The 126,944-nt window shown below is 32.1% G+C and overlaps 2 protein-coding genes and 1 long non-coding RNA gene across 4 annotated transcripts; 2 read left to right on the top strand and 1 right to left on the bottom strand.

Moving 5' to 3' along the window:
* Positions 1-6,669: 6,669 nt before the first annotated feature.
* LOC132760184 (golgin subfamily A member 6-like protein 22) lies at positions 6,670-82,317 on the top strand. Its single transcript, XM_060752098.1, has 9 exons — positions 6,670-7,244; positions 14,010-14,117; positions 15,946-16,206; positions 18,617-18,696; positions 62,722-62,893; positions 70,546-70,626; positions 77,530-77,699; positions 78,311-78,446; positions 80,053-82,317. The coding sequence occupies exons 1-9, from the start codon at positions 7,215-7,217 to the stop codon at positions 80,584-80,586; spliced, it is 1,572 nt and encodes a 523-aa protein (XP_060608081.1). The 5' UTR covers positions 6,670-7,214; the 3' UTR covers positions 80,587-82,317.
* A 4,443-nt stretch (positions 82,318-86,760) lies between these two features.
* On the top strand, positions 86,761-126,211 carry LOC132760183 (solute carrier organic anion transporter family member 4A1-like). Of its 2 annotated transcripts, none has more exons than XM_060752097.1 (14): positions 86,761-86,862; positions 102,090-102,200; positions 102,830-102,900; positions 103,239-103,411; positions 108,369-108,509; positions 108,805-109,011; positions 109,511-109,616; positions 110,261-110,382; positions 115,001-115,113; positions 121,740-121,878; positions 122,512-122,707; positions 123,513-123,654; positions 124,136-124,320; positions 125,011-126,211. In XM_060752097.1, the coding sequence occupies exons 1-14, from the start codon at positions 86,842-86,844 to the stop codon at positions 125,336-125,338; spliced, it is 2,055 nt and encodes a 684-aa protein (XP_060608080.1). In that variant the 5' UTR covers positions 86,761-86,841; the 3' UTR covers positions 125,339-126,211. The 2 variants fall into 2 exon arrangements, with proteins under 2 accessions (XP_060608080.1, XP_060608079.1); XM_060752096.1 differs by lacking the exon at positions 86,761-86,862 and adding an exon at positions 95,235-95,467.
* LOC132760182 (uncharacterized) lies at positions 116,978-120,409 on the bottom strand. Its single transcript, XR_009629825.1, has 2 exons — positions 120,130-120,409; positions 116,978-117,602 (listed from the first exon to the last, which is right to left on the bottom strand). It is a non-coding gene; the product is annotated as an uncharacterized LOC132760182 (long non-coding RNA).
* Positions 126,212-126,944: the final 733 nt, after the last annotated feature.

The following is a 126,944-nucleotide window of genomic DNA, read 5'->3' as shown; positions in this document are numbered from 1 at the left end:
AAAGTCTTTTGATAAATATTATATTTTTTTACATTATTATATAAATTTTATAATTTTCATGACTATAATAACAGTGAGGAGAACAATACAGGAGTATAGTTTATTTCTTGGAACACTCAAGTCAGAAAATAACTTCCTTAAAGGAACTCCACTGAGGTCCAAAAGCCTTGAAACATATAAAAAATAATTTCATACATAGATCAGCTGGTACACTTAAAACAGAAAAATATGGAAAAGATAATTAAGAAATATAATCAGATATACATTGACTTGTATTTTTTGCAGTTCTCAGCCCAATTTGAGGGATTTTTTTCAATTTTTGGTGATATTTCACAATTAAAATATTTGTTTAGGAAAAATTGAGTGAGTGAATGATCTGAAATTTTGCACACAAGTTATTAGTGTCTAGACCTACAACAAATGGAACACTTATCTCGAAAATTTATTTTAGTCCCCGCATGTCAAAAAAACCTCAGTCGAGTCCCTTTAATAATTGTTTGTTTTGATACCAATAGCAATGTACTAAACCCAGTAACAAACAAATTTATTATGACTGTTGTCATATTGTATATAGTGTACATAGTACATAAATAGTAGTTATTTTCTAACCATTTTATCATTGTTTTATTTATTATTGTGAATAACTGATGTTTTATTTGTTTTGTGCTGTTATTTTACATTATGCTATTGTCGTCATAGGGATTTATGTTGCTTTCAATATTGTCCTATACCCAGAATGCACTGCAAATATTTAATGCATCATTTACAGTGTTAACTAGTCGCTTCCTATTGTGTTCATAAATCAATATGTATTACAATATATTTTACATCACAGGGGTTACAGAAAATGATATTTACGCCTCATAATATTCTTTTAAGGAATACAGTCAAACCTGGGGCGTCTGTGGCGGAGTGGTTAAGGTTGTTGACTTCAACCCATTTGCCCCTTTAACCTCTGTGGGTTCGAATCCAGACAGGGACTTTGGTTTCCCTCGTGTGAGGAAGCTATCCAGCTAGCTTATGGAATGGGTGGTTCTACTTCGGTGCCTGTTCATACCTGAAATAATGCACTGAAGGGCACTTCAGGTCTTCCTCCACCAGTAAAGCTGGAATGTCACCATATGACCTATATTGTGTCGGTGCGATGTAAAACCCAATCAAACAAACAGTCAAACCTGACTCTGTGACCATGCAAGTGTAGCTGCATTGTGAATGTCTTTTTGCATTCTAAATGTCCATATATAACCACTGTATATCTTTTGCTTTCATTTACAAATAATATTAGATTAGTTTAAACATATTAATTTCAATATTTCACATATTTTACATTTTATATGTATATGATTATTAAATATTATTGAAAGGGATTAGAAAGAAAGCAATCTTTTATAGTTCCTCTCCCTATCACAAATAATATTTCTAGAATATATTCTGAAAATAAAAAGACCACCTGTTCTAGAGCCCCACTCTTTCACCATCACCTGTATGGTCGCTTTAGGCAGGTTTGACTGTTGTAGAATGGTAGTTGAAATTGGCAAACAATTTATCAACACGAGTTTACCTTATTAAATTAGCTAAGTGGATCATATCAGAAAGTTGCTAGATGTCTGATATCTGAACAGCGTAATTCAATTTTATGTAATTTTATTATGTTATGTTTGAAATATTTATAAGATAATCTGATTGAATGGTATGTTGTTTTCATACTTAAATCTCATAGATACAGTTCTATCTATAGAAATGTGTGTGTATTGATTTAAGAGAGAGGGGAGATTACTTTTGTTTTCTATTCATGTAAAAGAATTGCCTACCCTGTCAAATTTGGGGAACACTAAGTCTAGGTCTAAGGTTCTCTAGGTTTGAGGCTTATAGCCCTGGCTGCTGTATAAATTTTTCTTTTGGAATTTGATTTGAAGACAATTTGTCAACACAGCACATCCTCAACTCTTTATCACAATGATATTAAAGTAGTGAAGTTGTTAGTTTCTTGTGGAGAAATAATAAATATAGAATCTACACAGTCTACATATAAAGTTGGTAAAACTGCCTACCAGTACATGACAGATGTTTTTTACACACACGTTTCTTAAACTTAATCCCGCAAACCACACTTAATCCAGCAAACCACACTTAATCCCACAAACCACACTTAATCCCACAAACCACACTTAATCCCACAAACCACACTTAATCCCACAAACCACATTTAATGTACAATGTATATAGCTGTTTAAAAGTAGCATGAATTAAAGCCAATCTTGTCTGTTTAAAATTTCCATATGGTAAAGCTGCATGCCTTAAGATAAGATAAAATATTTCAAGAAAATCTAAGATTTTAAGAAAAATAAAAAGATTCAAGTACAATTTTACATGTTTTGTGCGATTAATTACTGATTTTGCAGTACTTATTATATTTCTACTCTGTGACTAAACTCAGTAAGGAGAATTTTTTGCTTATTGCTACTTCTATTTGGTATTTACAAGGACTGTTAGTGCCGTTTGCAATGTATAAATTACCTTTTTTGTTCACTTTTTTACTTTCTTTTAAATGCATTTTCAAATTTCATAAAAAAAATTACCATGAATCTGGAGGCATATGCTGCTTTAAGTGTTCATGTGGGCAGTTTAAATAACAGCAAGTCTGGTAAATTTACTTATAATTAGATAATAACCCTTTGTTGTGTTTTTATAGGGTAAAAAGTTGATAAAAATAAGTATATGCTCAGGAAAAATACAGCAACGTTGATTTAAGTAACTGTTTTTAACAGCTTGTGAACTTACTCACTATTGTTAGACTGATATCTGTTTTGTGGCTTTAAGTATGTCTTGGTTCAAATATTCATGTTTTGTTAATGGATAAAATAAACATTATTTCTACATTGTATTTTATGTGATGCTTGCATTGTAAAAAAGTTTTATTTGCTTGTAAAACAACAGTATTGCATGCATTTTATCATCTATTGAATACTGGCAATAAAAGTTGAATTATGTGCCCGAAATCCAGTATGAATGAAGTCGGGGTTTCTTTTTAGGCGGAGGTAAATACACATTTTCTGAGACATTGTCTAAGTTTATTGGACTATACAGAGTTAAGAATCTTTATATATTAGAATATCATCATATGTTCTACTTATATGTATCTTGCATAATGTCATATTACATGTTTTCAACATTATTAAAGGTAATAATTATAGACATATATTCACTGTTTGTTATGTTTCGTATATTTATTTTGGTAATTTCCCCCTGTAGAAGGGTCTGAATAAAAGATATCCTGTCTCAGATATGGATAGTTTTCAGGGTTCGATCCCGGGGTACGTACATAAAGAAGCGTTAACGGTAACACCTGATAGAAGCCTCTATTTTGGCTTTCCACCAATAGATAATAATAATGCTGGTCATTTCAGGGTCAATATGATGTGACCGGATGAGGTATATTGTCCATGTCCATGGAAAAACTCGAATTTTCGTGAAGTAGTTCAAGAAGCTGTGTTCAAACCGTTAACCTGCTGGATTTACCGTCGTTCGAATTTGGAATCGTCCATTGAAAATATGGACATTTTTACTATAGTAAAACACACAACGCAGTAATCCGTAATCTTACTTTAAAAAAAACTCAGTCAATAATATATTGAGAGAAAACGCCAGGATAAGACAATTTGTTTACGCATTGGCTATGACTACAGGCTTTGGCAATATTGAACACCATTTTTGTCGAGAACGCCTGCAGTTGATGTATGTTTCAGTTACCACCACCCGCCCTTTTGTCCGGACCAGAATAAATGTTCACAATAAAGAAGAGAAACTTGTTGGCGTAAAATTCATGTTGCTCAAGGGTCAATGTCACACTTAGATATCAAATGTTAAAAACAGGGCATGTACCCCCACCCTCACTTTGTTAGGACTGTTTTCTCTTATGTTTTGGGATAGAAAATACTTTGAACTAAATCGAAACTAAATATGAGCCGCGTCACGACAAAACCAACATAATGGGTTTGCGACCAGCATGGATCGAGACCAGTCTGCGCATCCGCGCAGTCTGATCAGGATCCATGCTGTTCGCTTACAGACCCTATTACAAGTAAAGAAACTGATAGCGAACAGCAGACTGCGCGGATGCGCAGGCTGGTCTGGATCCATGCTGGTCACAAAGCCATTATGTTGGTTTTGTCGTGGCGCGGCTCACATATGTTCACAATAATCGGATAGCATAATAATGTTGTGCGTAAGAACTATGCATATATGTCACAGGATCGGATCTTTTTAAAACGTTGTTGGTGTAAAACACCTTGCCTGTACCGTTTCTAATATGTCACCATGACTCAGAAGTGCAGATAATCCTTATATAAATTTTAGCGAAGTTACGCCCCATGTTTTACTTTTCTTCTTCTTCTAATGTCAATTTTTTCAAAAATTGTCAAAGTTAATCACTTCAAACTTGGAATACACGTTCAACATTTAAATCAGAATGTATTTTAAAGGGCAAGTAATTTTAGATTTTTTTCTCAGTTACGTCCCCTTTTGAAGGGTACATTTCTCAAAGACATTCAATTTAAACTGGGAGTATATATGTTCATTATTAATTTTGAAATGCATATCTAAGGGACAGATAATCCTGAAAGTCAACTTTCCTTAATCATTTCCCTTCTTAACTAAAAATATTTGACTTTTTCTCAAAAAACTGTTAAAGACATTAAAAACTTGAAATTCAAGGGCAGGTAAATCTGGTATGCATTTTGCAGAATGATGCCCCATTTTTTGTTGCCTTCATTTTATTGTCTAGCACTGAGAAAAATGAAGCGTGCTATCCGCGAGCAAATTTTGTTTTTCATTATTATGCCACCTTTTTATTCACAGAGAATAGTCGAATGCGCTGCCTTACAGCTTTAGTACAAATTATTCTTCTATGAATAATACATTAAACACAGTATTGCAAATCTAATTTCAATGTTTACATTAACTTATCTACGAATCAATTAAAGATAAAAGAAAACTAATAAGCATTGCCATGTAATTTGATAAAACATTTGTCGAGAAATGCTTTGATATAAATAATGAACATGATTTTTCAAGAAACTTCACGGAACTATTATTTTTTGAAATATCATTGTTAATTAATTACTGATAAGAAATATAGAACACGCTATGTCAAAATTTAGAACTTCATAACATAATCTTTTTCGGACGAAGTCCGTCTTAGAACGGTTTGACTTCCTGTAAAATTAAAGGGAAGAACTGGATAGAGATCCAAATTTCATTGGTCATTTTGAAATTACAAACTAAAATCAGGGAATCTCATTGGTCATTTTAAATCTAGTAATAAAAATCTAAAGGATCTTTCTGAAACGTTTACACGCCTCAAAGTTTAGTTAATCTAAAGGAGTTTAGGAAACAACCTTCTCAGTTAAATTTACCGGATATTGAGATCTGCGAATTGTGATAATTGATTTAATCATTAATTGCTATGACAAAACTCCAAAATAATCTATGCAAGTAAGAGTGGTTTTAATTCGTCCAAGTATCTTTTGTAAAGATACTTCTTGTTATTGAATCTGGAACATATAATGATACTCCACGAGAACAGAGACTCTGCAAATCTTGCAATTTGGAAATCATTGAAAACGAATACCATTTTTAGCTAGTATGTTCATTCCATCGTGACTTAAAAATAAATCTTTTAAACAATATCATTGTGGCTGGTCAAAGTAAATTTGAAAAAAATAATATCATAAAAATCTAAATCTATATTCTACGGAATTTAGCAAAATATATTTATTTTGCAATGAAAAACCACATCTTATAATATACTTTCTATGCTTAAACATGGCCTTTTTTTATACATTCCACTTTTCCTTAATAACTAGAACTTTTTTTCTATATGTGTAACATTATATTTAGTATATCTAAACATTTTTTTAGAATTGTTTATGTAATTTGAACTACTCTTCAAGTATAATTACATTTCTTTTGACATGTCTGTCGCTGAACATATTATATTATATTATATTATATTATATTATATTATATTATATTATATTATATTATATTATATTATATTATATTATATTATATTATATTATATTATATTATATTATATTATATCATATTATATTATATTATATTATATTATATTATATTATATCATATCATATCATACCATATCATATATCATATCATATTATATTATATTATATAACATGATATTATGTTGTAATATATTATATTGTGTTATGTTATGTTATGTCGTGTCGTGTCGTATCGTATTGTGTCGTATCGTATCGTATCGTATTCGTATCGTATCGTATCGTATATTCCACCGGGCTTATTATATAGGCCAAACAGCATGCAATTCGAGATATTTTTAATTCGAGCTACCATGACATTAAATTACATTAACAGAAACTTCCATATAGATTTTAACGGCAGATTTCCCGTATACGTCACATTTGGTTTGTCAGCCGAGATGAAAAATTAATGTAAAATGACAAACGGCGAAGAAGCCCTCGAGGAAATACAATACACTATCCGATAGACAAAAAAACCTAATCTTTAATTGAACACGCTTTCTGTTTATAACGATTGTTGGAAATTGAAACGACCCGATAATCAATTTTCACTTTTGTTGACATACATCTATTACGCCCGAATAGAAACGGATAATCTTTTATTTCATAATCCCTATAGTATATAAGAAAAAAGAGAGAAAACTTCATGATTTATTGAATGGATGGTTTATATTGGTGTCTGTTGGAAATCTAATTCCTTATGTACATTTAAACATATTTATGGGACTTTAGAATATATTAAGCCACTCTAGGTTGAAATACAAAGGACAAATATTTACCAAATTTAAAAATGATAATCAGATAAAAGTACGAGTGTTTTAAAAGTGGATGTTCATATTTATGGAACCATAAATCCAATCATCTGCCAATGTAATGATTGCTTTTTTAAAACACATTATCTATCGATATAGTCTGATTCTTCCATTTCATTAATTATCTCAAAGGTATTTGATTGGGAATTGATGTCTGTTTTATTATTAAAAAAAGCTAAGTGGCAGGAGTTAAATAATTTTAGCTCTGGGTGATAGAATATTATCAGAAATGGTTATTAATAAGTGAAAAGTGATTTAAAAAGGATGATCTTTTGTATCTGAATTGGATTTAAACTATGCGTGCTTAATTATTTTTGGATTCGATGAAGGCATTAAAATGTCGGCTAGGTCTACACATAGGCGAAAGGTATAATTGTACATTCTTTCTATCTTAGCTACGTTGTACTTCTATATAAGAATTGTTAATCTTTTATTGCGGACACTGCAGGGGGTCGGGGCGTGCTCCCTACTTTATAATGTCATTTTCCACTGTTTATTTTTTATTACTGCAACGATATTGGTTTTTAAATGTCTTTTTTTGAACACCATCTTGAAACAATGTGATTTATATACGTAGTAATATTTTAATCTTGTCAAATAGGCTTCCAAATTGGCTTTATCAAAAGAGCATAAAACGATTGGAACGATTGTCCACACCCACAAACAAAAAAGGCAATATGAAAGTTTCAATTATCAAAAACACTTAATTTAACAATTCTTTATTCAAGGCACATTACGCCTAGGAAACAAGATCTTTTTCTTCTTTATAAATGACAAACCTGAATTTCATAATGTTTAAATAATTGTTTTAGAGCTGTAACATGCTTATCACCTGCAAAAAGTATCTCTGAATGTGAATTATGTAATTATTTGTCATAAAAGTAGTAAAATGTCAACAAAGTAGTATTTTAACTTCTATATATGTTACTCTTGCAAAAAAGCATTTCTGGGTCATAGTGGGCCTTTAAAATTGAAGATTAACAAACAGAAATATATAAACAACTATTAATGACAATACTTGTATAGTCAATTCAGTTAATTTAGTTTTTAAAACTTATGTCATGGCCAAAATCTTTACACCATAAGATAATTGTTGTAATATACACCTTAAGAGGTATTTCGTACGGAAATTATATAATCTTTTATGTCATAATCTGTATTTAAGTTTGGATTTTAAAATTAGCAAAAATCGTATCAGCACCGTTTAAAACATCCAACATGTTCCGTTATCGTATAGACCCTGCTATTTCAGTATTGGCCCCTAATTTCTTGTAGCAGTCCCAATCGTTTCGTATTGGCTTCCTGTTTTATATATTGGCTCTTTCGAAAGCTTTTGACTTGTTTTGAAAGAACGACAGAAAAGCTGAAATATGATAATATTCAATATTTCATAAATAATGTATGATATATTGTATTGCTAATAAACAAAAGCTGCATGCTTCCAGATGAGCGAAACTATTTTCAAAAAAATTAAACTTAAGAAAAATTGTAGTAAGCGTTTAAGAAAAGTAAAAAAAATTAAAGATTCAAGTTATAATGTACATGTTATGTGTGATTAAGGACTGATTTTGCAGTATTTATTACAATATATGTACTGCGTTACAGACGCAGTAGGAACTATTTTTTCTTATTTTAACCTCTTTTTTTTGGTAACTTACATGGACTGCAGGGTGCTGTTTGCAATGTGTGAATTATTTTCTTTGCTCACTTTACAATATTTTTTTTTAAATACATTTTTAAAATTTTCATGAACATAAGCATGTGAATTTGGGGACATACTGCTTCAAACATTACTTCAAAGTCATCAAAGACTCTCAATATCCTGATAGTTTTATCTTTCTCTCAAACCATTTTTTCCGACGAGTACAATTCCTCCCGCAAGAGGGATAGGAAGTATCCAGATAAATATTCTAAACTGTTAAATAGTTGAAACAGTCAGAGGAGGAAAGGATCGCAGTGCTGCCTGTTTTTTTTCTTTTTGTCGGAGGGTGTGGCCGGTGAGGGGATTAGGGTGTGGAAGGTAGATGTAGCGACTATGTTGCAATTCGCAATAATATTTTATTTTCTAATATAATTTATTATCTAATTTATTCATTTTCTTTACAACGATTCAAATGTATTTTAAATATTTGAAAGTATAAATTTTGAATCGTAACCTATATCGTCGCAAGAGAGCGCCTGTTCTATATAAGTATAAATTATTTCTTATTAATCTTATTTCCTATCTATTGTGGAACATTCGCATTTCTCTCATTACACAGAAAACAATTTATATCAGTAATAAATAAATTATTTTTATAAAATGATAAAATGACACGTGACAGCGTTTTGCATATAAATTAGAGAAGTAATACTAATATAAAGAGAGATTTCAATTGTCATAAAAATTCGGTACACTAGGTAATAAAAATGAATGTTTAAGTCGATCGTTTAATAATTTTCCAATTTCAAGTTTAAAAATAGACTTAATATATATCAATATTAGATAATAAAGTATACAGTATAGGTCAAACGGCGTGTCATAGATGCCAATAACTGGGGACATATTTACACTTTGAGTTCTTTATTTGAAGTAAGTATTACCAATGGGCAGACGCCATGTCCTTATATTTAAGAAATCTTTTCTAATGAATTGTACTGATGTTTAAAGCTGAAAGCCTCCAAATGAACCATACTATTTCAAAAAAAAAAAATCATACTTGAGAAAAAAGTAAAAAGTAAAATAATTCAAGTTAATTGGTATAATATATAATGTACACCATATTTCTACTTTTACTTAAAAAAGGCATATAGCCGAAACGTACAATGTATGCAATAAATAATTTCTGAATGTTCGTGTTTGTGTGGCTTGTCTGTTTACTTTATACTAACACAGAGCTAATTTTGCATATTTTGACCTCATTTTGGTATTTTACATGAATGGTAAGCGTTGTTTGCCATGTGAAAACTATTTTCTTTATTCACTTGACAATAATTTACTTTTTGATCAATTTTCAAAAATTTCGTGACAAATAGCATGAATCTGGAGGGGTGCAGCTTTAATCCTTAGCCTGCAAGTGGAAACTTATTCTACCCATACAAACCAGTGCAGACCAAGTTCAGTCGGCAGATCTGTACCATCTGACCATGGTTTACACTGCCGCTTTTCCGTCTGTACATTTTTTAAAGCTACCCCTTAAACTGATAAATGGTTAGGCCGAGATTGAAAGATGGACAAGTTCATTTAAAATATTGAGCGTGGTAATGGTTAATTGTTAGATTAGATTAACTTCTCAACTGAAAAGTAGCTGGAGTGGTGGCCTAGTGGTGAAGATGTTTACCTCTCAACCAATGGGCGCTACTGGCGCGAGGACCGTGATTTCTCAGATGATACAATTAATAGTAAATTCAAGAGTAATTTCAAATAAACATCAAGCTTTTATTATAATAGAGCTGAAATGAACATCTTTAAACTATGATCTGATTATACATTTATTCATATTAATTTACTGATAATAAAGTACAAGTTTGTGGCAACTTTTTACTTTTGTAGTTTGTTCTAATGTGATATACTATCCATCCGTTTCAAGAGGGGTGGGGTATGGCATGCTAGATTTATATTAGATTTGCTAGTTGGTCACAAAATTTGCAAGTTTGTTATCGTATTTGCTAGTTTCACATCAGATTTGCTACTTCACATCAGATTTGACACCACATATTTGCTATTTTATATCAGATTTGACACCACATATTTGCTATTTTATATCAGATTTGACACCACATATTTGCTATTTTATATCAGATTTTACACCACAGATCGCTACTTTATATCACATTTGACACCGCATATTTGCTACTTTATATCAGATTTGACACCAGATTTGCTACTTTACATCAGTTTTTACACCAGATTTGCTGGTTTGATTTGGCATCATACTTATTATTTTGACTCCAGATTTGCAGTTTTTTGTGATACACGCTAGGTTGGCACCAGACTTACTAGCTTCACACCGGATTGCAAGTTTGACACCAGATTAGCTAGCTTGACGTCGGATTGCAAACTTGACACAATATTTGCTAGCTTGACACCATATTTGCTAACTGTACATTGGATTTGCTGGTTTGACATCGGATTTGCTGGGTTTTGTTCATACGCCACACATGTTTTATCCTTAATGATTTCATTGAAGGTGTTTCTAATGCTAGTGGTGTGTATAATTATTGTTGAATCTCGTAGAAAAGCACTGTAGGACTGAAACAGAATTAAGGAAGACTCGTTATAAAATAGAGCACCAAAAGTTGAACTAACCCTAAACGAACATACAAACACAGTGCAGCATTGAAATGAAATTATGCAATTTATGGTTTATGGCAGTAGATCAAAGGGAACATCAGAATAACAAATAAAGAAACTAAAAACACAGGTTATATATCAAAGACACAATGCTATTAGAATGTTTGTCAGGGGAATTTGGAACATTGTTCCCCCATAATTCATTGAATAATCCAATATTCTAGAATATGACTGTAACATCAAAATTAATTATTAACACAGTGCGTCAAAGCTTTAAAACAATCGATAAGCTCCAATTTATATAATGGTAATAACATGACCCTTTTTTGTAACCTTAAAAATTGTTTATTGTTTCAACTGTATGTATGAGATACCTTGACTTTGCATAAATAATGTAACGTATGATGGTTGATTTGTTCCATGTCATATTTTTTCTTAGCGAAAAACACGAACATACAAAAGAGTGATCATTTTGTTGTACTTCCATTTTTCGGGTGAGGAGTGGGCACGAAAATTCGACAAAGTGATAACTTTTTCGTATACTTGTGTTTGGCTTTCGCTTCGCGGGTGCCAGGCGAAAACGCGAAAATACGACAATGTGACCACTTTGTCGTAATTTCGCTATGCGGGGCGCCAGGCGAAAAGTGGTTACTTTGTCGTATTTTCGTGCTTTCGTATGGCGCACCGCAGATCGAAAATACGACATGGCTCAGCCACCATAGAAACTAGAAGTGTTGAATTTGCGTAAATGTAAAAAAAGATAACTTGGGTATGCATAATTTTATAATGATATTTCTAGGTTATGCTTATGTACAATTGAAAAAAAAGAAGCTTTCCGAAACGTTTTTTTTTCATTTTAAATAGCTAACTTGCGAACACATACGGTACTAAAACACCGAGCTAAATAAATAGAAGTGTTTTCTCGAAGCTAATTTTACTAAGTGGAAAAGTTAAGATCTGGTACACGCTTAAACCATAACCACAAGTGTTTATCAGCCATCTAGGAAATCAACTATCGCTGATAAATATCCGTATTATCGTTAATTCTATAACTCAATACGGACAACTGCAGCCAAATTACATTAAAATACTTGCAACGCGCTATGGTGCACCATGTAATTGAAGGGAGTCACGCACACTCGGAACGTAAAAAAATGTTCATATGTTCACGTTAATCACGTATTTCCTGGACAAGTCTCCTCCATTCATACTTTTAATGTATTTTTACGAAAGACCGATGGGGACATAATAATTTCATGAATTCATGTTATTAAATTTACGAATTCACGATTACAACTAATGACGTTGTAATTCGTGAAGTTGAAATCAATGAAGTTGAAACCGTGAATTCGTGAAGTTGAAATCAGCTGGAATCGTGAAAGTTATAATCGTGAATTCATAACCTTGAAAAAAAGTGAATTTGTGAAACTGAAATCAATGAATTTGAAATCGTGAATTCGTGAAGTTGAAATCGTGAATTTCAGAAGTCGAAATCGTGAATTAATGAAGCTGAAATTGGGAATTCGTGAATAACGTATCTTGCAAAACGTGAATTCACGGAGTTAAAATTGTGAATTCACGAAGATGAAATAGAAAATTCATGAAGCTGAAATGTCCCATAGGTCTTTCGTATATTTATTCAATCAGATTAAGTACTAAAGAAGCTGTGTTATGGAGTCCTAATGGACCACTCTCGAATGTACTGTAACATTAAAGATCCTGTATGTTTAGTGATTGATATTGTTACTGTGTGTATACCACACTTGCAAAAAATTATATATGTATATAATTACGCAAATAAAACAATTTTCAAACATCAAATAATATGTAAAATGTGTACTGCAAATATTTGTGCACATTATATTTAATCAATTAATTATATCCATTCATTTCTTATTGGAAATTTTGACATTTCTTATTGGAAATTTTGACTTAGAATTATAGAAAATAAATTTCTAATTACGTCCCTTTATTTACATGAAATGTTAAATTCGGTAATATCTTTATAAATAATGCTTATTGGAACTTACAATATTGACAAATCTTAATTTGAGCATTATATTTATGGGAAAAAAACAAACATGAAAAAATGTGTTACATGATCTTTAAACGTCTCTGTTATTTATCACCCATGAATTTTGTACGTAAACATAATTAAAAATTCCGGAACGAAATAATTTCTTGCATGCGCCATTCGCTTTTGAAATATAAACTACCATATATCTTCCACAGGCATTAATCCTTAAAATAATCGAAACTTAACTTTTGCAGCAGATTTATAGCTTTATACACTTAAATAATTTATTAATCATTACATGTATATCTATAGATTTATAAAAGTGGCATTGAAAATAATTTGTTTTAAGTCGAGACAGCTTAACGGTCAAGATGATTTAGACCTGCATAAATTTTTCAGTGGAAACTTAATTAAGAAAAAAAATATTTCGAGCGTCACTCACTCCTACTTAATACAGTATATAATTTTGGTGACATTATGGCCAAGATTTTTTTTACTGGCAAAGTATAATTTAAATATTAGTTACTCCTCATAGGTCAATCTTAAAACCGTTTCTGCTTAGAAACAGCCAAAATCAATCAATAAAACTGCAATGCGACCAAAGTCAAAGGAACATTCAATGGTAAACGGACAAAAGCCCTCCAACAAGTGACACAGTGGACAAAAGGCTTCAAAAGGCTTCAATGACATTTACAAGTTGCATGAAATATACATTTAAGACAAAAGCCATCCTATGAAATTTACAGATATAAGAAAAGAATGGATGGGAAGGCTTTTGCCCTTTTTGTAAAATTGATGGAAGGGCTTTTGATTTTACATTGATATTTTGTTATTGTTTTCAGGTTTACCCACATACTAAAGATGTAGCCTTAAATGGGGACATTACTCAAATACTGGCTAGACGCAGTCCTACGCCAAAAGCAAGCCCTCCATCCAAACGCTTTACAAAGGTGAGCATCTTCACAAATTCATAATAAATGGACAATGACCGCTGTAGCAAAGCATTTCTTTTTATTTCTAAAAAAAAAGAAGAAAGAAATTCATATCCCTTCGACATCTTAACTCCCTTTTCCTGTTAGGTTTAGTTTACACGTATCTAAAGCCGCATGCCTCCAGATGAGCCAAAATATTTTAAGAAAATTAAAATTGAGAAGAAAGTACTGATATTTTAAGAAAAGTAAATAGACTCAAGATAAAATAATTTATATAATTTCCACGATATGTGCGATTTATGGTTGATTTTGCAATATTTTTCACCATATTTCTACTGCGTTACTAAACACTAAATTATGTCAAACTTTGCTTTGTCTAAAAACGTATCTTATATGGTACAATATACAAACAATTTCAAGTAGACACTTATATTTTTAAAGTATAAATGAATAGCTTAATAAGTATGTAGAACCTTTCTTCCAGAATTGAAGCCATAAAGAATGCATGTATCTAAAATGTTTGTGTTCAAAGTACCCAGGTATATATGAGCCGTGTCACGACAAAACCAACATGATACGTTTGCGACCAGCATGGATCCAGACCAGCCTGCGCATCCGCGCAGTCTGATCAGGATCCATGCTGTTCGCTTACAAACCCTATAACAAGTAGAGAAACTGATAGCGAACAGCGTGGATCCTGATCAGACTGCGCGGAGGCGCAGGCTGGTCTGGATCCATGCTGGTCGCAAACCCATTATGTTGGTTTTGTCGTGACGCGGCTCATATTATACTCTATGTACACTTAAAATATGACTAGCCAAAACAGGAGATCAACGGAAACGGCTCGATTCAAGAGTGCAAAGGGTTATTTTTAAGTAACACCATAACTGTATTAACTAAATAGTCATTTTTCAGTCTAAGATACTCTTTTCGCTCGGTTATCCAAAATATGAATTCGCACGTATTGCGAAACAACTTCTCTTATAGGTAAACTCTCGAATTGTCTAAAAGACGTATGTAACTGTAATCATCATTTTTATTCATGCTTATCATAATCATTGTATGCTGCCACGCTGAGATTTCATTTTGATATACTAGTATTAAGCAAGCTTATGGTGTATGGCACCATAGAAATTCAATCAATAAATAATAGAATGCGTGCATCAATAAGCATTCCTTTTCAATCAGCAGCGATGGTTTTTGAAATTTCGTAGGCAGAATACTCTTGGGAGAGATATGACAGTTTATTTGCGCATGCGTCGACTTTCAATATACTATTATCAAACATTAATTAATGGATCAGCAGACATGACGCAATTAAAACATATGCTGTAAACAGACACGTGCTATTGGGACGTACGTCCTCAATTTGGCTTCTTCGGCGTTCTTTGTATATACATGTCGTTGAACATTACAAGGTTCTCTCAGTAAAATTTAAGTACGTGATGTAGCCAAACCTTTTAATTAATTTGTTTTGATCACGCGTTCACTTAGAATGAACCATACACAGATGTAAGCACTATTTGACTATTTTGAACCCTTCCCCCACAAAACAACAACAACAAAACAACATGAACGTGCCTAGAAAATGGCAAGATGACTTCAATAAAAATGATTTAAATAATTATATCATGCATATAGCTTTCAGCTGATGATGACCTTTTAGTTAGTTTATACATACTCGTATTAAAGCTTTAGTGAATATGATCCACACAGAAATGTAAATGATAAATTTAGTAAACGATTTAGTATAAAACTTAATATGATTAAGTAACCATTTTAATATGATTAATTATGGTTACTATGTACAAACGATTAATTGTTTACAAAATACATTTCTTTACAGCCATCCTGCAATCAGTCCCCCGAGAAAACATTCTCTAGAGAACGTGGCTGTCTTCCATCAAGTAACAACAACATCAACAGCAACATCAATCACGTGATGCCTGTTGTAGAAGGGAGAGAGAAAAATCAAAGAAATCACACACCAAACGGCATCCGTGACTTCCAAGAAATGCCCATCGAGGAATGTCGACAGATATATAAAGACGAAATTAACACGCTTTGGCGGGAAGTAGAGGATTTCAGACTGACTTGCCAGAAGGAGGTTGGTACATTGTAATGCAATTCAGGGAATATCATATCTCCGACCTTATCAAAGTGATAAGAACAACACTTGCTGTAACCTCAAGGCTATGTCTGGCTTTTTTACCAAAAGTGGCTCTCTTTTTTATGGTATTTTGATAGTTACGTAGTGTTGTGTGTAAGTTACCCACACGAATTGTTGTGCATACGAGTAGAGTGTTTGAATGTTGCAATTACATTTGTATGATACATGTTTCATATTTGGCATGTATTGTTTAAATTGGATTGGTCTACATGGGGCACAGCTTCCATAAGTATTTTAAACATAGATAAAAACAATGGAAATGTATCATTTGGATATTCTCATAAATTATTACTTGTAAACTATCGTTGATCAAGTTCTACAGATTTAGTACAAACATTCGAATATGATGAATAATAATATTTTGTTCAAGAACAACTTATTATCTGCTGTATGAATATATACAATACCGGATCATGTATCTCACACTTGCCGACAACGTTGATATATATTAAGGTCGTTGTTTGTTGTTATATACATGTATGATACTAAATAATAATAATTGTAGTACAGGCCTTCCATTATAGACCAATTCACTTTAGATATTGATAATTTACATAAAATTTGTCGGGCACGTTTACATTTTCGGTGGACATATTTTTGTAATCTGTACTCAACTTGCCTGTCTTAGATATTTTCAAGATTCGTTTTGCTCTTGTATTTAAGAAACGTGTGGCATTGAATGTGTTCCTTGCTTTTTCGATCACTATCTTTCTCTGTTTTGAAACGTTTGGGTAGTAAATATTTTCGGTCAACATTTCTGAACCCCTTTTAGATATATCTGTAGCTCACAATACCTCTTTCATGTATCTTGTATTTTCACATTCACAGTATTTTATCTTCTAACAGTCATCAGTCTTGTTAAAACGACACTAAGGTCATCGATGTTCTTTGCTGAAACCGATTGCCCATACACCATAGCCCATTCATTGAGTTTATTGGTTTCCCTATTTCTTGCAAAATATTTATAAACCTGTAAGTCAGCAAATATCGATCTTTGAATTATTTTGATCACAACCGTTTTTGTATTTTCTGATCGCAAGATCAGTAAATACATAGCTAACATCCACGGTCTAACACAAAATTTCCTAACAGACCTAACAACGCAAAGTAGTTCTTACTTAAAACTGCTTAAAAACCAGCAATTTAAAAGACAGAATAATTTTTAATGTAGGCATTTAACGAATTACAGTGCATTGAAAGTTCAGATTAGTCAATAGAAATATGAGGTTACAATCACAAATTTCGCGGATGAATATCATTTTAATCAATGAAAATGCTATTTTTAGCTATGTCGATTACTGAATACTCCAGGGCGTAGTATACAAATAAATCTGACTGCCGAGTAGTGGAATATATACATGTCGGACTGTTTTGGCGAGAAGATTTTCGCTAAATTATTTTTATCAGTGTTAAACAGGTTTATCGTGAACAAAATACCTCGAAATTGATAAGGATTACAAACACGAAATGGAAATTCTCAGTTTAGAATTACAATGTACAATGTACAATCAGGCTACATATTACGTATTACTTCACCGTGGTGCAGGGGTATCGCGCTCGTTTAGGGTGTGAGAGGCCTAATTTAAGGTTCAAATCCTAGTCGAGGCAACTTTTTTTTTTGAAGTGTCTTTTTTAAGGAAGTAGCCACGATATGCAAGGATAAAGTGCGGCTGTCATAAAAAATGATTTTTGATGCAACTCTAGTCATGCAAAATTCCATATGTATCAATCTCAAACTGTTATAGAAAAAAAATCTTAACGCAGTCGCTGCGAAAGATGAATTATAGTATATAAAAATAAACCTATATAGGAAAATACATACAGATAGTCAGTATGATTTAGATTGCAAAGATCAGAAAATACCACAGAGCTTGCAGCCCTTTGATTTAAACTGGACTCATATCTCATGTAAATTTGGTTCTCGAATGTTTGTCACACAAAGTAATGTACTTTATCTCACCAAATCTGCAATTTGAGTCTTTAGAATTCTATGTTAAATGTAAAAGACTTTAATAACATAAAATAACGATTGTGTTGTTCCACTCAAAGTTGCCACATTTGAGGATACATGTATAAACAGTGTGCATGTAAAGTTTTACCACACAAAACCACATACTCATGTACATGTTCAGGTTAAATATTGGTGGTTGATTTGTGACATGTCGTATTGTCGCACCGCGGGGCGCCAAAATAAACATGAAAATACGACAAAGTGAAATGTTGACTTTGCCGTAAATTCGTTTGCGAAAACACGACATGGCACAAATCAGCTACCATAATAATAGTATAGACTGAAATATCTTTTGAATAATTTACGTTGGTACAATATCTCATTATTTTTTCATAGATGATGCGACAACGGACTTTGCTGGACGACCATCGAAAGAAGTGTGAGGAGGCCATAAAGCATGAAACGGTTGTGACAAGGTAATTATTGTTGCGTTGTTTTAAAATGTATTTTTTACAATATGAGGTTATTAAGTACTAAACATTGTTGAGTACAATACTGATTTCTATTGGACGAGTACACAGCTGCCAAACCTATAGCCGAGTCAGATAAAGGCCAATGTATCAATGTATAATGATCTCTTTATTCCACACAACATAATTTAATTTAATAAAAAGAATCATAAGACATAACCTTATACCCTTTAGAAGCAAATATATGTCATGCGATTTGATCAGCTGACATACTCTATATATATCAGTATGGTCAAAACAAAATAAAACTGTAATAATATATATCAAATCATTATATTAATTAAAAACAAGATCTAAATTAATTCATGAAATGGTATGTTACTCGTAAGTTCTACTTTTTCTAAGAGCATACCGGTGTTACCTCCCTTTGGTTCTGGAATGAGAAGCTTCACAAACGCTCGTTTGCTTTTCCTAAGGTTTACTAGACACCAATGTATGCTTTTACTCTCTTGTTATTTGATCTTTATAGCATTTTAGGGGAAACTAACTTTATTTTCACTATTGTTTTGAACAGATCTAATTATATACATTAAGAGATAAATTTGTTTGGTTTGGTTTTACGGCGCACCAACACAACTAGAGCCAATGTAAAGAATAAGCTCAAATACCAATAAGTTATCCACCGTTTATCAGTTTAAATATTTCATACATCTTGAATAATAAATCCATCTATAAATGAGCGAGAAAACGTGACTGTTTAAGAAGGCGTCATGTCATGTCTTTCACATCTTTTGACATACATTGGTTTAGGTTATTGAATTAAATAACAATGTTGTCTGTAACGCGGCAATCTAAATAAGTTACTGGTTATTAATCCTTTTCAGTATATTCTACGGGGGCGTGTTAAATGTATGGCAATGCAACATTGAAATATCGTCAAATAAGAGTTATTTTCTTTTGCTGCTTTTGCATATAAGATTTGTATATGTTGCTACAAACGTACATTCTTAAAGAGTTATGATTCATGAAATGTGCAATTATACAAATCAAACATGTAACATTTAAATGTTGGAATTGTAACTCACTGAAAATAAACATAACATTTGATTTGTGTGAGAATAAGAAAGAAACACACGTTAATTTTTAACTTGTACCCCTTCTAATTAGAGATAAATATATATAGAAATTGCCCTTTGTGCGTACGTTTCGTTGTCCCGCTGTCCTGCTTTCACGGTCTCACGCTGTACTTCTTTCACGGTGTCACGCTGTCCTGCTTTCACGGTGTCACACTGTCCTGCTTTCACGGTGTCACGCTGTACTTCTTTCAGGGTGTCACGCTGTCCTGCTTTCACGATGTCACGCTGTCCTGCTTTCATGGTGTCACGCTGTACTTCTTTCAGGGTGTCACGCTGTCCTGCTTTCACGGTGTCACGCTGTCCTGCTTTCACGGTGTCACGCTGTCCTGCTTTCACGGTGTCACGCTGTACTGCTTTCACGGTGTCACGCTGTACTTCTTTCAGGGTGTCACGCTGTCCTGCTTTCACGATGTCACGCTGTACTTCTTTCATGGTGTCACGCTGTACTTCTTTCACGGTGTCACGCTGTCCTGCTTTCACGGTGTCACACTGTCCTGCTTTCATGGTGTCACGCTGTACTTCTTTCAGGGTGTCACGCTGTCCTGCTTTCACGGTGTCACACTGTCCTGCTTTCACGGTCTCACGCTGTACTTCTTTCACGGTCTCACGCTGTCCTGCTTTCACGGTGTCACACTGTCCTGCTTTCACGGTCTCACGCTGTACTTCTTTCACGGTCTCACGCTGTCCTGCTTTCACGGTGTCACACTGTCCTGCTTTCACGGTGTCACGCTGTACTTCTTTCACGGTCTCACGCTGTACTGCTTTCAAGGTGTCACACTGTCCTGCTTTCACGGTGTCACGCTGTACTTCTTTCATGGTGTCACGCTGTACTTCTTTCACGGTGTCACGCTGTCCTGCTTTCACGGTGTCACACTGTCCTGCTTTCACGGTCTCACGCTGTACTTCTTTCACGGTCTCACGCTGTCCTACTTTCACGGTGTCACACTGTCCTGCTTTCACGGTGTCACGCTGTACTTCTTTCACGGTGTCACGCTGTCCTTCTTTCACGGTGTCACGCTGTCCTGCTTTCACGGTGTCACGCTGTACTTCTTTCACGGTCTCACGCTGTACTTCTTCCACGGTGTCACGCTGTACTGCTTTCACGGTGTCACACTGTCCTGCTTTCACGGTATCACGCTGTACTTCTTCCACGGTGTCACGCTGTACTGCTTTCAGGGTGTCACGCTGTCCTGCTTTTCACGGTCTCACGCTGTCCTGCTTTCACGGTGTCACACTGTCCTGCTTTCACGGTGTCACGCTGTACTTCTTTCACGGTGTCACGCTGTCCTGCTTTCACGGTGTCACACTGTCCTGTTTTCACGGTGTCACGCTGTACTTCTTTCACGGTGTCACGCTGTACTGCTTTCACGCTGTCCTGCTTTCACGGTGTCACGCTGTCCTGCTTTCACGCAATCACGATATCACGCCGTCCTGCTTTCATACTATCACGTCGTCCTGCTTTCATACTGTCACGTCGTCCTACTTTCAGGCTGTCACGCCGTCCAGCTTTCATGCTGTCAGCTCCTAGACTGACAAAACAGTGGAACAAAGAAGCAACCGTGTCTTACGGATACATTTCTAGTTTTTATATATATTGAATGTCATCGAAGAAGTTCTTAATCTAGGCGATATTGTTATAAATAATACTTTTCTTTTAAAAACTTGCAACTTTTTTTTTTCTGCAACACCAACACAACTTAGGTCTTATGACTCCAAACAGGAAAGATGATTTGAAAGCAACACCAGGGGTCAAAACCCCCTCACCTGATGGAGTTAAGAGATGCATAGACTCCAGTTATTGGAACCAATTTTAGTTGCCACGTACGATCGCATATGTATAATCGGTGCCTTACACGTTAAAGGCAACCCCTCAGTCACAAGAAATACTTGCTTCAATAGCGTGTTAATTTAATAACGCATATTATATGTTATTTTGGTTTTGGAGTGATATATGTGGATATATTACCTGTTAAGATTTTATATCACCCGAGCCGTTAGGCGAGAGTGATATTTTATCTTGACAGGTAATATATCCACATATATCACTCCAAAATCAAAATAATAATTTAATTACCCTTCCCCTGCCGAGTTTAGACGATTTTTTAAAAAAATCATTGCTGTTTCAAATGAAACGTCGAAATAAGATTCCCTTTAGGATACCTCTTCGTCACAACATGACGTCACATAAATACATGACGTATTTTTCCCGTACCTTACGAAAGTAAACAAGAGAAAAGGAGTAGTCTATTGAACGCACTTTTTTGTAATTAATATCAAGCTTTCACAAGGTCATATTTGTTTTCGATACTGATGGTAATATGTATCATTACTCTACTTTGGTAAATATTGATCATTTGACAGTTAAAAAGTGCTTTTAAATCGGAATTTACACCGCGTAAAATCGAACCGTACGCGCATCACCTCAGCGCATGTTGTTTACAACGTTGGGTACCAAACGGGGAAAATTAGTGTGTATATTACCCGTCTGGCTCGGTTATATCAATTTCTTTCGGTTGATCAATATCCAATCAAAAAGGCGGAAAAAATCTGGAAGGATAATAAAAATTTCTTTTGCTGACAAAATCAACCGTGTTTATAATCAGATATAATTACAAAATAATCAGATATAATTACAACCAAGAGCTAAATCATGTAATATAATTAATATCGCATGCACTTTCTACATTTCTAATTAAAGTTTTTCCCTGGTAAATTAATTTCGAAATCCGAAATTATCGAAAGCATCTTGTAAAAGATAAATATCGTATGAATATGCAAAGTTTTTTTTTTTAAATAAAATATCCGATGATATCACATTTTACAAGTTCAGATTTATTTCTTTATGATTGCTTTTTTGTCTCTTCATTGAATAGGCAATATCATAAATTCGCCGTCATTGCTTTTGATAACGATATTTAATATGGATTTATGAGCAAAAATCTATCCAACATGCGTGAAATTTTATCCTGTGGAATCTGATATATTGTACCAGGAGCATTGATTTTCAATTTACAAGATTAGCTCTGTTTAGATTTTAATTTGATGCTTTTAAAAACAGCGGGTGGTGATAAGTGACATATCAATGAAGAAAACCTTTCGTATTTAAGGTATTCATCTAATTTGAGTACAGTTTTAAACAAGTAAAAAAGCAACAAAAAGTCATTTGAAGATGAGTGCACTTTGACGTACAGGGGTACTTTGAAAGGGTATAGAACTATAATGTATATCTAATGAAATGTTTTTTTTTAAGATTTAATAATCCATAATCTTATGGTCGATTCTTAATAGAGATAAAACAAATAATGTTTCTGTTCTTTTTAAAACATACATGAATACTCTACTTAGACATATTAAAATGCTTATTTTATTAACATTGATGTTCTATAGACGGAACTTGGTATCATTTTTTTCTAACACGTTGCTTTTATAAAAGCAATATTTTACTTTTATTGATATAGCGGTATTTATTGAGGCAATAATACTTTTATAATGATAGTACGTAGAATAATTAACAAAGATAAATGAGAAAATATAGAAAACGCATTAAACACGTAATACGCCAATTCAATGATACTTTTTTGTAGTTAAAATTTACTGAATAGTTTTATTGATATTGCCGTTAGTGGGTCTCTATGGTACTGTTGCTATTGTATGTCTTTGATAAATTCAAATTTTCAAAGTTCTATTGATATACCGATAATTTTTGATGCAATTATCATTACCAAATGAAAGTACGTAGAAGTATAAAAAGAGTAGGGATGGAATAAAATTATAACTTTAGAAATACAGGGATAACTATTTATAAAGTTAACAATTGTTTTTCGATCTGTACATTGAATGTAAAAGTGAAAGTGCCAGTTAAGGAAAATACCATTTATAAGCCTAAATAAATGTACTGTTATGATTACATTATGTTTTATTCTTAATGATTTTTATAGCTATTACGTTTTTATGTAGGAGGGTAATTATATCAGAATAACTTGTCGTCCGCTTATGATTACAATAGTCCGGACAGAAATGACATTTTGTCGATTGAAAGGTCATGTCATTGACTCGACTGTTAAAAAGTACTTTTATTGATGTCGGTCGTGTGACAGATTTGAAAATGTGTGTTGCTAAAATGTTCATACAATTTGTGCTTTGTCTAATACCATATAGATTTGAATAAGTCAGTTGAATTAATATATAGGATGCTTGTTTAAATACCTGCTTTATTATATATTGGTTAGAAGGGTAAACATATTTTGTACCAGATAGTTTGTTCAAACAAGGATCTTATCGATTTCCGTGTTTTAAGAACAAATAGTTCAAATTGAGAACAAAAGCAAATTGTAAGATATTTTTAATATATCTAATTGCGAATTGGATGACACTATATTTCTTTCGTTGTTTTGCATATGAAAGATGCATTTAAAAAACCTTCAAACTACAGAACGATTGGAAATAAAACTGGAGGAAAAGTTTCAATACACGTCCCATTTACGAAATCTGAAAATTAAAGTAAGAACATATAAAAAGCTTTTAAGATAATTAAACAAAGAGTAAATATACACTTTTTAAAATGAATGATCATTGTATTATATAAAAAAAAATCATTTCTTACATTTTTATTTTTGTTTATTTTTTATTGATTGCATTTATATTTTACACCACAAGACATAGAGCATTTAAAGATAAATAGATAAATTCAATGTTAACTTGTTAAAGAAAGTGTTTCACACATTTTGAAACAATGAGCCATCCACAAGGAAGCAAAAAGGAGGATTTTGAAGGGCATTCTATCTATAGTTAGTTTCTTGTCGTATATTAGCCTTTCTAGTCATGGTTATTGAATTAAAAGTTTTCTCTGTCATGTACCAATCTAAATAAAATACTGGTTGTAGATTATACTGGGTAAAGTAAGATGTAGCATTACGATGTTACATTCAATAGTCAAACCAATTAAGTGTTCCTTTTTCCTGACAAAATTAAAGTGCACGAAGTGGTTATCCTTTTGCACGTTGCCATTACAAGGGATTTCTAGGCATATCAATTTTGCTAAACACAGAGCATGCAGTGGGAGCACCCTGGCTTATCCCCTTCGAAGAAATTCAAGAGGGTGCCATCAGCAGCGACGATGATAGCTTTATCATTTTGAAATAGTCAGGGGATAATCATGATTGATTATCTTGAGCAAGGTTGTACCAAAAACGGTGCGTACTATGCAGACAAATTTAGACGCCTGCACCAAGAAATCGCGTGTAAAAGGAGGGGCAAACTGACTCAAGGCGTTCTTCTCCGGCACGGCAATGGGCACACATCCAAAGTTGCGATGGCTGCTGCAACTGACTGTGGCTTTGAAATTCTTCTCCATCCCCCATATTCTCCGGACATGGCTCCTTCTGACTTCTATTTCTTTGCGAAACTGAAAACCAAGCTTCGTGGTAGACGTTTTGGAAGCAATGAAGGTGTCATGGAGGCGGTCAATGAGTTCTTTGAGGACCAAAATAGAGAGTTCTATTTTGAAGGGTTAACCAAGTTGGAGCACAGGTGGGCAAAGTGCATTGATGTAGAGGGCGATTATTTTGAAAAGTAAGACCATAAGTTGGGTTCTCTGACTACCGGAAGTACATCGGGCCAAGAACTTTTTGATCTATCCTCGTAGTTATTTGTCTAATTTTATTTTGTTAACAAGTTTTATAGAATGCATTTTTTTTCAATTTATTTATCTTATTTAGTTTGACACTTTTCATGTGTTGGAGAAACGCAATTAAACAGTATGCTATCCACAAGGAAATATTTTATTGAGCGTTCTGTCTGTCACTTCACTGACTTATATTAGCCTTTCCTACCAAAGTTATTGAATTAAATGATATATTTTGTCTGTTGTGCCTCTTTCTAAATAAGTTACAGATTAACAATAGTTTTCTGTAGATTTTACGGGGGCGAATAAGATGTATTGCAATGTCACATCCGAAAGACTAACCAATAAAGTGTTCTTTTTTCCTGATACAAGTAAAGTATACAGAGTTGGTTTATTTTTGTATATTATACAAGTGTTATGTTATCTCTTGCAGGTGTCTTTATAAGATATTTCCTGTATAAGAAATTTCTGGGCTACAAGGTCGTGTCGTTTACTTAAAGTACATATTGGATTATACATAAAGATCAAGAATTTTCAAAAAGTACATGTATGCAAATATTACTGCATTTAAATGTTGGAATTGTAATTCACCGAAAACAAAACATATTATTTGTATGAGAATACGATAGGATCATATGTACGTTTTATATACCTCCTCTACTAAGGGGTGAATATCTACATATTTGTATTTGTGCCTCTATCCTGCTGTCATACATAAAATTTAAGACTTTTCAGACAATTACATCTATGCAATTACTGCTTGCGATAATTTACAACTTTGTATTATAGAAAAATAGAAATGATATAACACTGACATATTTTTTTCGTTTTTATTTGTTTGTTAAAATAAAATTGACAAGTTGTGTTCGACCTACCTGGTTTATTAGTAAAAGAAGAGGCCTGCTTCACCAATCTTAGTAACTCACAGTCAATTAAGTAAAGGGGGTTAGAAATATATTGTATTTGTTATTTTACACTTGCACGTACAAGAACAAACATGCCATAACAAAAGATTTTAGTAATACATTGTATTAGTAATTTAATTTAATTTTAGTGATATTTTGTGAAAGGCAACAATATTTTGATAAAATCAGACTTGTCCATAATGTGCATGTATAAACCACAAGGATGAACTTGCCTATTTATTAATATATAATTTTTAGAAAGGGAACACTTGAGGATGTTGAAGATGTTCTTACTTATATTTCGATATGGCCTATATATTCTATTTGAATAAGCGTTGGCTTAAAAAACTAATTTTTAATTAAGTAAGCATTGTCAATTATTCCTTGCAAATGATAAATTATGCATGCATTTTCTTGATTGTTTCAAACAAAATCTCAATCTAAATGCGTTATTACTCAAATAATCTAATTATAAAAGATTAATAAATAATTTCTGATTAAAACGTTACTAGTGTTTCAATTAATTGGTATTTTCCCTTTAACTAAAAAGGCAACATAATGAATTTACCACTATTGCTTTCAAAGCCGAACGCATCCAGATGAGTCAAAAGATTTCAAGAAAATCAGCCTCAAGAAAAATGATTGTAAGAAAAGTAGAGATATTCACAATTCAAGAAATAGTTTACATGTTATATGAAAATAATGACTGTTTTTGAAGTATATATCACCATATTTCTGCTGCATGAAAAACGCAGTGAGGGCTATTTTGCATATTTTGACCTATTTATAGTAATATTTGTAGATATCAAGTGTTATTTGTATAGGTAGTTTCTTGGTTCACTTTTATTTTTATATATTTACCTTTTGAAACATTTTAAAAATGTTCTTAAAAATTTCCACGAATCTGGAGGCATGCTGCTTTCATAATTGCATTTAATATTAAATTAGCAAAATCTACTCGACATGCGTGAAATTTTATCTTTTGGAATCTGAAATATTACATGTATTATATCTGAGGAATTGATTTTTAGTTTTCTAGATTCGTTCTGTTCAAGCATGTAAAACAACGGGTGTTGAGTTAATATGAATATCCTTAAAGTTGGCAAATCGTTGCAAATACTTTTTTCCACATTGAACTTATTGTATTTTTATGTTTATCTTTTTTTTCAAGCAACAAGTCACTTCAAAATTTGAATAAGAATAGATTAATTTAAAGAGTATGTTGTGTAAATGGTCAGTATTTACTTACTATTGAACTACAATAAAACGCTTTTGCTTATGATTGTAATGAGTATAATTAAATGTAGTGTAGCCAAGGTTATATTCTTTAACTACCAAGCGTGCATTTCCACTAACTTTGACTTTTGTTGAATATGATTGGCACTTTTAAGGGTTTTTTTTTCAATTGTTTCTTTTTTTGAAAATAATTTTAGCAACAATATTTCCCCATTTAGTTTTCCTCGTCACTGTGGAGAGTGGGGTCAAACACTTTCAATCACAATATTTTATATCTATCCCAGTTAAAGAACATAAAAGTAATATAATATGATATAAAATTTTAGTGTTTTCAACAAAACAACAACAAATGAAACATATACAATCATATATTGTATACAATGTTGACACTTTTAAGTCAGTTATACTACCGTTGAGTTTTAACTGTTATAAGCAATTGCTATGGTAACAACAAACTAGTATGTGGTGATCAGTTATAAATATATATACATATATTAGACGTTTGCCGATTTTTAAAAAATAATAGAAAGAAAGCTTTTAAAGTTTTTAATAGTTTTACAGAAAAAGTCAAAAGACAGGATAGTTTGATTGAGCCTGTTCATGGACATCTGTGTATATTTATTCAAAATGCTATGTACTTGTGTATAGAAACTTTTCAGAATGACTTTATTGACAAATATGTTCTTTTGGCGCATTATTGTATTTTTTAAATATATTTGATACAATGGCAAATGCACGCCTTTGATTTACAATTTTATTTTTAAAGCTGCACGCCTCCAGATGAGCAAAAATATTTCAATAAAATTAGACCTGAGAAAAATGTACTAAGACTTTAGGAAAAGCATAAAGACTCAAAATTCTGGTAATAATTTTCATGTTATGTTCCATTAATGACCGATTTGTTCAGTATTTATAACTATATTTCTACTGCGTTACTAACACAGTAAGGGTTATTTCTGCATATTTTGACCTCTTTATGGTAATTTACATGGGTTGAAAGTGCCATTGATAATGTGTTAATTGCATTCTTTTTTCATGAAAATTAGTATCAATCTGGAGGCGTGCTGCTTTAAAAGCTCTATTTATTGAATCGTAATTGTTGACTTGAACTGAAAGAACACAAAAACTATGAAGTAAAGATAAATGTAGAGCAAAAGAGCTAACCTATCCTCACAAGTCTTACTATTCTCAATAGTTTTTCAATATAAACATTCTAAGAATTTCCAGCTAAGCAAAATGCAATTTGTATGCATGAATACTAATGTTGATTTTATTTTGTTATGTTATTTATTATTCCACAGTTTCCGTCGTTTTATTTGTAACTAGAGCTAAAGTGAAGTAGGAGGGGAATATCGGAATAACTAGCCGCATGCTCTTGAAGCAAAAGCAAAACTTTGTCGGTTATAGGGTCATATTATTGACTATAAAGTTATTGTACAGTTATGTCGGTCGGTTGACAAACTGAAATAGAAACGACTTTGTTATAATTGATATAAAATTCAAACAAAATATACATGCGTAAATGCTGGAGTAGAATTTGAGAACAACACATAAAATATATATTTGTAAATAACTTTATTGATTAATATACAAATATTTCTTGGAATTTATATAATCTAGCACAGAAAATTGTGTTTAATGTGGATCTTAATTGTTTAATTCGGTCATTTTACAAGCACAAATATCTTTTAGATATACAATATTTAGATATTTAGATATGCAAGAGATTTCCGAGCTAAGAATTGGATTGCACTTCACCCTGATTTGCATGTAAAATTGGTGTGTTCAATAGCTATAACTAAGTGCTTTTTTATCTTTGGAACATTTGAAATATGCCAGTTTTATTACAGAAAGGATATTGTATAATATAGGACATGTTTTCTAATGTTCCTGATTTAATCACCATGCCTGGTCGTTTCTTATCGTAAGTACATAATCTTTTCTTGTTTTGTGCTCAATGAAATGTACAAAATTGTGTATCTCTCAAAACAAATATTTTCGCTTTGGTTTATTGCTCTTAGTTTGCTTCACCAGCTAGAGATACAAGAGCAATTGACTAATTTTCAAAATAAGTTCTGAAAACTTTTATATACAATTTTATTGTTATCAAGCCATTGTTCAAATTGATATACTTTTTATGTGATGTCTTTGTAACGCGATAAAAGATGGCTACAATTCTAATGCCTAAACCCTTATAGGCAATCACTCAGCCTTAAAGGGGTTTAAGCAGAGAATGTTACGTAAGCCAGTACAAATTTGTTAAAGAAAGTATATATAAAAATATGAAACTGTAAGCTTTTCACAAGGAAGCAAGAAATAATGGTTTTTATTGAGCATTCTGTCTGCCATTTCTATGACGTATATTTGCCTTTCTCGCCTATATAATTAAATTAAATGACAAATTTTGTCTGTAACGCAGCATTCTAAATGAGTAACTGATTATTAATCGTTTTTCTGTAGATTTTACGGGGGCGGGTTAGATATATGGCGATGTCAGATTCGATAGGCTCATTAATGAAGCTTTCCTTTCCTGATACAATTAAAGAGCCACAGAATGAATTTCTGTGCGTACATTGTGCTTTCTACATAAATTGCTAGAAAGTGTCCATCTTTAATGAGGCCAGTTTAGGTCATAGCGATTTGTGCTTCAATGCAATGATTTAAAAGTAAATAATTGTTACAAGCACAGAAAATTTAAGTAAGTACATATTTTCAAGCATATCTAATATATCGTTACTTTCTGTAATTATATTACTATTACTGATTTTGTTTAAAATTCAACCGATAGTTCACATTAGGTTTGCGAAGTTCGAGTCTTTCTAGCAGATAAAATCTCCAGAAGAACATTCGCATATTTTCTACAGAACTAGCTGGCAACGGGATACGAGGATTGTCCCAAAATGTCGTAGACTACATTATTTTCTCTTTAACCCGACGTAGAAGTGGTTAGATATATTTGTTTACACTATCATGTAAAAAACATATATTTTTTTATACAGAAAAGTCACATATACATGTATTTCCAAACAGAAGTATGGCTACATTTTAAATTAGAATTGTAGTACAATACGTAGATAAACATCAAAATGTGCAACAATACACCACGAACATATGAAAAAAGTATTGTAGGCTTGGACTATAAATTTCAATTTCCAGTACCGTCCATGAACAAAATCCGAATAAAGCGTGATCCCTCGGAAGCATTAATAGATATTTATTCAGGTTAAATAATAACAAAATTTCATGAAAATTGTTTGAATTTAAGTTTTATATATCTCTTTTACTTAGGGATGAATATCTCTAGATTTGCCCTTATGCATTCGTCCTGTTGTTACGCTGTCACGTTGTTCTGTAAACGATATGAGCTCCTAGACTGACAAAAACAGTGGAAGATAGGGACAGCCGTGTCTTATGGATACATTTCTAGTTTTTTTTTATACTTTGAATGCCATCAAAGAAGTGCTTAATGTAGGCGGTATTGTTTTAAATAATACTTTTCTATTAAATACTTGCTATTTTGTACAATTTAGACCATATGGCGCCGAAATAGGAAGCTTATCTCGAATGTTACAAACTTAAAGCAACACCAGGGGTCAAAACTACCTCACCTGCTTGAACTAAGAAGATCGTACAGGTATGATCGGTTGCTGCAATTCTGATGCCTTAATCCTTAAAGGCATCCCCACAAGGTGAAATACTTGCTACAAAAGCCGCTGTGTTAATTTGATATATCATATAAATTTCTTTTGCTGACAAAACCAACCGTGTGTATAATCAGATATAATTACAACCAACCAAGAGCTGACTCATGTAATGTAATTAATACTGCATACAATTTCTTCATTTCTAATTTGAGTTTTTTTCTTCTCGTAAATTAATTTCGAGTCCCGTAATTATCGAAAGCCTCTTGTAATAGATTAGTGCCATATGAATATGCAAAGTTTTTATAAAATATCCGATGATATCACATTTTACAAGTACAGATTTATTTCTTAATGATTGGTTTTTTGTCTCTTCATTGAATAGGCAATATCATAAATTCGCCGTCATTGCTTTTGATAATGATATTTAATATGAATTTATGAGCAAAAATCTATCCGACATGCGTGAAATTTTATCCTGTGGAATCTGATATATTGTATCAGGAGCATTGATTTTCAATTTACATGATTAGATCTGTTTAGATTTTAATTTGATGCTTTTAAAAACAGCGGGTGTTGATAAGTGACATGTCAATGAAGAAAACATTTCGCATTTAGGGTATTCAACCCATTGCATCTAATTTTAAGTACAGTTTTATTTTTTATGAAAAGAGATTTTCAGTTGGTGCAATGTGGACTGTTACAATCAGGTGTATTTTTAAAGGGTATAAATCTATATCTAATGAAATATTTTTATACGATTCATGTAAAGTTATGTTGTTTTCATAATCGTATTGTCAATTCTCAAAGGAGTTACTGCAAATATATGTTTGTTTTTATCTAAAACACATGCAAACTATACATAAACAGAATAAAATATTCCGGAACAATTTTTTATTTAGAGTTTTAACCGTTTAGAAATGATTTCGTGCACGCGCCATTCGCTCATAAGGTTATACAAACGGTTTAGCAAAATACAGGTAGCAAAGATACAGATTAATACGCTAAAAAAATAAATATAAAGTTTAATGACACTTTTTTTTATTGGTTAAACACTTTATATGTTGACAATACCGGTGCTAAGGGGCGGGGGGGGAAATGTTTGCACTTTGTCATTTTTCCTTTAATTTTGGGTTTTGTGATTAAGGGCTTCCGAAGGTTTAAATATTTTAAATTTCATATTTTTGCCATTTTTTGACCGGGGAATTTTTATAGTTGTAACAAAAAGATATTTTCATTTCCCGGGAAGATAGTAGGGACACTTTTTCGCCATTACCCCTTTTAATAGTTCAAATTTCTCCTTAAAAAAATATTTTCCCGTTTTTCTTTTTTCATTTTTAAAACTTTTTAAATATTGCTAAAAAAAGAATTTATTTATTGAAATTTCAAACTGGCCAAAAGCATTTTTTGCTGGTGGTGGAATTATTATAAAAAGACAATATGTTTGTACAATATATTAGCTATTAATTTATGTTTTGCAATTACTATTCATGTTAATAATATGCGTATATTGTATACCGCTTACTTATAACCTCATGCTGAAAGTATGAACTCTTCTGGAAAGATTAAAACACAGTTGTCATTCTCATTTCTTATTAACCTTAATTTTGAACAAAAACATTAAATCAACAATTCAAAAATTTTAGCTTGGTAAATTTACTGACCAGTTTTATCAGCTTTGATGTTCTATAGGCCGGACTTGGTATCATTTTTTCCCTAACGCATTGCTTTCATAAAAACAATCTTATTGATATAGCGGTATTTAATACTATTTATTGAGGCAAAATGTTTTTATAATGATAGAACGTAGAATAATTAATAAAGATATATGAGAAAATATAGAAAACGTTTTAAACATGTAATACGCCAATGCAATGATACTTTTTGCAGGGAAAATTTACTGAATCGCTTTATTGATAATGCTGTTAGTGGGCCTTTGTGGCACTGTTGCTATTGAATGTCTTTGATAAATTCAAATTTACAAAGTTCTATTGATATAGCGAAAATATTTGATGCAATTATCATTACCGAATGATAGGACGTGGAATTACAATAAGAGTAGGGATAGATCAAAATCATAACTCTTTAGATATAGGGTTAACTATTTATAAAATTAACAATTGTTTCTTTTCGATCTGTACATTGAATGAAGTGCCAGTTAAGCAAAATACAATTTGTAAGCCTAATGTACTGTTATGATTTCATTATGTTTTATTATTAATGATTTTTATAGCTTTAACTTTTTTTATGTAGGAAGGTAATATCGGAATAACTTGTCGTCTGATTAGGAAAACAATAGTCCGGACAGAAATGACATTTCGTCGATTGAAAGTTCATATCACTGACTCGACTGTTATAAAAGTGGGTCGTGTGACACATTTGAAATTTCAATTGTAAAAATGTTCATACCTATTTGTGATTGTCTGTATAGAATAGAATTAGTCAGTTGAGTTAACATATAGGATGCTTGTTAAAATATCTGCTTTATTATGTATTGGATAGAAGATTAAACATACATTAAACCAGATTTATTGTTCAAACAAGGTTTTACGGTTAATCAAAGAAGTACCAGTTATAACGGTTAGTTATCATCTGTTAGTTATCACATTCTTTTGTATTTAACTTGTGCAGCTGAGAAATAACATCCAGTAAATTTATAAGATTTTAAAAATTGCATTTATTTTTCTCTTTGTTTAAGTTTTGTTGATATTGCATTTATTTTTAAACCGCAAAACATAGAGCATTAAACTATATATTCAATGTTAACTTGTTAAAGAAAGTGTTTCACGTATTTTGAAAAATGAGCTATCAACACGGAAGAAAAAAGTAGGATTTTATGGGCTTTCTGTATGTCAGTTTCTTGACGTATATTAGCCTCTCTCGCTATGGTTATTGAATTAAATGACAGTTAAGTGCGTCATGTACCAATCTAAATAAGATACTGATTGTAGATTTTGCTGGGTAAAGTAGGATGTATTGCGATGTAACATTCAATAGTCAAACCCATAAAGTGTTCTTCTTTCCTGTGCACAAAGTGGCTTGCCTTTTTTAGGATGCCATTACAAGAGATTTCTAGGCATTTTGCTACAATGTCGTGTCAACTACTTATAGGAACTCCACTGAGGTGTAAAAACGTAAAAACATAAATTTTAAAATTTCTTACATGGATCAACTAGAACTAAAAAATAAAAAGATAGGCAAAAAATAATTAAGAAATATAATTGAAAAAAGAAAACGTATTTGTATGCTATTCTTAGCCCATTTTGAATAAAAAGCTTTGCAACGTTTTTTGGTTTTAGATTATTTTTCACAATAAGAATATTTTTCTGGAAAAAAAAACAAACAAATTCAGCGAATTATCTGCAAATTTGCACATAAGTTATTGGTCTCGACCTACATCAAGTGGAACATTGATTTTGAAAAATTATTTCCAGTCCCGTCATGTCAAAAAGTCTCATTGGAATTCTTTTAAAGTGTTATCTAAGAAATAAGCAAGCATTTCAGTAGAGGAGGTTAGAAATACTTTTGGAACACTTTCATTTACATTAGAAAACATTGAAAAATTAAAGAAAAGAAGAAGAAGAAAAAAAAAAACAACCAGAAGCTTGTATATATTTCTCATAGATAAAACTGTGCAGATAAGCATCAGAATCAGGCATAATTTCGTAAAAATACAATACAAACACAAGAACATTTTTGATGAATTTTATTTTATTTAGCTTAGCTTTATGTTTAAATATAACTTTCGTGTCATTTCTTATATTTCCATTAACATTGAAAAAAACACAAACATATGCGTTTTCGGATTTGTTGTGATTGTTTGCCAGAGCTGATCCATCCATCAATCAATCAATCACAGTTCCATAAGTGTCATAAACAATCTTTTTAACTAACAAGATGTAAAAGACGAAAACTCTATCATAAATTATAAAATAGAATATAATCAACAATCAAAGCACATTTTAAACAAGCGGAAACAAAAATAGTAAACTTTTGTTGTACAATGTATATTTAAGATCACATTTCAGTTAATTTTAACAGGTCTTAATTGTCATTTTATTTAATCGAGACAATTTAAAAAACAGTAATAATTACAGAGTCGGCATTAGCATTTGAATTTTGTAAAACCGATCAGGCTTATTTGTTTTTACTTCTGAATCACCATTTCAGCAGATTATCTTGGATATATCTTGCGGAAGACTCAATGCATTGTATTTGAATGTATATTCATGTTGCATTTTCTTAATCAAATAGATTCTAAATGATCTAACAAGTGATGTAGAATGCATTTTATTATTTCTTTAATTGCATTTATCTTATTTAGTTTTACACTGTTAATGTGTTGAATTCAAACCGCAATTCATACATTTTGAAACATTAAGTTATCCACAAGGAAACAAGAGTAGGTTCTTTTATTGAGCGTTCTGTCTGTCACTTCCCTGACGTATATTAGCCTTTCACACCAAGGTTATTGAATTAAATGATATCTTTTGTCTGTTGTGCCTCATTCTAAATAAGTTACAGATTACTGATCATTTTCTGTAGATTTCACGGAGGCGAGTAAGATATATGGCAATGTCACATTCGAAAGCTTTACCAATAAAACATTCTTTTTTCCTGATAGAAGTAAAGTATACAGGGGTGGTTTATTTTTTGTATATCTATATTATACAATACTTATGTTATAAGATTTCTGGACATACTAATGGTAATTCAATTTCGTATCGTTTACTTAAAGTACATTGTAGGATAATACAAAAAGTTCAAGAATTTTCAGAAAGTACATCTGTACAAAAATTACAACCTACGATAGTTTTCATTTCTGAAATAAATATAACACTGGCATTTTCAGTTTTTTTCGTGTTTTTTTTTTTTATAAAATCGGCAGGTTTTTTCATTTGTTACCGACCTCCCTGGCTTAAAAGAAGAGGCCCGCATCATATGCGAGCGACTAAGCAACTAGCAGCCAATTAGTAGATGTGGTTTGAGGTACATTGTATTTGTTAACACTTACACAAACATGAAACAAAATCAGATGCTCGAAAATTGTTTAGTAATACATTGTATTAGCCATTTTATCTAATTTTAGTGATATTTTGTGATAGTCAACAATGTTTTGATAACATCAGAATTGTCCAAATTGTGCATGAATAAACCACAAGGATGTACTAAGCTATTTATTAATATATAATTTTAGAAAGGGAACACTTAGGCTGTTGAAGATGTTCTTGTTATTTACATTTTGATAAAGCCTATATATTCTGTTTGAATAAGCGTTGGCTAATAAAACTAATTTTTCATTAAGTGAGCATTGTCTTTTATTCCAAATATAAAAAATCATACAAATTATAAAAAAAGGATACAAATTATAAATTATGCATGCATTTTCTTCAATGTCTCTAAGAAAATCACAATCTAAATGCGTTATTACTTAAATAATCTAATAACAAGATAATAATTTCTAATTAAAACAAGTTGCAGCGGTACTAGTGTTTCTATTTATTGATATTTTTCTTTAATTGAAAAGGCAACATGATAAATTTACCGCCATTGCTTTTAAAGCCGATGTCTCCGGATGAGCCAAAACATTTGAAGAAAATCAAAGTTGAGAAAAGTAAAAATATTCACAATTTAATAAGTAATTTACATGTTATGTGCAATTAACGATTGATTTTGCAGTATTTATCACCATATTTCTACTGTGTGACTAACGCGGTAAGGGCTATTTTTGCATATTCTGACCTATGTTTGTTAATTTTCGTAGATTTCAAGTGCCGGTCGTATAAATTACTTTCTTTGTTCACTTGAAAAAAATATTTAACTTTTTGAAACATTTTAAAAATGTTTCTGAAAATTGCCATGAATCTGGAGGGATGATGCTATAATAATTGCATTTAATATTAAATTAGCAAAATCTACTCGACATGCGTGGAATTTTATCTTGTGGAATCTGAGATATTATATCTGGGGAATTGATTTTCAGTTTTCTAGATTCGTTCTGTGAAAGCATTTAAAACAACGGGTGTTGTGTAAATATGAATATCCTTACTTAAAGTTGGCAAATCATTGCAAATACTTTTTTCCACATTGAACTAATTGTATTTTTATGTTTATATTTTTTCAAGCAACAAGTCACTTCAAAATATGAATAAGAATAGATTAATTTAAAGAGTATGTTGTGTAAATGGTCAGTATTTACTTACTAACGATCTACAATAAAACGCTAAATTATAAAACAGCGGGTGTTATGTAAATATGAATATCCTTCAAGTTGGCAAATCATTGCAAATACTTTTTTCCACATTGACCCAATTGTATTTTATGTTTACCCCTGTCAAGCAACGAGTAACTTCAAAACTTGAACAGGAATAGGTTTATTCAAAGTTCCGTTTTGAAAATGGTCAGTATTTATTTTACTATCGATATACAATAAAACACTTATGATAGGAAGGAGTATGATTAATTGTAGTAGTTAAATTTATATTCTTTTGCTACCCAGAATGCATTCCAAATCACTTTGACTTTTGTTTTATATGTTTGGCACTTTTTAAGTTTTTTTTTTAAATTTCAGCAACATATTTGCTTATTTATTTTCCCGTCACTGCGGAGAATGGGTCGGGGAACCATATTTATTTCTCCCGTCACTGCGGAGAATGGGTCGGGGAACCATATTTATTTTCCCGTCACTGCGGAGAATGGGTCGGGGAACCATATTTATTTCTCCCGTCACTGCGGAGAATGGGTCGGGGAACCATATTTATTTTCCCGTCACTGCGGAGAATGGGTCGGGGAACCATATTTATTTCTCCCGTCACTGCGGAGAATGGGTCGGGGAACCATCAACCACTTCCACTCACTTTATTATATGTATCTATCCCAGTTAAAGAACATAATACATATAAGTATAAATATTAGTGTTTTCAACAAAACAACAACAAATGAAACATACATAATCATATAATGTATACAATGTTGACACTTTTAAGATAGATACACTACCGTTTACGTTTAATTTCTATATGCAATTGTTATTGTAGCAACATACATGTATGTGATTTTTGTGCAGTACAATTAAAAATATTAGACTTTTGCCATTTAGAAAAGAAGAAAAAATAGAAGGAAAGTTTTTAAAAATTTTAAATGGTTATCCAGGACGAGCCAAAAACTCTGTATAGTTTTATTGAGCTTAGTCATGGACCGTTGTGTATAATTATTTAAAATGCTATGTGCTTTTGTTAAAGAAACTTTTAAGAAAGATTTTCCTGACAAAAATGTTCTTTTGGGCGTTATTGTGTGTTTTTTTATTTCTATTTCATACAATGAAAAATGCATGTCTTTGATAATTACAGATTAATTTTTAAAGCTCTATTAATGGAAACTTTCCAGCAAAACAAAATGAATTTGTTTGCCTGAATGGCAGTGTTGATTTTATTTTGTTATGCTATTTGTTATTCCAAAGTTTCCGTCGTTTTATTTGTAACTAGAGCTAAAGTGAAGTAGGAGGGGAATATCGGAAGAACTAGCCGCATGCTTATGAAGCAAAGGCAAAACATTGTCGGTTACAGGGTCGTATTATTGACTTTAAAGTTATTGTACAGATACGTCGGTCGGTTAACAAACTTAAATAGAAATGACTTTGTTATAATTGATATAAAATTCAAACAAAATACACATGCGTCAATGGTGGAGTAGACTTTGAGAACAATACAAGTAATATATATTTGTAAATAACTTTATTGATTCATATACAAATATTTCTTGGAATTTATATAATCTAGCACAGGAAATTGTGTTAAATGTGGATCTTATTTGTTTAATACGGTCATTTTATAAGCACAACTATCTTTTAGAGAATAAATGCAATGCAAGAGATTTCCGAGTTATGAATTGGATTGCACTTCACCCTGATTTGCATGTTAAATTGGTGTGTTCAGTAGCTATAACTAAGTGCTTTTTTATCTTTGGAACATTTGAAATATGCCAGTTTTATTACAGAAAGGATATTGTATAATATAGGAAATGTTTTCTAATGTTCCTGATTTAATCACCATGCCTGGTCGTTTCTTATCGTAAGTACATAATCTTTTCTTGTTTTGTGCTCAATGAAATGTATTTTTACAATTTTATTGTTATCAAGCCATTGTTGAAATTGATATACTTTTTATGTGATGTCTTTGTAAAGCGATAAAAGGTGGCTGCAATTATAATGCCTAAAGCATGATAGGCAATCCCATAGCCACAAGGGGTTTAAAGCAGAGAATACTTCGCACGCAAGCACAAATTTGTTCAAGTAAGTATATCATACTGTTAGCTATCTACAAGGAAGCAAAAAATAAGGGTTTTTATTGAGCTTTCTGTCTGCCACTTCTTTGACGTATATTAGCCTTTCTCGCCTAGATTATTAAATTAAATGACAAATTTTGTCTGTAACGCAGCATTCTAAATAACTTACTGATTATTAATCGTTTTTCTGTAGATTTTACGGGGGTGAGTAAGATATATGATACTGTCACATTCGATAGGCTCATTAATGAAGCGTTTTTCTCCTGATACAAGTAAAGCCCACAGAATGTGTTTCTTTACGTATATTGTGCTACATACATACATCACTTGAAAGTGTCCATCCTTATATGAGAACAGTTTCGGTTATACCGATTTGTGTTACAATGCAATGAGGTAAAGTAAATAATTGTTACAAGAACAGAAATCTTTTTAAACAAATACATCTTTTAATTGTTAAGCATATCTAATATATCGTTACTTTCAGAAATTTTATTTCTGTTACTGATTTTAATCCGATCGACGGTTTACGTGATGTTAACTAAATTCTAGTTTCTCTAGTAGATAAAAACTCCAGAAGAACATTTTTCTACAGAACTAACTGGACATTGGATAAAAGTGGTTAGATATATTGATTTTATACTATGAGGTAACTACATATACATTTCAATACCGAAAATTCACATACTAGACATAAACACATTTCAAAACTAAAGTACGGATGAATTTATAAATTAGAATTGTACAATAATATGTTGATAAACATCAAAATGTGAAAAATAAACCTCTAAGATAAGAAAAAGCTTTGTAAGCGTGGACAGTAACTTTCACTCCATGCAGGCCGACTAAACCGAGCCTGCAACTTTTTCAATTTTGTCGTTTTTGGCGTTCTTTAGGGATTATGTTTTTCTCTATTCTATTGTAGTAATTCATTTATTATTCCAGATTTTTGCAGAACTAGAATTATATGTAACAACATCAAATTTGTATTGATGTTTTAATGTTTTATAATGTTAGTGTTTAAATTGAGTACAAATATCCTGCTTGCTACATTCATAAGTTTTTAAATTATTGTTCATTAAGTGAGCATGTGCAGATATTTCATAGTCACATAATAAATAATGTTTACATTGTCATGACTAATGAAATATCTAATTACAAAATAATGAATAAAATTCAACTAGGCTGTCGTGAAATTACCTTGCTAAATCAAATTGGAACAGAACTAATGTATCAAGTACTCGTAATTGCTTTTTATTCACGTTTTTTTCTAGAGACGAGGCCATAATTTCACCACAATTGCTTTTGATAATGATATCTAATATTTTAATATGAAATTAGCAAAAAAAAATTATATCCAACATACGTGAAATTTTATTCTGTGGAATCTGATATAGAAAATCAAGAGAATTGATTTTCAATTTTCTAGCATTATGTTTAGCGTTTTAGTTTGAAGTAGTGGGTGTTGTGTCAATATGTAAAGCCTTAAACTTGGCAGATCATTGTTAAACCTTGCACATTGACCGTATTCTGTCAATTATGTTTTATAATGAATAAAGATTTTACTCAATATTGAAATCTAGGAAGTCACCTGAAGAGAAGAGAGTTTTTATTTTAATTGCTGGAAAACCAATACTGCCTAGGTAAATTTCACGATTCATTCGTACAATTTGAAGATATAATTATGGACCAGTTCGAATCTTATGAATAAGTCAAACAGTTATACACCTTGTTTTAATTGTTCTATTTTACTTGTACACATAAAGCATAAGGCTTCAAATGTATTGTTTCTAATGTCAATAAAATTGCCATTGGCCACATTGCTCAACCACATTTATTTTTATTTTTGTTGTTTGGCAATTAGTACATTTATAGTAACTTAGTTTTTGTTTTTTGTATGAAAATCAAAATACTGCTTTCATTTTTTTACATTTTGCACAAACCGTTATATAAGTAGTAATCCATAAACACAAAATTATAAAACAAATGAGCCGCGTCACGACAAAACCAACATAATGGGTTTGCGACCAGCATGGATCAAGGCCAGCCTGCGCATCCAACCCTATTACAAGTAGAGAAGCTGATAGCGAACAGCATGGATCCTGATCAGAATGCGCGGATGCGCAGGCTGGTCTGGATCCATGCTGGTCGCAAACCTATTATGCTGGTTTTGTCATGACGCGGCTCAAATGTTTCGCATTCTTACAGAATAAAAAGAAAATCATTTCTGAAGGTTAATGACTTGTGCCTATATGAATTCAAACTTCTATGTATTTGCTTCGAGAGAAAAAATATTTCACATATATTTTAAAATTACATTTATCAATCTGCATGTTTGAGTTTAAATAATAATAAATTGCTGTAACATTTAATCTACATAACGATAAAGAGTCAATGAGTTTTTATTTCATATATATAGGCACCTTTTGAATATTTCAATGACAATAATGGTCTGTCTGTTATAAAAGTAGACACACCTTCACTATTTTACTAATGGTATTTCGAATTATTGATCCTGAAATGTCCGATAAAAGTAATTGACATTAGGAAAAATAATTAATTTTAGAGGAAACTTTATAGTGTAGTCTTGGAATATTTGCATAATTTGTTATAATAGATAATGCTGTCCTCGGATTTCTTAGAACGTCCATTTTAGTTTATGAAAGACAAAGGTATACTAAGCACCAAAAATGGATTGATTTAAGAGTGCAAAATTTAATTCATTTATTATAAATACCCTTAAAATTGATAATTGATTGTTCCAAAAAAAAAGTTTGACAAGTTCATTAATGAGAACCAGCAGCGAGATACTATAAAAGTTGTATTTCTTTTAGTATATTTATGTGTGACTTTACAAATAAAATGGGAAGCCCCTCTTGTTTTTCATATCACAAGTGAGATTACTATGGACAGTTTCACTTTTTTAGATAATTATTAATAAAGATACTTACCATTAAAGTATCAAAACATTTAACATACTATATTATCTTACACATGTATACTGCAAATTCACTTAATTTAATGGACATGACATTTCATGGTTTTGTCACAAGCTAACATTTTCGTGGATACACAATTCGTTGACTGTTTACTTTTCTAAAAGGTAAAATGTAAATAATGTGATGCGAAATAATCTTACAGCAGACAAAATGAAATTTCGTTGTAGATTGACCTATCAACGAATACCACGAATATTAATATTATTTAATTTTTGCAGTATCAACATGAATATAAAGCACACAAAAATTCAACAAAAAATATTATTGTATATAAATTAAGTATGTTTTTAAAAATTTTATGACGTCATCTATAAGGTCACATAAATAATCGTAATTTGAAGCCAATGAAATATTGGGTATCTGTTGCAGAGTTTTTATCTATTCAATCATCGATCTCGGTCCATTTTATCCTTTATATCTAATAAAGATGAAAGCAATGTTAAGATTGGAGTACAGCAAAATATTTGAAGTGTCTCAGAATTGTCATAGCAAGAACAATTAATTAACTGCAATGCATATCACCAGAGACTGTTTAGTGTCTTATATATCTTATGATTTTATTTACTTAGATTTATTTGTATTTATTCGCCCCGATACTCTATGTTAATTATGTTTATCTAATACCAGTTCAGTCATGATTATTTTAATATCCTAACTTACCTTTTGATTTTGTTTGATCACGGTTGATCTGATTATGATTTTTGTCTTATTCTGTGATTAACATGCCTTGTAAATGACCCATGATTGGTTTATAAACTATATTCTATTCTAATTCTTATTCTATCACTTCTATTTATTTGACCATTTTCGATGAGATTTTGAATGGTATCTATAAGAAAAAAGTGAAATTTGATTTCCAACAGATAAATTCAAAGATAAATTAAAGAAGAACGCATGACAGATGAAAATCTTCATGACGTCATGGATAAGATCATATAAATAATCGTGATTTGGCGCCAATGTTAATAACGACTGATTAGTTTTTAATAAAAGTAAAAGATATAAAATGCGACAATAGATGATAAGAAAAATGTGTTTCCTTTTTAAGAAAATTGACGTCAATATTTTACTGGGAAGTAAGAATCATCTTCTTTATTTTATGCTTTTGAGTTGATTTATCCGTAAAACTGTTTTTGATATTACTACTCCTGCTCTTGAAAATATATAAAATGTTGATAAAGACCATATTCACTAAAATCAAACAAATATCCCCTTTCTAACTTACCGCTATCGCCTATCATTATCAGAAAATAATAATATCAGCTGCCTACGAAGTTATCGAGATGATTGCTTTAGATGCACGATCCGCTGTGCATATTCTCCAGACAATTTCAGGATGTCGGTCATCGTTTTACCAGACATATTTTCCTTATTCGTGGATTTAAGATTTAACTCTTTAAGTATCATATTAAGATAAGAATAATGTGAGCGAAGAAATCGTTTATAGTAACGTTAGTGAAAATAAAACAATTGGTTCATATTTACAGTCTTGTCTTTAATATTTGAATGCTTTTTAAATATGGACTACGTTTTCTGTGCCATATGTGAAATATATACTATAATATCATATATTATATGGAAAAAAAACCACGAAATTTTGAGACGAACTGAAATCGAACTGGAACTTCCTAACGTAATTATACACAGAAATCACATCAAGCTCAACTTTGAAAACACAGGCTACGAACATCAAAAGTATTTTTTCAGAACACTTTGTAAACTAAGGAAATGTTTTCCAACTTTCATCATCAATTTTGTTTGTCTGGTCGATATTTAACGTAAGTACATGATTTTTTTAAAAAGCTTTGATCGAAGGTTTTATAAAAGAGAATTCAGGCTACATACATATTTTTTCCAAGAGTTGTTTTAACATGTTAGATAAAGTGAATTCAGGTATTCCACTAAGCAATAAAAGCATTAATTAAGCAAATTATAGTACGTTTTATATCTCTTGGGATTATTTCAAAGCATTTGACCTAGTTTTAGTCCCCTAATAACAAAGACGTCTTTTTGATTATTTTCCGGCACAAAAAGCGGCCAAAAAGACAGACTGTTATATATTGCTAAAGATTTCATAAGCATGTGCTAGGGGAGATGATGCTTTAAGATTTGTTGTATTTTTATTGTGTTTCATAAACATAAATAACTCGACCAATAGTTAAACTATTTGTTTTCATTACTACTGTGGTATTTCACTTTACCAGCAATCCTTAATTTTCATCAATCACGACAAGAAAAATGATATTTCTACAGGAACAAAAACACTTTCCAATTACAAAATTTTTAAAAACATAGAGATGTGCGAACATACTAATAATTTTAGTTTCAAGAAGAGATAGCATCTCCTAATTTGAATTTTAATTGAATATTGAATTTTTGCGGCGGTGTTTTTATGGTAGTTAATTAAAATAGATAAACAAAACGAAAAAATAATCATTTTTGTCCCCTGCGTATTTTACGAGTCAATAATTTTTTTTTCCACTGTCTGAAATTCGAATTGTCTTAACCGAATTTGCAAATTTTAATAACGTTCTGGGCAAATAATACAGGCATAAGTTAAATAAACATAATTATATTTCCTTAATAAGCAATGTAAATATTTGACAAAATATTCAATTATTACAAGTTGGATAGTGTAGAAAATAAACTGTTCTGTTTATGAACGATGATGGCATTTGTTATTAGAATGGAATAGAATAAAATACAATATTGTAAGTGTTGCAATATAGCATTTCTTATAAGTTAGTTATTAATTGAAAGCTTGTGGTAATTAACACTAGCCTAAAATTGCAATGTGAGTCAAGGTCAGTCAACGGTTCTAAAGACATATACAGAAATACATATGATAATATTTTTGGGTTCTCTTTATACATAATTTATTTAAGTTCGATTGTGTAGGAAGCTATAAGCTTAAAGAAACAATTTGGAATCCGTTCCTAGATCCAACTCGTACAAAGCTAAAAGTGTAAAGATTCTCATTTAAGGACAGCTTCGTGGCACAGTAATCTATAAATGACTGGTCTAGCACTTTAACTAATCGGCCACGCCGCCACATAATTTTTGTCTTCTTTATACTGTTAGATACTTAGTTATCAAGCAATTTTATACATATATTAACCCTTACCAATCTTAATAATATAAGTAGACTTGTCAATGTTTAAGAAAAGACCGTTAATTTATTTTAGGGAAAATTTCAAAATATGTACTAATTGAATAGCGAACGTTGCGGCTAATCTTGCTCCGCACTGATCGCACGGATAGAGTCTGTAGCCGCCAACAGGCTAAGACTTAAATAAAAAGCAGGCTATGTATCGTAATAGAATAGATAGTTTAATAAATAACACCAACAATGCCACGTTTTACCAGAAGTAGAAATGTTGGAATTTATTCTGATGGTATCACCTAAGTGTTTAAAATCAAATACAATTTAAACCAGATCAAATACCAACAAAGGAATCATAGTGACAAAGAAATAAGGAAATGCCCTGGTGAAAACTGTTGCTGAAATTTTATCTAATTACAAAGACAAATTACACTAAAGCTTTAAGGCATAAATTAGGACTTAATTTCAAATCGATCAGCGTAAAGAAAAGGGAGCAGAGGCGATAAAGAAATAAAAAAGAGCGAGAAATTTAATTCTGTGAAACTGAGATATTTACAGAACCTATATTGATTTTTGATTTTCAATGTTTTGTTTGCCTGGCATTAAGTTTAGTCGGTTTTATTAGCATCGACATGAGGAATTTTGTAAATTGAAATAATCTGAAACAAGTTAGATAAATATATTCATAACAGGTAGAAGGAATAATAATTGCCAATCGGATCAAAAAGTGTCAGCTTTGAATGCGATTAAAATAAAAAAAGCAATGTTGTCTTTAAACGATATAGTATAACCAAGGTATGCACAAACAAGTCTTTATTATCAGATTGGATTTTTAGTGTTTGCACTTGTTCTTGAAGATAAGTCACTTGACGTCGTTCAATCAAGCATGAGCCTCGTGCTTAGGATAACGTCACCTTGCCGTAACACATGACATTGTAAACTAATAAGGTATTAACAGAAAAACGGTATGATACTTAATAATTATCAGTGTTTTAGTTAATTTTTGAAGAACAAAACAGAACATCCAATATTCAAGCGACTGATAAAACAATTCTGTGCGACAGTGTAGTTTAAGCACTAATTTAATTACATCTGCAGTGCATGGACTCATGAGGTATTTTCACTTTTATTTAAATTGTCAAACGGAAATTAACACTGGCACTGGAAATTAGTCAACTGCTGTTTTCAGAGCTTGATTCAGTTTATCATTCTAAATTCACTCCAACGCATTCTTTTAAATTACTCTCAGATCGATACAGCGTATCAATATCAACACCGTGTTTGTTTGTCTGTCTGGTATCACAAAGAAATTTGTATGTTTACACAATTAAAAGGACAGTTTGATTCAGAGCAATTGCATTCACTCTTACTGTACTATTTCCCATTTTGATAGTCATCGGAATTTGCTTATTTTGTTTACGCTGCAATATCAGCACTCAAATCAGCTATAATTTACAATTTATATGACTCTCAGATGATTAGTTTGGTGTATACCAATTAAAACTGCATTACCTATGCATCAATGTGTTCTGCAACAAACGGAAGATTTTTTTTTTATTTTGGAGATAAAGGGAATTAAGACTTTTAAGTGAACAGAAATATATTTTGCCATTTTTCGTTTATAATTAGATTATTAGGAGTTGGCATTATAATTGTACTTGTTGTGTTTGATTAAAGAGACGTGTATTTGATAATTTACCACCGCTATGTCGATTTATAATTTATTTTCAACAATGGTATCTTTGCTTTTGCCGGTGTTTGGGGGTACATGCAGAAGTGTTGCACCTTTTACTTACGTCTGCAGCTTTCATGAACAATACAACTTTTAAAACGCAATTTGTTTTAAATTAAACATTTTGGCTTCCCCTGTATGGTAACACATTAATTGATTTAGTTTCAAGAAAAGATAAGATCTCGTGAATTATGTAGCTGTTAATTAAAATAACGCAAGAAGGAAACAAATTCGTTTTTGCCACCTGCGCATTTTACAAAACAAGATATGCTCCGTTGTTTGTCTAAAGTGTTTTGAACTTAGCTGGCAGATTTATACAATGCCTTTGTGCTAATTATACAGTCATAAGTTGAATATACAAATATTTTTCCTCAAATAAGCTGTGTAAATATTTGACTTTTTTTTCAAAATGAATGGCTGATCTGAATTAAAATAATTTTGAAACGAAAAGGCTGAATATAATTTGTTTACTTTACAGTATAAGGTTTATTGCTTAATAACTAATTTTTTGAACGTTAATTTGTGATAACGACTAGCCTCTGAAAAAGATTATGTGACCCAAGATATTCCAAGCAATAAAGCATTAATTAAGCAAATTATGACATGTTCCGTGTCCCTTGTTTGTTTTCTTCAAAACAGTTGACCCAGTTTTAGGACTATAAATTTTTTATTATTGTTTTTGATATAAACATAAATCATTCTACCGAGTGTGAAACTATTTTGTTTTCATTGCTACTTTGGGATCTCACCTTTACCGTAATTTGTATCAATCACGACAAGAAAAATGATATTTCTACAGAAGCAAAAATACCTTCCAATTAAAATAATTTTACAAACAACCAGACTGGCACTGTGCGACCATATTAATTGTTTCAAAAAAGAGATAGTATCTCCTAAAATGAATTCTAATTGAATTACTGCGGCGGAGGCTTTGTGGCACTTAATTGAAAAAGATAAACAAACTAAACGAAAAAGAAAAAAAAATCATTTTTGTCACCTGCTTTTTTTACGAAACAACATTTTTTCCACTGTTTGTCTGAAATTTGAACTGTCTGAATTTAAGTTGCAAATTATAACAACGTTCTTGGCTAATAATACAGTCATAAGATAAATAAACATATTTTTCCCTTAATGAGCTGTGTAAATACTCGACAAATTATTTAATGTTTGCAAATTGGGCACTATTCTGTTTTTATGAACGCTGACGGCATTTGTTATTAGAAAGGAATAAAAATAAAATACAATATTGCAAGTGTTGCAATGTAGCATTTCTTTTAAGTGAACTTATGAACGCTTATGGTAATCAAACCTAGACTAAAATTACAATTTGGATTCAGGTCATTATATGGCTCTGAATACATATACTTAATATAATTGGTTCTATTTATAGAGAATTTATTTTAGTTCGATTGTGTTATAAGCTATAAACTTGAATAAACTGTAACGGATCTTTTCCTAGAACCAACTAGTACTTTGCAAAGTGTGCAATGTTTCTAGGTTAGGGAAGCCCAATTGGCCAGCATTCATTACGTTACCAGTCCGGCGTAATATCGAATCGGCCACTCCGCATAATTGTTGCTCCTTTATACTGTATGCGACTTTATAAGACAATAACAAATGATGAGTGTAGTATAAATAAGCAATTTTATATACCCTTACCACTCGAAATGTATTAAATACACTTGTCAATGTTTCAAGAATGTTAATAACTTCTAGGGAAAATTTCAAAATATGTACTGACTGAATAGCCAACTGATTTTTGTCCGCACTGATCGCATGGATAGAGTCTTGAGCCGCGAACAGGCTAATTGATAAATAAAAAGAAGGCTAAATATCACAATAGAATATATACTGTATAGTTTGATAAATAACACCAGCAATGTTGCGTTTTACCTGAAGTTGAAATGTTGGAATTGATTCTGTTGACATCACCTAAGTGTTGAAAATCAAAGACAATGTTAATTTTGCAATCGTTAAATCAGATCAAACACCAGCGGAGTAATCATAGTCACAAAGAAGAAATGCCCTGGTGAAAACTGTTGCTGAGATTTTATCTAATTACAAAGACAAATTACACCAAAACTTTAAGGGATATAGTTTGAAAATTTAGACTTAATTTTAAATCGATCAGCGTCAAGAAAAGGAAACAGAGAAACAGAGGCGATAAAAGAAATAAAAAAAAAAATAATAAAAAAAACTAGAAATTTAATTCAGTAGAATCTGGTCTGTTTAGAGAACCTATTTTGATTTTGGTCTGATAGCATTATGTTTATACGCTTTTATTACCATTAACAATATACATTTTGTAAATTTCAGTAATCTTAAATGTAGTCCAACGTAGATAAATATATTCTTAACAGTCAGGTAAAATGATAAAAAATTATCAATGAAAACAAAATGTATGAGCTTTGAATGCCATAAAAATATAAAAAAATATAAAAAACTGTTGTTTTAAGCGATATAGTATGACCAAGGTATGCACAATGTAAACTTTATTATCAGATAAAACTCTTAATGTTTCTTGAAGATAAGTCCCGTGACGTCATAGGGACGTCTTCACAAATGGACCTCGCGCTTAGGATGACGTAAAGTCATAACACATGAAATTGTAAGTAAAAAAAAACAAAAAACAAAAACAACAACAACAAAAAAAAAAACAAAAAAAAATAAACGCCGTAATAATACTAATTAATAGTATCAGTGTTCATAGTTATATTTTGAACTATAATTAGAATACAATATTCAAGAATTAAAGAATCAAACACTGGTTGTCGTTCTAGGTGAAACTATCGGAATCTCCAGTAAATATTTTTACAGATTTGTTTCAGCCTTTATCAGATAAGGCAGCTATCAAAGTCATTTCTACACTAAGATACATGTATTTTATAGAGAAAATGTGTTCTCTGATAATAAATCTATTTTTTTCTGAATAGCTTGATTTACTTTTTCGGTAATATTTGATTTCTATATTGAAGACAATACGGGGTGTTCCATGTTTGTTAATAACATAGCTTATATATAATTCAGAAACCTCGGACCTTTGATATATTTAGTTAACATTAAATTTTGCTGAATAACAGAAAATATATCATTTTGATGATAAAACAATCTTTATGGAAAAAATATTATAGATAGTAACTGGTTCAGTAGATTGTAATAATGTACATTTCCTGTATTTCAAGTTATTTAATTAAATGTAATGTTGATTTGTACGTACAAAAATCAAATACCATCTTCCTTGTCTGTACTGATAAGGTTTTATCTTTTTAATGCATTAAAAAGTCAGGATGATAATAGTGCTCGTAAATCTGATGGTCAAAAATTATTATATTCGAAAGATCGCCGACAGCGTTTTCAAACATTCAGCCGTTGTTTCCCTGAGCAAGAAACTTTACATTCATTGCTTAGTACTGCTTGGTTCCAGGAACGGTTCGAGAGTGTTTCAATAAGCTTATGGCTTTCAACACAATATCGAACTAAAATAAATTTGTATTAACTAAACATTAAGGTATAGCATACCTTTCTTTGATTGACATTAATTTAATATATGGTCCATTACCTTACTAATGGTTCACATATTTTTTATATCATGCATAGTTGATTTGAATTTCCGGATAATCTGCTGTTTTCTTTTGTCAGTTTCTGAAAATTAATTACCAGTTGAATTGTAGCATCTTGTATATCACATATTCGTTGAAGCTACATTAGAAATCAACCTGATTATGTTTCTAGATTGAATACAGGATGAAATGACTCTACAAGTAGATTTGTATTTTGTACGGTCGTCTGCTAACATAAAAGGAATACGCTTTATTTTCCTGATAGAATTGAGAATACAGTTTTATTCACAAGAGTGCAATAGGATAAGGAAAGAAATGGCTTTTATAATTTTTGGATAATACATTAATTCCTATTAACTGACACAGTATTGAAAGTTTCTGTTTTATAATTTTCATCAAGATTTTATCTTTGAATCATTCTTTAAAACAATATTTAAATAAAGATTACCAGATTCTTGATTAATTTGTGAAAGTGTTAAAGAGATAATATAAACAACATAGTGGTGTACATTAAAAAATAAAACAAAAATGGTAGTAACACACCACTTAATTGAATAACTTACTCGTACCAAAAGAAGCTGTTTTGTACAGAAGACCGGTGGTGACTTTTCAACTTCTGAAAACGCGAATTTGTTGATTTGAAAGTTTGATATCGTGAATTCTGTATACTAAAACCGTGAATTCATGTAGTAAAAATTGTGAATTCGTGAAGATGAACCCGAAAATTCAAGAAGTTGAAATGTCACCAGCGGTCTTGCGTAGTTTAGCAATGTTATCTAACGTGCCTAATCACATAACTTTGCCGGGTGGGTTATCATTGTAAGTATATTTTTCAATTCCCTTTGATTTTTTAGATATACTATTTGAATGTTTAGCAGTCTCGTGTGATAAAACGCTTACAATTTATGCCAAAATATGTTCATTCATGTCTACTCAGTGCTTACAAGAACTTTTAAAAAGGCAAATCATGTAGTGTTCCTTGGCTACAAAATGCTTCTATTATTTCCTGTTTTATAATGACATCCCGTCAATATTTTGCCCTGTCTTGTTTGCTGTCCTGCTGTTGGTCCTGTATTGGGATATGCATTCATTGAATGCTGCCCTTCCTTGTTGATCTTGTTTTTCATAATTTTTTTTAAATAAATCATTTTGAATTAATTTATCTTAATCTTACATATTTCCTAAAATTGATATATGGGGTGAAATTTAGTACACATACTAATTAAGAATTAATTGATAAAAATGTATTTTCAATAATGATTAAAAAATGTAAAAATTATTATTATTCAACATAACAAATACTGATAACAAAATTTATAACAAGAATTTGGAATAAAACAAGACACTCAATATTCAAATGACTATTTAGAGCATTTTTGCGCGACAGTGTAGTTTAAGAACTAATCTAAATAATTTGCAGTGCATGGACACATTAAGGTAATTTCACTTGATCGAACGGAAATTAACATGAAATTCGCTGAAATTAGTCAACAGCTATTTTCTGAGCTTGATCTGGATTCAGTTTATCATTCTAAATTCACTCCAACGCATTCTTTGAAATTACTCTCAGATCAATACACCATATCAATATCAACACCGTGTCTGGTATCACAACGTTTGCATGTTTTCACAATTAACATGGTCAGTTACATTTAGAGCAACTGCACTTTACTCTCTCTCTGTACTATATAGTCATCGGAATTTGCTGATTTTGTTTATGCTGCAATATCAGCACGCACTCAAATCAGCTATTTACAATTTATATGACTCTCAGATGAGTAGTTTTGTAAATACCTATTGAAACTATCAATGTGTTCTGCAAGTAAGATTTGAAACAAACAGAAGACATTTTTATTTTGGAGATAAAGGGAATTAAGACTTTTAAGTGAACAGAACTATATTTTGCCATTTTTCGTTTATAATTAGATTATTAGGAGTTTGCATTATAATTGTACTTGTTGTGTTTGATTAAAGAGACGTGTATTTGATAGATTACCACCGCTATGTCGAGTTATATTTTATTTTCAACAATGGTATCATTGCTTTTGCCGGTGCTTAGGGGTACATGCAGAAGTGTTGCACCTTTTACTTACGTCTGCAGCTTTCATGAAGAATACAACTTTAAAAAAGCAATTAGTTTTAAATTAAATATATATAGGCTTCCCTTGTATGGTAACATATTAATTGATTTAGTTTCAAGAAAAGATAAGATCTCGTGAATTCCTGTAGCTGTTAATTAAAATAACGCAAGAAGGAAACAAATTCGTTTTTGCCACCTGCGCATTTTACAAAACAAGATATACTCCGTTGTTTGTCTAAAGTGTTTTGAACTTATACAATGCCTTTATGCTTATTTTAAAGTCATAAGTTGAATATACAAATATTTTTTTCTCAAATCAGCTTTGTAAATATTTGACTTTTTTGAAAATGAATGACAGATCTGAATTAAAATAATTTTGAAACGAAATAGACCGATAATAATTTGTTTACTTTAAAGTAAAAGGTCAATTACTTAATAAATAATTATTTTAGCGTTAATTTGTGATAACGACTAGCCTCTGATATCGATTATATGGCCCAATAAAAATACAATAATCATTTCTGTCTGTTTGTCTGCCTCATATGTTGGTGTATAAAAAAATACGGTAGAAAATAGAAAATGTCATATCGTTTTAACTGTGATTCAAGTTAATATCAAGTTAATATCTTTAAGTTTTGTTTATTTGAATGATTGTTGTTGTAAGGAAGAAATGTATTTCTTTGCAACTTTTTTCTCACAAATACTCCATAGCAAATGCCACAATTACTAATTACGAATGATTTAATTAGCATTTGGTTGTTGAGAATTCAAGTGTTATGACATGAAGGCTCTGATGTGAAAGGATTCTTTAAATGGTATAAAGTTATATCTTATAAAATATTTTCATCAAATTTCAAAACGGTAACATTTTGTCTTGATTTGATGAAGCTTATTTTTGGACAACAGTGGCAAGTGTTAACGTCCATGTCACAATTTCTCTTTTAACGACCGCTAACAGCGTTACCTTAATGTTTTAAACATTCAGATATTAAATATCTAAATTGGATTGACATTAATTTATTATAAGGTTCATTACCTGACTAATGCTTCACATATTTTATATCATGAATATTTGATTCAATTTTTCGGATGCTCTGCGGTTTTGTTGCGTCATTATCAGAAAATTAATTATCAGATCTTTTTGTCTCATGTTCGCGGAAGCTAAATCAGAAATCAGAAGCAACCTTAATATCGGAAACCTAATTTTGTTTCTAGACTGCGGGCAAGATATATTGACTCTACAAGTAAATGAGCATAGTACGGTTTCCTGTAGACGTTGTATATAACTAGCTGAAAAATGAATAATATAGTTTTCACAAGAGAGCAATAGGATAAGAGAAGAATATGCTTCTTTAATTTTGGATATATTGATTCCTTTTTATTAAACAGTATACTGTTTTATGAATTTCAACAAGATAGACTAAAAAACGTTTCCTTGAATCGTATATGAATATTTAAAACAAAAAAAGATTTCTGCAAGCTGCCTGCAATGAGTCAACAATTTTTTCAGTTTTGCGCCCTTATTCAAGGTTCATATAATGATTCTATTTAAAGTATTTTTTTGAAATTAATTGTTGTATCATTGCAACGTATCTGTACACCGTGTTTATTTGTCTGCATGAAACAACAAAGACTATTGCACAAGTGAATAAGCAACAAAAAGAAACAAGGGTGGTAAGATTCAAATCACGTTGCGCTTAAATTTTGTGATACAATTTGTGCCTTGAGTTTCTTCGATTGATGATAATATCAAGTTAACTTAAATAGGAGCTGGCATTTTTGGTTTACTCTGCAATATCAGCATTCAAGTTAGCTGTCATGTTCAATTTGTCCAGCTCTCAGGAGGTACGAATTGATGTTGCATTATTTATGCATGTCCAACATTGTTATATTTAACAATTAACAAGGTTGTGTCAATTAAGAATCGACGTCAATCAAACAAAAGACGAAATAAGAGTTTCATAACATATAAACTTACATTGATTGAAAGTCTAGTAAATAAGAAAATGTCATATAACAGTACGAATATATCTTCTTCTTTGTCTTTTTCGTTGCTTTACAAGAGTATCCTGACTTTTGTTACTTGTTAAGCTTCAACATCGTTTACAATCTACACTAATCATTTCTGTTTTAATCATATAGTTGGTTGTCTGCCTCATATGTTGGCGTATACAGATGTTTTCGTTCAAACATCAAAGATAAAACGGCAGAAAATGTCATATCGTTTTAACTGTGAGTTAAGTTAATATCTTTAAGTTTTGTTTATTTGAATGATTGTTTTTGATAAAAATTTTTATTTCTTAGCAAATTTTATTCTCACAAATATTCAATAGCAAATGCCACAATAACTAATTACAGATGTTTTAGCATTTGCTCGTTTAGGGTTCATGTGCAATGACATGAAGGCTCTGATACAATAGCATCAGATGAAAAGGTCCAAAGTTATATCTAATGAAATATTTTCATAAAATTTTAAAACGGTAAAATTTTGTTGTTTACATAATATAATGATGGATTCTTGATAGAAGTGTAACATAAAAAAGTTTCTGTTATTTAACACATGTAAACTGAATCAAATATTCCGAAACAAAACTATTATGCTGCTTATCTAAAGTTGTGTTTTAACCGTTCCAGCTATAGTTTTTGCGGCATGCGCCTTCCGCTCAAAAGGAAATATATGAACATGTTTCATTCATACAAGCATTTTGGCATTACTCTTTTTCAAACTTAAAACAACAATTTTGTGAACTTCGGGCAGCAGGGATATAGTTTTATACACTTTAATTCCAGTTTACACTGTCGGACATATCTATTAAAAAGGACATTTATTGTGAAATGTAACATGTAATTTTAATGCAGCTTTACAAATGTTCGGATAGTTTTAGATTCAAGTTACATAGTTTTACGAGTTATTCGTAGGATCCAATAGTTTAAGCTTTTTTTATGTGGAATCAGGTTGAATCTCAGAATATAGTGTTTCAGTTGCATATAAATTACACCAATTATATGTTGTTACAATATGTATCAGCCTACACGCCGTTTAACATAATAGAAATAGATCGCTAGGCGAGTCATTAATTTTTAGTTGAAATTCAGAAACAACCTTTAGATATTTTTTGGCTAATTAATGTAAACTCGTGTCGCATTGATTCCAATTTCAGTTAATCGGTTTAAATTTATTTCAGTCACAGTCATTAGATAAGATTGCACCATTCTTTGAGACGAATAATGGTGTCGTAAAAGTTTTTAATGCATATAAAACGGAAATTCAACAGATATGGCTTATATCTTTAAGGATGTTTTTATCATTCTTTTTTAATCCAAAATTTCAAAAGTAGATGGACGTCAGTTATCTCTTTTTATGGAAATAACATAAAATATGTTAAGAAAATGGGACATTACAATTTAAAAAAAATAAAAATAAGGACAGTTGTTGCTTATTTAACTATTAATGACCATCCGTGTCAATTGAAAATATTTGAATAAAAATGACAGTCATTGAGTAACGTTAGGTTCTCCTGATACAGGTGATTCTGTTGTACAAAATTGAGTTTCGATTCTAATTGCACAATAGAATTATAATGTTACATTTTTAACAAAAAGTTAAAACAGTTATTTGTTGTGTTATATCTGGGAGGTTAGTAAGTCCACAGACATGTTTTATTGTTAAACTAATGTTATTGAAGTAAAACGAGTTTGTTAGCAAGACTGTCTTAAATAACACTGACTTTTATTGGCCTATATGTCCTTAATACAAGGTAAACCTGACTTTTGTTGCTTGTTAGTCAAGATGCTGATGTTATCAATTTTCAATCGTGATTGTTGGCCTGAATTGAGGATAATTTATAACGGACCCTATTGAGCATGCATTCAAGGCGCCATATTGATATAGTTTCTACTAACTAATGACATTGTGGAAACACCCTATCACGTGAAAGAAATTTAATAAAAACAGTTTTTAGTTAAATGGCAGGTAAGATAAATATAATGTACGCCGTTATTGTTTCGGTCATTTGCATCAATAAAACTGTGCAATTTATCAATTTTGAACAACAACCATTTAAGTATAGAATGAGATTGCAATATATACATGTACATATGTTTGTAAATATTGTGACTAAATTGCCATATAACATGTAAGTAGTTTTGTGGTATAATTTCCTTTGTTGATTAAGTAATTTGGGTGTTAATCTGCAACGTCATATGCATATTTGAAACAAAATGTGATATGGAAATCACCGTACATATTATTGTTAAATACAATTGCAAATTTATGTAATTTTCTAATAAGCCCAAAGTGTCAGCCTATGAAAATAACATCAACGATCAAGAAGTCAAGGCAACACTTACAGAACGCAACCGTTGTTTGCCTGGACACCATTGTCCTTTTGTCCACATGACCACGTTGCTTGTTGTTCCACTATATAAATTAGATTGAACAGAACTCTCTTCACAATTATCTTGAAATATAAGAAAATCTTCAAAAATGTTATTTGAAACAAGTAACTGTCTTTTGAAACAAGTATGAAATGCCTTCTGAAATGTTTAGATACTACCTCTTTGCAGAGTTAAACGCTGGTATAAATATTTTAGTGTGCCACGCTTTCTTATGCCATTATCTGAAAATTAATTAGCAACAAAGCTTTCGTCGTTTGTCTTGTCGCATGTTCGTGGATACTATATCTGTTGCCACTCTAATATTGGAAACCTAATTTTGTTTTAGAGTAAGGACAAGATGTATGGTGGCTCTACAAGTATTTTCCTATAGTACGGTCTTTTAAAGTCAACAGAAAAAATAAAGTGTTTTAGTGATGAAAATTGTGAATGAAATAAATATAACAATATGATATGTATTTTAATTAGTGAAGCAGGGACGGACAAAGGAATTTGTATTTAGTATTTTAGAAAAGGAGTAATGTATTGACGTTTGTAATTGTAAACCGTGCTTTTATATACTAAAGAGTTCTTGAGCTTGGACTTGGATGTGTTTCTTAAAAAAAACCCAGATAGTTTACTTTAAAAACGAATATCTATTTTAACGTTATATTTGACATTAAAAATTCTTCAACTAAGAAATGTTAAGAAATTGGAATATACAAAGATAGTGTTTTTTAAGTTTTATCATTTTTTCGAGAACAACGCTTGGACAATGTTTTCTAATGTACCAGATCTCATTACAATGCCTGGTCGTTTCTTATCGTAAGTACAAATTTTGCTGCTTTAGAACAAACATAGCTGAAACTATATGTTTAATGTCCTTTTTATTCGTCTTTTTTTTCAAATATCTTTTACTCCATGTTTTTTTTTCATTGATTGTTTATTGATAATTTTATTTATCAATGTTTTTTAATCATGTGTTTTTTTCATTAGTTTTTTATTGACATATCTTTATCAATGTTTTTTTAAATCATGTTTTTTTTTCAAAATCACTGATTCTTTTAATCATAATTTCTCTATCAATCATCTGTTTTTATAAATGCTTTTTTTTTCTATCAATGCACCTTTTTTCATAATTTATGTTATTTATCAAATGAATGTATTAATCTTGATTATTTTATCTTATAATTATGTTTTTATTTATCAATGATATTTTAATTCATGATTTAATTTAACGATTGGACCATTCTTTCTTTATTCGTGATTTAATATATGCATTGTTTATCAATGCACGTTAAATCTATTTAAGATTCATGTTTCGAGAATTTACATTTTCCTAAAATTCAAATACACGAACAATTGTCCCTACTCTGATAGTCTAGACGAAATATGTTTTCAAGGCGAAATCTAATTGCGAACAAACTGTTTGTATCAGTGCAATGCATTTCTGGCGGAACAGTTCTATAGAACAAATGGATGTTTAATGTATTCCCTGTACGTAAAGTAATATTGATGAAATACTGACCTGTTTTGTGTTTAGATATTCCCCATTGCTTATCAAATAGAAAAATCTTGATTTTTTACCGTTATCTTTTGAATGTAAAACAAATATACAATCTCTCACAATTAGATGTGATTTTTTCTATTAATGTGCGGTAAAATCAAATTCGCTTTTCTGAGCTAAGCGTTTCAACTGCATATAAATTGCATCATTTTGAATTTATTTGGAGTGCATGGCCACACACGGCGGGATTTACTTTAAAGTATTGAATACAGCGGAAATAACGCAAGCTTTCTCATTAATTTTAAATAGAAGTGAGTCAATTAGGAAACAATATTTGCAGATGTGGTTTCGTGCATGTGAAATAATGTTTGGACTCTGGATTCAGACGATCGTTTTAAAATTTATCTTCATCACAATCTTTGAGAATAGAATAAAAATCCCTCTTGGATAAATAAAACTGTGTCTTCTTTTGTGTGCTATACAAAGTTAAAATGTTTAAATGTCTATTATACTTGTTGAAAAAATAACCAATTGATCGTCTCTGATTTTAAAGATGGTCTTTTTTCAATTTATATTTTTTATATTTTAGGACTTTAAATTATCCCGTATCGAAGCGATGTGTTAAATCAATGAAGTTTATTATCGCTTATTTAGCAATTTGCAATCTACTGAATAATAAGGACAATTGGTTTCAAAGCACGCCGCACTTTACTTTTATTGACAGTTCGTGACCGTACGTCATCCCGTTTGATAGGGATGAATTAAATGTCATTAAAACAGTCCGATCTCATTTATTTTGCATGATCAGCTCTTAAATCAGCATCGGAAGGACTCTCGAAGGGGTAGTTCTGTAAATGCCACTTAATTCTGCATAATTGGCCATTCTAAATCATCCCCTATTTAACAATCCGATTAAATGTTGAATATCATATATTCCACTCAGTTGTTCGACCTTTTAAATGGCATAAAGATGCTGGAAAAATAATGTGCAGAAAAAAGGGTATTGAAATCTTAACACTGATGATTTTTGGACAAATCCTTGTCTAACTTATATTGCTTCGAAAGTGTTTCATCATTCACCATCTAATAAGGTTTTGCATAAAACAATATTTACGTGGGAGGAATTCTCAGGAGCAAAATATTTTGTCTTCATTTAAACCTTTAACCTGCTGAAGCCGGAAGTGATAAACATTTACCACTAGTAAAGAGTCAGGACAGCCTGTACGTTGGTGCCGTTATGCTCTATATGATGTTGGTAGCTAAGCTTTTGTCCCATGATATTGAAATCTCATAAAACTTGAATGAACAATTCTAAATTCAAAGCAGGCCAAATTGATTATAATAATTAAACAGGTAAATTTAGAGTAACATATTGTTGTACTAAAATCTCAAAACTAAAATACCATCATTCATGTTATAAACACATCACTGAAATCGTTTGATTTGAACGAATTTACGATCTGTTATACCAATGTATTGTTTCGCCTAAATTAGTGTGTTCCCATAAATCTGCCCGCATACAAGAAATGGCATGGTAACCTACGATTCTAAATTAAGCTTTAGTCAATGTTATAAATAGTGTACCAATGCAAAGAGCATCCTACATAATATTGGCATTTATTGCCTGTTTTTCAGTGCAACATGGCTATTATTATCTCATTCTATTCAACTTCCAAGACGTTCACATGCTATATCATTCATATCCACCCCACAGATATATCCGTTTACCTGTAATCATAATTTCAAAAAGGAAAATAATAAGACAAATTTACAAACTACACAGTTTTATTTTTTTTTTTGAAGAAAAAATTTTCAATGAAAAGTTTCTGAGCTGTCGAGAGCACCGATCACAATATTTATGACACATTTTATACATTTATACTTAAGTATCAATAATAATAATAATAATAATAATAATAATAATAATAATAATAATAATAGTTATAATAATAATAATAATAATAACGACAGCAACAATAATAATTATGATAATAAATGAATGAAAAACAATGAAGTACATGTACAATGAAATAAAATTAGAAAAATATACAATAAAATAACAATAATAATGATAAATTAGTTCAAAGTTATGAAAACTCTGACGCTTTTAAAGTTGTAAATGCTGTAATCCACTTTGTATATTATTAACATATTCAATTGATAAATTTAAGTGGATGAATTTCAATTGTGCCAAATTAATAATCAATGAGAATAATTCTCGTTTTTTTCCCCATAATTCCATTATTGGAGGTGTTGTTTGTTGCTGCATTTCAATTAACTATCTAAAGATATATTGTCTTTATCAAAGCCAATGCTAATGGTGTTGTCGTCTGCAAACAAAGCCTAGGCGTTAATCATGCAAGCTCATCTTGATAAATTCTGATTACTTCTGAGTACATATGCACTCACTGATTTATTTGCTTTTTTCATTGGCTAAGAGGACCGGAACATCCTGATTATATCCTTTGGGGATTTAAGTTTGAATAAAATACAGTTAACATCTCTTAGGTGTCTTTAAAACTCAAATTGTTTTGTAAAATATACATTTATTTATTAAAAATGTATTCAGACACTTTTAAAAAAATACAGCATAATAAAATTTACTATTTTTCCTGTATTGAAAATGCTTAACGTAGGTAATTCTTTTCGGTGATACATACTACAAAATAACTCAAATAGCTATTTTTCAGAATATGTAAGCTATATTTGGTATTTCACCACGTCACTTATTTATCTTAAAAGAGCTGTACCATCCTTCATTATATACACAGTAATTTTGAGAAAAATATATTATAATTTAGTACAGAATAACGAATAGAGCAGAGCCAAATCGGAGAGTAGATTCAGTTGCCGCTAGCAGATCAATGGTTATAAAATACTTTCTTTTTTTAATAGATAGCAAATCTGTATTCATTGTATTTGAATGAATGAATGAATGAATGAATGAATGAATGAATGAATGAACGAATGAATGAATGAATGAATGCAAAACGATAGACTATAAAGGGGAATACGAACAAAGTTCCCAGAATGCAATACATGCACTTGAGTGAACGGAAGATTAATTGAAACAATTATATCTTAAGATAAAATATTAATACAGTATTAATGTTGACAGCCGTGACATCTTGAAGAAATCACTATATCACATTTTGGAGAAAACATTCAACGTTTTAGTTTGAGTGTGAATGTAGAATTATATTTCATAATTTTGATTTTTTTAAAGATGTATTTTACTTATTCGTAGGCGTGCAGCGTTATGCCCAACATACCGTTTTTTATCGAGTAAAATCTTGTAGATGGGTAGAACGAAACATGGGTGTCTAGATATAACTGTGACCATTCATCTACTGCATGATATTGTTTGTTTACGGGCATTTGTGAAAGTACAGAGGTATACTACTTCAAGCCCAAAATGCTATTAAATATGAAAACATGGTTGCCTGGAAGTAAATTTTGTTTTCTAAATCACAGTCCAGTCATATACTTCATGATATTACTTACTAATGGTCATTTATAATAATACAGAATTTAAGCACAATGTTTTAAGTTAAACAAAATAAGCTTGTGTGACATATCTTGGAAGTTTCTTCAGCTATTATTCATTATAACGGCACAGCACTGATGATAAGGTAGAACAAGCGGTCAGATTCCCAAGCAGAGCTGTGAAACCGTCTTCTTTTCTGTCCCTGCCGGATGTGGTATTCAAGGCCAATTAGGATTGCACATTTTCCCACGCTGTGACACACCGAATAACAAGTTTTTTTCTTATTTAACTCCGGACAATAGAGACCTGCTTGACATTCTGTTTGGCAATCTTGAAGTTTCATGAACAAATATATTTTATAATTACAGGGCCCCTGATGTTACCGAAGATAAAGACTACACAACTGAACTCAAATCTCTGAAAGAAAACATGCAGATTCTAGAGCAGAAACAGAAACTTCTGGACCAAGAGGAGCAAATTGTGGAGAGAGAGGAACTACTCGCAAAAAGACAAGAAAAACTTAAAGAATATGAAAAAGATGTAAGAATATCTATTACTTATATACACGGTATACCTGTATTAAATCACATTGTCAGCTTACATTATTCTAAAGACAAGTTAACAAGGATTTTTGAATTTGTTATTGATATTCATGTAATGATGTACCATATAAATTAGGCGAAGTTATGTCCTGATGGAACTCCACTGAGGTTAAAAAGCTTTTTAAAAAAAGAGTTTCTTACATAGATCAGCCGGGGTACTTAAAACATATGATGTGCAAAAAACAACCAAGAAAAATACTAAGAAATAAATTGAAATTCGTATTTTGTGTTTTTACATTTCGGATCATTTTATCACAACTAAAATAAGTATGCAGTATTAACGAAGTGAGCGAATGATGAGAAATTCTGCACACAAGTTATTGGTCTAGACCTACATCATTGAACATTAACCTTGAAAAACTATTCCCATTTCCGTCATGTCAAAAAACCTCAGTGGAGTCCTTTTAAGCACTGATGGCAGAAATTATCATCATGTGCATGTACTCCTTTTTGTGTTTTAATAAAAATACGTTAAGAAAGTTTCAGTGTCTAGTAAAACAGTTAATCATATGATAGCGAAATAATCCTCTTTCTAAATTCTATCTTTGAATCTTAAAATTGGTAAGTAATCGGCAACGGACATGTAGGGACTTAACTGCTGAAACTCTAAAGAATATGGTTGCCGTACCTTTCACAATAATTCTATAAAGCTCGCTCATAGATCACCAAAAATCTAAGTTAATTCAACCCGTATTTAAAAGCATATTATGAAGATAACAATTAGGTATAGTATCAATTACATGAGAACATGCAAGGGGGCATAAATCATATTTTTGATAATGTACATGTGGACGTAATCACCTTTAAACGGTATTTAAAACTTGAACTCAACTGAAAATATATACTAGTCCTTAAGGATCGATTTAGGATAAGGTGTGTCACTAGTGGTAATCATCGCATGATTTGTTAAGTGATGTGAAAATAATAATAACAATAACATAATCATCCCGAGTAATAAAGATAACCAAAGGCAATCAAGTTAAGTGAATCATTATAATTAGATCACAATATACGAATTAGTACAAAAGCATGTTTTGGTCATGTAAACATTATTAATTCCAAATCATTTTACGACCAAATGAGTAGACAAACTTGGCAAGATAGCCATAACATAAAATTGGGAGGGGAAAGGGGGAGGTATTTTGACCCATCCTTTTCATGAATCGTTTATAGTAGCAATTAGTTATGCATAATTACTTGAGATAGCGTTCATTTACATTAAAAGGAGTGTTATATCATCACCGATTCAAGCATCGTCAATTTTTGATGATGATACCAGTCTTACGGTATAATGCCAGTTTTTTGTACATGAGAACATTTAAACAGAAACGTTTGCTAGCCTTAGAACCACGGCTAAATTTATGTACCGAAGATCAGTTTCGGTAATCTTTCAACATGACGATATATAAAGAATTGTCCATATGTGAAATTCTGTGATTGATATACAAGCCACCACAAGAACCTGCAGCGAATAATAATAGCTCAACAATAGCATCATGTATCAGATGGCTTTTTAGAACCAAAGTGAAAGTTTCTTGACATTTACAAAACAACAAAATCAACAACAATTAATTGTAATATTATTGTCATTTATTATGTAACAGAAGTGTATAAATACTATATTGTTTCAACAACCACAAGAAATACATTGGACGCTACTAAGGTCATATAGTGCACATATGCGCATAACTTACAATAATCATTGTCATCCATTATGGAATAATAGAACGGGACTAAAATTGATGATATTGTAGCAAATTGGGTTACCCATTATAACACATAGTTTTTGTTCATTTACGATTTAATGAATATTTTATAACAGTTTTCTCTTTAAAGTAATTGATTTGCGACATAAAACATTTTTAATGAATTCATTCTCAGTTAATCTAAACCGAAACATGTACGATGTCTCCAGATTTCAGTTTTGTTACTGACGTAATAAACATTAAAACAATTTTGAAATACAAGAAATGACATTTTTATGTAAGAAATGACATTCTTATGTCGCAAAACTTTTAACATTGTGATACTAAGGCACCATACAGTGTAAAATAAATATGTTACAATACATATTTCATTAAATAATATATATTTCTGATTTATATTGAACATTAACTTTTAAAGCAATACGCCTCAAGAACACATACTTGGAAAGCAATACTTATTAACAATACAAATCTTCAGAACTTATTTATATTAGTGAACAATTGCTTTTAAATGAAGAAACAATTTAAATAACTCATGAAAAGTAAAAATATTTACAATACAAGATTAGTGATGATTTGCGCGTTTATGCAAAATTTGGTATAATTTATCCTCTGATTTACCTATGTCTAAAGGCGTAAGTGCTTTTCTTCATATCTTGACACGCACTATTAGTTACTCGTAATTAATGTTCATATTTAATACTTTTGACTAACTTATTATATACCTTAATTTGTATACTGGATATCTCCAATATTTTCTATAAAATCTTATCTAAAAATCTGGATACAAGCTGCTCTATGAATATAAGCTTAAATCCTTTGATCGGAAGAATGAAAATGGCAGATGTTTTTTTGTTGTTGTATTATTTCTGTATTTTACTTAAATACAAGTCAAAATTATCTCCACAATTACTATCTCACAACACGTGCCTTGTATGATAAAGATTACTTTCATTAAGGCGGAATATTTTATGAACGACTGGTGGTGTTTTAATTAGTGCTGCTTTTCGTTTTGGCGTAAATAACTTTGTTTTCTAATTTCCAACAAGTAAAAATCTATGGAAATTTAATAACAAAGATGGATTCAGCGCTTAATTATGTGCTGAACGAAAGGTCATGTTTGAAGATAGCAGAATATATGTTCTAGAGGAAGATGAAATTCAATTTTCACATGGACTCATATATTAAGGCCAAAGATATTTTCACTTGGTGCTACATGTATATTAATGTAATTTAGTTGTTTATAATTTCAATCGTTTTGAAATTATGTGTAATTAAAATTTGCGTGGAAAGTGAAATTCAGCACAAATTATTTGAACTGCCGTTGTTCTTTATAAGTTAATGTTGAAAATTCTGACATGTAAGAAAATGAATAAGATCTAAATTTTCTACAAATCTAATATATATTGTTTTATAGCCAAGAACAAGGAATAGATAAAAATACTTTAAATGGTCTTAAGATGTTAGGACATATGTATCTTTGCATTGTAATCATTTTCGGACGGAAATGCTTTTAAAATTTCTAGCATATTTTGTTTATGTGACAATACTGTTTTATTTAGCGGAAGCGGAAATACCAATTGAAAAAAACGCAATAAAAGTAAAACATAACTCAGCTGTATGGGCAATGAGTAACTTTTTATGCTCCCCAAAAAATTTCGGGGGAGCATATAGTCGGCGCCTTGTCCGTCTGTCTGTCCGTCCGTTGTCTTGTCCGGAGATAACTTGAAAACTCTTGGAGATAATTTGTTGAAACTTCATACAGTGGTAGAGGGCAATGAGGGGGAGTGCAGTGTCAAAGAATCATAACTCTATTTTGCCCGGTTTTTGAATTATCTCCCCTTATAGAAAAATCTTGTCCGGGGCATAACTCAAAAACTATAAGAGATATCAACATGAAACTTTGTAGGTGAATAGATCTCAATGGGAAGATGTGCAGTGCATAAGAACAATAACTCTTTTTGTCCTAATTTTGGAGTTATTGCCCTTTGTTAATTTTAACACTCTGAACTTTGTCCGGAACATAACTCTAAAACTATAAGAGATATCAAGATGAAAAATTGTAGGTAGATAGATCTCATTGAGTAGAGGTGCAGTGCAAAAGAACTATAACTCTGTTAAGCCTCATTTATTAATTATCTCCCCTTTTAGAAAAAATCTTGTCCAGGACATAGCTGTAAAACTATAAGAGATATCAACATGAAACTTTGTAGGTAGATATATCTCAATGGGTAGATGTGCAGTGCACAAGAATCATAACTCTGCCTTGCCTAATTCTGGAGTTATTGCCCTTTGTTTTTTTTTTTACTTTTTGAAGTTGTCCGGGACATAACTCGGAAATCATAAGAGATATCATCAAGAAACTTTGTAGGTTGATAGATCACATTGATTAGAAGTGCAGTGCAAAGAACAGTAACTCTGCCTTGCCTAATTTTGGAATTATTGCACTTTAAACTTCTCCAGGGACATAACTCTGAAACTACAAGAGGTGTACTTTCCTGTGTCCAAAACCTATTCGGGGAGCATCACCCGGCTCAAACCGGGCTCTTGTTTGAAAATTGGAATTGAGATGTCAACAGCTTTTGAAAAATAAAAAAAAGATAACATTTTTTAAAGCTTCTTTAATTGCAAAATAGCGAGAGCTATGTAACAATAATTACGCAGAAATTTGCTAAACGTTCATTCTTATTAAGATTCTGATTGTCGGTTACCAATCTTTTAGTCGACAAAGTACTTGCATATTAGATCGATTAATGAACGCAAGTTATCGAATGCAATACATTTAAATAAATGCATTTTCAACTTTTGATATAAATAATTATTACATTTCCATTTTATCCGTTTTAGCATTTATTATAAACATGTACCTTCATTTGCCGTATATGTCACTAACATAGTATTTGCTCTTCATTATTTGCTCGTATTTCAGAGATAAATATTATAAGTATATAATAAAGCCTCGGTCTCACTTACTCCCGGCAGAGCCCAGGACTATCCCGGTAAGTTACCGGGATGATCCGGGACGATCCGGGATGAAATTATTGTTGCGGTCACACTTACCCCGGCAGCACTACGGTAGTTCCCTACTAACCACCCAGGATGCGCTCCGGATCATCCAGGCAGAGCCCAGGTGAAGCTACGGTTCATGCCGGTGCTTCCCCGGTCGTTCCCGGATGACGCCGGAAGAGCCCCGGTTGACCCAGGCAGAGTCCCGGTGGATTGAAAACGCCCGAAAATGATAACATTGATACATAATTTTTATTTAATATAATATCTATTGTTTCGGAATAGTAATTCATGATGATTTTCTGAAAAATCCTTATGCCATACTGGATAGAAGGGAAATGGGAAGGCTTTTAATACAAACAAGTGCAATCATCGCAAATTGTCGTTATTCTCTTGAAATGATCCGGGCTTTGCCGGGGCTCTACCGGGATCAACCGTAGCTCTACCTTTATCCTCCGGGGCTCTGCCTGTAGTTACCGGGGCTCTGCCGGCATATACCGGGGCTCTACCGTAGCTCTACCGTAGCTCTACCGGCTATATCAGACCCCGGATCATCCCCGGTTTGTGCCGGCAGAGCTACGGTGCTTTCCCGGTATAACCCCGGTCGTTCCCGGCAGAGCTAAGGATGAAGCCGGGAAAGCTATACCTTCCCGGATCATCCCGGACCACCCCGGTGATATTAAATATTTTATTCCATCCGAGGTCGAATCCCGGATGTTCCCGGATCAACCCGGATCATCCAGGACGTTGCCGGCAGAGTTACGGATGTACCCCGGTTGTTCCCGGTAGTACCCCGGTCGTTCCCGGATCACCCCGGACGTTTACCGGGGCTCTGCCGGGATGTAAGTGAGACTGTAGCTTAAATAACATAATATTTCGTATTTATTGAGAACATATTATTTATTTTTTTTCTAAAAAAGGTATGAAATTACGGTTTTCATTGGAATTCTAACAAATAGGTTTTGTACTTTTATATTAACAATATAATGCAATGACTGGACGGAAATTATGACATTAGGAAATGCAATAATATTACTATTGCAACTTTGTTGAATATCAATGTGTTAGTGCATAAAGTATCTATTATAGACAAGCCCATGTTCACGACTAAGAAATAACTTATTTATGACGTGTGTAGATTATCACTAACACTTTGGTAATGTGATGATATGTTATAAAATAATTGTACAGTTACAAACGGTCTCCTGTGGGGTAATATAGAGGTCATTAATATCAAATGTATGCCGACTATACATGTTTGATGTCGTCATTGTGCCTAATCAATGTACGTAATAGAATATGCAAGAATGTATGTAAAAGCTCATCTTCGAATCGGCAAAACAACATAACATAACATATTAGTTCTTTTGAATATTTAAATACTGTTACACGCTAAGATTGGATAATAGGGGAAGTACAAAATTGATTGTATACCGTGTATATATTAAATCTATGTTATTATGGAAAATGTATTATGTCATTGGTTATTTATCATTTTGCATGTTTGTAACATCACTTTGTATTGGATAAACATGACTGACGTCAATTTATGAAGCCATTTCAATTTTTAGCTCGACTATTCGATAAGAATAAGTAGAGCTATTGTAGTCACCCGAGCGTCGGCGTCGGCGTAACCACTTATGTTAAAGTTTTTGTAATAGTTCAAATATTTTCAAAGTCCATTGACATATGGCTTTGAAACTTTGCACACTTGTTCACCATCATGACCCAAACCTGTAGACAGGAGGAGGTAACTCTATCAAGCATTTTGACAGAATTATGCCCCCTTTCGACTTAGAATTTACGTTAAAGTTTTTGTAATAGTTCAAATATTTTCAAAGTCCATAGACATATGGCTTTGAAACTTTGCACACTTGTTCACCATCATGACCCCAACCTGTAAACACGAGGAGGTAACTCTATCAAGCATTTTGACAGAATTATGCCCCTTATTCGACTTAGAATTTACGTTAAAGTTTTTGTAATAGTTCAAATATTTTTAAAGTCCATAGACATATGGCTTTGAAACTTTGCACACTTGTTCACCATCATGACCCCAACCTGTAAACAGGAGGAGGTAACTCTATCAAGCATTATGACAGAATTATGCCCCTTTTTCGACTTAGAATTTACGTTAAAGTTTTTGTAATAGTTCAATAATTTCAAAGTCCATTGACATATGGCTTTGAAACTTTGCACACTTGTTCACCATCATGACCCCAACCTGTAAACAGGAGAAGGTAACTGTATCAAGCATTTATTACTATCAAGCACTAAGAATAGTCGAGCGTTGCTGTCCTACCGACAGCTCTTGTTTTATCTAAGGTCTTTTGTTATATTTGTTAACAATTCTTGACAGTTGGCCGTATGAATATATGCAACAGCCGTTTATATACTAGGTCATTCATATAACATGTCAAAAATCATGATAACTAATAACATACGTGCTTGTTAGTTTCCTTCCGTGTATGATATATACTATTTTGCAAAATATGCATTTTTTTAAAACCTGTTTTCTTTCTTTCTCTGTTTATATGCAATTTCATTTTACACAAGGGTTCCTTTGTACATGTTGTATTTCATTTTTCCAGAAATTGGATAATATGTAAAATATTGTGAAACTATGAAGATTGAAGCTCAAACTGAGGCCATATTTCACTTACTTAACAAAATAACCCTACTGAGTGCAACCGAGTGCACCGTTTAATGTACTTATATATTTTGTCGGACATGTATTCATTCGACGTTCTTTGAAAGATATAAAAAAATTCATATAAAATCATGGTACCAATACGCTGAAATATCATAGAAATTATTCTTATATTTTTTTTCTTCTTCTATATGTTATTTCTATTTCTTTCTTCTACATATTTCTAAGGTCGAAGAGGCTGAGGCATTACTTGACAAAAGGCAAAATGTGGTCAAAAGACGCTCACAAGATGTTGAATTCCTGAACCACGTAAGTACTTACAATGTAATTAATGTATAAAAGTATATCAGGTCCCTTCGAGACAGATAGTGAATCGAGATTTTGTCTATTTGAAAGTAAACACAATATGAGCCGCGTCACGACAAAACCAACATAATGGGTTTGCGACCAGCATGGATCCAGACCTGTTCGCTTACAAACCCTATACCAAGTAGAGAAACTGATAGCGAACAGCATGGATCCTGATCAGACTGCGCGGATGCGCAGGCCGGTCTGGATCCATGCTGGTCGCAAACGCACTATGTTGGTTTTGTCGTGACGCGGCTCATATAGAAAAGGCAATGTTTTATACCGATGAGACATAACTATCCAACAGTTTATTCATATAAGGAGGACGTTGAAACATTTGAAAATTAGATAAAACGTCTGAAAATTGGTATTTTTAAGGAGATTATTTCGAAAGGGTTGAAATAGAAATCTTGTAAAATATTTAATAGAGCTCTTTTGTTAAATTTATGTACCATATTGCATTACATAATGACCCACCCTCGTACCCCATTTTTAACATAATTAGTGTTATTATTATCATAATCTTTTCATCATCACAGTAACGTCATCATATGTAGATAAATCATCATCATCATAAATCATCATCATAATCATCATCATTATCATCATCATCACCACCACCTTCACCACAAACATCAACGCAATTATCATCATTGACACAGCTTCGTATTTAAGTGTTTTAGAGAATGTTAGATGCTTGTTACCTGGATGTAAAAGTAGCAAAATGTAAGTAAAGTAGTTTTTTGACGTCCGCACAAAATACTAATTCACTATAACTGTATTTATTGCCCCCCCCCCCCCCAAAAAAAAAATAAAATAAAATAAAAATAAAATAAAATAAATAAATAAATAAAAAATAAATAAAATACAGATGAAAAAGATGGTTCAGGTAACTCGTCATTGAGCAACTTTTTGGATACTATGAAAGTACAACAAAATTAAAACGTTCTTGAGAAATAAAAGTAAACTGGGGCATAATGGGCCTTTAAAGGAATTGATCATAGCTATGGTACTTATAGTTATCGAGTACAACACAATTGAAACGTTCTTGAGAAATAAAAGTAAAACCATTTCTGGGGCATTACGGGCCTTTAAAGGAATTGATCATAGTTATGTTACTTATAGTTATCGAAGTTGGTTTGTTCTCATTACAAAAACACAAGTTCAATGAATTATGAAGCTGTCTTAATTTTGCGGTAATTAGGTGCGAACTATTTTATGTGTTAACGGCGTCACTAAAGTCCAATGATCTAAGGAAGAAAGTAACAGAAAGAGCGTCGAAATACGCGGAAATCTAATTTGTATGAGGGAGCGTAGCACCCGAGGAGAAATCAGATAGTTGATTGTTTAGATGTTCTTTCTCTTTTGTTACATAGGCAAAATTAAAATACTTTCCCTGCCGTCATAATATGAAAACCCCAGAAAAAAATTTAACCAATCTACGAGCATGTTAAAATGACTTCTTAATTGTTCATGTCACGTATTCAGTTAAGTAAGTGCGCTGTGTAACACCGCACTTTGGGGTCAAACGCACTTTGGGGTCCGACCCCAAAGTGCGTTACGTACTTTGGGGTCCGACCCCAGAGTGCGCTACGCACTTTGGGGTCCAATTTCGACCCCAAAGTCCGTTAAACAGGTACATATGCATTTTTTAACATCAGGCAAACGACCGCACTTTGGGGTCATAGAAAGTTAATGTTCAATATGTTTTAAATAATATATTGTAGTCAAAGCCAATGGTAAACGTATTAAATAGACACAAACATGTGCCCTGAATTATAGTAGAATAAATAGGGATTTAAATGGTCTTGATTAGTAAGTGAAGAACTTTCACCAAATAAATCACCAAATAAAGAATTTGTATCAATTATTAAGCTTAAAATATTTTTTCACAAATTTTCCATTTATTTTAAAAGAATGTACACCTTTCATTAACTCCCTTGTTTTTAGCTAAATGCATTATTTTCCCGTTTTTTATAAATTTATTTACACATTTTATAGAAATATGATAGTCTTAGCATAGACAAAGGTATAAATTCTGGGAAATCTTAGTAAGACATTTCAGTAAAAACTGTGCGTGATAATATGTTGAAAGAGCCATTTATTTAGCTAAATGTGACATATGTGAAACTTGACTAGGTGTAGACGCGGCTTTAAGTAGTAGTCCGTACAAACAGTACTCAAAATATCAACTATTTAGGTAGTCGCACATTAAGAGCGAAGCTTCAGAATAATGTAAAAATTCTCCCTGGGGGTATAAAGGGGATTGTTGGGTATCGATCCCCCTGAGGGTAAAAAAAAACGTTTTAAAGGCCCATTATGCTTTTATTTGTTTTTCTTAAAAGCTTTTTTATTTTGATGTTCTTCTATATTATCAAAAAAAAAATACACATTGGCCAATTACCTGAACCATCTTTTTCATCTGTTGCTTTTTGGCAATGATGAGTACAGTTATAGTGAAAGTAGTTTATATGGAAGTCAAATACTACAGTGTTTTGACTTCTTTTATGACAAATAATTTCACATTTATCGCTACTTTTTCAGGTAACAAGCGTCTTACATTTCTCAGATACCACCATCTTTATAACATTTTAAAATTCGTGTTTGCTCTTTCTAAAGAAGTATGAAAGATTTCCCATAAAAAGCCTCTGGCGAACGGTTGTTACGGAGCTTACAAAAACCCTTAAGTTGATAAGCTTAATAATTTATTTGTAAAAATCACTATTTATAGTCCGATCGAAAACCTTGATGTCTCACCAGAACATTGCAATAGAGTATAGTTATAGTTCTTTGGAAAAAATATTAACTGCATTTTATTTCATTCCCAGCATATTTAAAATGTGGCTCAATATGGCATCAAAAGTTATCAAGTAAATGAGCGACAGAACGGAATATCCCAAAGAAAGGTTTTGAATATGGTCTCGATGTGGTTAACATTTGTCACAAGGTGCCTTAAAATCCTTCATGGGGTTTCGGAAATAAGGAGCAGACATGAAACCAAGTGTATCCTTTGACCTGTAGGTGTGGCCCCGACCTTGCGCCGGCACACCTGGCATATAAGTTTTGCACATTATCTGGATGTGCTAAAGAATTGACCTAAGTTTCATAATTCTCAGGGGGTAGGGTTGAGTGGTGCATAATCATGGAATAATAACTGATCCCCAATCAACAGCCCTTTCCAAATAGACACTAATATAATAGTAGATAATAATAAAAAAACAATAATTATATAAAATACATATAATATAAAAAATGGGCCGAAAAAGGGTCGGCCGAAACCAGACTTGCCCGGCCGAAAACGACTGGGTCGCATTCCAAAAATGGGCCGAAATGTGACCAAACCGCTGTGATAGTTTTTTATACTCAAACTATGAGTTGTTATGAGGTTTGAAGGCTGTTTTGATTGGCTAAAACTATGTATGAAAAACAAAAATAAAATATGTACGAAAAACAAAAATTAAATATGAATGCAAAACTAACAAAATATGTTATGCAAAACTGAAAAAAGTATGTATGCAAAACTAAAATAAAATATGTATACAAAAAAAAACAAAAAAAAAATTCAAATGTCACTTTTATGCCAACGTAATTTTGTTATATGAACACATTTTTTTTAGATATTTCAAGTGGTAAAATTAATGAAACTTTTATCACTTAAGCATCATAAAGTATGACCGCCATCTTGAACTCCACCTCAAATATTCCAATGTCGCAGATAGAAAAATAAGTCAGTACTGCAGTATTTAAAGCAGAACTCAGATGATACCTTTAGACATCTTGAACCCAAAGTGCGTTGATATGTAGCATATTAACGCACTTTGGGGCCAATTTCTCGATTTTGACCACAAAGTGCGTTGGACCCCAAAGTGCGGTGCGAAGTTTAACGCACTTTGGGGTCGGACCCCAAAGTGCGTTTGACCCCAAAGTGCGGTGTTACAGCGCTGGAAACAGTAAACGATTATGTAAATAACATAATTTATTCTTAAATTACAAAAATGAAATCATTCGTGAAAATTCATTTTTACACTAAATCCCCATCGTTTTTAAAAAAGGAACATTTCTGAGAACAAATATTTTGTAGAATCTAGAAACACAGTACGGCTGTACCAAAGTTAACGTACGGTATACAATTGCTTTGCTGTAACAAATAAAATATTCATAACTGTGTATACTAATAAGTACAAGTATTTAATTAAAGAAAACCTCACAATAAGGTTGTTTTTTTTTTCTTTTCCCCAGTCGATAAATGCTTACGTTATACTTGTGTGTTCATGGTGACGATGATGTTGTTTTATACGATATAATATATCGTGTCACGAAACGAATACACACCCAATTATTGAACCCCCATACAACACATATGAATAAAAGAATAAGGTAATATTACATACAGTTACTTTGCGGCTAGAAAATGATTAAACACCTTGTCGCAGAACATTATCTGCTAATTTACTCATTATTGGCACAGAGTTTTCTCCGTTGGCAAAAATCATTATTCTACTATACGCTTTACAGTAATGCTTGCTGTGGATTGGAGATGTTAGGATTTAAAAAAAGCATGTATGTAAAAATTTTGTAGTAATCTTTTTGTCTAAAATATGTTTAAGATAATGGTTAAAAGATCAGAGAATGATTCTGAATTGCATCAGTTTTTCGTGACAGTAATATGGTACTAAATTGTTTTGCATAGGATATCATACTGAATTAAAATATATTCGAAACATTTTATTTTTGTTTGAATTTGTTAATCATTCACTGTTAGACAATAAAGCCAAATATTTTTACTAGCTAGCTCAGCTTTTACGTACTTTGGTTCAAACACTTGACAAGACTTACATAGCTTAGTCGATTACGCGTGGTGTTTTATGAACATTGAATGTATTGGAATGTATTGGACACATTTGCAAGTGTTTATAAAAGGTTTATATTAGACAAAGAGAATGATGAAAAAGTGATGAAATGTGTCAGTACACTTAATCGGAATATGACTGAATGTGGCTAAATGCGCCTATTACAGTTTACATATAAAATAAGAAGTACAGAAAATTGATTATATTGTACTATACAACAATGTTTGGATTTTTATTGGTTGAAAATCAAAATGGTTTAATTGGAGTTCTTCTTCACTCCTCCACTCCCAGACAAAAGTTGCTTCGATTTTTATTACTACCATTAATTCATTATTTTTTCAATACATTTGTACACATTGAGAAAGAATTGTTTCCTGTGGCAGTAAGGACAATGTCAACAAACTGTTATATTTAGATCTATCAAACTGTCTGACATGGTTAAGGAAAAATAACTACAATGTATGTTAAACCATTAACCTGCTAAATTTCTTAGAATTGTTAAGTTTCTATTTTTAAAACTCTTGCTCTACACTGGTCAATCATTAATGTCTTTCAGTTCCCGAGTTTAAAGGTTAAAGCGGCATTCAGTTTCTATTTGCTGATGGATAATCAATTCTATGTAGTTTCAAAATAAGCATTTCCGTAATTTTATCTTTAAAAAGTACTCATATCACTATTAAGCCATCTCCAAAACAGCGTTTCGAGAGTTATTTATAACTCGTTAGTGACGTTCATTTCTAAAAATAGAAGATGGGGAAATGAATTTTTATTCTAATATAGCGAGCGGACCGGTAGATTACAGGTATCAAGGATGTCCTTATTGTTTATCTATTTTATCGTCGGCAATTTTTTAAAATTTGTTTGATTTGACAATTATATGAAACGATCCAACAATAACATAATTAACCTTTAAAAAAGATGAAAGCCGCTTTAATTTTGTTACATCCTCAGTAACATCAAATATGCACCAGTAACAGTGATAAATAGTTAATTTCAGTTTGCCATCCAATAATTGGAATTCGATACCAATTTATAATTACCTTAACTCGGAGGCTTAGGTTGCAAATGTTTATTCATTAGCATATGAAATGACCGAAAGTAAAAACATCATTGATGTAATTAGAAAAGGAATGTACTATGATCTTTCTGTTGAACAAGACCTAATTTTGATTTTAAAAAGTAGCATATCTCAATAAGCATACCATAAGTTATCGTATGGTATTTATGGTATATGTCACACATAATCATGCCAATTACTCAACTTCTAATTCTTAACAACACCATTTATATATACATATACATGTAAATGATAATTTGTCAATTTAATTGCATGTCAGTCCTATTTGATAGGACTAATTTTGTAGTTCCACACTCATTTGTATACGGAAACGTGTCACACTATAGAAAATTTAATCGATAACTATCTAATCTAACCAAACATTAAAAGAATCGGTTAAAAGATCAAACAGGGAGACGAACATAGTTTCATTGTCATTTACATAACCATCACATCACGACACGGGCTTTTCTGTATCTAAGAACGCCATCATATTTTCTATTTCTGACAGTAGAAACTCATTTGAGCCGCGTCACGACAAACCAACATAATGCTTTTGCGACCAGCGCAATCTGATCAGGATCCATGCTGTTCGCTTACAAACCCTATTACAAGTAGAGAAACTGATAGCGAACAGCATGGATCCTGATCAGACTGCGCAGATGCGCAGGCTGGTCTGGATCCATGCTGGTCGCAAACGCATTACGTTGTTTTTGTCGTGACACGCGGCTCATTTGTGCTGCGTCACGACAAAACCAACATAATGCTTTTGCGACCAGCGCAGTCTGATCAGGATCCATGCTGTTCGCTTACAAACCCTATTACAAGTAGAGAAACTGATAGCGAACAGCATGGATCCTGATCAGACTGCGCAGATGCGCAGGCTGGTCTGGGCAAACGCATTACGTTGTTTTTGTCGTGACGCGGCTCATTTGTATTTACTCGGATGTTTTACAGGACCTGTTGACTATAAAACAGGAGCTAGAAGAATCTATAGACAAAGCAGAAAACAATATGGACGATTCAGATATCAGTAAGACCGATGAAGCATCAGGAGAACAAACAGAAAGTTTCACAAGTAATCTTATTAACTCTCCAGAAACCTCATGTAAAGCAAGACGTAATTGGTAAGTAGGTCAGCTTCCTCTCGAGATATTGACCTCAATTTGTGCCTCATTTAGTACAGGAATTTTTATATGGACCAAGTAATAATTGTGAACAAAATGTCACAATGGAATAACAAATTGAAAGGCTATACTTACTTACAGACCATTCCTAACATAATTAGTGCGTTTTGTATGGTGGCTGATTTGTGCCATTCGTGTTTTCTCCCCGCGACCCCGCCAAGCGAAAAGTCGAGAATTAACAAGTTAAAATGGCGGGCGCGCGGAGCGAAAACACGCTAATAAGCGGGCGAAGTTGAATAAATAAAACTTAAAGCGGCGGGGGAGGTTGGCGCGGAGCGAAAACACAAATGGCGCAAATCAGCCATCATACCATAGTTGTGTGTTTTGAACAATAGATTTTTCTATATTTATCTAACAAAAACTACTCCGAATACGAATTCTTATTTTAATCCGAATGTATCTTTTTGTTTTCGTTAAAACATCAAATCACACAAGAATATAAAATTTATTTCAGTTCTTATTAAGGACTAGTGTTTGTTCACAATTAGTTCCGTCGGTAAATATTGATGTAATGATCTGTTATAAAGTATTTGTATTTGAAATTATTTCAGGCAGCTAGCTCGACGTCATTTGATAGACAAAGTAACCTTGTTAGAAACTACAATACAACGATATAGGACACAAGTGGCCTCCTCAACGGCTACCATAACTGCCAAAGACATGGTCATCTCCAGACTTCAAAAAGATGTAAATATTTGCCTACATCTTTGGTTTAAACATATTTATTTAAGCTCGATGGCGAAACAAGTTCTTGCAACTTATATTAATCACTTTCGAGTCCGCTTCCTGGAACCAACCAGTACTGGTGTCATTATGAATAAACATGGTCGTGACCCTAGAAGGGCTCGAAACCATGATCTCTGGGTTGAGAGACAGACACCTTAATCACAAGGCCACCGCTCCCTACATCTTTAAAGGCACATTATGCCTCAGAAATCCTTTTTTTCAAATTCTTTAGAAATGTCAAACATTAGAAATGTTAACACCTGAAAAAATTGCACTGAATGTGCAGTAATGTGTCATAAAGGTAGCGGAATGTCAACAGAGTAGTATTTTGACTTCCATGTAAAATACTCAGTCATTATGATTATACCCATTGCCATCAGAGCAGAAAAAGTAAAAGATGATACATCTAGGTGGCAAATGAATATTTTTATGAAATTGTAACAAGATACCAAAATATTTTGAGAAAAAGAAATGATTTCTGAGGCACGATGGACCTTTAATTGTATACACTAGAGATACATTTTTTTCTTCTAAAGAAGCGAATTTTCTGAAAAACAATAGCAGTTTTCCATTTCTCTCATAGTTAGTTTGGAATTTTATCTGGTTATCTCAACTACAAAATATGTCCATTTTCTAAAAAGTTTATGCTTGTACTTTTATCTTTAATAACATGAAAATGTTTTGAATAGTTCAGTGTTTGAAATGGTTTATTTCAGTAAACATACGTTTTTGCTTCCTTTGTTATTTTTTCACAATTCCTGTTGCCTTAGAAATCTTGAAATTGTTTGAAAAGTTATCGTTATTTTATCTTTTCGGATAAATTGTGAGGAGGAGGTTGTGATAAGTATAAATTTATAAGATTAAACGATTTCTTTCCATTTTTTTTATATAAAACCGTTTTCATATAAAACGTCATTCTCCGAGTCTGCAATTTTCATGTAATTTTGATATTTAAATGCTTCCGAAGGATAACCCCTTTTCCAGATTTTTATTCTAGAAATTTTATTGGTTTTTTTTTAATCATTTTTTTTATTAAATCCTAAAGCTTAAGTTTCATCTACTTTTTGAATAATTATAAAGTAATAATAGTTATGTAGATATTATCGTTTTTACCTAGTATTTGATTTCAAGCAATATCATGTTCCAGGTGTAATTTAGTTGTATATGCTTATTAATGACACGCGATCCTTATTTAACGCTCACGCTAGATTACCCCTTGAAGGAGATTTATATTAATTGTTTGCGTTATTGGCAAATTAAGTTACATATGCAGATATCAGAAAATAATTACTTATAATTCCACGATGGTCCCAAAGCGACTATTTCTCTCACTAAATCGATTTTGCGTTAAGGCTGTGAACCCGTGTATAATATCCAATTGGCCTGGACTCTGATTTGCAAATAGATAAAAAAAACAATATACAATAAAGATATTCATATCTATTCAAAGTTACAAATCAGGACCTTTTGTTCAACATTATTCAGGGAGACATGTTCATCCGGTTAAGAAAAATCTTTGTCATTGTGGACTAATTGTTAACAATTGATTTCCCGATTTTCTTTTCAGGCAACAGAGTTACGGGACGAGCTTGAAATGAAGGAAAAGAAGATAAAAAAGCTCGAATCTCAACTAGCTCTTTCACTCGAAGACAAAACACGGAGTGAGAGAAAGTTAGAAATGCTTTTAGAGGAGTTACAGAACATTGACTTGAACGCAACAGCGAAGGTTTTGTCTAGTCCGGAAAAAACTCCGTCGAAAAATGATACAACGAACAAAAGAAAGTTTATGAAAAAACAGCATTCGATGTTCTCCTTTTTAGCTCATCACATAGGTGATAAAAATGACAGAAATGACAATTCTACGTCTCCTGGACTTATCCGGCGTAGAACTTTGCTAGAAAGGGAACATGTGAAAAGTGGACCAAATACGCCAGTCAAAGGCGTTTCTAATAATAGTAGAATGGACGAAATTCGAACAGAGAGCGTTAATTCTCATAACGAATCTGAAAGAAATGCGGACGCGGGGGCAAAAGCAGACGACACGTATTCTTTATCAGAACTGCATGGTGATTTAGGAAGTAAAGCATGTACTGTGATGTGAAAGAAATATATTTGGCTAGTTTGTTTTCCTTTTTCTATCTATGCTCAGAAATTGACATAGAAAACTGCTTATCTGATGATTAAAAGATCTGTTCTCATCGCACAAGTTTCATATTTGTTTTTAGTATGGATTCATAATTATACTGTTAAGCTTTTGAGTATTTAAAGGTACATTATGCCTGAAACAAATATTTGTTTCTTCTTTTAAAAAAAGGAAAACATGATTTATATAACCTTGTATTAATGTAATATGCTTGTCACCTACAAAAATAGCACTGAATGTTAAAATTGTCATAAAAGAAGCGAATGTAAAGTAGTATTTTGATAAAAAAAAATACTAAGTCACTTAAACTATACTTATTGAAGAAATAAAGGGCTCAGTTAATACGCAAATGAGTAACTTTTTGATCATTATTAAAGTACACCAAAAAAAATAAATAAAAATGTTGTTGAGAAATAAAAATAAATAGTATTTATTGGGCATAATGGGCCTTTAACAGTAAGTTATTACGACACTTTCACTTGTGAATTACCTGTATCACGGCATATAAATACACAGAAAGTTTTAATCGAATATATATGCAAATCACAAAGCTATATAGACTTTTTTAAATTATATTTTGTGTCAGATGAACACTTTAATAATATGTATTATACTTTTTTATATAGAGTACTTTTCTTGTGAAAGGTAATTAAGATATATTAATATATATAATGGCACTCTCATTGCTTTATATGGAAGCATGCCATTTTACAATTATTGACTAGTGAGTTATTGAATATGATGTGATATTCACCGGCAAATGACATATTGACCGAGGCGATAGACGAGGTCAGTATGACATTTTTGCCGGTGAATATCACATCATATTCAATGAGTCATTAGTCAGTAACTGTTTTATTATATGATAAGCATAATATTAAAATACGCACACAAAAAGTAAAGCCTAACATTAAAAATAGGTAATCAATATATTGTACATGCCTAAATCATATTCACCCAGTGAATATGATTTACGCACGCGCAATCGATTGCCTTCCTGTATGGTTATTTTCCTGTATGTGTCATATTCTATTTTTAGATTGGGAAAATTCGGCTATTTCATCCAGTGAATATGATAATACACCCAGTGAATATGATTTTATGATTTGTTATGTTGACTACTGTTTGAACCAATGAGATTGCAGCTATTATTAGATCATATAATAAAAGAGATTGTAAAACGATGCAACGGCTAGAATTGAATGAAAGCTATTTTGCAATAAAATCTTTGATGTCGATAAAATGAAACCTTGTCTATTCCACAAAAGTTCTTGTTCATCATACTTTAGTTTACTTATATAACAAAATCATCCAAATGTACAATCCTAAACGGAATAGTTGCTTTAGATTTAATTGCAATATTATGTATTAGGGATCATCCCAGTAAAAATCTGTTTTATTTTTATTTTTCTATACTTCTGTTTAATTGTAAATAAGCAATTGATACAGTATACACTCTACAGAACGACCATCTGACGACCAACTACCTCTTAAAAGCACCTCAATCATTTCTACCGAAAGTAACAATTCACAACACATTTTACCTCTCTATAACAACACTTCTCATTCTTAGCAACAACCAATTATTGTTTCTCCCAAAGGGTGTTTCACTGCACAGGTTGTACTGTAATCATGATGCTATTTTTTATTCTTTTATAGAGTTTATTTAAATTAAAGAAATAAATATTTCATGTATTAATTGATATAATGTTATGATAATAAATGACTTAAAAAGGATATTTATTGTCATTATTTTTACGCATTTTCTAAGGTTTCATTTTACTTAATTTTCAAGTCAACTGGGACTAGAATGAATTCATTCTTAGAGCGGCATGCCTCAAGATTCATGCTGATGTTAATGAAAATTTAAACAAATGTATTTCAATGTGAAATAATCTGAATTGAACAAAGAATATAAGTTACACATTGCAAACAAAATTGTAACAGTCTCATAATAGATATAAAGTGGATTTTATTACAGAAAATAGAAAAGAGAGGTAAGTAGTATAATAAATCAGACAAAAACAAAAACTGCATGCATTAATGTGTAGGCTGGCCTGCTGGCATAATAATGACTTGTTTTGTCACAGGTAGCATAAAAAACACAGTTTCCGAAGGCTTTATTGAGAAAAAAGATGTTTTGTCCTTGTAAAAGACTGAAAAAAAATGAATTCCCTTAAACAAAATAAAAAAAACTCTTCAAGTTTATAATATACATCTTTTGATTGATGTTGATGAATTCAGACCAACTATATATTTAATGTATTCTTCTAAATTTGCAACACGGCGGCGAATTGTATCGGTTTGTGAAGATGAATCTTGTGTGTAGGTGAAATAAAAATCTATCCCAGCTCATTTATTATGACAGCTATAGAATAAGCTTGTCAATGTGCAATTCTATTTGCACGATATGATATGAATGTGTTTTATTTTGTATGATAGAATAGGAAGGTTGCTATCAAATTAATTGGATAACCTCTGTCTATAACGATTGATAAAGGTATATTTATAGTCTTGGTGATACATATCTTGTATCATAGTTTGGGGACCTTTCTGTTCTAAATGTGCCTGAGTTAAATCGTATACATATACATGCACTGCACTTACAAACTTGCTTGCATGATTTCAGTCGGCAATATTCCCTTACCACGAATGCTAACTCATGTTTCCCTGTCTAAAATTCCACCAAATTATTCCGCTTTTAAATGAACTCAAAGTATGGATCTATTCTTAAGACTTTGTATTAATCAATTCGACTTTTTGTCAAGAAACTGACATTTTTTTCATTATCCTTATATAATTATCTTTCTATTTATATATGGTTGCTATGGTAAACATATGAGTTTTAATGTAAACAAATGCATTTTCTTGACCGGAAGTAATCTTACACACAGCGTTTGCCTGCTAACTAGCTGTCGTCACATGTAAACAATATATCAAATGGGAAAGAATATTGAGATATTTGATTGACTATCATTTGAAAATGCAAAATATTAATATGGAAAACATCTATGTGTAGTTTATGTGTGTTGTTTGACTGATATATACGTTTTAAAGGCCATGTACCCTAAGTGTACACCTGAGGCTTCGTAGCAACCACGTTGGAAACTTGAACGGTAACTTAACGAGATATGGCAAAGTGTATGCTCACGTACTGACTTCCGCATTATCGAAATACTGCATACACATATAGCGAAAGTTCGTAAGTGATGCACTGTGCGTTAACTGGGGTGCAGGTATTAGTCAACCGCACTCCAGAGCATGCCCATTGATTGGCTCATTTTTGCTGGGCTTTACATATTGTGACAGAAGAGAAAGGGACAGCGACAGAAATATCATATTCAGATGCTCGTGCATTGGTTACTTTTTCCTGGGGTTTCATATTGTGACAACAGGGAACGTGTTTATATGTTTGACTATGATACAATCAAAACACTCGTCAATCTGATTAATCTCGTGTTTCTAAGTAATAGAAAGAGCTTAGTCCCCTAGTATAAATCAGATTACCGAGTGTTTTGATGTCTTTTCTCTTTTGTGTCATAGTCAAACAAAAAAACACGTTCTCTGTAGTCACAATATGAAACCCCACAAAAAAATAACCAATGAACCAGCATTTGAATATGATATTTCCATCGCTATCCCTTTCTCTGTCGTCACAATATGTAAAGCTCAGCAAAAATGAACCAATCAACGGGCATGCTCTGGAGTGCAGGTAACTAATACCTGCACTCCAGTTAACGCACTGTGCATGTATATGTATACGATTTAACTCGATTTAACACATTTTCAACAGAAAGGTCCCCAAACTATGATACAAGCTATTTCTATTACTAAATCACATTAAAATTATTATGTATGTTACATAGCTAATTTCAAATGCATTGTGTAACGCATTGTTAAAGACATGACCGTGCATTAATAATCTTCCCTGATTTGTTGACAGAATGTTAATTAATAAGGTTAAACACGTAATGGATTAGTTATGCAGGATATACTCAAAATTAATTATTAGCATAATTTACCTGTTAATACGTGCCGTGCGCGTTTCTGACCTCAGATGATAGTAAGTAATATAACGTTTACTAAGTATTTAAAAATTGCACAGGTATATAAATTGTAACAGTAGATTTTATACTCAAACAACTTTTAAGTTAAAAAAGTTTAAAGTTTTTGTTTATTACAACTTTAGATAACTTTTAGATACCAGTCTGATATAAATGAAAGATAGACATTGCGTTCAACCCTTATTTAGCATTAAAAAATTTCACGGCCATTGAATTTAAACATGAGGCGGTTTACTTTGCATTGATGATCTCACATACAAAACTCTTAAAGCTGAGCACGGTATTGGTAAAAATCTTAACTTCATAAAAAGGAATTTATGGGTTCAGGATCAAGTGTCAAGTGAAAGTCGAGGGCTTGGTTCTGTTACGTTATTTGTAAACTTTTCCTACTTGGCATGTAACTATTATTCAATACAAATAAGCAAATCAATACATACATACATACATACATACATACATACATACATACATACATACATACATACATACATACATACATTCATACATACAGACAGACAGACAGACAGACAGACAGACAGACAGTATGTTACCTACATGATGCATTTATCACTAACTGGGACATAAATCACTCGTAAACATTTATATATAAATATATGTAGTAACTACTTATCCATGTTTTTCAAGAAATTTATACGTAAACTTTCAGAGAATACTGATTTTCCGTTCATGTTTCAAGTCTAATTGTTGAGAATTGAGCACCACTCAAGCCGGTGCTAGAGGGCGTAAGGAATGTTTCCCTTTTTCATTATCCGTCATATGCAGACTTAATCAAACCGAATCTGCAATTTTCATGTAATTTTGCTGTTTTTAATGCTTCCGAAGGATCACGTTTTCCGTATATTTATACAGTCAAAGTACACTAAAGACAATAATTCTTACTTTTTTGTTTAACTACAGCATCTGTGTATATTTTAACAGTGTGAGAAAAGAAATAGCAATTGTTAGGTGGCGGAGATATCATGGTGAATGACGATCCAAAGTGCTCCTCGGTAACATAATGTGGACAAAAGAGCACACCACACTTTGCCTTCCAAAAATCAGCTTGAGATTTTTCTATTACATAAAACATTTGCCACTTTCTAGAATCAAACTTAGCTATGAGTATATTGAAATGACAACATCTTATTATAGTGACGAATGTTGCAAAGGCAGCTATAACATTTGCTGTAAAACTTAACTCGTTTGAATCCCATAGAATGTGAAATATAAAACCAATACAATTTGAGATGTCATTTACAACTAATAACATAGATAAGTTTAAATAACAAGCTCACGCTTGAGTGGATGGACCTTGTTGAATATTCGTACACTTATTATAACTAATGAATTTGAACATTTTGAACCAGTCGGTCATAGCTTTAAAAGACTTGGACTGATGACAACTGACGTAAATAGACCATCATTCAGGTTTTTCTGCTGCAAATTTGCCAATATCGCAAGTGGCAAAACTTTTTTTTCACAAACTAAGCATTTTTTTTCGTAGAAGATTTAACAAAAATATACCCTTATTGACCGCTGATTGATAAGATGTGACAAATAAAAACAAAAATGACTTGCCAGTATAACAGCCCCTCCCCCATCCCATCTTGGTCTCCTCCGACAGACAACTGATTTTTGTTGGTATTTGTTTGGCCGAAGAGTGCTTCTTCAGTTTATGCAAACGTTTTCCGACGAACTCCGTCACATTTAACGGAAGAACTCCTGACAAATTAGCAGAAGAACTCCATCCTCCAAGTAACAGTTCCTCCCCATCGCACATGGGTTTCTGGTGGTGATGGTAAATAAACGTATAGTACACTCAAATATCAGATCTAGAGCTGTCAATTATCCTAGTATTTTCTTATATGACCCGTAACGTTAACTAATTAAATATTTTGTTGTAGTTTTCGGCCACGGGAGGTCATGCCCGGCATGCACCGCTGCACTGGCCTCTTTATGTGTCACCTTTTGTTCAAATGTTTACCATTAACTCTTGTCTTTTCAAAAGATTTTATTTCTCATTCACCCATTTAAGACACGAGGATTTGTAACGTACATTTATTTACCTACTATAAAAGTAGATGCATGTGTTTGCATGTACTTACTCGTGAAAACAAAATTACAGTGACGTGCAAGGATAAATAATTAAATGACGGAAGAACGCAGTCAGGTAGTATTACTTTATTTATGATGTTTTCATATGTATCATTAAATAAATTATCATCAATTATCAATTTTAGTTATAATGATAAAAAAGTAACCATTTACGTCTTTTTGACTTACGCGCATTGTTTAATTCATAGATTTAAATGTATGTATGCAGTATTTGGTTTATTTACATTTTCAAACAGTGCAACACGAGTATGTAGACAGGTATTATATAATTAATGTCAAAACACAATATACACGTCTGTTCAGATAATAATATGCTCATGTGACTGGTATTTTTTTGCATCTTAGGCCACACCAATTTCTTTATTTGCTATATGCATAAGATTTTATAATATTTTTTTTTCATTTATGTATTTTTCTTTCTAAAGCAAGGGCGCAATACATGTAAATAATATAGAAAATGGTCCTGTAAAACATTTAAGGAAATTCCCTGCGATCAATGCTGTAAGACGTGTACGGAAATGTAAATAGATAGACATTTAGCCATATCTTTGAGCGAATTTCGTTAAAGCGTTACCTTAAAAATATTATACATATATACTATGCTCATCACCTTCAAAAACAGACTGTATTGCAAGTATCAGTATTTTCATATATCTTATTTAAACATATTAATATATCTTTAAATACTCAAACATCACTTTCTCTTATCGGTCTTCATAAACCTCCGTAACCTTTTGCATTCGGAATTTCTCGCGTAAAACCAATAATCCGTATTCACAGTTTAACGGAAAGAGCCGAAATGTTACGAATATTACTTCCGATGGCATGAAATATATTACGCTTAGCATACGATTAATAAATAGTATTATCTAAAATTCAACTAAGTTGTTCAATTAAGCTAATGCCAGTTTTCGAATTCAAAACATAGTCAATACTTTTAAATATTCAACGGATAAAGCAGAAGTCTGGTATTTCTGGTATTTATTTGTAGTTATTAATAGAAAAAGACAATCGTGAGTGGACTTTTGTTTATAAAACGATTATCAATATCTGTCTTTTCGTGGTCAACTTAAAAAGAAAAGGCTAAATTGAGAAAACGAAATGGCGGCCATTTTTTTTCAGGAAAAAAACACGTAAGCAGATCTTATACTCAGTCTGTTGAAAATACTGTTTCCAATTTCTTAGTCACGTTGTACACTTACATTAACATGTATGAATAACTCCCAGTGGCCTAGGGGGAATTAACATTACAAAAAGGTTAGGGGTAATAATGGTTTCTGTTTCAAATAAAACATTCCTGTTTGCTTGCTTGTCCATTTGTTTAATTGAATTTAATACATAAAAAACCCTTTTGATATATATATGAGTATGTAAGTGTAATATAATCCTTATATTTACTCTTAAGTCATATATTAATACATGATGGCGGGCGTATGAATACACTTATCTGCAATTAGTACATGTATCCAAATGATATTTCAATATCATTTTAATCAATTAATCTGTTCCATTCTTGTTCCCTTTTGTGTTCGTGAAGGAATTTGTTGTCTATCTTCCTGGCTGCATCTGTTTTTGCTGTTCTTGCTGTTTTAGTCATTGCTGTCTTTTCCGTTGTTGTCTGTCCTGAAATGTCTGTTGTTGCGTATTCCTTTAGTTCTTCTGTCTTAAGTTTTTTCTTTTCTGTTCTTTTAAGTCTTCTCCTTATCATTGTGACAATGTTGTTATCTGTTCCGTTAAGTCTTTGCATTTTTTATCCGTTTAAGTAGCGGGGTTTCAAACACTGTTATAATTATTGTTGTCTATATCGTTATTTTAATCATTTTCATTATTATCTTTCCTATTAAGTTTGTATTGCCTGCTCCGCTTCATTTCCATTCCAGGTTTCTTTGATTGTTGTATGTGTCTTTCTTAAGGTGTTTCTTTTCTGTTAAGAACACATTGTAGACTTCCTGACGTCTTCGTTGATGTGATGTGTTCCGTTTAGTCGATTGCTGTATGTATTGAGTTAGTTATTCTGATACCGGTGCTCGTTTCAGTTCACCTGATATCGGTACTGGTTTCGCTGCTACTGGTATTGTATGGTCCGTTAAGTGTACTGTAGTTGTGTATCCCGTTATTACTCGGCTGCCGATTCTCCTTTCCTGTACCGTTAAGTCTTCTCTTGTCTGTTAATTTGATGTCCGTGTGTCTTTATCCCATTCGTCTGTTCCGTTTCGTGTTTTGTCGTCTGTTGTTTGTAGTTCGTTAAGCTGTTATCTGCCGGATGACGTCCCTCTCTGTATGTCTTCTGCATTCTATTGCTATTTTCCGTTAGGTCCACTGAATTGAATTTTGGTTAGTTTAGTCTGTATCTGTATGTTTTATATGTTTAGTCTCTGTTTGTATGTTCTTTTTGTTTAGTCTCTACACTTCTATGTTCTGGTTATGTCAGTCTTTTTTCATTCTTTTACTGGAGTAGCGGGAGATCGAACTCACGACCCTTTGATTGGTAGGCAATCACTGTTACCACTGCACCATAGCGCCCGCTCTGAATAATAACTGTTTTTGAAAGTCCTATATACATTATAACTTCAATGGCTAACACAATTGTATTGCAATTAAATTTTAACACCTCTACTTAGGTTACCAAGAATACGTGACCTCTTATAAATCGGCAAAGAGAAAAGTACTTGATTTAAAAGTAATATATTCATATATAACTTTGCTCTTACTTTAAGATACCCTGGAAATTTAGTGAAGGGTACCTGGAATTCTTAGGTGTATCAGCTCTTGTAGAGTTTTCATAAAACCGAGACTGAATTCCGAAATTTTCAGACCTGCTATGGAATTGCAAGCACGTGTACAATTTCCCAATGTCAGGCATTTAAAGCAAAATTAACGGGCTTTTTTGCATAAGGAAACGTTTTAAGTTCAATGAGAAGCTTGTCATTGAATTAATTTTGATGATATGATCGTTAACACTTCAATATAGATCAAAGCGCTGAAACCACTAAATGCGACGGCTTAACGTTAACATTATTTATAAAGAATACGGCATGTAATTGCGCAATATTCAATTTATGTCTTGTAAATCTGTGCAGTTATGTAACTTAAGGCCCCCTGAAAGTGATATATTTTATGCTGTAATGTTAGAACAGAATTAACCTTTTCGTACAAAAATGTGCATTTTAACCGCATATTGTTTTTAACATGAACGTTTACACCGTTATTTAAATACTTGACGCATATGACATTCTCCTAGCTTTAAAAACGGCGCATGCCACTAAACTTTGAGTAAAATTGATCTTACTACAAACAATCTTGAATGCACCGCAGATTTCGTCTGTGACATAACGAACGTAACTGCTTCACCGTTCCTGGCAGAACATTTTATAACCTTGGTTTATACAGCATTTGATTTAGTTCGATTGTGTAGGAAGTTATAAGCTTATAGACATACTTTTGAATCCGTCCCTGGAACCAATCTCAAGGAAACAACGGCTTGCCCCTGACGGGTTTTGAACCCATGCGGCTAGCAATCATTAGATCTCTAAGTCCGACGCCTTGACCACTCGGCCATGTTTCCACAAATCTTAAAATTTTGATGTTAATTAGGTCATGTTTGAAAAGGCATGCAGCTATTAAAAAGAGTGATGCGTACAATGGGAATATCCGCGTGAAGTATATTTATCTTGATAATATATATTCATTTCTGAATGATACAATCCATAAGTGTTGATTGCATTCTTATTTATTACGCATTACATTTGCCCAATTTCTGTTATAAAAATCTTCTATTCAGCTGATTGCCGTCATGTTTTTGCTTTTTTGCCACGGAGAACGAAAATGCCATCGAAGAATCATTGTCGTGTTTTCGCAAAATTGCAAAAGTACTACATAAGAAGATCGACGCGTAAAATGGGTCGTGTTTTCGCATTACATTTGTTGTGATTTTGATTTTTCGGGACGAATATACGATAACAGGAAGTCCTTCCTTTGCGTATTCGCGGCTTTGTTCCCCCCACCCCCCTGCAATTTCGAATAATTGTACATCTTTGTATTTTTGCTAATTTTAATTTTTTCACGTTCCGGTTGTACAAGCGCGTTACACTTTTACATTTAACAACAATCAATTGATGCGAACGTTTTTATTTTCAGAATACTTATTATATAAGTGATAAAAAAAAAAAAAAAAAAAAAAAAAAAAAAAAAAAAAAAAAACACACACAAGAAATGAAATATGCGAAAGGCGAAAATATATTATGTCTGTGTTTAAGTTAGAGTAAATGCACAGGCGCTAGTCACATAACCAAATACTTTAAATGATCGGCCTATATATGATTATAAAGATTATGTAAAATATTTGATTACGTGACTAGTGCTTGTGAGTAAATGCGAAACCACGAAATGGTGTAAATCAGCTACCATAGTTTACGATAATAGATAAAGTTTAACTATATGCGTAACCACGCATCTTAGTTATAAATAATAAATCCGTGCAATAAAGTCCGTGGCGTAACATACTGACAATACATGTATGTATATGCCTCTTAATATATAGAGTTGTAACTAATGGAGGTTGGACATTGACATTTATTACAGATACTGTATTTGGTATATTGCAAGTTTTAAATGAAAAAAGTCGAACATCTTTTTTTAATATACATGTATTTCATTTAGATAAGGCCGGACGAAATCAATGAATTAACCATGCAGCCCTTTATATACATAAAATATTTTATAATAACATTTTGTTCTAAATACTAAGCTTATGTTATTAATTTGTTATATCATTATTATTATCATTATTATTATTATTATTACTATTATTATTATTATTATTATTATTATTATAATAAACTGGCGGCCTTCTTATGAATGCTATGTTCCGTAACAAATTTGATATGTTCCGTAACGGAAAACTGCAACCTTACAACGCAATACAAATCATGTTAGACTTCCAGTTAATATTGGACACAATTTTCATATATCTTTATGATGAAAAAGCACATTGGAACAGTTTATATAAACAAAATGAATATATGTATTATGGTGCTGAAAAAAGATGATAGAATACTATGCTTCCGTAACAAATTGCCTTTGACTATTTGATAAACTGTGCACTTCTTTTTCATCGAAATATGTGTTCCATGTTTGAAACCAATCATTCATTTCAAATTGTTAAATAACCATGGATAAAGTACATATATGGCATCAGATTATGATCTCAAAATAATTAACTATGTTCCGTAACAAATGTTTCAAACAGGTAAAAAAATATAAGTAGCATCAACTTGCTACTTTTTGACCCTGTGGTTTGCTGAAAATAAAGCTTGCAATCGATTTTTATCAGTAAAATTTCTCGTGTAAGTAACATAATTGTGAAAACATCGTTATCAAATCAAAAACAGTGGTTGCCAAAATAAAGTACAGTGATTGCCAATTACCTCCAGTTGCCTAATTGTATCATAAAAGTCAATTAAGATGTTGCATGCATACCTCTTAGTGACGTATCATTGGGCGCGGTGATAGGCAAAAAAGTCACCCCGTCAATTGAACCATATACTGTACCAAAATTCGGATGATCGTTTTGTTACGGAAAATAGTCGTTATGGAAACATAGTGAAATTAGACTTCTACGGGTCAGATTTATCACATTTTTGTGCAAACGACATCTCATTTTGGTGTTTTTCATTTAAAGAAATACAAAACAATATTTTAACATTTTTATTTGATTGGTATAATGTATATTTAAAAGTATACGCCCGTTACGGAGGCATAGCATTTTAAACGCGACATTTGAATTATTTACAATAAAACGGTTTGTGTTAAAATGTATCATCGCAGGAGTCTAATTTATCAATTTTATTCCAAATATAGTCTTTATATAGATATTATATTATAGATATTGTTTTGAATACAAATTTAAAAGAATATAACGCATCTCAAGATCGTTGCATTCCAGTTTAAAATCGTTACGGTACCATAGTTGCATTTCGGCGACGGCAGCATTTAAAGAAAATCATGGAAAATAAGGGTCTCAGTCTCGAACTTCTTATGTAATTCTTTTTTTTTTTTTTTTTTTGAGGCCCCATCTGGGTAACCCGTTTATTTACCCCGTAATAGGTATGAGGGGGTCGGGGTCATCCTCCATCATACCTTACATTGTTAATATACAATATACATGTTGCAAAATAATTATATTCATGTTAATATTGTCAAATACATCTACAGTATATATTTTGCATATAAATATAAACAACATGCATACAATAAACCCATCTATTTTCCAAAAATATTTTACCAATAAAAATTACTACTTATTAATAAACAATTAAACAATAATTATGTAATTCTTAATCTATTATCAATACTGTATTGATTTTAGGCAAAAACTTGTTGGAAAACATATAAATGGATTGTTTTTTTCACCAATCTTAAACTTTAATTGGTCAAGCGACAGCGCTTTTTTGCAGTTACTATAGCTTTTCAGTTTAAAACAAATGAAAAACGAGGAGCATCCACGCTACAAAATTTAAGTTAAGCTGTTGAAAACATCCCAGTGTACTTATTTAAATGTTTGTCACAAAGGATTAAGGATTATAGGAGAATGGCTGAAAAGTTAAAAAAGTTTAAAGTTTTTGTTTATTACAACTTTAGATAACTTTTAGATACCAGTCTGATATAAATGAAAGATAGACATTGCGTTCAACCCTTATTTAGCATTAAAAAATTTCACGGCCATTGAATTTAAACATGAGGCGGTTTACTTTGCATTGATGATCTCACATACAAAACTCTTAAAGCTGAGCACGGTATTGGTGAAAATCTTAACTTCATAAAAAGGAATTTATGGGTTCAGGATCAAGTGTCAAGTGAAAGTCGAGGGCTTGGTTCTGTTACGTTATTTGTAAACTTTTCCTACTTGGCATGTAACTATTATTCAATACAAATAAGCAAATCAATACATACATACATACATACATACATTCATACATACATACAGACATACATACAGACAGACAGACAGACAGACAGACAGACAGACAGACAGTATGTTACCTACATGATGCATTTATCACTAACTGGGACATAAATCACTCGTAAACATTTATATATAAATATATGTAGTAACTACTTATCCATGTTTTTCAAGAAATTTATACGTAAACTTTCAGAGAATACTGATTTTCCGTTCATGTTTCAAGTCTAATTGTTGAGAATTGAGCACCACTCAAGCCGGTGCTAGAGGGCGTAAGGAATGTTTCCCTTTTTCATTATCCGTCATATGCAGACTTAATCAAACCGAATCTGCAATTTTCATGTAATTTTGCTGTTTTTAATGCTTCCGAAGGATCACGTTTTCCGTATATTTATACAGTCAAAGTACACTAAAGACAAAAATTCTTACTTTTTTGTTCAACTACAGCATCTGTGTATATTTTAACAGTGTGAGAAAAGAAATAGCAATTGTTAGGTGGCGGAGATATCATGGTGAATGACGATCCAAAGTGCTCCTCGGTAACATAATGTGGACAAAAGAGCACACCACACTTTGCCTTCCAAAAATCAGCTTGAGATTTTTCTATTACATAAAACATTTGCCACTTTCTAGAATCAAACTTAGCTATGAGTATATTGAAATGACAACATCTTATTATAGTGACGAATGTTGCAAAGGCAGCTATAACATTTGCTGTAAAACTTAACTCGTTTGAATCCCATAGAATGCGAAATATAAAACCAATACAATTTGAGATGTCATTTACAACTAATAACATAGATAAGTTTAAATAACAAGCTCACGCTTGAGTGGATGGACCTTGTTGAATATTCGTACACTTATTATAACTAATGAATTTGAACATTTTGAACCAGTCGGTCATAGCTTTAAAAGACTTGGACTGATGACAACTGACGTAAATAGACCATCATTCAGGTTTTTCTGCTGCAAATTTGCCAATATCGCAAGTGGCAAAACTTTTTTTTCACAAACTAAGCATTTTTTTTCGTAGAAGATTTAACAAAAATATACCCTTATTGACCGCTGATTGATAAGATGTGACAATTAAAAACAAAAATGACTTGCCAGTATAACAGCCCCTCCCCCATCCCATCTTGGTCTCCTCCGACAGACAACTGATTTTTGTTGGTATTTGTTTGGCCGAAGAGTGCTTCTTCAGTTTATGCAAACGTTTTCCGACGAACTCCGTCACAGTTAACGGAAGAACTCCTGACAAATTAGCAGAAGAACTCCATCCTCCAAGTAACAGTTCCTCCCCATTGCACATGGGTTTCTGGTGGTGATGGTAAATAAACGTATAGTACACTCAAATATCAGATCTAGAGCTGTCAATTATCCTAGTATTTTCTTATATGACCCGTAACGTTTACTAATTAAATATTTTGTTGTAGTTTTCGGCCACGGGAGGTCATGCCCGGCATGCACCGCTGCACTGGCCTCTTTATGTGTCACCTTTTGTTCAAATGTTTACCATTAACTCTTGTCTTTTCAAAAGATTTTATTTCTCATTCACCCATTTAAGACTCGAGGATTTGTAACGTACATTTATTTACCTACTGTAAAGGTATATGCATGTGTTTGCATGTACTTACTCGTGAAAACAAAATTACAGTGACGTGTAAGGATAAATAATTAAATGACGGAAGAACGCAGTCAGGTAGTATTACTTTATTTATGATGTTTTCATATGTATCATTAAATAAATTATCATCAATTATCAATTTTAGTTATAATGATAAAAAAGTAACCATTTACGTTTTTTTGACTTACGCGCATTGTTTAATTCATAGATTTAAATGTATGTATGCAGTATTTGGTTTATTTACATTTTCAAACAGTGCAACACGAGTATGTAGACAGGTATTATATAATTAATGTCAAAACACAATATACACGTCTGTTCAGATAATAATATGCTCATGTGACTGATATTTTTTGCATCTTAGGCCACACCAATTTCTTTATTTGCTATATGCATAAGATTTTATAATATATTTTTTTCATTTATGTATTTTTCTTTCTAAGGCACGGGCGCAAAAATAAATAATATAGAAAATGGTCCTGTAAAACATTTAAGGAAATTCCCTGCGACCAATGCTGTAAGACGTGTACGGAAATGTAAATAGATAGACATTTAGCCATATCTTTGAGCGAATTTCGTTAAAGCGTTACCTTAAAAATATTATACATATATACTATGCTCATCACCTTCAAAAAGAGACTGTATTGCAAGTATCAGTATTTTCATATATCTTATTTAAACATATTAATATATCTTTAAATACTCAAACATCACTTTCTCTTATCGGTCTTCATAAACCTCCGTAACCTTTTGCATTCGGAATTTCTCGAGTAAAACCAATAATCCGTATTCACAGTTTAACGGAAAGAGCCGAAATGTTACGAATATTACTTCCGATGGCATGAAATATATTACGCTTAGCATACGATTAATAAATAGTATTATCTAAAATTCAACTAAGTTGTTCAATTAAGCTAATGCCAGTTTTCGAATTCAAAACATAGTCAATACTTTTAAATATTCAACGGATAAAGCAGAAGTCTGGTATTTCTGGTATTTATTTGTAGTTATTAATAGAAAAAGACAATCGTGAGTGGACTTTTGTTTATAAAACGATTATCAATATCTGTCTTTTCGTGGTCAACTTAAAAAGAAAAGGCTAAATTGAGAAAACGAAATGGCGGCCATTTTTTTCAGGAAAAAAACACGTAAGCAGATCTTATACTCAGTCTGTTGAAAATACTGTTTCCAATTTCTTAGTCACGTTGTACACTTACATTAACATGAATGAATAACTCCCAGTGGCCTAGGGGGAATTAACATTACAAAAAAGTTAGGGGTAATAATGGTTTCTGTTTCAAATAAAACATTCCTGTTTGCTTGCTTGTCCATTTGTTTAATTGAATTTAATACATAAAAAACCCTTTTGATATATATATATGAGTATGTAAGTGTAATATAATCCTTATATTTACTCTTAAGTCATATATTAATACATGATGGCGGGCGTATGAATACACTTATCTGCAATTAGTACATGTATCCAAATGATATTTCAATATCATTTTAATCAATTAATCCGTTCCATTCTTGTTCCCTTTTGTGTTCGTGAAGGAATTTGTTGTCTATCTTCCTGGCTGCATCTGTTTTTGCTGTTCTTGCTGTTTTAGTCATTGCTGTCTTTTCCGTTGTTGTCTGTCCTGAAATGTCTGTTGTTGCGTATTCCTTTAGTTCTTCTGTCTTAAGTTTTTTCTTTTCTGTTCTTTTAAGTCTTCTCCTTATCATTGTGACAATGTTGTTATCTGTTCCGTTAAGTCTTTGCATTTTTTATCCGTTTAAGTAGCGGGGTTTCAAACACTGTTATAATTATTGTTGTCTATATCGTTATTTTAATCATTTTCATTATTATCTTTCCTATTAAGTTTGTATTGCCTGCTCCGCTTCATTTCCATTCCAGGTTTCTTTTATTGTTGTATGTGTCTTTCTTAAGGTGTTTCTTTTCTGTTAAGAACACATTGTAGACTTCCTGACGTCTTCGTTGATGTGATGTGTTCCGTTTAGTCGATTGCTGTATGTATTGAGTTAGTTATTCTGATACCGGTGCTCGTTTCAGTTCACCTGATATCGGTACTGGTTTCGCTGCTACTGGTATTGTATGGTCCGTTAAGTGTACTGTAGTTGTGTATCCCGTTATTACTCGGCTGCCGATTCTCCTTTCCTGTACCGTTAAGTCTTCTCTTGTCTGTTAATTTGATGTCCGTGTGTCTTTATCCCATTCGTCTGTTCCGTTTCGTGTTTTGTCGTCTGTTGTTTGTAGTTCGTTAAGCTGTTATTTGCCGGATGACGTCCCTCTCTGTATGTCTTCTGCATTCTATTGCTATTTTCCGTTAGGTCCACTGAATTGAATTTTGGTCAGTTTAGTCTGTATCTGTATGTTTTATCTGTTTAGTCTCTGTTTGTATGTTCTTTTTGTTTAGTCTCTACACTTCTATGTTCTGGTTATGTCAGTCTTTTTTCATTCTTTTACTGGAGTAGCGGGAGATCGAACTCACGACCCTTTGATTGGTAGGCAATCACTGTTACCACTGCACCATAGCGCCCGCTCTGAATAATAACTGTTTTTGAAAGTCCTATATACATTATAACTTCAATGGCTAACACAATTGTATTGCAATTAAATTTTAACACCTCTACTTAGGTTACCAGAATACGTGACCTCTTATAAATCGGCAAAGAGAAAAGTACTTGATTTAAGTAATATATTCATATATAACTTTGCTCTTACTTTAAGATACCCTGGAAATTTAGTGAAGGGTACCTGGAATTCTTAGGTGTATCAGCTCTTGTAGAGTTTTCATAAAACCGAGACTGAATTCCGAAATTTTTCAGACCTGCTATGGAATTGCAAGCACGTGTACAATCTCCCAATGTCAGGCATTTAAAGCAAATTAACGGGCTTTTTTGCATAAGGAAACGTTTTAAGTTCAATGAGAAGCTTGTCATTGAATTAATTTGATGATATGATCGTTAACACTTCAATATAGATCAAAGCGCTGAAACCACTAAATGCGACGGCTTAACGTTAACATTATTTATAAAGAATACGGCATGTAATTGCGCAATATTCAATTTATGTCTTGTAAATCTGTGCAGTTATGTAACTTAAGGCCCCCTGAAAGTGATATATTTTATGCTGTAATGTTAGAACAGAATAAACCTTTTCGTACAAAAATGTGCATTTTAACCGCATATTGTTTTTAACATGAACGTTTATACCGTTATTTAAATACTTGACGCATATGACATTCTCCTAGCTTTAAAAACGGCGCATGCCACTAAACTTTGAGTAAAATTGATCTTACTACAAACAATCTTGAATGCACCGCAGATTTCGTCTGTGACATAACGAACGTAACTGCTTCACCGTTCCTGGCAGAACATTTTAAAACCTTGGTTTATACAGAATTTGATTTAGTTCGATTGTGTAGGAAGTTATAAGCTTATAGACATACTTTTGAATCCGTCCCTGGAACCAATCTCAAGGAAACAACGGCTTGCCCCTGACGGGTTTTGAACCCATGCGGCTAGCAATCATTAGATCTCTAAGTCCGACGCCTTGACCACTCGGCCATGTTTCCACAAATCTTAAAATTTTGATGTTAATTAGGTCATGTTTGAAAAGGCATGCAGCTATTAAAAAGAGTGATGGGAATATCCGCGTGAAGTATATTTATCTTGATAATATATATTCATTTCTGAATGATACAATCCATAAGTGTTGATTGCATTCTTATTTATTACGCATTACATTTGCCCAATTTCTGTTATAAAAATCTTCTATTCAGCTGATTGCCGTCATGTTTTTGCTTTTTTGCCACGGAAAACGAAAATGCCATCGAAGAATCATTGTCGTGTTTTCGCAAAATTGCAAAAGTACTACATAAGAAGATCGACTATACGACGCGTAAAATGGGTCGTGTTTTCGCATTAAATTTGTTGTGATTTTGATTTTTCGGGACGAATATACGATAACAGGAAGTCCTTCCTTTGCGTATTCGCGGCTTTGTTCCCCCACCCCCCTGCAATTTCGAATAATTGTACATCTTTGTATTTTTGCTAATTTTAATTTTTCACGTTCCGGTTGTACAAGCGCGTTACACTTTTACATTTAACAACAATCAATTGATGCGAACGTTTTTATTTTCAGAATACTTATTATATAAGTGATAAAAAAAAAAAAAAAAAAAAAAAAAAAAAAAACACACACACACAGAAATGAAATATGCGAAAAGGCGAAAATATATTATGTCTGTGTTTAAGTTAGAGTAAATGCACAGGCGCTAGTCACATAACCAAATACTTTAAATGATCGGCCTATATATGATTATAAAGATTATGTAAAATATTTGATTACGTGACTAGCGCTTGTGAGTAAATGCGAAACCACGAAATGGTGTAAATCAGCTACCATAGTTTACGATAATAGATAAAGTTTAACTATATGCGTAACCACGCATCTTAGTTATAAATCCGTGCAATAAAGTCCGTGGCGTAACATACTGACAATACATGTATGTATATGCCTCTTAATATATAGAGTTGTAACTAATGGAGGTTGGACATTGACATTTATTACAGATACTGTATTTGGTATATTGCAAGTTTTAAATGAAAAAAGTCGAACATCTTTTTTTAATATACATGTATTTCATTTAGATAAGGCCGGACGAAATCAATGAATTAACCATGCAGCCCTTTATATACATTATATATTTTATAATAACATTTTGTTCTAAATATTAGCTTATGTTATTAATTTGTTATATCATTATTATCATCATTATTATTATTATTACTATTATTATTATTATTATTATTATTATTATTATTATTATAAACTGGCGGCCTTCATTTAAAAATCACTTTACGTTGATTTATTAAATCAGTTTGCATATAGATCTATGTCAAAATAGAGGACAAAATGAACATGAATTATTTATCCCTCATTTTGTTAAATATTTACACTACTATTTTGTACATATTAATGTTTATAAATGAATTGCCAAATTAGTTTATAGATTCGGTCATATTGCCTTCCTTGTATCGGTGGTTTGAGAAATGTACACGGTTCATAGTACAGAAAGTAAAAACAAAACAAAATTAATCAACCGGGGCAATAAAAACAACAATAAAATATAAACGAAAGTTCTTTTTTAACCTTCTTAAACCATTGTAGCGCGTATTTATTTACCTTGATATTGCATTTTTTTAAAAAAAATTCAAATTCAAATTAGTTTTACATCTTTCAAAAAGTTCTATTATCATATTTTATCACATTTAACTCTTTAACATAAAAGAAAGCGCAATTTAACACCGCAACATAGCGTAAAACTTCACGGTCGTGCAGAGATGCAGGGGTCCATAAAACATTGTGTGTGAGAATATTTCTACCCTGGTTTGATTATAAAACCTGTTTATTACCCTGTTTTATGGCCCGATATTCAACACCCGAGGGAAAATGTACCTGAATTTACACCTCTGTTTAACCGTACTTAGCCGCATGATCATGGTCTACAGTGTGCGCTTTTCAGTCAGTGAATATTTTAAAAAAAAATCCCTTAAAACGATGAAAATGTAAATCCACATTGAAAGTCCATATTTGATATTCAGCGTTTTAAGAGCAAAATGTACGAAAAGAGTTGTAAACCAGTAGTCGAAGTTAACGCTGACATCTGGAGGTTCGGATGGTGTAGTCAAACCCCTTCGTACGGTCTAACCGCAGACAGCGCAGTGCTTATCTTAAAATAATATTATGTTTGGAATTATAGAAATTTACAAACAGACCATGTCCATTTTATTGATTATAGTATTATAACTGTAATTTAGTAAAAAATGAAAGAGCTAAATTACTCCTGTCCAGAAAGGATATAATTTAAAAACAAACATCTGTCAATTTACAAAAAAAAAAAAAACAAAAAAAAAAAAAACGATAAAAAATGAACTCGAGCTAGAACTATCAAACTATCAAAATCCATTTGTTTAAGAAATAATAGGCCATCTTTGTTACACATGGTATATATTCCGTACATACATAGATAATGTATTATGTACGGAATATACACCGTGGGTACGGACGATTGATAAAGGTTACATATACAGGACCATTTAAATATCTTGAACTTTTGACATGATAATTATGTGGTTTAATTTTAGGATGTTACGGAAACATTGATATAGATATATTGTAAGACTATATTTAAGACTAGCCATTTTGTGTGCGTAAGAGTAGGGAGGGGGTCGTTGTGCATCATGGTTAATTGATTTTTCCACTAGATATTTTTGATTGGCTACTTGGGAGAATTCAAACATAATGAAAATAGACAAAAGCAAATTTTAAGTGATAAATGTCTCTTCTGTGTTACTTGAAGCAAAGTTTATCTTATTCCATTGGAAATTGATTTGATATTATTGTTATTCTTCAAACTTTAGGCAGTCTATGTATACAATCATTTTATAAATATGAAAAAAGCTATGTTTGTCTTAGAAGTTTCCAAAACTATGTAAACGACAGTTATTATTTGTAAGTCAGTACCACACCTTAAAATAAAAGCATAATAAAGAATAATATGCTCGAAACAGGGTCTTTCAAATTGTATATCTGGCAGATCCTGCTTGAAAAAAGAACTTTCTACCCGTTTCTAATAAAAATTTCAAAGTTTCATTACTTTCTTAATGTAATCGTTTTTACATTCTAAAGGCTCAGACTGAAAAAGTAGACGGATGCTACGACAATGTCGCTTTCCACACGTCACCGGATGACGTCAAAGTAGCTGTCACAACCACTTCCGCCGGCGTCACCGACAATCAGGTAATATAAGGGTGAATATAGAATATCGATAAATAACCATCTTATCTTTAAAATCATATCTCCCACAAATTAAAAAAGTGTATTAAGGTATTGCAAACATCAATCACATTTATAAAAAGATCCATTTTTCAGATTAATGCGCACCATTTTGTAGAAAGAAATATGGAGAAAATACAAACCTCAACAAATTGCTTTTTGATACAAATTAACCACATTTGGTGAAAATTGCCTACTATTTAGTCAAATAGGCCTGATATAATTATTGCCAACATTTCAATTTAAATGGCATTGCTCTACTCGGATAATTGCACACAAATGGTTCTCCCCGCACTGTTTACGATGCCACCTACCGTCAAAATACTTTTATCTCAACAAAATGATGACGTATTATTGTAATTATACAATTACTCGATGTTTATAAACTCCATTTTACCATTTCTAGTCTATTAACCAAATAATAAATCGCACCGTTTGCTAAAAATTAAAACCATTAGGATGACTTTACTTGATTGTTATTTATCACTTGAACTCGAGCCTTTTATCTGAATTACATAGATAAATAAAACTATTTAATAAAATATATGGATAAATCCCTCGGACTTGTTCTCGTAAAATTGTATTTTTTGCAGATTCCTGCAAAGTCAGAAACTACACCAGTATTTATTGACAAACGGTTTGGGTATGGATCTTGCAAACCAAAGTAAGTTTCGAAAAAACTTATTCTGATACCTATTTTTTCTTATATATTTTTGATTATGAAATATGATGTTTCCGGCGAATTGTCTTGAATATGACAGAAAAGTTTTGTTTGAAAACATGGTCTTTTCAAACATAACGATAAATTAAGTAATGTAAAAAATATCACGTGACTGAGGCATACTAATTCAAGAAACTTTTTCTATTTCCGGACCATTATATTTGATAGACCGTGAATAATAACGTAATGTACTTACGGAACTTGAAACATTTTTGTTCACATTTTCGTACACAAACCATGCTCATATTGTAACCTATATTCTTATCTCAATTTAATTACAGATGTTTACAATTCTTCAACAAGCTACCGTTTCTCGTGCTTTGGTTGACATTGTTTTGTTTCCTCGAAGGTTTCGCAATAAACGGTATTGCAAATGCGGGTATCCCGGGGATAGAGCGCCAGTTTCAGCTGACGAGTTCAAAGTCTTCGATCATTCCTGCATCACAAGATATAGGTTTGTTTTTAGCTTTGAAATAATATAAAGACTTTGTACTGATCAAAATCAAATTTCGTAGATATAATAATAATACCCGGTGAAACAATTTATATCTGTCTTTAAAGTCCATTACTAAGACCTAAAAGAATGTAGCAGAACTGTAAAAATTTTAAATATAACCTTCTCAAAGCTGATAATGCTTATAAATATATATATTGATTCACACTAAAGGCAGAATTTCTTTCTCCTCATGAGGGCATCTGGGAGGAAGACAGTTAGATAGAAGGACAGCCAAGGTCTCTGTAAGAAATGAATGATATAAAATAATGCCCCGCCTTTTGTTCTAGTAGTAATATTTCTAGGCATTTCAAATAATTTTGTGTCTTTTTATTTTAGAAAAAAAAATGGTGGGACCAAAATAAAAATCATTTCGAATCTTTTATAAACATTAATGCCTGTTTAATTGTTGTAACAATATAAAAGAAACTTGGAATCAAATATTATGGATCAAAATTTAAATTATGAAACCCTTATTTGAATCCCTTGCGAACGTCTTGGTTAGAACACTTAAAACATAGGACCCGAACTCTTTTCAAAAACATTGTTTAACCGCACTGTTAATTAAGAAAGAAACGTGAGTCTTGCATTTAATATTTATCTATATATGATCCGCGTCATGACAAAACCAGCATAATGCGTCTGCGACCAGCATGGATCCAGACCAGCCTGCGCATCCGCGCAGTCTGATCAGAATCCATGTTGTTCGCTATCAGTTTCTCTACTTGTCATAGAGTTTGTATGCGAACAGCATGGATCCTGATCAGACTGCGCGGATGCGCAGGCTGGTCTGGATTCATGCTGGTCGCAAAGCCATTATGCTGATTTTAGCATGACACGGCTCATATCATTTATTTGAACCAAGACTACTCTACTATTGATTTTCCATTATGAGACCAACACTATGAAAACATTGTCCTAAAACTACAATGATATTTATTTTCTTCTTATTGTAATAATGTGATTTGTTTTCTTTGAGGACAAACAAACCTAACAAAAAAAACTTTCCAACCAAATCTTTCGCAAAAAGTCTCCTAAGAGCACCCCCACCCTTTTTATTTCAGTTACTGACCACAGGACTGACATATGCATTTTTTCAAAATGAAAATGTCTTATTAAAAGAAATCTCATAGAGTTCATTCTCTTCAGACAACAATGTGGTGTTAGTTTCTAAAATAATTTTCATACTTATAAACGACATATCTTTTTTTCCAATTTGAACCTTACGATATTTCTCTGCACTTTTTCAGCCTATCACTAGCCATTTTACATGTACACTACGATAAACGGACCTTTATAGAAATTGTACAATTAAATATCTTTTTTACCGCTTAAAAAGAAAAGACGATTTGAAAAAAACTTAAAACGTTTCCATATCAGAAATGTATACATGTATATTTTTTCTAAACGCTTATTGCTAGCATGTGACTTTTATATTATTGATATATTCATTTATCTATATTTTTTGGTATCGTGGGATTGGACACCGTGATAATTTTTTCTTACAGTTGTCTCACTGCAATGACCTAGTGTCTTCCATCGTATATATTGTTAAATATTACCTCCTTTTCGCTTAATATTTGACCTTAAAGAAAAACACGATTGCGAAGGTATGCAACGGTATTCATGCTCATTTCTTGGTGATATAGATTTTATAATATCATACAATGAAGATGATAACTTTTTTTATTTCTGTTTATAGGATCTTTGTCGTCTGATGATATTTGACGTTTAAACGAAAAGAATAAGCAAAACGAAGAGTTCCAAAATTGGCCCATATGTAATTGTTAAAGTTTCAATATTTGAAAATTTAATCAGTGTTTTCATTAAACGAGCAAAGCCCATCTTACATTTAAGGGGCTCAGTTTATCGTTCCTTTTATGCCTATGTACATCACGTCTTTTATAATGATATAGTGTTAGATTCTGTTACATAAACCCTTTGCATTCGACCTTTATTATTGAATGAATTTGCTTATTAGTTCATTAAATGTTTAAACTGGCATTTTGCTCATGTTTCGTTGTCAAGTTGAATAAGACACTGTAATTCAAAAGACTGACTATTTCAATGGTGATTTATCAATAATTGGTAATCAAAAATGTTTAGAATAAAATATAAAATCTGCCTAAACCATAAAAAAGACTGTCCGACTCTTTTTATCAAGTGACCGTAACCGATACATTCTGAAGTATACATTTATTTGTAGAAATTTCCATGTTCAATGTGTATTAGTGGATTCACTAAAAAATGAAATGAGAAGTATATGTGAACATGAACCCATACTCTCAACATTTAAATTTGGATGGACATAATGTCACCTTTATTGCTTTCGATATCAATATGAAAATGTAAGTTCCCAGTCCAGACATCACAGAAGTTTAAGGGTTAACTTAAGAGTTACAGATGAAATGAGCGGAAAACTTACATTTATACAAATATATATATGAAGTTCAACACCCTAATAAAATCAGTTTGTTTCTCAATACGGAATCATAAACTTACATAAATACATTGTATATCTTAAGACCAGGTCCCTAGAGAGGATAGATCGCAGACAAAATCTCACATTAGAGTATTTCTATGAAATTATTTTATATATAAACAATATAATGCTGGATTCAGCCTATGATAGTATTGATGTTATAGAATAGTTGTTTTTCCTTGCAACTTTTTCTGTGAAGTTGTCTCACTGTTATGACGTAATAACACAGGAATAGTTTTACTCTATTGTTTTGTTGTTTATTTCTCTAATACATGAAAATATATCAGTGATATTTTGATAAGTGTTTATATCACTAATACATGTTTGTCTAATTATACGAAAATATGTCAGGAATTGTTTTACCATAATATTTTGATAGGTGTTTTTTTACCAATACATGTTTGTCAATACGAAAATATGAAGATGAGAGACTTTTCCAAGGTTTTCGTTAATTTTCCCTCCCAATCCTTACAGATTTTACAATATCAATCATTTGAAAAAATCCTATCCGACCCTCTTTCTTTCAAGTCACACAATTATATATGTATGTAATACTTAACTTTTATTTAACATAAAGAGAAATCAATCATAATAAAACTGAGTTAGTTTTGCCAAGAGTCACTATCTAAAGTTTTAATATTAGAAAATTATACCTTTGAGATAATTACCAGACCATGTTTTGTATTGTTTTTAATTTGAATAAATGCAATATATTTCTTTTATTCTTACACTGCATTGCATGTAATGAAGATTTAATTATTTGGTAAATATTTTTTTGTCAATTTCATCTTCAACCGAATTGAATATAATGGTATGTTTAAAAGATATGCTGATGAAAAAAATAATACATAAAGGCATTGTTTTGCGATTTGAAAGGAAAATGCTCAGAAAATATTTTTGATAAATAAAAAAGTGTTTGATATAACAAAATATTTAATGTTTGGCAAGGATTTTTTTTTAACTTTGTGACAGATTCACCTTCATCTATTGTTGTTCAAACCTATTAGTGAAATAAACAATTAACATGAAATAAAGGTAGGTAAAACAATCCCTTGAGTATCACGTCATTGCAAAAACCGTTGCTTAATTAAATTCGAATGATGGGCAAGTAATATACCTTACAGTTTTGCGTATAATTAAACGAGTTTGTCTGTCAACGATTCCTTTGTATTTAGTTTAACACTCTAGGGGACAAAATCTCCTCTTAGAATATTTCTATAAAATTATTATATCCCTCGACGGAAACAACTTCCGGATTCTGCTCGTGATTTTATTGATGTCATAGATTTCATTTTTCCTTGCAGTTGTTTCACTTTAATGACGTAGAACCATAGGGATAGTTTACCTTAATTTCTTGTTGATTGTTTATTGCACTAATAGGTCTAGATCTATACATGAAGTTATTCCAAGGTTTTCATTTTTATTATTTTACTGCCAAACTTTACATATTTTAATGGTAATTTTCATCTATTTGACAAAAATATGTTCCGAACCTCTTTCTTTCAAGACGCGAAATTATGATACGTGCATTTGATTAAACAGAAAGAGAGAGCAATGAGACAATAAACGTAAAAAATCTCTACCTAAGGTCTTCATATTAGAAAATTTTACTTTTTGTATTAATAACATACTGAGTATTGTTTTGTTTTTTACTCAAGGACAAAATCTATTTCTTTTATTCCTACATTAATGTTTACTTCGTTATGATATGCATAAGTTTAGTTGACTGATAATTCTTGTTCAACTCACAGACCTTTATCATTATAATAATACAATAAAATGATATAATGTTAAATACCGTGTTATTCAGCTGAGAACATAAGATGTGCCAGGAATGTACGTTTTAATATGGTGTATATTATAAATGAAATTAGTAAGTCTTCCAATTCGGGGAAAAAATGATTAATTTGTCTTCATTGAAGAGGATGCCAGACAAAATATCATCTTCGAATATTTAATTACAATTTAGTTAGTGGTGGATTACATCTTTTAGAGACCTTTAATGTTCTGAGAAAATATTTAGGGGGTCTTTTTAAAATTTTGATATATCGTTGACAGCTTGTGCGATTATGCGTACTGTGCGGCAACGGCAAAAATATGTAAACCATATCGGGAAATTTCGTCATCCTGATGGTCACGTGTTATGGTCACATTGTTTTTGATGTCATAGGATAGCTGTGTTAATTTTTCTTAGCAGTTATCTTATTGATATGACGTACTTATACTGGTACAGATTTTTGTACTTCCTTTATGCCCTGTTGATAAATGATTCTTGTCTTTTTCGATTACATCAGAAAATAAAAAAACAACACAAAACGGATAAAAAGGTTCACCAAATGAATAAATGAATGAATGAATGAATGAATGAATGAATGAATGATTGAATAAATGAATGAATGAATAAGCACACTAATCATGTTTTATTTTATTTTTCAGGCGCTCTAATCATCATCATGTTTGTCAGTTATATTGGTGGTCGTTACAACAAGATACGCTGGATTGCCGGCGGATCCGTCATCATGGCTGTCGGCTCCTTCATCTTTATTATACCCCATCTTGCAGTCAAGTATAATTACGGTAAATAACTGTTTAACTTTACGATATTGAATAACGATTATACGAATACGACGTGGTTTGTAAAGCAAGGAAACATAATGCAATATATTTATATGGTAAACATGTAGTTTACATAATGCAGATTGTGTTGGTTTTGTTTAACGCAACTTTCTCGTCAATTTTAAAATGCACTGAACATACTTGGTGTAAATTTTAAGAAGTTTTAAAGATCGACAGTTTCAGTTTAATGAAGAACGATGTGTTATAAGCATTCTTTAACATGTTATATCGTCGTCATTTTGTATCTATTTAACAGGATCCGAAGCTTCTTCCGGACCAACGGACACGTGTGGCGGTGCAGGACCGGGAGGCCCGCCCCCTTGTGAGAGTGATAAAGAAAGTTGGGTAGGCGTGTTCGCTCTGGCTCAGGTAGTTCATGGTATCGGGTTTACACCTATGTTCACGCTCGGAACTGTTTACCTAGATGAAAATGCAAGTCAAGGAACCGCTGCCATGTGTGTCGGTATGTGTTGTTGTTTTATTATTAAATAAACCACTTGACATAGCTGAGTAGCCATTTTTTAATTCTATAATACTGCACTTTTGTTACGTCGATCGATTCTCATTGGATACTCGTGACTCGTAACAATTGTATCATTTTTATATTAGGTTTCTGCACGCTTTAACCGTCAATTTTCACTTAAAACTTTTTACATTACAATATTTTATGAATTTCGTATGCAAATCTATGAATGATATAATCATTTCAAACAAATTAAGCAGTTAGACCACACATTTCAGTTTAAGCTAAACAAATGATAAGTATATAAAAAGCAAAATTGGTTGTGCAACAAGTTTTGCTTGAATGTTTTATAAGTCAACATCATTTTGACGGTATAAACATAAGCGTATTTGAACAGTCAGCAACGGTTTATAGTTAACTGGTACACGTGACAGTATGGAAGAGCGGGATCCGGTTTTCTGAGGTTTAACTGTACATTAAAACACGCATGTTGTTTTAGGTATATGTTATGCAGCGACGGCTATAGGTGTAGCATGTGGATTTCTTGCTGGTGGACAATTTATGCAGAATTGGTTTGTGGACTTCGACAGAGTGGACCAAAATTCGTATGTTTAAATTCTACGTTTCTTAAATTTAAAAGTCATGTGTCAAAATAAAAGACAATAATGAGAAGTTAGCATTGATACCGAAGAACGAAAGTTATTTTATTTTACATTTTACATTACAGCTTAGGGCAAACTTATCTGATACTATAAGAAATACTTACTTCTCATGCTACACATTAATTAAAATAACTTAATTTATTGGGGTTGAAATTTATACTTACACTAATGAGGTCATAAAGAGGCTTTACAGTAAGAGGAAGATCTCAGGTGCCCCTAATTTAGTAAAGAGCGGGAACCATCAAATTTCCATAGGCTAGCTAGATAGCATCGAGGAGAAATTTGGTCAAGTGGACAACATTTATTTGGTAGTAAAACATAGTTAACCGAATGGTTCATTCCGGTTGCGAAAGTAAATAAGCTAAACACAAACACTGGAGTAAATCGTGCACATTACGAAGCATTTCTCAAATATGATGAATCATAATTCAGATTGTTGATAAAAAGACTTTAGTTTATTAAATACAAAAGGAATAATCATAACCACTTAAATTATTGAAGACAATATGAATAGATTACTTTTAACATTTTTCTCTATTATAAAACATACAAAAACATGTATATATTAAGATGTTAATGTGTTTCAGACTCGGCTTTGATGCGATGGACACCCGCTGGGTTGGGGCTTGGTGGTTGGGATTCGTGTTCACTACCATATTGTTTGTTGTAGTTGCCATACCGATGTTTGGATACCCAAAATATATGCCAAGTATGAATGACGTTTAAAAGAAACTATTATTTATTACGTATTAATTATACTAAATTCAGTGCTGAAACAAATACCAGAAACACGCTTCATTCTTTAGAGTGGGTGGACCAATGCTCGGCGTATACCAATGCTCGGCGTAAAATAGTACTTCTGTACGAATATCTAAAAATATTTAACAGAATACCCAATTAAGGTCACCGGTTCTTTTATTTACATTAATCGCGATTTTATCCTGGTGCGGTTCACTTCCGTCGAAGTCACGTGACCACGGTATAGCAGACGACGGTCTGAATAAATTCCGTACCGATCTCGAGTTGTCTTGTTTTACATACAATATCTGCCATTAAACAGGTAAAAATTTAAGGTTTTTTTTATTAATAAGGAAGAGAAATCAAATTTCAATGTATTTTCATGTTTTCTTATAAAAATTCACAGTTGAAATTTAACAAACAGCATGGATTTATACGGACCCCCTCCATCTACAGTGCATATTAACATAGTATACCCTGTTCTTTTGTACTTCAGCAGTAGATAGTCATTAGAAATGTGAATTTGTGACTTTATTTGTTTTAAAACAAATTTATTTCTTAAAAGATAAACCCGAATAAACTATTTTACAACAATTCACAGAAAAAATAACTAAAAATATCTAAACCGCACCTTTTTATCCTGCTTTATTATCGTGGTGTCCATTCAGAATTATAAATCATGATTTAAATCCTATTTGCAACTTGTTCATTGTTTGATTCAGAAATGCCACGACAACAGAAAATTCATGATAGTGGTCAGATGGCAAAAGCTGTGGCCGCAGTAAAGAGGGGGATATCTGTCTACAAGGCATCCCACTTGTATGGAATTCCTCAATCCACACTGAAGGACCATACCAGAGGGCGTTACAGAGGGTTAGATACTTCTTTTGGACGTACACCAATAATAACATCAGAGGAGGAAGCAACACTTGTTTCCTATATACTTTACATGTCTGAAAGAGGATTTCCTCTGTCAAAGAAAATGGTTCGAAACCTCACAAGAGAAGTAATTATGGCCTCAGGTCGAAATACTGTTATAAACACCCAGAAAGGACCTTCAAACAAATGGATGAGGAAATTCTTCAAAAGACACCCAGAACTTTCGATTAGAAATGCTCACAGCCTTGATAGAGCTAGAGCTTCTATCACTAATGAACAGTTAAACCAGTACTTTGAATTGTTAGATAATACCCTGAAACGTTTGTCTCTCTATGATGATCCCACGCGTATTTTCAATTGTGATGAAACGGGTTTTAGTGGTAGTTTTTCAAGTTCTGATAAGTCTGTTGTAGCCAAGAAAGGCGTAAGACAAGCTTTTAAAGTACAGCTGTCCTTGTCTGGTCACGTCACTGTAAATTTTGCAGTATCAGCTTCTGGCCAGACACTGCCACCGTTAATCATTTTTTCTAAAAATCTTCCCAGGGCCTCCTTCTCTGATGGGTTACCTGATAACTGGTTGTTCGAGACCACAGATTCTGGTTTCATTAACACAGATCTCTTTTGCCTGTGGTTTGAGCAAATATTTCTCCAGTTCTGTGGAAAAAGACGACCTTGTTTGCTAATCATGGACAACCACTTATCCCATGTGTCAGGTAGGGTAGTAAACCTAGCTATGGAGAATGGTATTGATCTCCTGTATTTCCCTTCCCATTCATCCCACTTACTGCAACCTTTAGATGTGGGGTATTTTCATGTTTTGAAAGCAAAGGTAAGTGAAATTTTGTCAGGCCTTGGTTATGCTGTCACTAGATCTCTGCCTCGGCATTTGTTTCCAAAGGTTTTGCACCAGGCTATGAACAGGATTACGCCTGCAACGGTTGCTGCTTCTTTTTCTGCCACAGGAATATACCCCTATAACAAGTCTTCTGTTAAGGCTTTGGCAGGTCCTGTAAAGAAAATAAAAAATGTTCAGTCCACATCTAGCACTACTGATGTGTCAAAAGATGCACCAGTTTCATGCCATGTTCCGAATATGCTTGTTAAAATCGGGATGGTACCCGAAAGTCTTGCTAAAGTTTTTCTAGAACCACCAGCACTAGAGCCTTCAAAAAACGCAGAACCACATATGATAAGGCAAGGGTTGTTGAATCTAAACATACAAAAAAGTATGAAGGTCATATAAAGAAAGTTAAATCTGCTGAAAGCCAGTTAAAATCAACTCCTTTATCTCCCTTGCCCGAGTGTGTCTCTGGTACAGCAGTGGTGGCTGATCCTATGTCCGACGATGGTGTCTGTGAAATTTGTATGACCAGCAGACAGCTGTACTGGGTTGGATGTGATAGGTGTGATACCTGGTATCACTATGAATGCCTTCCTTCCTCTGAACAGACAGACGTAGATATAAGTCTTGTTTGTGAAACTTTGTGGCTATGTAATACCTGTCGAAAAACAGAGGAATAGATATGATAACAGATTTACACAGTCTGACATGATTCTGATAAGACTTTGATACTGATTGTTTTATTTGGAAAAATACATTTTATATCTTAATGAACTGTTTGTTACATTGATATTATATGTTCAAACTTAGTTATATGTGTAATGTCCGTGTTATGTTTCGAAAAAAGGTTGAAAAGAAAACAATATTTGAAAGTTTATGAGACATGCATACAGGGGTTGTAAAATGCGCAAAAACTAAAGTAAAAATAAATTTATTAACTAAATTGCTTGTTACAATTTATTAAATATGTTATCTTCATCACATTGGAAAATAAATATTTCGAAAATCAAACCTGGACCACTTTGTACAGTACGCCGAGCTTTGGTACAATTTCACTTAAACCGCACCTGTTTATCCGGGCTATATTTAGCTCCCGCCAAATACGTCATTATGTGATCAGCGAAATGTAAACAATGGTTATTGGAAACAATATCATCGGTCTTGAAAATGAACATATAACATTAAGGTAAGTTGACGCCAATTATTTTTTTTAATCTAAAATATTGTATTTTTACGCCGAGCATTGGTCCACCCACTCTAAAAGTTTTAGTGTAAAATTGCCAAGTTTGCGAGAGGGCTTGAGGGATTTTGCATTTTGTTCATTATAGCCCACGTATAGGATTTGTCAAGATTTTCATCACCTACGATTCGAAACCAAATATATCTGGATGAAAGGCATTTATGTACAACATTGTGTGTAAACGTACAACAGTGATACCTTGTTATTTAACTAATATAAAACACCACTTTTTGCTACATTTCTATGCGCCTGCACAATAACAAGACTATTATCAGTACCTTCTAGTTAGGCTGAAACCTATAACAAAAACACTGGGAATTGAAAAATACGGAAAAAGGGGGCGATTTCTTGGAAGCAATAAAAACAATAATATAATATGAAAATTGCATACTTTGTTTGAGTGAGTCTTTTCGTAATAGAAAATGAAAGATTGCAAAATCTGTCACTCTCCCTAGCACTGACTGATTCCTAAACACTTAGTGCTGAAATAAAAATTCCCGAAGGGCGAGAAAAATTTAACAACACTAACATTAGTAAGTTTTTTTTCTGTTGATATCATGCTTGAACATTTTGTGTGAACGTCAAAAATGTTTAAGATAGCGTGACACGAGATTTTAGATAACAATAATAACAGGGTATAATATTTAAAATAAGGTCAACGTCATATACCTCTAGATACCTAAATACACTTTATTCTTTCGAACATTGACCTATATCATGGTAGAGGTCACCTTGCACAAAGGTAATGATGATGGACACAGTAGTTAACTTTCTGAAGAAAAGAGTGTTTATTGTTCAAAACATGAAAAGAAGAGAGGTGATATAGTATTTCAGCGTCGTGTCATCCTCTGTCGCTTTTGTTTTGTCATCTTTATTTTAAAGCCATTATTTATACAATATAAAGGTCTTAAAATACCTTAAATGATCTTTCAGCACGATATAATTTGTTTGTCTCACGTTCCCTAAATATTGTCTTACACGGTTGTAAACGTAATCAGAACAGTTCTGTTCTGTTCTGTAAACGAAATCAATCGTCAAGGTTAAAGTATTCGAAACAATGATCCAGGAGGTCCAAAACAGAACAGAAACGCTGTTTACATATGTACCATTTACTTTATGGGAATTTTAGTCATACTGTTCTTTCAGTTTTACATATTTTGGTATAAATTCTATTAATGAATTTTATTTCATTCTATTTACAAACACATATTGTATCAATTTTAGGCAGTCTAATATACACACAATTTAGCTCCATACTCCCAAAAACATTTATGTTGAAGGCATGTTATGCCTCAGAAACGAATGATTTTTGTCTTTCTTAAAAACAAACATTAGTGGAATAACATTTTAATAGTGGTATTAAAACTGTTAGATGCTTGTAACCTAAAAGAGTAGCACTAAATGTGAAATAATTTGTCACAAAAGTAACAAAATGTATGTAGTATTTAGACTCCCATACAAAATACTAAATCACTATAGTTGTACTAATTGCCAAAAAGAACAAAAAATAGCTCCGGTAATCGGCCAATAAGTTACGTTTTGGAAACTATAGCAGAAAGCTTTTGAGAAATAAAAATAAAATCATTTCTGAGGCATAATGGGCCTTTAATACTGTTGTTCATTTTACAGACAATAGTAAAGCTGAAGAAGCCGAGGCGGCGTTACAGAAAGATAAAGATGTCAGCTTCGGAGAGATGGCCAAAACTATAACCATCTCTTTCTTTAAGGCTTGCTTTAAACTGGTAAAAATGTTTGCCTTTATTTCTTTATAGCCGCAAGAAAACTATGATAACACTGCTTATTGTTGCTTAAAACATTCAAATTGATGTCGTTTATTTATGTGATATGATATGCGTTTAGTTTTTCTTTACTTGTGATGATAGCTTTTATATAGGACAGTTGAGTGAACATAACACAATCAAGCTTTAATTTGCTTAGAACACATCCAATAAGACATGTATCTTTTCAGTAAATTACTAAGTTAAAATTGTGCAGGACTTATATTAAATAAGCAAACACGATGGTGTGGGAATCTCATCAGTTCTTAATTAAGAAAATGTGTCAATTATTGTAAAACAGTGTGAGCTCAATCCCCCGCTTCTTTAACTGAAATCTTTTTAAGTCTTCCGAATGAGAAGCCTAGAAAACTAGTTGTTTTATCCGGAACGGACCCTGTATACTTTGACCCAAATCATCTTAAACTCTGGAGTGAGATGAGAATATTGTAGTTTCCGTTGGAAACTATAAATATTTTATAATACTACAAGTAGGCTTAAATCATTACTCACACTGTCAGACATTTGCTAATATTCGACTGATAACCTAGATACAAATTACAAAGCCAAAAGAAATAGGAAACTTAACGAAGCTAGTTTTTGTTACAGCCTCTGAGGAATTCGAATAATCACTGTCTACCATATAAGTATATAGTAGACATACGAAACTACTTGGTGAAAGATTGAGACAGCCTAAGTGAATATACTAGAGTTAGTTTGTCTATAAGATAGATAAATTTATTTATATATTTTTTTTTTGCAATAGACCTTTTTACAATACGATTTTCCATAGCAACGAATGTTGCATTTCGCGCATGCGCATTCTGCGTAGGGCAGAAGGCAATAACGATGTCTACAGATTATCATACTTTAAGGCTTTAATAGATGCTGTTTCATGTTATGTCACCCCAAAAATATTATTTTTGGAATGACTTTAGGCGGTAAGTACAGAAAACGTGAATTTATTTTTAAGAGATCTACGAAAATGTGCGGGAGTAATAATTCAATGGTCAAAACGGGCACACACATATCTTTGTTTACGGTATCATTAGACGTCTTCTCCATCAGTAATTTAAATTGAAACAGCAGGGTGTTAAAGATGAAATTTTATTACCCCTGTATTACATAATATTACAAAATTTGTATTGTACACTTCCTTTAAATAACTAGATTGGTCAGGCGGCAAGTGTCAACCCAGCAAACAAAAGACGTTGTACCAACGTTGTACTGACGTTTGACCCTGACGTTGGGTAAACGTTGGCAGAAGGTTGGATTTGAAAGTTTTTTAGACGTCAGAAACCGACGTCTATACAACGTCATAAAATGACCTTTATCCAACCTTTTCTGACCATAATCCAACCTTTTCTGACCATTATCTGACCATAATCCAACCTTTTCTGGCCATTATTTGGACATAATCCAACCTTTTCTGACCATAACCCAACCTATTCTGACCATTATCTGACCATATAAAAAAATATTATTCCAACCTTATCTGACAATAATTTAACCTCATTCAAAACTTTTGGAATATGATTTTTTTTCATTTTAAAGCTCTTAAATAGGGTTAATAAATAAGCATTCTTATGATTTTAGCAATTTATTTTATACTCGGAATCACAAGTACACAACAAGAAATGTGGTACTATAACAAATGCAAGATTTACATAATATTTTTTGAAACTATTAAATTTGACGGTATGTACTTTAATAACGCTTCATGCATTAATTAAGCATGTTTTAGAAATAAGATAAACAAAATCCTTCTTGAATATTAACACTGACATTTTGTATAGTAAACATCCATGCATGTGTTTTTTCTTATATCACCACTGAACTGATCACCCTGAGTTTGGGATTTTCCAATCATCTATCCAACTCACTGATTGTATATTTGTCTTTGTATTTTATAACTGAATCTAGATCTGAATGTTAAATGGAACAATATTCTGAATATTTTGTTATAACTATAAATAGCAATGTTCATGTATCTTCATTAGTATTCTTCTTTCGTCCTCCTCCACTATGTCGATCTGGGGGCATACTTTAAGCGTATCATTACCGTCTCTGAGATCTCATCACACTTTCTGAAATTAAAAAAATAAAATAATCAATTACAAGTGCAAGAAATAAATCATTTTTACATACATTGTATTATAATTAAACGAAATTCTAATAAAACTCTCCAACTACTTAAAAAAGACACTTATTATTTTTAATTTAGTTTAAACCATATAGTTTCGTGTACCTACTGTATATATCTATTGATTTTGATATAAATGGCTTCGTGAATTTCATTATAAAATCAAGGGTAATAAGATCACTGTATTTTCTATAATATTTTGAAATATACCTGTCACAAAATCTTGGTAGGTTTTCATTTTTCTTTTCCTCTTAATATTTTCATCTTCCTCCTGAACTTTTGACAGATGTTGAATTATCATAATTTTCACAATCTGAAAGACGAAATATAATCGTTTTAGAATTTAACCATGTGGTGGAAGGATGTTTGTCTAATACAATAGGCAAAATCCAATTACTATTAATCATAGTTAACTCATAAGGGCATGAAAAACTGACATAACAAATACCGAATTAATTCTACTCCCGCAAAAATTGATATTGTTATTTTTTATATTCAATGTAATTTATACAAATGCTCATAAAACATCAAAGAAATTCACATGTTACTGTCATTTTTGCGACGGACGCGCCCTCAGGCGCGTTCAGAGCTAAGTCATCTACACATGGGATTTCGTTGGCTACAATCGCGCAATGTGTCCTAAACCAATTAACAGCCCAAGAAATAGTACATGAATTTGATCCTTCAAAACTCCCATACTTTGACTGGATATCTTAATGTCTTCCATATTTAGCCTTTTCAATTTCAAATTAAGTTATCCAAGTTAAAATATGAACGTATATTATTGATAAAAACGTTGTAGTCCCGTAGTATTATTGCGCAATATGCAAATTACTGCTGAAACGATTTACCGCTGTCGAAAAAGTAGGACAGCAAATTATACTACAATAAAGGTGTAACCTCTGAGTTCCAAGACATTATTAGTAGGAAATAAATATTTCTACATTATACAAAACATTATTATTAACAAATCAAAAGTTTTTCGTGACTCTAGGATAACTCGCGCATTAATAAAAGAAGAACTATTTTCGTGACTCATACCGCGGGTTTAGCTGAATATTCAGCAGTTATTAATATATTAGATACATTACAATGGTTAGTATAAATATCTATTTTTGAAAATGCATGTAAGATTAGAGAGTTTTACAACACTTTACCGCCATGTAGTCTTTCATGGTAAGGAAGTTATAATATCAGTTCTACTTCCGATTCTTGTGGTTTGTTTACATATTTTTCTAGGTCATGATATGAGTTAGCCTTCGCTATTCTAAAAATAGATTCTGCTTCACCTGTTCTGATTTTTGGACATGCGATAAGGAAGTACACATTATACATGTAATTAATAAACCAGCGGATTACATGCAATACTTTTAGAAATTCTATACAATTGTAAGAAGCAAACAAGTTGAAAATGGAATTTAGTGTGAAATTGAAAAGGACAACTAAACACTGTAGTGCTTAAGTGACATTTAAATTAAAATAAAAACGATGTGCTCTGGCCTACATCTTTACCTTGTAAATAAAAAAAATCTAAGAAATACACTATTAATTGCTGATGATTTTAACCAAATTTTTTTAATGAGACATATCCAAGAGAAATGAAAATACAAATGACTTATATTTTATTGTCTATATGCCCACTATGATATAACACGAATCAATTCTAAATAGAATTCTCAAATGTATAATGTATTATGTTTGAATTTTATTTGCATGGATTTATTCTAAAAAATATTTCGTTGACAGTTTTTTTTTGCTATTTACATATCATTTCTTAGAATAAATCGATAAGGATACTGATTTACAAGTTTGACCAGAGTTTTTAAACATAAATTTCATTCTGTATTTAAGTGCTTGAAAGTAGAAAATCTGAATTATATCAGTTTGGGACACAAAATATATTGCTCTACAAATCTCGAACTTGTATGAAACAAATTTTCTCTGTTATAATTATATTTTGTGTTTTGTTTTTGTTTTGTTTTGTTTTTTTTTTTCTAAAAGAAGCCTTAATGTCTCTCCGGTTGCATGTCCGTTGCATTCAGTGCTGCAGCACTTTGATTATAGATATCATCTCTGCCCAGCATGACCCAATCTGCTAAGTGTATATAGGACAGACTGGCTTAGTGTACAAACGTTTTATGATACTCGCGCATACAAGTTGTTGATAAGCAGGCTAATTAACAAACTATTACTTTTATTGATTTATAACTATGATAATGTGTTTTCTGATTGATAATATGTTGTTTGATTACATTAATAAAAATAGAGCTAGTCAAAAACAATGTGCTTTCAGATATATCTTACCAAAGTCGTATCATTTACATGTATCAAATGCCATGAATCATTATCATAATATAAGAAACACATGGTATGCTTACAGTATGGGTAAAGTACTCAATTAACAACGAGTAGTTTAACAACTACACAAATATCAAAATCAAACTGCATCTGATACATGTGTAAATGACTGGCCCCTCATATAAGGGAAATTCATGTTAATAAAAAATAAGGAAATTTTATTTACCAGCATTTGAATAATAAGAGTCTATACAACGTACTGCATTTAACTTTATATTGATTTCAATTGCTAGGATATTTCCTACCATTGATTGTGCATTTATTTGGCATGGCGATATAGTGTGGGAAAAATGATCCGATTATACAGACTGTTCTTTAGCAAATGATAAAGTGTTCTTACGTGGAAACAAAATTATTTATCTCGCGAAATCACGTGACATTAAGTTTTTTCCAGTCAAACATTACAATGATCAAATAACCATCGAATCCATGCAAACATGCGGTAAATTAGCATTGAAAAACAATATATAACGTTTGCCTACCTTTTTCTTTTGTTTGGAATATACAACTTTGTCTGTCAACCTGTCGTTATTTTGTCCGCCAATACAATTGAATTTCAAATCCGATAAGTCGCAAATTCGAATTTACTAAATTATTTTCCACTATAAAATTGAGACCTCAAAATGATAACAACATCTTTGTAAATTATATAAACACTTCTTAGACTAATTCGAGGAGATAAGATATTATTTAAACGAAAATTGAGCAAATGTATTTCATACTGATCTGCGACTATCCGTTTACCGAGCGCCACCTATCGAATATCGTACGTTAGCCAGCCACGTGGTACTGTTGGTTTGATGGAGAAAATAAATATATAATGTTCCCTTTCATAACTTAAACTTAAAATTCTCATTGTTTATGCTTTCATTTATATATATTCATGGTTTCATAAATTAAATTCACTTATTGTCAGATTACCGACCAAAACCCGACGTCGAGTCAACGTCAAAATGAAACGTCTGTTAGACGTCGGGGATTCAACGTCGGTTTGACGTTGTATGAAGGTCACCGACGTCGTGACCAAAATTCAACGTTGATCCAACGTTGTGTCAACGTCGGGTGTTTGCTGGGAAACAGACTGGCACCCGACGTTTGTTCATTGAACCGGGACGTTTAAATATCATGATATAGTTAATCAGTTACGCTTATTAAAATTGTAATTTATGTAACTTTTAAATATACCGATCAATGTTTATGGATTTTGAGAAGAGAAAAATTGTGTCACGTGCATAATTAAAAATAACATATATTACGGAGAAGCGGATAAAATGTGTGTGCTATCTTTTCCAAACAACCCATCATTTTGAAAAAATAATCAATTATTTAAAATCTATTTATGTGAATTAAATTTTTCTGTTTGCATCACAGGCAAATCGGATAAAGGATAAAATAAGGTATATTGAACACTTAAAATGCATTATCATCTGTTCTAATATTTTTCTGAATGATAATTTATCTCCATTTCATGTTATATAATTTCTTTTGTTTTTAAATGAACTATTTCAACAGCAAATAAGTTGACGTTTCATTTACTAATAGATATATTTCCACATCTTCTTTAAAAAATGATCTCAGTGTCAGTTCCGTACGTGATCGTAAATTCTTAAACAAGTATCTTTTTCATGCCTTTTTATGGCATTCTTCGCCACAAATCTATAAAGTCATATTTTCTATATTTGTTAGATACTATTTTATATAATTTTCTACCGTTTACCTTGAACTAACTCGGAATTGTCTATGAACTTTTACAATATTTCTATGTAGGGCGAAGGATTTCTTGCCCTACGCAGATTGCGCATGCGCGAGAAAATTCTAATTCCGGTCGATTTTTCAACAACGGACCGCGTCGTAAAAAGGTCTATATTGTTCAACACCTTGCTCTCTTTCTCATCAATCTATTTTTATAGACATATATGTTTATACCAAATGCCCAATTGTGCCTGAGGTCTTTTTATCTTGAGGTCTTCATACGACCTATACTGTGCTGACGTAAAACCCCAAAACAACAACAAACAACAACGTGCATATTTGTGTATGTTTCGAGTACATTTGGGTGCATATATTCAAAGCTAAATTAATATAATTTCAGTTGAAGAATCCAACATATGTGTTTATTTCTCTTGGTGGTTGTGCAGAATCTCTCATCATATTTGGCGTGAGCGCTTTTGCTTTCAAGTACCTTGCTGAAATGTTTAATATGGGATTTGACTCAGCGGGAATACTTTTAGGTATTGATACACTAAACTATTTAACATCATTCTTTAATGACTTGTTGTACATTTAGATATGTTACACCTTATGATTTTTTTAAACAGTTTATGACTGTTTTATTGTACAAAATGTAATGGGTTTTCGAGATCTACTTCAATGGAATTGGAATTATTTTCAACAGTTTTTAAATATTAATTACAGGTAACTGGAATTACAAGGGTTTTAATTGGTCTAAAGCTTTGTGATCATGAGTTTAATGAATTCGTTAAACCTATTAAAAAATCTACTTCATCAGCAATATTTCTTAACAATAAATGGAAGATTTGAGTATATGTATTAGGTAAATCAGTAGATTCTTCACGATGCAACTCGGTTTCATTTTTTGGACTTTATAAAATCATGTTGATACAAATTGGCTAAAAAGGGACAAGGTCCCAAAATATTTTGAATCTAAAATGTTTTGCTATATTAAAACAAGATGGTGGAAATCGAAAAACTCCGCGCGCCAGGCATGCGCAATTTCAAAGGACTTTTGTCATTGAACTGAGAATTGTTTTTAGAGCTTTAAAAAAATCTTTCTGTAACACTAGTATAAATGTAATTCATTTATTCTTTTTATATCAAATGTTGCTTTTAATTTACGCTTGAAGGTGGATTAATATTGGTCGGTTCGATTGGTATGTTCCTGGGTGGACTTCTCATACGAATATTTCATCTAGAAATCGTCGGAATGTTACGATTAAATGTTATAGCAACACTGATAGCTTGTTTACTTGGCATATCGTACCTGGCCGCTTGTCCGGAAACACAGCTTGCCGGGCTTGAGGTCTCCTATCCGAATGAAAGGTAAAAACTTATAATTCAGCTTTACCTTCTTCAAAACAGTTTCCCGAGAGCGTCTGTGACGTTCGTTTCTAAAAATAGAATATCGTCAGCTTAAAGAGCGGATCAGTTGATTATAGGTTTCGAGGTGCTTCCGTATTATTTCGTCGGCAAATTTCATTTTCAATCTTATTTTTGTAATTGGAAAATTATATAAAACGATTTATTTTAACTTTAAAGTTAGGAAAGCTAAAGGTCGCTTTAACGTACTTTTTAAAAACAAGTATTTAAAGGTAATGCTGCCTAAATGGCTGTATGAATTTTATACAGTATCAATAACATCTTTCTTTTAAGATCAATTGATATTTTTTAATAAGTTGAAGAATTCAGTTCTCGAATAAAACATATTTTAATGAAAACGTTCATCGTTTTTGTTGTTTTTATTGTCATTTGCGAACTATGTCACATTTTGTATATTGCAAACTTCTATTTACGTCAATGCAACAAACATCCATAAGTTTTCAAAGAACGAATGTTTTTTTCTCGGATCAATCGATTGATTTTTAACTTTGAAATTCATTGAGTTGTGACGTATGTTGTTAAGATTGAGGCGACAAAATCAGTTGTCCGTATTGCCAATGTTGTCCCACAGTCTGTACCATTATAACGGACAAGTGGAAACTTCGGAGAATTTCACTAATTAGTATTTAAATAGCATACGAACAAGTAAAGAAATACCACAAGTAAGTCAAAGTCAGTTTGGCACTGAATTGATTGAATCATGGTCTGTATGGATAACCTTCCTATTTTGCTCCTCTTTCTTTTGCAGTATGTTAGACGGGTACACAGCTGGATGCAACACACAATGTTCTTGTGAAAAGATGTTATTTAATCCAGTCTGTGGAGATGACAGGATAGTGTATTACTCCGCGTGCCACGCCGGATGCTCTGGGACACCTGCTGCACCATTTGTAAATTTGATAAATACATATACTGCGTAATATTCAATTAGCACACGTTTTGATCGTTCCACCTCAGAAAAAAGATGATAGCTGAAATATTTCTAAGTTGTTTAATTGCAAAAACTTGATGTTTTGAACCGCTGTTTATTCTTTTTAACTATATGGTTTTATATCTTTATTAAATTATACACTTAAGGGAAGCAGAGGCCTAGTGGTTAAGGTGTCTGCCTCTCAACCCGTGGAAAGCCCGTGGTTTGAGCCTTAATCGGATCACGACCATGTTTCTTCATAGAACACCAGTACTGGTTGGTTACTTGAAAGTGATTAATATAAGTTGCAAGAACTTGTTTCGCAATCGAGCTTAAATAAATATGTTAGAATCAAATTGTGTGTTTGTCTTTTTACCGCTGTTAACTCTATGGCATTAAATCTTAATTAACTTAATTGTCCTTTTTATTATCAAATCAACAAGGATTTATTTTATTTTCAGGAACCATACACAAACTGCAGTTGTGTGGCCCAGAGTTTAGGAAGCGCTGTAACCATGGACACGAAAGCGTCGCCAGGGAGATGTGATGATGGTTGTACAAAAGTGAACATCCTGGCCCCTTGTCTGTTTATTATGATGATCTCGGTGTTAACAGCCACGACGCCATCATCCATGGCTACACTGAGGTAAATATATTTGATATCATCGCTACGGACTGTGAAGATATACTAGTAACTGTTACCTGCAACTGGAGCTTACAAAGTGACATTCCAACTGATTAAATTAAATATTTATGTTAGTCTGTCATTAACAAAAATGTATTTAACAACTATTTATTATGCATTGATTTTAAGAAAAGTTATGTCTCCTTTTTTAAGATTTAGATGGATAACACACTTACAATGATTTACTATTGCCTACAGTGAGAACAACTTTTTTTCTTGACAATTTAACAATCTTTGTTCCATTTTTTCACAATGACTTTGTTTCAATTTGATTGTTTTGTTTGTGTTAATGTTTACATAAAACAATTGCATTTACCTAGTAAATAAATGACTAGCGTCATTTGCTACTCATGTTTATACATAAATTTTGTACGTAGTTTGTGACATTTTTCTTTACGAACGACTCATAACTATGCGTAAGTACGGTGGCTGGTTTGTATCTTTTTACCTTTTTATGAAATTCGTTATGGTACATAACCACCACCATAGGATAAACAAAACTTAATAAAAACGCAATGTCATATTCTAATTATATTCTAATTCCTTACTCATAAACTTCATTAAAGATTAATTATTGTTTGAACTTTGAAATGTCTGAAGATTCATGACGTTTCATGTATGTTAACAACCAAATTTAATTTCTTTTTTCAGATGCGTTGATGAAGAAATTCGGCCATTGGCTCTTGGTATTGGATGGATGCTCCTGCGTCTTCTTGGTTCGATCCCCGGGCCAGTACTTATCGGCTCAGTGATAGACGCCGCTTGCAAAATGTGGTCGGGAGGTCTATGCGGATCATCAGGCGTGTGTTTACTGTATAGTAAAGACAAACTATCAGTGGGTGTTTTGATGTGGTGGGTTGTCGTGTCGGGGGTAGCCTGTATTCTGTTTTTTATTTCTTCTATTTGCGCGCAAAAGTTCATTGTGAAGGGAGAATCATACGATCTTGAGAATAAACACAAGAAAGGACTGCCAAGTTGAAGCAGACGGCAAACACATAGTTATGTTATATGATTAAACAGTTTAGTGTGTGACTGAAAAAATACGGGTTTTATATTCCATCCAGAAACTGTTATTCAATGTATGCAATTCCATTAAATTTTACATTATAACCATGGTGATACTTTCAATCATTTTTTTTGTCTGCAAACTGTTACTTCCTTGAAACTTATTAAACGTGACTTCCTACGAACCGAGCTTTAAGATGATGACGTCATTGAGAACGTGCAGACACAAGAGTCTGTATTAGTTTTTTCAAAACGAACTTTTCTAGAAATAATTAAAATATTTCCTATCCAGTAAAGAGTCAGTAGCAAAAGTTCCTTCAGATGGAGTGAAATATAGCATTGAGACCTTCAGATGGAGTGCCGTATAGCACTAAACGTTCAAACGAAGTACTTAGTATATCGCATTGGATTTTTTTACTTCGTTGGAAAGGCATTCTCGCAACATAATCTGTGTTGATTTAAGACTGAGTCTAACATGTCAATTTCATTTCAGTTATATTAAAGAAATTTACGATATTGTCTATTTTACCTAATCTTTATTCTTAAGATTATTCTTTAATGTTAATCTAGACTTAAAATCACTCTCAAATTCTAAAATGTTTTACAGAGTTTCAAAAACTTCTGGTGATAAGAAATCACGATCACAATCTCCCTCGCAGTGATCTCCCCTTACAGAATTACCGGCAACCGGTGCGCGGAGTTTGTCACGACCAGTGTTCAATGTTCTCACCTTGGTATACTTGCAGATTTTACTATTGATTTATATCTTTATATGTTACTCATGAAAATGTACTTGTTGAACTAGAATAATATTCATATATTGTACTTGTATATTTGTATAACTATATTAAAATACATGCAATTTTTATAAGAAAATATCATTCATTTCCTTTGTTACCATTCAAACAAAGGAGCGGAATCCAGTTTTCATTTTTGGAATTTTCCATATTTAGGTTGACAATTTAGAACAGCATAGGCCCTGGCCAGTCTGACTGGAAGTATATTGCCATAGCAGCCGTATACGCTTAGTCTTTTATTTCAATTTAGTTTAGTTTAATTTATAGGAATTTATTTTATTTCGATTGTGTTGGAAGCTATAAGCTTATTGAAACGCCCCAGAATCCGTTTGTGGAACTAGCCAGTACTTAGCAATAAGTGTAACGTTTCTTGTTCAAGGAAACATCGGCTTGCCCCTGACGGGATTTGAACCCTCACTGTCAGCAATCCTTAAATAACGGGTTAACCACTCGGCCACGCCGCTACTCATTTTTAATTTACTATAAAACATGTTTGTCCGTTTACTTACCGTGCTACTCATTTCAAAATGCCTGCGTTATTTTCACATTCCTGCGTTTCTTGGTAAGTTTCTGTGTAATTTAGAGGGAAGTGATCCTCGGCAATACAAATGTACCATTATTACTCGGTTGTGTCCCTTACTTAATCATATCCACCGACACCGTAACGTTCCTGTAAGCCGCACAAGGATGTCTAAATAGGACCGTCTAAATACCGCGTGATTTAGCCCTATATTCATATTAAACAATTTGTATTAAACAATTAAACGAAATCATTAATTTTAT

This window comes from Ruditapes philippinarum, unplaced genomic scaffold (assembly GCF_026571515.1).
Source record: "Ruditapes philippinarum isolate M1 unplaced genomic scaffold, ASM2657151v2 ctg1790_1_1_1_1, whole genome shotgun sequence".
NCBI classification, from domain to species: Eukaryota; Metazoa; Mollusca; class Bivalvia; order Venerida; family Veneridae; genus Ruditapes; species Ruditapes philippinarum.
The sequence above is the reverse complement of the archived record's forward strand: the minus strand, read 5'-3'. Positions and strand labels throughout refer to the sequence as shown.

What these genes read in the sequence shown, in the direction of transcription:
- LOC132760184 (XM_060752098.1), top strand. Translation starts at nt 7,215, where the DNA reads ATGTCGGCTAGGTCTACACATAGGCGAAAG. An exon ending in GGTCTACACATAGGCGAAAG is followed by an intron (nt 7,245 to 14,009) that starts GTATAATTGTAC and finishes TATTGTTTTCAG; the next exon opens with GTTTACCCACATACTAAAGA. An exon ending in CATCCAAACGCTTTACAAAG is followed by an intron (nt 14,118 to 15,945) that starts GTGAGCATCTTC and finishes ATTTCTTTACAG; the next exon opens with CCATCCTGCAATCAGTCCCC.
- LOC132760183 (XM_060752097.1), top strand. Translation starts at nt 86,842, where the DNA reads ATGACGGAAGAACGCAGTCAG. An exon ending in TCCTGCATCACAAGATATAG is followed by an intron (nt 103,412 to 108,368) that starts GTTTGTTTTTAG and finishes TTTATTTTTCAG; the next exon opens with GCGCTCTAATCATCATCATG. An exon ending in AACCGCTGCCATGTGTGTCG is followed by an intron (nt 109,012 to 109,510) that starts GTATGTGTTGTT and finishes ATGTTGTTTTAG; the next exon opens with GTATATGTTATGCAGCGACG.